The sequence below is a fragment of the Hibiscus syriacus genome, unplaced genomic scaffold, assembly GCF_006381635.1.
Source record: "Hibiscus syriacus cultivar Baekdansim isolate YM2019G1 unplaced genomic scaffold, ASM638163v2 tig00111848_pilon, whole genome shotgun sequence".
In the NCBI taxonomy this organism is placed as follows: Eukaryota; Viridiplantae; Streptophyta; class Magnoliopsida; order Malvales; family Malvaceae; genus Hibiscus; species Hibiscus syriacus.
The window spans coordinates 3605644-3749822 of NW_024063201.1; positions in this window are offsets into that span (position 1 = coordinate 3605644).

The window sequence follows — 144179 nt, forward strand, 5'->3', positions numbered from 1 at the left end:
CACTAGAATTTTTTTTGTTTAATTCTTCCAAAATTAAAAGGAGAGGGTTTTTAATTTTGAATAAAATAGTGGGAATAATTTATAAATAAAATATGTTTATAAATTTTTCTGTAAATTTACATACTTTAATATTTCCAATGTTGTAGATTTTATGGCAAACAACACTTTATCACTGCAATCACTCCTTGAGAAGTAGAAGCTTAATGGCATAAACTTTCTTGACTGGTTTCATAATTTGAGAATTGTTCTCAAACAGGAACGGAAGGAATATGTCATTCAAGAACATGTTCTTGATGAACCGACAACTAATGCTTCTAGAGCTAACAAAGAAAAATTTAAGAAACATATGGATGATATGTTAGACGTTGGATGTCTAATGCTTGCAACCATGACTCTCGAGCTTCAGAAGTAACATGAAGATATGGTTACATATGATATGATTAAAAATATCAAGGAAATATATGAAGGGCAAGCACCTCAAGAGAGGTGTGAGACCTCTAAAGCTCTATTTTAATGGAAAATGGTAGAGGGATCTCCAATAAGAGCTCATGTCATCAAGATGATGGACTACATCCAAACGTTGGAAAAGTTAAGATTTCCTCTCAAAGATGAATTAGCTACCGATGTTATCCTGCAATTGTTGCCAGATAGCTTTAGAACATCTGTCCTAAATTTCAACATGAATGAAATTAGCAAGACTCTGCCACAGTTACTTGGCATGTTACGAACCGTTGAATGTAACATGAAAAAGGTTGGACTTAAGCCCATTTCGATGGTTCACGAGGATAAATGAAAGGGAAAGAAAACGGTAGCGACAAAGTCTAAGGGAAATGGTAAGGCCAAGACGAAAGGGAAATGTTTCCATTGTGATAAGACCGGACACTAGAAGAGAAACTGTTATGTTTACCTTAAAGAGGTTAATAAGGCAAAAGCAAACAGAACATTTGTTCCAGGTATTTATGTTATTGATGTTAATTTGTCAACATCTAATTCATGGGTAATAGATACTAATTATGGTTCTCATATTTGTACTTTTGTACAGGGACTGCAAAAGATATTAAATCTAGCTAAAGGAGACGTAGACCTACGAGTGGGAAATGGAGCAAGAGTTGTTGCATTAACTATAAGACAAATGTTTTATCGTTGCCTAATGGACTTGATTTAAATATAGAGAATTGTTATTTTATGCCTAGTTTGACTAAGAACATTATTTCTATCTCTTGTTTGGACAAGATTGGTTTTGAGATTATTATTAAGAATAATTGTTGTTTTTTTTTATCTCAGTAATGTTTTTATGGTTCCACACAATTGGTTAATGGTCTCTATATTTTGGATCAATAAAAAACCATTTATAACATAAATACTAAAAGATCAAAACCAAATGACTCGAATCAAACATATATTTGGCATTATTGTTTAGGCCATATAAGTGAGAAACGCATATCAAAACTCCATAAAGTTGGATTCTTAGATTCATTTGATTTCGAACAAATGATGTATGCGAGTCTTGCTTGTTGGGAAAATGACTAAAGCTACTTTTAATAGTAAAGGTGAGTGAGCAAGTGATTTATTGGGGTTAATACATAGTCATGTATGTGGATCGATGAATACACAAGCCAGAGGTGGATTCCATTACTTCATTACTATCACCAATGACTTTAGTCAATATGGGTATATTTATCTTATGCGCCATAAATCTGAAGCCCTTGAAAAGTTTAAGGAATTTAAAAATGTAGTATATAATCAACTACAATAGTATTAAGGCACTTCGATTAGATTGAGGTGGAGAATACTTAAGCATAGAGGTAGAGAACTTAAAAATGTGGGATTGTCTCACAGTTTACACCACCTGGTACACCATAGTGGAATGGAGTTTCTGAAAGAAGGAATCGAACACTATTAGACATGGTTCGATCGATGATAAGTCATAATGATATTTTAACTTCTTTTTGGGGACATGCACTTGAAACATCCACTTTCACACTAAATTGTGTTCCATCTAAATCGATTCAAAATACACCATATGAGATATGGACTGAGAAGCGTCATAGTATGTCTTTTATGAAGATTTGGGGTTGTAAATTTTATGTAAAACATAAGATGTCTACAAAGCTCGAACCTAAATCTCATAAGTGTATATTTGTTGGATATCCTAACGAAACTAAGGGATATTATTTCTTAAACCCTAATAAGAACAAAGTGTTTGTTGCTCGAACGTGAGTTTTTCTCAAAAGAGAATTTCTCTCAAAGAAAGGGAATGGTAGAAATATTAAACTTGGAGAAGTTCCAAAACAACATATCAATGAACCTGAAGTAAAGCATGTTTCACAAGTTATTGAGGAACAATCAACAGATTTTGAAACACAACCACTGTGCAGATCCACAAGAGAAAGCCATGACCTAAAAGATTTGGATTTATCGTTGCCACATATGGAGATGTTCTTCTTATGGATCAAGATGAGCCTAGAACTTATCAAGAGGCTGTGTCTAGCCCATACTCTAACCCATACTCTGAGAAATGTCTTGAATCCATGAGATCTGAGATGAATCCCATGTCAGTAAACCAAGTGTGGACTTTGGTTGAACCACCTGAAGAGGTCAAACCTATAGGATGTAAATGGGTTTTCAAGAAGAAAACTGACATGGATGGTAATGTAGAAACATACAAAGGGAGATTAGTCGCTAAAGGTTTTCGACAAGGTCATGGTGTAAACTATCACGAAACATTCACCCTGTAGCTATGATTAAGTCCATCCGGATCTTGCTCAAAATAGTTGCATTCCATGATTATGAAGTCTGGTAAATGGATGTCAAAACCACTTTCCTTAATGGAAAACTCGTAAAGGATATGAATATGACACAACCGAAAGGTTTTGTCACTCCAAAAAATGCTATAAAGGTTTATAAGCTACGAAGGTCTATTTATGGACTAAAGCTAGCTTCTCGAAGCTTGAATGTTCGTTTCAATGATGCAATCAAATAGTTTTATGATAAATGAAGATGAGCCTTGTGTTTATAAGAAGGCTAGTGGGAGCATTGTTTCTTTCCCAATCTTGTATGTAGACGACATACTCATCTTAGAAAATAATATACCTACTTTACAGTCTGTTAAGACTTGGTTAGGTAGTTGTTTTTTTAATGAAAGATTTGCGCGAGGCATCGTATATCTTTGGAGTTAAGATCTATTAAGATAGATCAAGATGACTTCTAGGTTTGAGTCAAAACACATATATAGACAAAGTGCTGAAAAGGTTCAGTATGAAAGAATCCAAGAAAGGATTTTTTCCTATGAGACATGGAATTTCTCTTTTAAAAAAAATATGTCCTTCAACTCCACAAGAAAGAGAACAGATGAATAAGACTTCACATGCTTCATCTATTGGTTCTATCATGTATGCCATAATATATAATCGACCAGAAATATCGTATGCTTTAAGCATGACGAGTTAGTATCAGGTAAACCCTGGTGACAATCACTGGGTTGTGGTTAAAAATATCCTTAAGCACTTAAGAAGAAGTAAGGATACATTTCTTGTCTATAGAGGTGAGGAAAAACTTAGTGTAAAAGGTTATTCTGATGCCAGCTTCCAAACTGACAAGGATGACTCACGATCGCAATCGAGTTTTGTGTTTTTTTTTAATGGAGGTGTTGTGAGCTAGAAAGTTAGGAGCAAGACATAATAGTTAATTCTACAACAAAGGTTGAATACATTACAGCCAGTGAAGTAACAAAAAAGATTATTTGGATCAAGAAATTCTTTGTGACAATAATGGAGCCATTACAAAAGAAAAGGAACCCAGATATCATCAATGGTCCAAACATATTCTTAGGTGCTTTCATCTCAATCGAAAAAATATAGATAAAGGAGATGTGGAAATATGCATAGTATACACGGATGACAACATTGTTGATCCCTTGATGAAGCCTCTTACGCAGCAGAGGCATGATCTTCCCACTGTGTCACTCGATATTAGATATGTGAGTGATTGGTCTTTGTTCCGGTGGAGAGATTGTTAGTGTATGATGATTGTAATGCTATATTTTTTACTGATTTTTTTGAATAAAGGCATTGCCGCTATTATTTTCAGTTATATATATGTGTTTAACATAAACTGGAAGATAATAAAGTCCATATAATAATATAATAGTTATTATTAAAAGATCCCTAGTCAAGTATTATTATGGGCATGTACAATAATAATACGCTTAAGAATAACATGTTATTGATTGATGACAACGAGTTGTCATTGACATAAAGATGTCATAACTGATACATGATTATATTGTTAGAGAACAATGTATTGGATTAACCCGCCATGAGAATATGTCTTGGATTATTATGTGACAGTCATAACATTGCTCATGGTATTGATTATATGTATGATCCTCAGACTTGAGATCAATGCTATCCCAACATATATTGTTGTATGTTTGGATGCAGTTAAACATGCTCCATAATTGGTTGCTCTATAAAGACTGGTATTGAATATATCGTAATATATGTAGTGGGTGTGTATGATTGATAGGATTTGTCCTTCCTGCATAATAGGAAATATATCACATGCTACTTGATTGAGTGAGACTAGAAATGCATGGCCATGCTCGAATAAGTTGATGTGAGATATTACAAATTATTAATTAATTAAAGTCTACTCTAGATATCAAGAAACAATAGATGGGTTATATAAATGTGACTATTCCAAGACTTATGCATATTCTATATATAAAGGACAAAAATATGTAATACATAAAAAAAAGTTAATCACGAAGATGATATGTCGAATTATATTTTCTTGTAACATATGTGACAATGATATATTGCTAGATTTCACTCATTGTATGTAATATTAAAATTGTTCTAATAATTACTGCTAACGTTACAAGAACCTACAGGGTCACACCCTAAGATTGAAATGAGCAAAGATGTACAATTTGTTGCACGTTACTAAAATATATCTAGAGTTAATATATGTATATTTGATATACATATGTTTTAATTTTCCCGAATATTTAATTTAAATTAAATAAATAAAGATTTAATTAATTTGAAATAATAAAATTCCTAATATGTTAGGGTAACTTGGATATAAAAAAATGGTGTAAGGTATATCAGCCGTTTTTACACATATTTTCAGTTTTTTTCTCAAAACAATTTTGGGAAAAGAAAATATTGCTCTAAATCTGGTGAACTGAGTAGAGGCTGAGACGTGGTTTCATGGAGGCTTATGATTCGAACCGATCGACACCACCATTAGCCACTGCTGTCGTTGATGTTTTTCAAGGAACCCGATGTAATTGTTTGCATCATTTCCTCCTGATTTTGCTTTATCGTACTTGGATTGCTGGTGAGACCGTCGAATTTTTATTACCGATGCGCCATGGGGTGAGCCAACGGTCCGAACACATACACCTTTGAAAAGTTTTCAGAGCATTACAGAGTCCAAACGACATTATTTTAAAGGTATAGGTATTATACGAGCAGGTGAAAGTGGTCTTCTCCTGATCTTCCGGTGATATGGTGATCTGATTGTATCCAGAATATCCATCAAGTAAACAGTAAAATGCCTTTCCTACTAACCTATCAAGGATTTGATCAATGAAAGGGAGGGGAAAGTGGTATTTCTTTGTTGCTTTGTTGAAATTCTTGTAATCCATACATATCCACCCACCCGTGACTATTCTAGTAGTCAAAAGCTCATCATTCTCTTTCTTAACCACAACCACACCACCCTTTTTGGCATGCATTGCACCGGACTGACCCATAAACTATCGGATATTGGATAAATCACTCCAACATCCAACCACTTTATGATTTCCTTCATCACCACCTTTTTAGTTATGGGGTTAAGTATCTTTTGTGGTTCCGAAGAATTGCTATGGATATCTTCTAATTGGATCTTGTGCATGCATATTGTCGGGCTGATTACCTTTAAATCTATCATGGTCCACCCAAGAGCTTTCTGTGTTGTGACAAAACATTAACAAACTGCCCTCTTGCTCGGGGGTTAGATTAGTAGAGATTATAACCGGTAAAGTTTCATCACTACCTAAATAAGCTTATTTCAAATGTGATGGCAACTGTTTGAGTTATAAGGTAGGTTGCATGTTGTAGTGAAGGTTTTGGGGGAATAAATTCATTGAAATCAAAGGGTTCAAATGTCATACCTGGTTTAGCTTGAAGTAAACTAGGTTGTTCTTCTTTCAATGAATTTTTCTTAGACTCTAGACGTGTTTTTCTCTCAGTGTGTCTTTCATCTATCTTTATTGAGAAACTTTCGCCTAGACAAAGATTTTTGTCTGCTTCTTTCAGGAAAATGTTGATGTGGCAACAAATGTTGTGTTCCTCATATGTAAAACATCTTATTGTCCAACAATTTCACAGTCTTCCTTCCGGATGATTTTGTCTTGGCAAAAATTTATTGCACTTGTTAAGGTATAAAAATTCACCTTAACCAGAAATTTTTGTTTCAACTTACTCCAATGAATCAACATCTTCAATGTGATGACATTCTTCAGAATCAACAATGTATTTAATAGTATTGAAGACATTGATTGTAATGCTTTGATCAGCCACCCTCATTGTGAATTCTCCATTCTCACAATCTATTAGAATACACCCTATAGCTAAATATGGGCGTCTAAGGATAATAGGGGCGTTTTCATAAGCTTCACAGTTTAAAATGAGGAAATCAGTTGGAAAGACAAACTTGTCCACTTTAACAATTACATCTTCAATTACGCCTTCGAGACGAACATGTGATCGATCAGCTAGTTCAAGAATCACAATGGTTGGTTGAGCATTACCTATTCCAAGTTTCAAAAAAATGGACTTGGGCATCAGATTTACGCTTGACCCCAAGTCACAAAGAGCTCTTCCAACATATCTATCACTGATGGAACATGGTATAACAAAGCTACTAGGATCTTTTTGTTTTGGTGGAAGTTTACTCATTGTCGAGAAATATTATGTTGCCGTGGAAACAATTTCTATTCTTTCGACCTTTCTCTTCTTTGTGACAATGTCTTTCAGAATTTTTCATAGGAAGGCATCTGCTCAATGGCTTCAAGTAACGGAATATTGATATGCAACAGATCAAGGACCTCAACAAACTTTCTGAATTGATTCTCGTCATTATGTTTCTTCAACAACTAAGGGAAAGGTGGTGGAGGTTGAACTTCATCAGCTACATATGGTGAAGCAACTTTTTCCTTGGCAAATATATTTTCACCATTGATGTGCTGATTTACTGAACTCTCATTTCTTTCGTTCTCCTTAGCTAGTTGTGTGTGTCTAGCAATCTTAGATTGATTTTCTAATTCTTCATATGTGATACCTTGGCTAAAAGATTTTGGTTACTCTCCCCAAATCATTTCTTCAAGATTAATCTGAGTACCAATCCTCTATGTAAATGCATTGCATTGCTCATTTCCTTGAGTCGTGGTATCCTAAGTATCGCTATGGAGACTTCCTTGTGGGCATGAATGTAATGTTATGGCAATTTGCCCCACTTGATTTTCCAACGCTCTCAACGATGAGCTATGGCTTTGTAATAGAGCTGCTTGACTTTGCAACAAATTACTTTGATTTTTGATTGTTGATGAGTGATAACTCCATAAAAAGACTTTATTTCTAGTCTTTTTACTTATGTTATTGCTCGTCTAAACAAAGTGTTTGCATCATATTAGTTGCATTTTGTTGCATTTAGTTTATAATTTCATGTGCTGGACAAGTTTTTCTTAGGTAAAAGTTTTTTTGACTGATGATGCCGAGGTGAAAGGGCTTGTGTGGATTGTGTATGTGCAGGAAATTAACTAAGAAATAACATTTCAGTCGCGACAAAGTATTTCACAAGGGCCAGTGGAATATAGACGATAAAGATAGTGAGGAGCAGCTTTATCTCGCCACGACAAGGTTTATCTTGCAAGTATGAAGCAAATATGACGAATTGCCTATGTCACATGCCAGCTGTACGACTACCCTCACGTGCAAGCAAGCCCTCAAGATTTTGAAAACGGCTAGCCACCTTTCATTTTTTAGCGTAGATAAGAAAACAATGGGTATTTAGGGAATATTCACTCACATGAAACCCTAGGAGATTTCTCTCAATAAATACCCAGCCACAACAACCAAAGGGAGGCTAGGAAGCAATAAGAGCTTTGACTGAAGAGTGAGATAGCAACTGAAGTGCTTTCCCACCATTTTCTAACTGGCCATCTTAGGTTTCTTCCATGGCCAGGCTATAGCAGAGTGACAGTCAGGCCTCGAGAGAGGCTGGCCACCAAGGCAGGCACAATATTGATCAGAGACATCACGACAGAGCCCCCGATTTTAGGAGTCGTTATTCCTTTGTTCTTAATTTCTTTACTTTGCTTGGCGTAGTATTAAAACAGTGATATATTAGTTAATGATTTTACAACACCATGAACTGCTTTACTTGGTGTTAGTCTTTGTTTTGCCGACACAATTATTTTATGTTTTATGAATGATGAATTATGATTTTGCTCATGTTTGTTTTGTTCATTGTTTAAATATTTTGCCTTGACACTGTAAGAGCTTCGAGAGATTGCCTGGAGTCTAGGTAAAACACATATTGACACTGTAAGAGCTTCAAGAGATTGCCATTTTTTTGGATAACGATTCTTAGATTTGTTAGAATTAAGATAGATATACGTGAAAAATGGAATGGATCTGGGATGGTGATGTTCTAATATTATTATTTATTTTCTTTTGAAGGTTTTATCATTGGATGACACTGAGATCTATTGGTAAATCATTAGAGCCATTCGACCATGAAATTAAACAGTCGTTTAGACAAAGGTGACGTAATCAACAAACCAGAGAGTATATGAACCAACTACAATTTCAAGACAACAACAATATGGGAGATCAGGCAGATCCTGGCGTAGCAGCAAATAATTTTTAGAGAAAAATTATAAGGCCACGAGAAATATGAAATAACTTGAACACAATTCTTGACGGTCTCAATCCAGGCATCATGGAACCTAAAATACAAGCAACCCATTTTGAGCTTAAATCGGTGATGTTTAACATGCTAAACTCCATCGATCAATTTGGTGGCTCTCCTAATGAGGATGCTAGAAAATTATCCGTGTATTTCTTGAAGTATTCGATTTATTCCAATAACAAGGAGTGCATGAAGATGTGCTAAAGCTTAAAATTTCCCCTTATTCCCTACACAATAGAGCGAGAGCTTGGCTCAGTGGAGTTCCTTCAGGTTCAATGGAATCTTGGGCGGATCTATGTAAGAGTTTCCTACTTCGATACAATCCACCCAATATGAACACACAGCTATGCAATGACATTGCAAGTTTTTGCCAAGGCGATGATGAATCAATGTACGAGTGTTGGAATAGGTATAAAAGTCTACTTTGCAAGTGTATGAACCATGGATTTCATGATTGGACTAAAGTCGTGATGTTTTACAATAAAGTTAATGCACCTAATCGAATGATGTTGGATGCCTCAGTAAATTGTACTTTACTTGACAAATAGCACGAGGAAGCCTTCGATATCCTCGACGGGATAACAAATAATGACTATCAATTCCCGACTACAAGAATGGGAAATGGTAGAAAAGTGTCTACAGCATATGAAATTGAGGGTAAGGATTCAGTAGCTTCTCAACTTTCTGCCATAACTAATATGTTGAAAAATTTGCAGCATCCTAATGAGGTGAGAGAAGTCAAAACAACCAGTAATGCATGCATATTTTGTCACGACAACCATCATGAGAGTGAATGTCCAAAAAACTAGGAGTCCATAATTTTTTCGGGCAACTACAATCGAAGTAATAATAACCCCTATTCGAATACATATAATCCTGGATGGTGACAACATCCGAATTTTTCATGGGGTAATCAAAGGACCAACAACAACAATCAGACAATAAATTATAATAGGCCATAGTAGAGTAACTCAAAATATCAACATTTTCAAAATCAACATTACTAGATACCCTGACAAAACACTAAAGGTGCAACTTCTTCCTCCAATCCCAATTCTAATTCTAACTCATTGGAAACTTCATTGCAAGAATTCATGGCCTTGACAAAAGATTTCATGGCTTCAACAAAGACTCTAATGCATGAGTACTTATCAACAATAAAAAACAAGGGAAATTTTTTGCAAAGTCAAGCTACTCTTTTGCAAAGCCATAGTTCATCATTGAGAGCATTGGAGAACCAGTGGGTCAAATCGCCATGGCATTACATTCTTGCCCATAAAGAAGTCTCCTTAGTGATACTGAAATCACTAAACATCATGGAAAGGAGCAGTGCAGTGTACTTACACTAAGGAGTGGGACACATATTAACCAAATGACAAGTTTGGGGGAAATAGCTAGAAGATTCTAGCGAAGGCATTTCAAAACCAGAGAATCGAATTAAAATTATTGAGAGAGATGGATTATTTGAAGAGAAGGAAAATGATGAAGGCTCATAAAATCATCAAACAGATAATGGGAAAGTAGCCAAGACCAACACTTCCTCAGCACCGACAGTAAGCAACATGAGACCTCCACCACATTTTCCTCAACGATTGAAGAAACACAATGACGACATCCAGTTCAAGAAATTTGTTGATGTTCTAGATCAGTTGTATATCAATGTACCTTTACTTGAAGCCATAAAGCAGAAGTATTCCTATGTTAAGTTTCTAAAATACATTGTCACAAAGAATAAGATGGTAGAAAATATTGTCGAGACAACAAAAAATTGTTCTGCTGTAAGCAAACTCCCACCATAGTAAAAAGATCTTGGCAGTTTTGTGATACCATACTCAATTAGTGATAACTTTGTAGGACGAGCTCTTGTTGACTTAAGATCAAGCGTAAATTTGATGCCAAAGTCTATATTTTTAAAACTAGAAATGTGTAACACCTGCCCAACCACAGTTATCCTACAGTTAGCTGACCAGTCCTATGTCCGTCCTAAGGGAAGACTAGAAGATGTCATTGTAAAGGTGGATAAATTCGTATTTCCAGTTGATTTCCTAATATTAGACTACGAAGCTAATGAAAATGCACCCGTCATCTTTGGACGACCTTATTGGCCAATGTATCAGAGACATGGACTTAATGGAGGAAGAAGAGATGATAAATCTTGGCCAAGATGAATTCTTAAAAATCGATGAATACAACACTTTGTGCCACGACTTAATGTCTAAGATGCATGAACACGAAAATCATGGCCCATGCAAACAAATTTTAGAAAAGGATTTTGATAACTAATGCCTTGGCAACAGTTATTTGAATAAAACACTAAATGAATTCCTTGCCAATGACACCAAAGCAGATTATGAAGGCGAATCAGAGGAACAATCTAGTTTCCTTTATGGTAAACCAGGTATGAAATTCGAACCCTTAGATTTTAATGAAGTTAGCCCCAAAAATCATCATTACAACATGCACTCACATTGGAACTTAAAACTTTTCCATCACATTTTAAATGCGCCTACCTAGGTAGCAATGAGACTTAAGCAATGATAATTTCTGTTAGTCTAACCTCCGAACAGGAGAATAGTTTGTTAAATGTTTTGTCACAGTACAAAAAAGCTCTCAGGTGGACCTGGTAGATTTGAAGGGAATCAGCCCTACCATATGTATCCATGAGATCAACTTAGAAGATAATCATAGCAATTCAATGGAACCACAAAGAATACTCAACATGATCATGAAGAAAGTAGGCATGGAGTAAATCATAAAATGGCTGGATGCGGGAGTATTTTATCCTATATTCGATAGCTCATGGGTTAGTCTGGTGCAGTGCGTGCCAAAGAAATGTTGTGTGACCGTGGTTAAAAATGAAAATGATGAGCTTTTAATTACTAGAAAAGTCACGGGCTGGCGAATATGTATGGACTATAGGAAGCTCAATAAAGCCACAAAGAAAGATCACTTTCCTCTTCCTTTTATTGGCCAAATGCTTGATATGCTAGCAGGAAAAGCACTTCACTGCTTCCTTGATGTATATTTGGGATACAACAAAATAGCCATAGCACCGAAGAATTAAGAGAAGACTACTTTCACATGTCCATATGGTACATATGCATTTAGATCAATGTCATTTGGGTTATGTAACGCTCCAGCAGCCTTTCAGAGATGTATGATGGCCATTTTTTTGGATATGGTGGAAGATTGCATGGAAATATTTATTGATGACTTCTCCATCTCAGGCGACGATTTCAACAGATGCCTCTGCAACTTATCTAAAGTGTTGAAATGATGTGAAGAAGCCGCCCTAATACTGAATGGGGAAAATGCCATTTTATGGTAACTGAGGGAATAATGTTAGGACACAAAAAAAAATTCAAGTCATTGGGAAAAATGCCAAGGTGGAAGTAATTGAAAACCTACCTCCACCCACTAACGTGAAAGGCATCCACAGTTTCTTGGGACATACAAGCTTTTACAAGCGGTTCATAAAAGATTTTTCTCAAATATCAAAACCTTTGTGTGTTTTGCTTCAACAAAATCAACCATTTGTATTTAATGATGATTGTTTAAATGCTTTTATAGATTTGAAGAAAAAACTTTCATCAGCACCAATCGTTGTTCCTCCATACTGGAATGAACCTTTCGGGCTCATGTGTGATGCTAGTGATTATGCAGTTGGGGCAGTGCTAGGGTAACAAAAAAAGTAAACTCTTTCATGTTATCTACTATGCTAGTTGTACTCTTAATGATGCCCAAGTAAACTATACCACAACTGAAAAAGATCTTCTTGCAGTAGTATTTGCATTCGATAAGTTTAGGCTATACCTCATAGGAACTAAAGTGATTGTGCATACGGATCACTTTACCATTAAATATTTGATTAATAAGAAAGATACAAAGCCTAGGATAATCAGATAATATTATTACTACAAGAGTTTGATTTAGAGGTAAAGGATAGAAAGGGTACCAAAAACCATGTAGCATATCACTTGTCTAGACTAGAAAAAAATTAGTTGTTATGACATGAAATATATCCAAAAGGATTTCCCTGAAGAGAAAATTGTATTTGTTACGGCTATGCCGTGGTATGTTGACATAGTCAACTTTATTGTTAGTGGTATTGTACCTCCAGATTTACCTAGTCAAGGCCGAAAAAAGTTCAGACATGATGTACAACACTATTACTGGGATGAACCGTTCCTATTCAAACAATGTGGCATCCAAATAATCCAAAGATGTGTCCCAAAAAGATGTGTCCCAGAAGAAGAACACAAATAAATTTTACTTCATTGACCCTCATCACCGTATGGAGGACATTTTGGTGGAATGAGAACAAGGGCAAAGGTTCTTTAATCCGGTTTCTATTGACCAACCTTGTTCAAAAATGTGCACGAATTCTACAAGTTGTGTGATAGGTGCCAACGAACAGGGAACATATCAAAGAGACATGAGATGCCATGGAAAAATATTATAGAGGTTGAACTTTACGACGTATGGGGTATAGATTTCATGGGACCCTTTTCCACATCTTTTTGGTGATCTATATGCTCTCTTGGCAGTAGACTATGTGTCCAAGTGGGTGGAAGCCATTGCAACACCTAATAATGATTCCAAGACCGTACTGAAATTTTGCACAAGAACATATTCAGGCGTTTTGGAACACCGCGAGCTATTATCAGTGATGAAGGTACACACTTTGACATCAAATTAATTGCCAAGGTGCTGAAAAGATCTGGAGTGCGACATTGGATAGCCATGGCATATCACCCCCAGACCAATGGACAAGGCGAAGTTTCTAATCAGAAAATCATATATATCCATGAGAAAGTAGTCAACCTAAACCGAAAGGACTGGTCGCCAAAGCTAGATGAAGCACTATGGGCCTATCGCACAACATTTAAGACACCGCTAGGAATGTCTCCATTCAAACTCATCTACGTTAAGGAGTGCCATCTGCCTGTAGAACTTGAACATAAATCTTATTGGGCCATCAAGAAATTGAACATGGATGCTCAGCTTGCTGGATAAAAAAAAAACTCTTGGAACTGATCAAAATGGATGAATTCAGAGCTCACGCGTACGAAAATGCCAGTCTATACAAATAAAAACAAAATGATGGCAGGATAGAAAAATTTTGCCAAGGCAATTTTATTCTATACAAGTGCTGCTCTATAATTCACGACTCAAATTATTTCCAGGAAAGCTAAAATCAAGATGGTCTAGACCATTGATCGTACACCAAGTCCATAGTAACAGAGCAATAGAAATCAATAACCGAGATGATGTATCCATTTTCATGGTGAATGATCAGAGACTAAAGGAATACAAAGGAGCACCAATCATGAGCCATAAACCGGCATCAACATCACAGGATGCCCAAGAGTTTGCTTTACTTACGTAAAAAAAATTCGTTACCTCAAGAACGAATCATGTACATAAATAAATTAAGTTATTTTATGCACTAGTTATTTGTTTAACTTTATTCTTTCTATTCTTTGTTGGCATACAAGGTACACGTGGCAGCATGGGTGAGAACTTACACATGGGAGGAAGAGAAACCCTAATATAAGAAGGTTTTGGCGGCAATTATAAATAGGGAAAATTATATTTTCCCCACTTTATGTCAAATTAATTATTAAGATATTAATGCCATATGTTTTCCCACTTGTTTTGACCGATTTGCTCTGATTAAACCACCCATTATATTTCCAAAAAATAAACTTACACTCCATCTTCCCCATCGTTCCCACAGTTTCTTTCTTTAAAAAATTCTTTAATATTTCTCCTTCCTTGTAGCCACGAAAAAACCATGTAACAACAAGTACCATGGCAAGATCAAAGAAAAATCCATCTTGGAGGATGAAGCCGAATCACGTTTCAAAAACCTCAAAAAATGGCAAGTATACTTGGAGGTTGGTTTCGTTTTTCCATCATAAAATAAAGAACAATTCAAACTAGAAGTGATGGATGTGGTTAGAAAGCATAAATGTGAGAAATTTGCTCGGCAACCTAGGGTCGTAGCGCTGGCAATTGTTCGAGAATTTTACGCCCATCTTGAAGGCCCATCCCAATATTTCGTCTATGTGAGAGGGAAACTCATTCGTTTTACCCTATCAGCACTCAACTAATTTTTTAAGTTGGGAAATGTGGAGGATCAACACAAGAATTTTGTGGCTGAGGCGGACCAAGAAACCTATAGTGGAGTCCTTGAAGACCTCTGCTTTGGATGGGCCGAATTTAAGGGAAATGTTCCAACAAGGAAGCGGGTAAAATGTTGAGCCGTTAAGCCGATACTAAAGTTGTGAAATCACATTCTAAAGCGAAAGCTAATGTCGACCTCCCACAGCACGACCGTTCTAGTGGAAAGATTGATGTTGTTACATTCGATAATTTATGGGCGAGCAATCAATTTTGGAGAAATTATCTTTGAGCAAATCCACGACTGCGCAAAAAGAAACTGAGGTAATCTTTTATTTCCTATCCTGATAACTGCTTTGTGCAGGAAGAAAAAAGTCCTGAAGAACCATTCGATGAATTTATCAAGTCAAAGGAGGGAATAACCAAGAAGAAAGTGCCATGGTTCATGAGCTTTGACGATAATGCCCCACATGAGAGTCTGGAAAAAGGAGCCAAATATGTCGCCGCGGCCAGAATGGTAGCAGTGGTCACAAATACGCGAAAAATGTGAGAAGATCGAGCGTCTGGAAAATCACATGGAGATCTTCTTTGGCTATGTCAAGGCAAGGGATACACAACTCAACGCATTTTTCAGGGAGTTGCTCCTAATAACCAGTGAAGACTTGCCGCCCTTCCTTGATGTCATCCTGAAACACACTACTGGTGGTAGTACATTCAATGGCTCGACATAAAATGCTCTCCCAGAAGTCCCCGCAGATGTTCCAACACTGGCCACATATGTCTCGCCCATATCGAAAGAAGGCCACGGTGACACAAATGAATTTCATGGCTCCGCCTTATGTACCTCTGAAAGCACTCAAGAGATTCCACCTGAATTCTTTGCTGAAGATGATTTCATTTTAGTCTCTGATCAACCCGCACCCATGCAAGCACCAGAACAGTCTCCCGTCTACCACACAACACCAACTGCTGAATTAGATCAAAGCTAGACTCTAGTAATTCCCGCACAACCCACCCAAATTGAAGAACAACAAACACCAGCATGAGCCATGAGCACTATGCGATGTATTAAGTGAACGTCAAGTCATGTCCTTAAACCATCCCCCTTACAGATTATAGGAGAAGATATGGGACCCGAGAGTCCCCCTATTCCAAAACAACACAGAACGCGGGCGTACAGTCAAGCTACCCCACTACAGTAAGTTTGCATTTTTATTTTTATTTTTTCTCTGCATCTACACTTGCATTTAGTTTTATGTATTTTGATTTCTCATGCATTGAGGATAATGCATCCCTCAGTTTTGGGGGAGGTATTGCCTCACACTTTGTTAAAAATCAATTGATGATAATTGGTTAAAACTTTTGGTTTTCATGATATAAGTATGTTAAGTCTATTGTTTGGAATGGATTAGGGATTCCCGATGATGAAAGAACAATCTAATTGCCTACGCCATAATTATTTTTAAGGCAATCGAAAGGAGAGAACCGTCCATAGACCTGATTCTTTGAAAAATTATAAACACAATTGTAGGTTGTCTCTACTTAAGATGATTAGTAAATTTTTAGGAAAAAACTCTCTGCTTACCGAGACATCGAAGAATTTTAAGGTTAAAGTCGAACTCCTTAGCATTTAAAACTTGAAGAATAAAAGGGACACTCCTCTATGTAATGACATAACAATAAAACTCCATAAAATTAAGGGTTACATAGGCATATGAGTGAATAAAAGTAGTCACAGGATGACTCTACCCGACTAGCTTGGGGGTGGAAGGTATGCTCCCTTTCACCTAGAGCATGGGAGGGTAGGTGTGATGAGCTGACTCAAAAAAAAAATTTAATGAATAAATAGGAGTGGAAAATGCACCTGGCAAATAATTTGACGCCTTGACAAAACAAAATCACTTAATTGAAGTTTTCTACTTACATTAATGCATAGACTGATTACAATCACACACACACGCTAGCAAGGAATCTTGCCTAGGGAATGTACTTTACTGATATGACAGTCAAACATTTTGAGGCCAACTTTTTGCTGAGGGATGAAATTTAAACCACATGATTTTCTTAATACTGCTTTGCCATGACAATCTTAATTTTTTTCTAGTTATTGTCCATTGCTTGAGGACAAGCAATAGCTTAAGTTTGGGTGTGTGATAACTCTATAAAAAGACTCTATTTCTAGTCATTTTACTTAAGTTATTGCTCGTCTAAACAAAGTGTTCACAACATATTACTTGCATTTAGTTGCATTTATGTCATAATTGCATGTAGTGGATAAGTTTTTCTTAGGAGAAATTTATTTGGTTTGTCTGATGCTGCCGAGGAGAAAGGGCTTATGTGGATTGTGTATGTGTAGGAAATTATCTCAAGAAAAACATTTCAGTCACGACAAAGTATTTCGCAATGGCCAGTTGAATATAGAAGATAAAGAAAATGAGGAGCTGATTTATCTCGCCACAACAAAGTTATCTGACAAGTCTAAAGTGGATATGAGGAATTGCCTATGTCACACGGCAGCTGTACGACTACCCTCACGTGTAAGCAATCCCTCAAGGTTCTGAAAACAACCAGCTGTCTTTCCTTTTTTTTATCCTGGACAAGAAAACAATGGGTATTTAGTGAATCTTTAATCGCACGAAACCCTAGGAGATTTCCCTCTATAAATACCCAGCCCCAGCCGCCAAAAGGAGGCAAGGAAGCAAGAAGAGATTTAACTGAAGCGTGATATAGAAACTTCAGGGCTTCCCCACTATTTTCCAACTGACCTTCCTTGGTGTCCTCCATACCCAGGATATAGAAGAACGGTGGTCAGGCCTCAAGAGAGGCTGGCCGTCAGGGCAGGCACAGTGTTGATTAGAGATGTCATAACAGAGACCTCAATTTTGGAAGTCATTCTTCTTTTGTTCTTAATTTCTTTAATTTTCTTGGGTTTGTATTAAAATGATGATACTTTAGTTCACTATTTGACAGCACCATAAACTGCTTTACTTGGTGTTAGTCTTTGTTTTGCCAAAACAATTATTTTCTATTTTGTGAATAATGAATTATGATTTTTCTCATGTTTGTTTTGTTCATTGTTTAAATATTTTTCCTTGACACTGTAAGAGCTTCAAGAGATTGACTGGAGTCTATATGAAACACGTCTTGAACTGTAAGAGCTTCAAGAGATTTACGTTTGTCTAAATAATGATTCTTAGATTTGAGAGAATTAAGATAGATCTACATGAACAATGGAATGAATCTGGGATGGTGATGTTCTAACCTGCCTACCTTATAGATAAGGAGAGGGTTTCAATCGACTAAAAGGGATAGATACTGGTGTAGGATAGACAACAATTATAGTTCACGCTTAGAGGTATTGATACAATAACAGTCTAACAAACCAAGGGTTATAGTAAACGCTGAGTAGTATTGCCATAACAACCATTTAAGAATACTCAGTAATCCTATCGGGTAGCTTAAGCATATCATAACAAATCATTCTAGACGTAAAATAATTGATTTTCATAACAAAATATTAGCATAAGTGCTATGTGAAAAGTCTGAATATGTGAGGTTGTTTTGAATATATTTGAATCAACGTTTGTCTTTGCTTTGTCTAATTTAATTCGATAATTTTTCATATTTATTTTGCCTCGACCAAATTTATCTACAACCATACTTTATAATAAATTTTCTTTCTTTATTTTGTTACTAATAGTTTTCTAGTTTGACAAGACTTCAGGAATTAGCTTGTGATAACTAGTTCTAGTTGTAGTGAAACTTAAAAGAACTGAGCAATCCCCGAGGACACGATAACTCACTTACCCTTTATTACTTCATTCAATTGTGTATACTTGCACATATTTGCTTTCCTTAGCATATACATTTCCAAGCGATCAATGAGTTTTCGTGAATCAAGGTTTTTGTTGAAGCCGTGAATTATTTGTCTGAGGCCATAAATTTCTGCAATGAAGCTTCAAGAGTGCTCGAATTTGAAGAATATGTTACTCTTTTTATTACCTTGCCATGACATCTGTTGATGTTACAAACTTGAGTGTCCAGAAACATTTTGTTGTAGCTTGTTGAAATTGCCTGCATAAGTGGTAACTCCGTAAAAAGACCATATTTAGTGTATTTTCACTTAAATTATTGATTGTGTCTAATAGCCCATATAGGATCATATAGATGCATTTAGGAGCATATAGTTTCATGTGGTGGAAATATATTTTGTCGCTGCATTTTATTTTGAAATTGATGTTGTGTTATGGGGAAGGTGCTTTGTTTAATAATGTGCATGAATTGGGAACACTGATTGGAAATGCTAAGCAGAATACGAATGTCGCGACAACTCGGATGGCATTTCTAGATAGAAAAGATAAAACAACATATTTTTATTAAGAGCGAGGTGTCATTGTCTACACGTGATTTCTGTTTCCAGCCACATATAAGGGGCCCACTACCACATCTGCACCATCTCTCACGTGAAAGGAATGAACTTTAGGTTACTATGGTAATTTTGACACAAAACCCTACATTTATTCCCCACTATAAATGGGAGATGAAGCCACCAGAACTAGTCTTATTTGGTTGGAGTTACTTATGAATATTTAAGTTTTATTTTAATGGATGGTTGTTTTTCTATGTTGATATTTGTTTTGCTTATGATGTTTAATGTCTTAAGGTTGTAAGAGCTACGAGAGTAGCCATTCCTTAGGAGATTGCTTAGTGTTTGAGAGAATGACTAAGTACAATATCCTTAGTGTTTGAGAGAAACTAGGGAGGATCCACTTAAGCAATGGGTTCTAGATAGTAACTAGGCCTAATCCAATCTTAGACATAAGGCTATGATTTCAATCGACTAAAAGAAGTAGTGCTCATTCGAGAGGTTAGATGCTAGTTTTGTATCTAAGTGGTATTGTTGTGACATATTCTGTTATCTGAACCAATAGGATCCCTGCACTTCCTAACGCCAATAGGTTTTGCCATGACATCCTGAACCTGTCGAGTCCCTTGACTAGAGATAGCATAGGGCACTATTAGTAAACTCTGTCGGGCAAATAAGGCATAGAAGTAAGACTATCCTGAGAAGTAGACTTAAGTTTCCTAAGTGATTCCTATCATTCATTCCCATAGTAGCTTGTTGTGTGAGGATTCTCAAGCCATATTATTCAAGTCCAGTATTTACATTTTGTTTTAACTTTACATTTTCATTTGATTTCACTAAACACAATTTAATTTTTCACGACATTTCCATCCATTTTTCCACAAAATCTCCATTTGCTCCCACATCACACTATCATTTCATTCCCACCAACTTCCATTTCATTTTGCCACAACATTCTCATTTGTACATACCATCACCAACTTCCATTTCATTTTGCCACAACATTCTCATTTGTACATACCATCACTAACTGTACTTAGGTAAAGTACATAATTACTTTGACTGAACTTATATATTTCCTCCAATTCCTGTGGATATGATACTCACTCATCACTGTATTACATGTTTGATTGTGTATACTTGCACATATTTCGAGACCCTATTTAGTATTCACAATTTGTGGACAAGTTTTGGTGCCGTTACCGAGGATTGGCAACAAGAAGTTAATTAGTTTTGTCATAGCATTTTTATTTTACTTGTTCATTTTTTTGTATAGTTTTACTTATTATTTTCCTTGTATTTTTCATGTTTTAATTTTATGTACTCAACGTGCTCAAGCAAACGTGTATCAGATCAAAAATCAAGGAATTGGTCAAGAGGAAGATCATAATGTCGAGGTAATTTTGAATGATGGGAATGCAGCTAGGCCTCGTACTATTTGAGATCATTTACACCCTATCATGGATGACCTAAATCCTGGAATTATGGCACCCAAGATTCAGACAACGCACTTCGAGCTAAAATCAGTTATGTTTGACATGTTGGAATTGATTGGACAGTTTGGTGGTGCTCCTAATGAGGATGCAATGAAAAATGTTCGGGCATTTTTGGAGGTCTGTGACTCCTTTGGATAACAAGGTGTGCATGAAGATGTGTTGAAATTGAAGTTATTTGCATATTCTTTAAAGATCACACAAAGGCATGGCTTAATGGATTACATTCTTGCTTGATAAGGTCAAGGGTAGACTTGTGCAAAAAACTTTTGCTATGACATAATCCACTGAATATAAACAACTATCTTAGGAATATCATAGCATCTTTTCACCAAGAAGATTAAGAGTCTATGTATGAGTGATGAAATCGATACTTCACAAGTGCCCCAATCATGGATTCCAGGACTGGACTCAACTTGTGATGTTCTACAATGGAGTCAATGCACCCATGAGGATGATGCTAGATGCCTTGAAAAATGAGACATTACTCGATAAATAACCTACAGAGGCATTTAACATTCTATATTGTATTGCCAACAATGATTATCAATTTTCATCTTCAAGGCTTAGAGCCGGGCGAAAAACACCTGTGACATTTGAGTTGGATACTACGAATTTCGTGTCCGTCAAACTTTCTGTCATCACCAATATGTTGAAGAATTTGTAACAATCAAGTGAGGAGAAAGAAGAGAAGGCAACCAACTTACATGTCTATTATGTCATGGAAATCACCATGAGAGTGAGTGTCTGGCCAATCAAGAGTCCATCAACTATATAGAGAACTATAATTGAGGCAATAACAACCCCTATTCTAACACCTACAATCCTGAATGGAGTCAGCTTTCAAACTTCCCTTGGGGGAATCAAGGAACCAACAATGCTAGTCAGGTTACTAGGCAGCAAAACTTCAATGACTCCTAGGGTTTTCAAACGAATATACCATGGCATAATTCTAACGAGGGAGTGCCATCTTCATCCAACACAAGCTCTTTGGAGGTTACAATTCAAGATTTTATAACAACCACGAAGATCATGCTACAATACCTTACTACCTCCATAAAAAAATCAATGAGCTTTGCTTCAAAGCCACAACTGATCTTTGAGGGCCTTGGAGGGTCAGGTTGGCCAAATTTCTACGACATTACATTTTTACCCATAGGACAGCCTACCTAGCGATACTGAAGTCACTAAGGCTCAAGATATGGAGCATTGTGGTACATTCACCTTAAGAAGTGACACAAAATTCTATAAAGATGCTAAGTTTAGGGGGAGACATTTGGAGAGCCAGATCACGAAATTATGCATGAAGATCCAAAGGTGCAAGAAGATTCACATTCGCTGAAAAACAATGATGAGGGTTCGAAGAGTGCAGCCAATGAAGATAAGAAAAAAGAATCACGGTAAAAGAAAAGCCCCCATCAGTAGGAGTTGATGATAAAAGGAAAGTTACAGAATTTTGCCGCAACAAATTTTTTATGCACTGATAATCGCTTGAAGCTTGATGAAGAAGACAAAGAGGAGCTCGAGGATATTCTAAAGGAGATGAGTCAATCTAGATTAACCATAGCTAGACCATGTATAAAATTAGAACCATTGGATTCTATTGAATTTACTCATCCTAAACCACAAGTAACTACCCATCTGTCTAGGCTAGAAATTATAAAAGAATTAAGGAATGAAATGGAGATCATGGAAAAATTCCCTAATGAGAAATTATTATTTGTCGCGATAATTTTGTGGTGTGCTGACATTGTCAATTTTCTTGTTAGTATTGTTTTGCTTCCTTACTTGAATAGCCTAGGAAAGAACAAGGTCATACATGATGGTGGCTACTGTCATAGGGATGACCCCGACCTCTTCAAAGAATTTGTTGCCCAAATGATTACAAGTTTCCACAGCAAAAAAGAGTGAAAAGAGATCTCATTCCACTACCATTCAGCTTTATGCAGAGAGCACTTTGAAGAAGAGAGGACTGTTGCAAAGGTCCTACAATTCAGATGTGAAAGACACGAATTGTCAGCGCAAAATATTTTGAAGGTATAACTGTTATATGTGTGGGGTATTTTGGTCTATATTGGTGCTTTGTTCGAACGTGACAAAATTGCCATAATAATTTAAGATGTTTCAAAAATAATAGACTCCCAAACATGTGGACAAGGGTAAAGCCCCTACAGTAGTTGCACCCACTTAGAAAGAAGACTCAATTGGTGTTGGCACAAATGTTGACATTGTTGATGATGTCCACCTATCTGCACAAATGCCACAATAAATTGAAATACTTCTGGCCAAGTAGACCCAGGACCAAGTGGTGAATTTGACCAATAACCTAATAACATTCTTTGCCTACATCATGTGACGAGATGAGGATGTGGAAACAACCTTCATGGAGCTCCTTCTGCATGAAGCTATTGATCTTCCAGTCTTAACTGATACACTTTTACGAACATCTGCGAATGCCACGACATCAGAAGATCTTCAATAGTTAGATAATGAGGATAAGCCGAGAGATGTTGACCCAATTCACAGAGTGCCTACAACCGAGCAATAAGAGACTGAGCCCTAACTACAAACTCTAACAACATAGCCGCAGCTCAAGAAGCCATATGATGCAACACAATCGAAAAGTTCGCAGCAATTCCCTTTGCACAAGAGTCGATGCTATTTGAAGAAGGTGTCTAAACGTGAGGAACCTCAATTCACCTCAATCTTGGAAGACCTTAGGACCCCTTCATGCATCAGCATCAGATTCTGAACACTCTAGCCCCACACCATTACGCAAGCGCCTGCGTCGCATGACCGCCGCACCCCTACCAACATAAATAGCCAAGGTACCTTGCATTGCATAGCATGTAGTTTAGTTTTACTTAGTTTTTATTTAGCATTGCGGACAATGTTTCTCTTAAGTCTGGGGGAGGTAGGGCATCTCAAATCATTGTATGATAGTATTAGTATAATGAATATGTCCTGACATTAGTAAGTGTTAGAATTAGTTTTCTGGAATAAATTAATGATGCCCGATGATGATGAACTCTTTATGGCTAGAATTGAATATACATGACTATTGAGGATGATGGAATCAACTCTAGGACTTGTTTTTTTGTAACTTTTGATACACGATTGTATGTTTTCTATTCTTAAGGAACCTATAATTTTTTTTATAAGAGAACTCTTGCATGCCTTGGCATAAAACTTTTATAATGAATGATGAAAACCCCACATGAAATTAAAAAATGAAATTGTGAATAAATGCTTCGGCATATCTGTAGAGATACACTCTGTTATGTTACGGTATTTCTTGGAAATTGCATTTAAATAAATGGTAGCCACGACATATGAGTAAATAAAATTAATCACGGGATGGCTCTACCTTACTAGCTTGGGGGTGGAAGGTATGCTCCCTTTCACCAAGAGTGCGGGATGGTAGGTGTGATGGGCTGACTCCCCTCGTAGTAGTGTTAAACAAGAAAAATAAAACAATGTTAGCGTAAACTTGTAAATGTCGTGGAAAAACAAGAGAGCTTGCTTATAAATTTTCTAGGTTTGTTAAACATGGACTTGATACAAACACGCACACACTCACATAAAGGATCTTGCCCTAGGGGACAATACTTGATTTCTCAAATTAGTCTAGCATGTTGAAGCTAACTGTTCTGAGGGTTGACATTCTATCCCATATGACTAGCTTGAAACTGAACTTGCCATGGTATTTTTATTTTGCTTAATACTATCCATTGTTTGAGGAAAAGAAATAGGTTAAGTTTGGGGTGTGATAACTCCGTAAAAAGACCATATTTAGGGCATATTCACTTAAATTATTGACTGTCTAAGAGCGCATATAGGATCATATAGATGCATTTAGGAGCATATAGTTTCATGTGGTGGAAATATATTTTGTCACGATATTTTATTTTGAAATCGATGTTGTGTTATGGGGAAGGTGATTTGTTTATTGATATGTAAGATTTGGGAACACTAATTTGAAATACTGAGTAGAATGCAAATGCAGACAACTCGGACGACATTTCTGGGCAGAAAATATAAAAGAAGATATTTTATTAAGAGATAAGTGTCATTATTTACATGTGATTTCTGCTGCTAGCCACACATGAGGGGCCTACTACCACCTCTGCACCATCTCTCACGTGAAAGGAATGAACTTTAGGGTACTATGATAATTTTGACACAAACCCTAGGTTTATTCCCCACTATAAATAAGAGATTAAGCCACCATATTAAGAGACTTTATTTTTGAGAAAAGAGTGAAGAAGCTGCTGGAAGAAAAATATTCCTTCTTTTTCTGTCAATCGCTTTTGCCGTGGCATTCCTCCATTAGAAAGCTCGAGGGAGTAGCAAGCTAAGCATTTGAGAGGAGCTAGCGAGATAGGGTAGTTTGTGGTGGCCGAGGGGAGCTCCGACAGCGCACGTCAAAGGCTTTTCCTCCATGCCTTTGTTATTTGTTTTCAATTATCTCATTTGGGTTGTATGGAACGGATTAATTTCATGTCTTGTTGCTTGGAATATTCTAACCCCACCATGAACTAGTCTTATTTGGTAAGAGTTCCTTATGAATATTTAAGTTTTATTTTAATGGATGGTTGTTTTTATATGCTGATATTTGTTTTGCTTATGATGTTTAATGCCTTAAGGTTGTATGAGCTATAAGAGTATCCATTCCTTAGGAGATTTCTTACTGTTCGAGAGAATGACTAAGTAGTATATCCTTGTGTTCGAGAGAAACTAGGGAGGATCAATATAAGCAAGGGGTTCTAGATAGTAACTTGGTCTAATCCAACCTTAAACACAATGTTAGGATTTCTATCGACTATAAGGAGTAGTGTTCGTTCGAGAGGTTAGATGCTAGTGCTTCCGTTAAGTGGTATTTTCGTGACATTTTCTATTATCTAAACCAATAGGATCCCAACACTTGCTAACGCAAATAGGTTTTGCCATGGCATCCTGAACCTGTGAGTCCCTTGACTAGAGATAGCATAGGGCACCATTATAAACTCTGTCGGGCAAATAAGGCATAGAAGTAAGAGCATATTGAGAAGTAGACTAAAGTTTCCTAAGTGGCTCCTATCATTCATTCCCATAGTTGCTTGTTGTGTGAGGATTGTCAAGTCATTTTATTCAAGTCCAGTACTTACATTTTGTTTTGCCTTTACATTTTCATTTGATTGCACTAAACATAATTTAATTTGTCACGACATTTGCATCCATTTTTCCATGATATCTCCATTTGCTTCCACATCACACTATCATTCCATTCCCAACAACATCCATTTCATTTTGCCACAACATTTTCATTTGTACATATCATCACTAACTATACTTAGGTAAAGTAATTAATTGCTTTTACTGAACTTATAAATTTCCTCCAATCCCTATGGATACGATACTCACTCATCATTATATTACTTGTTCGATTGTGTATACTTGCACATATTTCGCGATCATATTTAGTAGTCACAATTCATGGATAATAATTATTGTTATTCCCTTGATTACCCCATGCAAAATTTGGATGTTGTCGCCATCCCAGATTGTATGTATTAGTACAGGGGTTGTTGTTGCTTCTATTAAAGTTACCCATGAAATTAATGGACTCCTGGTTTTTTGGGTATTCACTTTCATGATGGTTTCCTTGGTATAGAATGCATGCTGAGTTGGTTGCCTTTACTTCTTTCACCTCGCTGTAATGCTACAAATTTTTAAGCATGTTGGTCATAGATTAAAGTTGGGCAGAAATTGAATCCTTACTATCAAATTAATATTCCCCATATATTCTTCTTCCGATCCTAAGTCTTGCATATGGGAATTGATAGTCATTATTGGCTATCCTATCGAGGATATCAAAAGCTTCCTTGGGCGATTTATCTAGTAAAGTGCCATTTGCTGACGTGTCTAACATCAAGCGAGTGGGTGCATTTACTCTATTGTAAAACATCACGACTTGAGTCTAATCGTGGAATCTGTGGTTAGTACACTTGCAAAGCAACCTTTTATATTTGTTCCATCACTCGTACATAGATTCCTCATCACCTTGGCAAAAACTTGAGATGTCATTGCGGAGCTGGGTGTGCATGTTGGGCAGATTGTAACAAAGCAAAAAACTTTTTCACAAGTCATCCCAAGATTCCATTTATTCATAAGGGACTCCACTAAGCCAAGCTCTTGCTCGGTCGCGTAGAGAATATGGGAAAATTTTAAGCTTCGGCACATCTTCATGCACTCCTTGTTGCATGGACGAATCGAACACTTCAAGGAAGGCACTGACATGCTGTCTAGATTCCTCATTAGGCAAGCCACCAAATTGACCGATGGAGTTTATCATGTTGAACATCACCAGTTTAAGTTCAAAATGGGTTGCATGTATTTTAGGTGCCACGATTCCTGGGTGGAGATCGTCAAGAATCGGATTCAAGTGATCTCATATTGCTCATGGTCTTGCAGTCTCTAGGAAGATTATTTGTTGCGACATCGGGATCTGCCTCATCTCCAATATTGTTATCGGCTTGATACTGTAGTCGATTCATATAATATATGGCTCATTGGTTGCGTTGCCTTTGCCTAAATGAATGTCGATCTTAGGGTCAAATGGTTCTAATGGTTCACCAGTAGATATCAGGGTCATGCAATGACAAAAACCTCTAAAAGAAAATAAACAAACAATTTAGACTAAATAAATAAAATGTGACAAGAAAAATAAAATTTACTATGGAAAAAATTATCAAAATTTTGTCAGTTGCCAATCCCTGGCAACGACGCTAAAAACTTGATCGCTAGTAAATGTATATGCTAGGGAAAGAAAATATGTGCGATGCAAGTAATATAATAGTGAGTTGAGTATCGTCTCCATAGGGATTAGTGAGAATTGTTGTTGTTTTCTATAGCTAGAACAAGGTATCATCAACTAGTCCTAAATTTCTTGTTGAAACAAAAATAAGTAATACTAAAAGAAATAAACTAATGGAAAAGTTTTGTCTAAGCAAGAACTATCGTAAAGTATGTGATGCAGAAAACTATAGTCGAGGCAAGGAAAAATTTCAAAAGTAAACAAATCAAAATTATTAAAGCAAATAAAAGTATTGGGTTAAATATATTCAAAGAAACATCACATTTGAAGACTTCTTTACGGAGCACTTTGGTTGGCTTTGCTAATATGAAAAATTATCCTATGTCTAGAATGAATTAGTGAGTTATACTTAAGTTGACCGACAGGATTACTAGAGTATTCAAGGTCGGTTGCTACAACAATACTACTCGGCGTGAACTACAACCCTTGGTTTGTCAAACTTTTGTTACAAAATACCCCTCAACGTAAACTGCATTCGTTGCCTATCCTAATCAAGTAACTACCCCTTTTAGTCAACTAAAACCCTCTCCTTATCTCTAAGACAGATTAGTTCCTCACCATCCCGGATCAGTCTCGTTGTTCACGTAGATCTTTCCTGAATCTCTCAAATTTAGTCATCTATTCCTAGAGGAATGACAATCTCTTGAAAGCTCTTACAAAATCTAGGAATATTTTGTCTAGGCACCATGCAATCTCTCGAAGCTCTTACAGTGTCAAGGCAAAATATTAAAACAATAAACAAAACAATATTAAGCATAAACAAACTTCTTTATTCAAAAACATAAAATAAAGTTTCATCACAACCATAACCAACACCAAGTAAAACAATTCATTGTGTGGCAAATATCATCCAATAAATTAAACTTTAAGTACAAGCTTGATGTGGTCACGCCTACCTTGAATCCATAAGTGATGTCTCAAGGTCCCATTACTAGATCAAGGGACAAACAATTCACGGAAGTACTCTTAACTAAATATCTTGAAGCTTTTAATTCATTCGACAACTTAGTAAAAAACAATGTTAAGTTGTATAATGTTTTAATAGATAAAGAAAAACTTAGCATATACACATCTTTATAATTGATGTACATTGTTATTTTAAGTATGTTAAGCATGTTAGAATAATCTTGAATTCATTTAATCATGATTTATTACATTCATGAAATGGCAGCATACTTATTCATTCATTTGTTAGCTCATGTGCATTCATTTTAGCTCCTAGATCTTATACATTAGTTTACATATGTTATATAATGATATACTTAGCTCATGTCATGCATTCATAGCTCACAAGGTCATAATCATGTATGGCAGCAAGGTAATTGAATCATACAAGCTCAATACCTTTGACTTACCTTGTTTTCTTTGCACATGAAGGTACATGGGAGCATGGCACACATTGGGGCAGCCTGTTGGAGTATTTGGGATCCATATACAGCTCACAATCAACTCACAAACATCATGGCAGCTCGTGGAGCACAATGAGAAGCTTAACTCAGCTAGAGGAGCTCAAGGCTAGCTAATCTCAGCTAGTTTGACTATTTGCATACAAGTTGCTAAAAGTGACATCAATTGTAGCTAAACATAGTTGAATATACTATTATGAAGCTTGGGAGATCACTGCTAAGAGGATCATTCAATACAAGCCCTTACATTGTTACCTAGCTAGATCCATACAAGCTTGAAGATAACTCAACTCACACCCAAGGCTACTGCACATGCTTAGTATTCATCCTACACATAATGCTACACCATAAGCCTCCTTGTGACCAGACAAGCCATGTTCTATGTGTGTGACCTGTTTTAGGTGTCAATATGAATGGCAACATAACCATTCAGCCAAGCATCATTTCTCCTCCAAATTGGCGCCAACTTGAAGGGATTCAAGCACTATTCGGCCATGAGACATGCCCCCTCTATTCAACCGAACCAACACCTATGTTTTCATGTTATTTATTAATTAATTATGTCATTTTAGAGGGACACAAGGGCTGGCCGAACCACCATGTATCCATTCAGCCAAGTCCCTTCAAAATCTATAAATAGGATAGTCCCATTCATTTTTAAACAAACCTTTCATTTAATATAAGTGAGATTATTATATTTTCTCAAGTCCTTGTGACTTTTATCGACTTGTCAGTTAATTTTATTACTTGTAGTGGCAACCCTTCTTCCTTGAGACTTGTGGTTCCTATCTCTCTATAGATAGTAGGTCCAAGTCCTTTGTTACCACCCCTTAGAAAAATTTTTAAGGTTGGGTCTTTGCTCATCGTTGAATTGGTTCTTCCTTGGTCATTCTAAGATACTATCCTCACCAACAATCCTTTATTTCATCACCCATACCGTAGCCATATCAACATACTTCCACTACCATTTCTCATAACATAAATAGCCCTCAATTTTACCATTACATCAACCACTAAGCCATCTCTTTGAGCCATTCACTTATGCAGGTTGTTTTGCTTTCTTTCTAGATCCACGATCAATTTAAGGTAGAAATTCCTTACATCAAATCCCTTTCAAGAGAATCGAAAATTAAGAACAAATGAAGAAACACTCCCAAACAGAGTTCTACTGTGACATTCTGACCACCACCACGCCTGCTCCAGCAACTGGCCTCTCTTGAGGACCTAGCTGCTTCTTCGATGAAGTCTGGCTCTAGAGGGAACCAAGGATGGTCGAGTGGGGGAACGATGGAAGCTAAGGTACTGCAGCTACTTACTCCACGCCTAAGGTAAATCCTATCCTTGCTTTTCTTCCTCCTGCAACTATAATGGGGCATTTATAATGGTAATTCCTAGGGTTTGTGTCCTTGTATATTCCCTAATTACCCTTGTTGACTTACCCATAATATAAATAGAAAGGCGACTGAAGGTGGTCAATTTCTTGAAGGGCGTGACTGTACGTGAAGGTGAAGTTAGGCAAATGACGTCAGCAATTGTTGAGCCACATCAAATCTGCAAGATAAATCTTGCGTTGGCAAGATAAATCTATTCCTCATGTCGTCTTCTTATATTACTCTTGCCCTGGGAAATAGTTGTTGTCTCAACAAATAAATTATTCCTTCGTTATTTTCCGAATCAATACAGCCAACAAAGAACATTCCTCCTCAGCTGTATCAGTTAAGCCAAATAAATCTTACCTAGGTAAAACTTACCCACCACATGCAAATATGACCTAAATTCAACCAAATGCAACTAATATACTATGACAACGACTTTTAGACACACAATAACTTAAGTAAAAAGATATGAAAATATTCTTTTTATGGACTTATCAAAAGGTCATCGATCCAAAACAATATATACTTATTCTTTACCATCACATTATTAAGTTGGTGGTAATTTATACATAATATCAATGATCCATCTTTTTCTTTCATGAATAATATTTGAGCATCGTAAGGTAATATACTAAGTTATTTAATACCCTAGTCTAACAACTCTTGCAACTATGCCTTTAATTTTCTTAGTCATATGGTTTCATATGATAAGGTTCCATAGACACTAGAATAGTTCTTAGTTGAAATATATCCCAAACTCTACTTCATAATTCAATGGTAATTGATGTGTGCAATAGTGTAGAGATAATGAGTGGAATTATACACTACCATATCAAGTAATAAAATGGATGTAAAATAATGCATTGTGTATCGTATCCCACAAAGAATAGTATTACTCAGATAATTCTTATAATATTAAGTAAGAAAGATAACAGAAATTGTGAGGTTGGTGTTATGAACAAAACAATACGAATATAAACCTAAAATACATATGAGAATGAAAAGATGAAGGGAATCACATCAGTTGTAATGGAAGTAGTGGTTCGACTCAAGCTAAAGATTATGGTATTGTTAAACGTACTCAAGAAATCAATGATGAAACAAGAATAAGATTGATGCGTCTAACATTAACTTACCAGGTTTACCTCTCTCGATGGATTTCAAACAAAAACTCACTCCAGTGTTATATCTCTATACACACAAAAATTCGCTAAGTATATTATGAAAATCAGTAAGCTAAATCTCTCAACATTGAAACGCTACTCTCACAGTCGTTGATGCTCTGACAATGAAACTCACTTTTCAATCCAATGCTCATATAATGTCACTCACCTCTCAATGAAATGAATGGGTAAATATATATCGTTATGCTAAATACCTTAATAAAATTGAGCAAACACCAAATAAATCAATGTAAAAAATTAATTAAATATGAAATTCATAAAATATACTTAAAAATATAAACATCCAAGGTTTAACAAATCCTACACTAATTAAAATGTATTTCAACTAAGAAAAAATAGAACCCCCTCTCGAATTTGTTTCATCATTATTGTTGTTCATGATCTCATCGATCACCACCCACCACCCTCTTGGTGTAGTGACTTTACCTTCACATCTAGTTGTCGCTCTTCCCAAAGTTTCATAAGTAGCTATGGTTGATGGTAAAAAAAATAAAGGAATTAAGAAAAACCCTAAAAAACTAGCCTCCTATTCATTTGTTTCCACCTCCTTAGTATAATATTCTAAACCCTCAAAAGAAAATTTTAAACCCCGTATTAAATTGAGACTCCTTTTTCATAATAAGATTCTAGACTACCGACAATAACCTTTTAATGACTCATCAATGCCTTGATAACGTGAACACAACAATGAATCTGGACGAAATGTCAATTTTAACTCCCAAAACTTGAAACAATAACTGATAACATTGAATAACATGCAAACAACAGAGTAGATTAGTGTCACAAAAAGTAGCATAATTAGGACAAAATCCACTGACTCACTATAATGATGCATATGATGCAATTAATACAAAAATACTTAAGAAATGATCCATGAAGTGTTAAATCACAACATTAATCTAAGTAAAATGGTCTTAAATAATAATTCTTTTGGAGAGTTATCACATTCTCAGACCTAAACGTTTGTTTTTCTTAAGCAACTGCATTGCATTGAATAAACACACAAGTAAAACAATTATGCTTCCAAGCTAAGTCATTTTAAACTCATATTTTAGTTCTCATAATTTTGTTTTGTTACTAAACATTGTTGTAGCATTGTGTGATCCTTAATACAGAAATGCGATGTCATTTTGCCAAGACTAAAACCTACAAGTGTGGTGTTGTGTGCATGCAGGATGTATCCAATCAATACTTAGTGAAATTAGAAAAAAGTGGCCTTACACACCTATTGATTCGAACAATGTTGTAGCTACATCTCCAACTTTTTATTTCATTGTTGTAGCTAGTGTTAGGCACCGCCAACATAATTTATCTTCTTTTTCTTGATGGATCTAGTGTTAGGCACCTCTAGCAGATTGAGTTTTTTTTACTAGAGCTAATGTTAGGCACCTTCAGTGTATTGTGAGAGTTTGATTGTTGCTGTAATGTTGTTTTGATGCTATGAGAATTCAAAGCTCAACAAATTTGTAATGTCTCTGAGTATTGAAAGCATACAACCAATTGAGTCAAGAATTTAAAAAATAAAATTCTAATACAATACGATTCTAACACATTTCTTTTCTATATGTCATAGTTTAAATTCTATCCTCATCAAACATCATCAAAAAAGCTTAAAATTTCCTTAATTGAGGCGACTTCCTAATGTTGAGAGATCAAAGAAACTTTACTACTTATTTCCAATCTAAACATGAGGATATGTGGAATAAATGAACATAATGATCGAACAACACCTCTAAACCTAAAATGTACATTGTCCTCAATGCATAATGAAAAAATGAATTCAAATGCAAAATTTAAAAGGGATACATAAGGTGATAGGGGATGGCAGTGGGGTGATAAACGCTGCTCGAAATTGAAGAATCAAGCCTAGCGGTTTAGACTCGATCAAAGAACGAGAATGAATTAGATAATGGGTGGTGACAATATATGATTTTAAGGGAATTAGGATTGCTGGAAAATCAATGAGAATAGACAATAGGAATATTATAGAAATAATAAGATAAAGATAAACATGTAATATGATACAAATAACTTAGCCCAAATTAGGATTTTGGTGTTGATGGGCAATAATGGTGATTTGATGATGACAATGATGTTAATTGTGATTGATAGATACTTCTCCTATAAAATCTTTTAATCGTAATTAACTAAGAAAACTCGATAATCGACTCTAACATGCCCTCCTATTTGTAATGAGAAGGCAAACTGAAGTATGAAGATCTCCCTAACGAAGAACTTGAAAAAACTTAATGATGAAGAATGATTTGAATACACAAGGCGATCAACACTTGCAAAAATGAACTCTGATTGCATTATTAATCAAAGAAATTTGATTTAAAAAAGTTGAATGATGCATCCTTTATATAACTAATGAATTAAATAATAATAAATTAATCATTTTTAATTCTAATTCTAATTGCTAATAATAATAAACTAAGAATAATGTTTTAACTCAATATTAATTCCTAATAAAATAAAAAATCTAATACTAAAATATAATGTGTTATCCTATATTAAACTATATTACAAATATTAAAAATTCGTAATATTTACAAAATCCACATATAGAAATTTTTTCGTGCACTATCTTCAACAAAATAAGTGTATCGTGAGTTTCTAATATCGGATTGATGTGATTCAAGTACTATTGGAAAGCTAAGATACATTCAATCGTATCTTCAGAAGACATGTTGACCAAACAAGGTCAGGATCCCATTCAAAAAGTCCTTGCAAGTCTGTTGTTGTTCTAGTCTTCTTTTCCAAGGCTTGAACATGTGGATCAATTGGACGAGTTAGTCCATCTTCCTTTGATGTGAGGCTTGTGATGCATGTATCATCCTCTCTCTTTAAAAAGAGTCAACCTCGAATCTGAAACATTAAAGGGAGAAACATTAGAACCTTTTAATGATTCACTCATATTATACTTATCAAATAGATATGCTTTGCATCTTCGAGACTTTGTTCTTCTAATGGGTTCGAGTAGAAACATTTGTCCAAAGAAGCATGCACTCTTATCATCATAGATTCTGAAGCATGTAACATAAGGTTGAGTTTGTGAAAATTTTTGAACAATGTGAGCACAACACCCAAAAGTGTTAAAAGATAATCATTTTTTATTCAACTAAGCAACATGAAAGAAAAACTTGCAAGCGAGAAGAATTTGACCCAATAGGTTGGTTTTGGATGTATATGCAAGAGAAAAAATTGCTTGTCCTGATAAAGTCTAGATCATTATATTTTGTAATAAACATTAATTTGGGGACAAATTACTTTAAAGAAGGGAGATGATGTGATCCTGACCAACATCCAACTTCTACGTGCATTGCTCACACTAATGAAGATGTCAACGATTAATTTGGAGGGAGTTCTCTTTAACTATATAATTATGTTATTATACAATTTGTATATACAATCAAATTTGTGCATTTCATTTATTTATTATAGTTACATATAATATATTTGCATAATAGATATTATATGATCATATCATTATTTCATTGCATATTATATGGTGCATTTAATTATATTATAAGATGCATTTTTACATTATTCATTTCATATATGATAAGGTCTGATATAAGGATTGTAACACATCCTATCATATAAGGCCTCATATGAGGCCATCTTGATGATTGATTAGTGACTATTATTGTATGTAAAGTCGGCTACTAGCAAATGTTTCTCCCAAGAGTCCTCAAAATCTATTACAGCAGCACCAACCATGTATTTAAAGATCAGTCTAACCTGTCTGATTTTCCATCTGTTTGAAGGTGGAATGTAATATTAAAATTTAATCATATCCACAAAGCATTATGAAAAGAACCTTATCAAAACTCACAAACGAGAATAATTTGACCCAATTGATTGGTTTTGGATACATATGCAAGAGAAATTTGAGATTATTCCCTTGTGTACCAAATATTGATTTGAGGACAAATCGCTTCAAATAAGGGGATAATGTGATCGTGATCAACACTCAACTTCTATATGCTTTGCTCACCTAATGAAGCTCTCAACGATTAATTTAGAGGGAGTTCTCTTTAACTATATGATTATATTATTATATAATTTGCATATGCAATCAAAATATGTGAATTTGATGTATTTATTATAGTTACACATTATATATTTGCATGGTACATATTATATAATCACATAATTATTTCATTGCATATTATATGGTGCATTTAATTATATTATAAGATGCATTTACACATTATTCATTTCATTCATAGTAAGGTCTCATACGAAGATTCTAAAATCTCTTACCATATAAAGCTTCATACGAGGTCATCTTGATGTTTAACTGGCGGCTATTGTTGTACATAAACTCGACCAGTGGCAAGTATTTCTCCTAATAGCCCTCGAAATCTATTACATAAGCACAAAGTATGTATTAAAAGATCTGGATAATCCCGTCTGATTGTCCATATTTCTGAAGGTGGAACACAATAATAAAATTTAATCATGTTCCTCAAAGAATTATAAAAAGAACCCTAAAACCTTGAAATAAATCTATTATCATGATTTAGAAATATAGAAACCAGAACATCATAAAGTCTTACAAGTTCTTGGATATTACAATTCCACATACTTTTCGGTGGAATAGTTCGTCCTAATTTGAAAGAAAAATCTATTTTCCTTATTTAGTCGATCCACCACAACCACACAAAATCGTTGTTGCTCAAAGATAAAGGAAGACCCAGAACACACCTGATGCTCTATCTTCACTTGTAGGCACAACAAACACTTATTAATAAATTTCATCACTATTATTTTCATACCTGGCCACAAAAGGTTGTTCATCAAACCTGATACATGTTATTACCTCATGGATGTATGATAAGTGGACTACAATAAATTTATCGCAGGATCTCTCACTTCAAATCATCATTGTTGGGAACACAAACACTTTTTCGGTAGCACAAGCACCCATCAAACATGATCTTGAGAGTTTTTCTATTTCTTATCAGCACTCTATAATTGAATTTGCATCTGGAACATCAATTTTATAAAATACTATGGGTTAAACTTGTACAATATAAGTCTTGAGATCAGTGCAGCATTAAAGCAAGTTCATTTTGAGAATGCTATTGTTCAAACGGATGACTTGCATTATATCCACCAATAAAAAGAGATGGAACCCTTAGCTCTAAAGTGGCCGCCGATTTTAGAGAGCTTAGGGGAAGAACGAATGCTTTTAACTCCTCCCCCATTTAATAAAGTCCATTTATTTTCTATTTAATTTAATCCTTAATATTAATAAATTCAAGGACTAATATTAGAGATGGAGAAATATATCTAGATCAATGACTAATATCTAGGGATGTGAAATTAGATAATCATTCAGGTTTCAGTCAAATATTGTCAGGTCAAGTCAAATCATATACAAGTTGTGTCAGGTCAATATAATGGATATAATGGTTTGACTCACATCAGGTCGGGTCCTGATCAAATTAGTTATGGTCATTTTTAAGTTGATTTCAAATTAGATTCAGTTCAGGTTCGGGTCAAGTTAATTTCAGTTCAAGTCAAAACGGTTCATGTCTGAATCAGTTAAATACCAGGTTAGTTCAAGTTCTGATGGAGTTTAAATCAGATCTAGTTCAGATCGGGTCACATCATTGACAGACAAAATTCAAGTCGGATCTTACCAAGTACGGATTTACTTCAGGTCGGGTCATTTCTAGGTTAACTATTTTTCGCCTTTCATGAACATCGAATTGTAATTTGTAATTGTCTGTGATTTGGAGTAAATTATAAAAAATATAAATAAATTATTGGTCAATTTTGATAAAAATATAATTTTAAGGACTAAATTGAACAAACATGAAATTACAAATTTAAATTTAAATAAATTAAACAACATGCATGGAAGAGGGATCAAATCAAAATAATTACAAAATGTGAAGTTGAAATTAATATAAAAATAGACTAAATTTCATCCATTTAAAAAATTGATGAACAAAAGTTCATAAGGTTTTAGATATTATAATATAATTTTAAGCAATAAATTAAACAATATGTAAGGATCAAATTGAAACAATTATAATATATATATATATATGATAAATGTCATATCCATGTGTATATAATATACATTATACTTATCCATTATACTTATAATATATATAACATACCTTTGTATAATATATATAATATAGCATGTACGTATACTTATGCGCGCGCGCACACACACATATATTTATACACTTATGCATATGCATATGCATATAGATAAAGTAAATTTATTAATTTAATTATTATGATTAAAAATTTATTTTAACTTTATAATATAAAGTTCTAAATATTTAAATTAATTTTATACAATCTAATAAAATAATGTTCAATAAATAAATTATTAAGGTAAGAAGATGTGAGATTTGCATGACATTTAGGTATGTTTTCCTTTAGCCTTGACATGTGTATCATACTTGAATATTTAGTATTCACTGAGCTTTATAGATCGCACTCATTGTTTAACCATTTTTCAGATTCTTACTCGTTGATTTTGAAGCTTGAGAGGATAGGCACTTGGTGGTGATCAAAGCAAGGAGGTAAAGTTATCTTGAACTTGGGTTTTATTTTGAGGCAATATGGGATCCTAAGTTTGTAATGTATGATATAATGTATCTTCACTTGTTTCTAATTATTAAGGGACTAATGAGATCCTTGTATATGTAATTAGAGTGTTTAGACAAGTGACATTAAGTGAAAAATTATGACTAGGCCTTTAGGTTGCATTAGATGACCAATAATACACAAAATGACTAGGTGACTTGTGTTTAAGTTGGCCATTTATGTAATATTTGACTTTTGATACTAAATCTTCACATGTTATGTTAAATGATGTTATGAAACATGCTACATATGTAATGTGACATATTCTAAGTGGTTTAAGTATGTCCAAGCATGTTCATGGACATTAGGATAGATTGCATGGAAGTTTGGTGGCTTGCTTCTTGCATGTTCATATAATTTTTCTATATTTCTCACACACAAAAAAGGATCGATCCCTTGACTAAAAGGATCAATCCCTTCTAAAAAAAAGGATTGATCCCTTGCCTTGAGGATTGGTCCAATTCTTACTATTTTGCAAATGATCAATCCTCCGTAAAAATAATCAATCCCATTATTTTGTGCTCAATGAAAAATGGTTAAATTTGGTTCATTAAAAGTTCTAAGTGATCTTAAGTCCTTGTTTGACCCTAGGATGTTCCTTTTAGTGTAAAATGGTCCATAAATGAATTATTAGTAATTACTTAGTTTTTGTATAAAAATTACTTAGTCTTAAATAAAAAATTGATGATACTTGTTGTGTCACTCTTTAGTGTACTAAATTACATAATGGAAGTTTCAATTGTATGATTGTTGTTAGTATGCAACGTTTATATTACTTACATTTTAGTCCCTATAAATGCATGTATAATCAAACCCCTTAATAATGTCTGGTCGACATGAAATCTAGCATGTGTTCAATTGGGTGTTGATACTATTTATTGGTGAACTCAATTTTTGTTTTTTACATTGAATCAATAATGATATATGAAATGACCATTTCACCCCTATGTTGTATAATCCCGATATTAATAAATTCATTGACAGAAAAAATTCAAGTTGTATCTTATCGGGTGCGGATTGACTTCAGCTCAGGTTATTTCTAGGTTAACTATTTTTTGTCTTTCATGAACGCCGAATTGTAATTGTCTGTGATTTGGAGTAAATTATTAAAAAATATAAATAATTAATGGTCAGTTTTGGTAAAAATATAATTTTAAGAACTAAATTTAGCAAACATGAAATTACAAACTGAAATTTAAATAAGTTAAACAACATGCATGGATGAGGAATCAAATCAAAATAATTATAAAATGTGAAGTTGAAATTAATATAAAAATGGATTAAATTGCGTCCATTTAAAAAGTTGGCGAACAAAAAGTTTATAGGTTTTGGAGATTATGATACAATTTATATAGTTTGAATTGAAGTTTATTATTTTGTGATTTATAGGGTTTGAAGTAAATTACAAAAACATAAATAAGAATGGGTGAATTTCATATACAAACATAATTTTAATGACTAAATTGAACAAATATAAAATTTATATTTTAAAAATTAAACAACACGCAGGGATCAAATCAAAATAATTGTAAAATATGAAGCTAAAATTAATATAAAATGAACTAAATTGCATTCATTTCAAAAGTTGGAGAACAAAATTTTATAAGGTTTCACATATTATAATATAATTTTAAGGACTAAATTAAATAAAAATAAAATTACAAAATGTGATTTAAATAAATTAAAGAATATGCCATGATTAAAACAATTATAATATATATAATATATGTATATATAATGTACATTATACTTATGTGTGTGTATATATATATATATATCGCATTCATGTATACTTATGCATATATACTTATGTATATACAATATATATATCTATGCATATGTATAATATATATACTTATGCACGCGCACACAAATGTGTGTATATATATATATATATTAAATTTATTAATTTAATTACCATAACTGATAATTTATTTTAAATTTATAATATAAACTTTTAAATATTTAAATTAATTTTATATAATCTAATAAAATAATGTTCAATAAATAAATTATTTAATAAAATTAATTTAATAGTTATAATTAAGATTTATAATATAAATATTATAATTAATATAGAAAGTAAATTTATTAATTTAATTATCATAATTAATTTGTTTTTTAAATTTTGAAAAGTAAGCATAGTAATTATCATAGTTTATTATAAATTCAAAATCTCACAACTTGATCGATTATAACTTATAAGTACGGTAAATATCAAATCAGTTCAATAATAAGTCGGATCATTTACAAGTTGAGTTAATTACAGGTCATATTCATAATAGGCTAGGTTGATAATAGGTCAGGTAATAAAAGTTATTTACCATGTTAATAAGGATTCAGGTTCATATCAGTCCGATGCAGGTCGAGTTCGATTACCATATTATCGGGTCAATTCGGGTTGAGGTCGTCACATATCAGGTGTAGGACAGGTTCAATCCATAATTTCCAGGTCCAACCCAGGTTTAGGTCAACATTAGTTCATACTCAAATTGATTTCAGATCACCTCCACCTCATGTCACAAATAGTTTTGACTCAAGTCAGTTTCATTCAATTTTGGAGATTGAGTCATCTTTTTACATCCCTACTAATATCAATTGCTTGTACAAACTTTCATAATCATTAAGTATAACTATTTATTATAGGCTTCAACTCTTCGTTTGTTTCCACTTTAGATTTGTGTAATTCCTTTCGTTTAATTTATCCCTTATTTTCCCATGAAATCAATTCCCAATATTTAATTATTTATCAAAGATTCAAACTTACCCATAGATAACGGAAATTACTTCTCTAATCCTCAAAAATATTTTTAAAATTACTAATTTAGTCCTCAAAAGATTTTAAGGCTTTAAATAAAAGGAAAAGGGAAAAATAATTAATGATGAAATCCTGCATTGCTAGTTGATTTTTTAGTTGGTAAAACTCTGTTTAAATCTTTGTTCTTTTATTCCTTCAACTTTTATATATTTGAAATCTTTCAATTATTTTTCTTTTATCTTTTAAGATTTAACATGTATTATTTTTTGTATTAGATATATTTATAATATTTAGATCTCGCAAACTTGAATCGAACCTGATTACCCGAACTGATTAACCAGACCTAATACCTGATATTAACCCGAATATTGTAATCAAATTTTACCTGACCTGACCCCAACCGTACCTGATATAAAATTTAGTGAAACTAAATGCAACCCGAACCAATATTAACTAGAACTGAAACTGAAATTAACCCAAACTAAAAGCAACTAGAACCGAAAGAAACCCGACCAATCTTTAACCAGAATCCAGAAAAAAATCTGAATCGAATTTTAACCTAATCTGAAAGTAACCTGAACCGAATTTAATCCAACCCGAAAAACCTAAACAGAAATTAATCTAAACAGAAAGTAACCGAAAACAAACCGACTTTAATTTACCCAATTTGATTTGAATTGAACTTTGCCCTATTTTTTACTTGATAAATGAGTAAAAATGGGCTAGTGGTTTATTGTTATTATATATATTTTAACAATGTAATTGATAGTTAGCCACCAACTTTGGTAATAATTTAATGAATATCAGTCACCTTTGATAATAGTTTAATGATTTAATATTAGTTTTAGTTTAAAAATTATATTCATATTTGATTCGATAATTTTTAAAAACAATTAAAAAAATTATTTGAATGAAGAATTATAAAATAAAGTTACTACCTAGTATTTTGTTTTATAGGATTAACTTTAATTGTCATCATTTAGATAGTATACTCAATAATGTATATTGTAATTAACTTTAAAAGAAAAAAATAATTTTTTTATAAACACAAATTAACATGAAACACAAATCTTAAATAAAGAATTCTCATTCAAAGAATCAAAAGTGATATGTAGCTACTACTCTTGCACATTTGAGTTTCTCAATAAAACTTTCTTAATAAAATTTAAAAGATTAATAAAATAGTTTGAAAAAATCAAATTCAACCCTCTTAAATCTTAAAACATCAGTAGACATAAATACTATATGCATCAATAGTTGAATTAAATTCTCCACATCAGAACTGACAAACTCATCATCCTCCGTAACTACATACATTAAAAGAAGATGTTATTAATTTGTTTACCAAAATAAAAATAATGAAGTAGATTAATAATAAAAAAAGAGGTTTTGGTAAACAAACTTTACTATAAGAAATTAAAAGAAATCTAAAAGGAAATAAAAACTTACATTCATAACCGAATAACAAATTACGAGATGTTATCAAAGCTTCCACATTTTCAGGGATATAAGAACTTCTCCACTTATTCAAAATTCAACTTCCATACTAAAAGTTAATTCTGAAGCAACAATTGTATGAGGTACAATCAAAATATCCCTAGCAAGATGAGAAAGTTGTCCATATCGATGCTCATTTTATTTCCAAAAATTAAGGATGTCAAGCTCTATTTTCCTATCAATTTTGGGGTCGTCTAAGTAAACATCTAATTGTGTCTTGGCACAGTAAGAAAACATGACCTCTTTCTTTTCATAATCCTTTAATATATATATATATATATAACTTGTATTATATATATTATAAAAAAGATACAAAATGAAATAGATTAAATGAAAAATAGAAAAAAGTTAAAAAAAATATAAGAAACTTATAACAAAAAGATTGAATTTGCGCTTGTGATCTGCAGATGACATGCTCAATGTATCTGAGTTCGAGCTCAATTCTAAGAACAGTTCAAGTGAAATGTGTGTTTCTGAAACATATTCTTTAAAAAACATCTCTAACTTAAATCCTACATCACGTATTTTAAAAATGTCATTTGTTTCATCCTCAAATATTTTTCATAACAATAATTGAGAAAAGACAACTTACAAAGAGGATTAAGAATCACCACAAAGGTAAACAATGTGCCATAGTCATCCTCACTCGAGTTGAACCAATACTTACCAAACTTTCTATTCATTTCTATTGTCATTTTTTTCAAAACTACAACATTACTTCTTGTCAGCTTTCTTAAAAGCATAAAAATTTCCAAACAACTCAGTTATATCAAAGAATGGTTCTAAATTATCTCAAATTTGTTCAAGTATTTCCCATTTTTCAATGTTGGGACAGTGACGAAAAGAAGAATCAACAACAACCATTTTCTTAAAAGATTCACGATATAAAATAGCCCTATCAAGCATCATGTATGTAGAGTTCCATCTCATAGGAACATCAAGCCCCAATACTTTAGTTTATTCTATCTTGGCTAATTTCACACTACGCTAAAAAGCATTGTTTTTTTTTTGTTTATGACCATTTGATATACTTTACACATTCTTTTATCTTGACAACAATATGTTCAATGACCTTAGCAAGAAATACCAAGGTATGGTGCTTGCGCAACAAGGTAGTAGGAGTTGGGTACTGTGATGTGATCCTGTCTAGCGCCAACTTTCTTCCTGAAAAACTCACATCATTGAAGATCCATCAAGCTCAATATAAGGGAGTTCTACCTTACTTTATATTATATTTACTCATTTATGCACTATATATTATTATGAGCATACATTTCATATTAGACTATACTTGAATTATCATAACATGTGCATTCATTCATTATGTCCTATGGTTTGCATCATTGATTGATATTCATGCATATAATCTATAGTTATAATAATAATATTCATTCATTATCATACGATGCATGAGTTATTATTATAACCTATAGAACACATGTTTATATATACATTAATATAGTTCATATACTTAACTTATTCTTTATGTTTTAAGTGTAGGTACATTCGGCCACAACTTGGGAGCTATCTTGGAGCTAAATGGTGAGAGCAACAACAATGAAACTTACATGGGGACTTTTAGGAGAACACAGAGAACATTTAGTAAAAAGTTATACGGAGACCCGACCTCAATTCAGTTGGAGAGCTACACAATCATCATCACCACTTAGGACACTTCAAATATGTCCTAAGTCAAATTTTGTGAAATCGTACCTTTTCGCGAATAGTTTCCACCTCAAGAGGTACCTTTTCACAAGGAGCTACCATAATGTTCATCATGCTAGAACTCACCTATGGCTAGTTCACCTCCAGCTCATTCACTCTAGAACTAGCTCAAACATGAAAGGTTACATTCCAACAAATGTGTCATTTCATGAATGTTGCTGCCAATGAATGTGCCATTTCATCAAGGTACAAGTTGGTGAAGAGTTTACATCCATTGGAGGCCTAAATCATGAAGAGACATGAGACAAAGCACCATGCCTATTCGGCCACCACCCACATGCCTTGCACATGGAGACTTTGGCGCCAACTTGAGAAGACACAACACCATTCAACCAAGGGAGATGTATCTACCTCCTTGCCGAAACTTCATGACCCCTTTGAAGAGGTAGTCGAACCATCACCAAGCCAAGGGATTTCTCTTTTCATTTTAAAGCATTATGTACTTTCATAAGGGTCATGTATCTAGCCGAATCATTAGGAGACCATTCGGCCAAGCCCTCTCATTTCCTATAAATTGAGAGGCTTGCCTTCATTTGTAATCATCTCATTCATATTATAAACAAACTTTGTGAGTTAATTCTCTCTTCAAAGTTCTTTGTGAACTTTATTGATTAAGCAAGTATATTTCTTATACTTGTGGTGTCATTCCTTCACCTTGATTCCTAAATTCCTAGATTTTATATCTAGTGGATTGAAGACAATAACACCACCCCTTAAGCAAGTTTGTGAAGATTGGGATTGTGCTTTCTAGTATAGTTTCTTTTTTGGCGTGTTTTAGATACAACATCACCATCATCTTCCATCAAGTCCATCAACATCAAGTCCATCAACATCTTCATAATTCCGCAACCAACTCTATTCATTTTTTCATTTCATTACTTATCTTATTTATCCATTTCTTATTCCATTATTAATCCTATTTCTTTCTTATCTTTGTTGCAACCAAATTTATAACTCAAGGACATCAGTACTTGTCATTTCTAGATCGGGACAACAATAAGGCCATCTAATCACTTCCATTGAAGAGTGTAGATTCATCCTACATCATATTGGGTGAAGAGGCGCTTGCATGTGAGAGTTAAAGCATAAACGAAGACGCCTACGCACGACAAATGGAGCTGGAAGAAGTTGAACGACAATTGAAACTAGCTGGATTGAACGATGATAGGAAATTCTTGAATTTTAAATTTCTTGAGTTAAAGAAGAACATCATACTTATATATATATGTATAGTATTTATAAATAATATATAAAAGAAATTCTATATAAATAAAATTATACTTTAACCAAAATGGTGAGGTCTTTTTTGATTTTGACTATATATAAGGAAGTTTACTTAAATTTAAACAATAAAAGTTATTTTGAAAAATAAACTAATTAAAATAAAATTGGCAATTTATTAAAAATATTAGATTTATAATAAAAAAAATAGAAAGTTTAAGAGGAATATAAAAGTAAGAATCTAATTGTAAGATTGAAAACTGTATTAAATAAAGTTTACTTATCTTACTTGTAATAAAAATATTATATTTATAATAAAAATAATAGAAAATTACTAAAAAAGGAGATAATAATAGATTCATAATAAAATAATATAAAGTTTACTTATGTTATGACTAAAATTTAACAAATAAAGTTATTTATTATTTTTTAAAAAATTAAATAAAAATATTAAATTTATAATTGGTTTTAAATTTTTTAATAAAAAATATTTCTTTATCAAATAGGTCTCATTATAAACTTTTCATACGAGATTAATATTAAAATTTGATAACAATTTCTAACACATAAAATTTTGATTAAAAAAATTCTAACACATATTATAGGATCATATTTGTATCAAATTATCGATTTATATCTAAATGATGGTTTAATTCAAAATATTGAACAATTGAGAATTGAAATTAGGCATAAATGATAAGATTAACAAACAAGAAGACATATTTTTACAAGAATATATCAATAATTCTATATATACTTATTTTTATTAGACTCATAACCAATTCAACCCGAATTGATCATATCTAAAGCTTGACCTAAATCAAAAATCAACTGATCTGATATTGAACCGACTCGAAATCTAATCGATATGACATTAACCCATCCCAAAAAGCAACCAATCTGATATTAACCCGACCTGATATTGACCTAATCCAAAAATCAATCGATCCGATATTGATCTGAACATCAATTTCTTATCAGCACTCCATAATTGAATTTGTAATTCATCGAGTGAGAGTTTTTCTATTTCTTATAAGCATTCCATAATTGAATTTGCATGTGGAACATCAATTTTATAAAATATTATGGGTTGAACTTGTACAATATAAGTCTTGAGATCAGTGCTTTAATGCTTGTTGGGCATTAAAGCATGTTCATTTTGAGTATATATATATATATAAAGCAAATTTATTAATTTAATTATCATGATTACAAATTTATTTGAAATTTTAATATAATCTACTAAATGTTTAAATTAATTTTATATAACCTAATAAATCATCTAAGATTTGAAATCTTAAGTGTTATAGATTTGAAATCTTTTAATTATTCTTCTGTATTAGATGTGTTTCTAATATTCATAAAAAATTCAAAATAACCTTAATTTTAATACTATGATAAAATATAGTTTATTAACTAATTTTATGTAAATGTTATAGATTTTTTATAATTATTTTAACTTTTAACTCTATAATATTAAGAATTTATTTAAATAAATTACTTTATTATAATTTATTTAATTTTTAAAAATTAAAATATTTTTTAATTATTTATTAGTGTGACTTATAAAAACAAATTACAAATCACCAAAATCATGTATATGGACTATCATATCTATAACAATTAATGATATCATCTTTTTATTTATAAAAATTAATACATCATCTTTTTATTAACTCTCACGTTAATAGATTTAATGATTATATTGTTCAAAAAAAATTATATCATTAAATTTTATGATTAAAAATTTTAATTTAATGTAAAAGGTGAAAATATCAATTGATATTCTCTAAAAACTTATTAATAAACTAAAAATATATAATTTTTATTTATCTAACTATTTTTAATTTAGTTTTTTGATATTTTTATTTACATTAATCTCAAAATCGAATTGCTTTATACATTTTGGGTCTGTTTGTTTCTAAAAAAAATATGCCAGAAAATAATTTCCATAAAATGAATTAATTGTTTTTCTGAAAAATAATTTCAAAAAAATCATTTTACTTTGTTTGAATATTACTATGTAGATTATTTTCACTAATTGATAAATATTTTAAAATTAATTTATTATAAACGCAAATACAATAAATAATATTATTTATTAGAAAACAATTTATTAATATATTTAAACTATAATAATAATTTTTTTAATGTTATTTATATCAATATTATTATTAAAATATTATAAATAAAATATTAAGACTAGTATATATTATTAAATTAAACATATCATAAATTATGTTAATTATCATTAAAAAATAACAAAATAATATTATTTTTATGAAATATTAAAATAATTTTAATTTATTAATAATTTATTATATATTATTAAAATAATATTATAATATCATATATTATCATAATTGTAGACACTAATTTCCGTCCATTTTTTTATACATATATACACATATATATGTAGTTTGCAAATTGTTTTTGAAAATACATATAATATATAGTTTAAAACTTTTTGAAATAGTATATATAGTTTTTCAAATATTTTTGAAAATTTATAATATATAGTTTTTGAAAACGTTTTTAAAATATATATAATATACTTTTGAACGTTATGAAAACATTTATATAATATAATTTTAAAAAAAACCATTTTGAAAATACATTTTTTTGAAAATTATAATATAGTTTTGAAAACGTTTTAATATATAATATATATTTTGAATGTTATGAAAACATTTATATAATATATAATTTTTAAAAACCATTTTGAAAATATATAATATATAGTTTTTAAAACATTTTAAAAATTTATATATATGTTTTTGAAAACGTTATATATATATATATTACTATTTATTTTTATTTTTAATTAATACTTTTTATTATTTATTTATTTATTTATTTTTTTTTCTTTCCTTTCTCATTTTGTCCCAGGTCCAGTCCAATAGTCCAGATAACGGGCCTGAACCAGCCCAAACAGATGGGGTTTCCTGCTTAAGGGAACTACACAATCAGCGCCACAAGGAGAGAATCAAGGGGATGGTGCAAAACGGCCGGCGGAAATCCCGGACTGACCCATCCCGGGATAGCGGTATCACAAATGACATGCACGGGGAAACCGGAACGACCCCCTCATTTCGGGGCCAACAACCACCCCACCGGGGCTAAAAGCCCGGTGAGACATGAACAGGGGGACCCCCGAGAACGCTGCCAGAATATCGAGCCATCACATACCAGAAACGAAACCATAAACACATCATCGGAGAGAACACAGAACCGAGGAAAACAAACGAAGAAGAAATCCATCTCAACATATCAGAAAAAACCAACAATCAACCATTACCAAACCCCCACAGACCCACAAACGGCCAACAGTAAACCAGAGAGCCCGTAACCAGAAAACAGTAAACAAAACATCATACCCATCATCGAGAGATCAACAATAATAATCAAAATAAACCAAAATAAAACCAGAGCGAGAAAAAGAGAGATCACCACCGTGCGAAGCAACGGGAACGCCAAAAGTCACCGGCGACGCGGGTTTTTTTTAAAAGGTATTTCCTAGATCTACACGTCTAGGGACGTTTTTTGGCGAAACTAACTTGGTTTTCAGGTCAAGGGTGAGAGAGGGCGTCTTTTGGGTGCGTTTGGGTTAGTTCCGGCCACCGGCGCCGCCGTGCGACGCCGTAGCTCCGCTTTGGCTCTCTTCCCCGATGAAGGAAAGTTGAGAGAGTCTGAACTCTCTCTCCCCTTCTCTTTTCTGGAAGCAAAGAAGAAATAAAGAGAATGCAAAGGAAAAAGCCTTTTTCGGGCTTAAAATATTCGAACACAAAACGGTGCGTTTTGCTACCAAACGAACGACGCCGTTTGGCCTCTATCCCCGTGTTTTCAAGATTTGGGGGAAAACCGCACATTTGGTCCTTCATTCCCTGTATGTTTTTGTTTAGTCATGAATGAAGTTTTAATTTTCTATTTCAGGCGTGCATCTTTCAATAGTTATATTTCAGTCACTAGTGGTTTATTTTATCATAATTACATATGTTCATGTTGGTCATAATATTTTAAGTTATTTCATTTTAGTCCTTGTTAACATTTTATCCCGTTTTCATTTTATTTCATTTATTTATTTTAATTTATTTTTCATTATTATTTTTTGATTCCTTCTCTTTTTTTATGTTTATTATTATTATTATTTTTACATATTGTTTCCATTTTTTTTGAAATCTAACATTTGCTTCTTTTGTCACATTTTATTCTAATATTTTTTCCTTTGATTTGCTTATTAATTAATTATCATTTTTTTTTGATATTTCTTTTTTGAATATTTTTAGTAATAACATCAATCAATCAAAGGTAAGTAATTGAATCGATATTTTAATCTTTATTTAAATTTCCATTTCGTAATTAAAGACAACCGGTGAATTAATTGGTACGAAAGGGCGGTTCAAGGGTGCAATCCTTCCTTGACCGTAACCGACTCCCGAACCGACATATTTCTGGTGAAACGCGGATCAGGTAAGATGGTGTCCGGCCCACCTAAATTCGTTTTAAAGTGGTCGGTGGCGACTCCAATTCATTTAATCCAAGTCGAAGCCCATTTCCAGGCCCAACCGAAAGCCGGATCCGACAGCTTGGCGACTCACTGGGGACAGGTAGTGAGTCAGGCCAGAATTAATTTTCGGTTGTCTTTTTATGCGAAAATGGTAAATTTTAATTTTAATTTATTATTCGATCAAATATTTACCTTTGATTATTTGTTTTAAATAAATAGTTGTACTAATGTTTTTTAATGATTTCAGATTTTTTTCAAATTGTCATCTCTAAGCTCTAAACCCGAGCTCTGAACCCTTTTAAGTGGGGGTGAAAGCGACGCATTCGTGTGAATTTATTCACCGCATATGCCTAGCAAGTAGCCTTCGGGATTCATATACCTTATGTCTTCGTGTGAATTTATTCACGTGCGGGCATAAGGGAATGTGTCCCTCGAGTTTAATTAGTCCACAAGCCTGTGATGGGTTTAGGACTAAGGGGCTAGTAAGCCCAAGGGGCACCGGTAAGGAGAACTCGAGTACCGTTTTAGAACCTAAACCGGGAGAGTAGGGAAGTAGAGCCCACCCCAAAACCTCATTCCAAACCCTAGGATGCTTTGTTTCCTGCTTTATTTTCTGTTCAAAGCATGCGAACTACAAATATGCGGTTAGGATTTGTTTAAAATTAGCCTGCGGAATAGAAATCATGTCTGGGTAGGAATTAAAGCATGAGGGAGATATCATGTGGGTAGGATTTTTTTTCATTTTATTATTGTTTGATTTACCTCACTAACTCTTTTATTTTTGTCTTCTTTTATTATGTTTTATCATTCGCATCATTTAAAACGGGGTGTTGATCCACCAAAAATGTGTTTGTTAAACGTAAATAATCTGCATTAATGGGCAAAGGGGTTATAATACAAAGAGATAAAAGCTCAGAAGTCCAACGTGATCAAAGAATACTCAAAGGCAAAGTTGCAGGGGCAATACGAGGAAAAGGTCACTGACTCGGTCGCTCCTTTCGAAAATACAAGAACAAGATAGTGAAACACTAGCTGAGCTAGATGCCATTACTGACGGTTCAAGAAGCAAGCTTTGGATAGTTCTCTCGATGGAGGGCTCCAATGACACTTTCGTTAGAAACAAGCTCGGTAGAAAGTGAAAGTCGAATTCGCATCATTTAAAACGGGGTGTTGATCCACCAAAAATGTGTTTGTTAAACGTAAATAATCTGCATTAATGGGCAAAGGGGTTATAATACAAAGAGATAAAAAGCTCAGAAGTCCAACCGTGATCAAAGAATACTCAAAGGCAAAGTTGCAGGGGCAATACGAGGAAAAGGTCACTGACTCGGTCGCTCCTTTCGAAAATACAAGAACAAGATAGTGAAACACTAGCTGAGCTAGATGCCATTACTGACGAGTTCAAGAAGCAAGCTTTGGATAGTTTCTCTCGATGGAGGGCTCCAATGACACTTTCGTTAGAAACAAGCTCGGTAGAAAGTGAAAGTCGAAGATGCAGTCCTTCGAGATCTTTTTTGGGGCAAGCATCTCATTATTTGCACATTTTAGCCAAAGGAGCCGGAATGGTTCGACAGGATATTCAACTAGTGAAAAAGACGAATCAACTTGTCAGAAGCTGTACAGGATTCGTACCATCAAAAAGAGTTTTTTGTCTCTTCAGACGTAACACTTTTGTCACCAATAAGGGTTATTCAGAATAACAGGCACATTTTTTTTGGATCAATGCCTCGAACATTTCATGCATCATATATTTAGACATTTTGCATTTCTTATTTTCTTTGCATTTTGTTATTTTCTTTGCATTCACATTAACTAAACATAAACATGTCTCATCAAAGGGAACAAATACTGGATACACCGCCTCAAGCATTGGACACACCCCATCCAGATAACACTCGTTTGAAGAAGAAGAGGATGGAAGCCAGAATTACACAAATCGAGGAGAATATGTTAAAACTACAGAAGGAGCTAGAAGACAAGATAAACCAGAACAGTCGAAATACTCTGGAAACATCACAAAGAACCAAGAGTCCTTGGTTGATCAGATCGTTGCCAAGTTAATTGGCCTACAACAGACCAGTGTGCCTGGGGCAGGTTCATCGGAAGGGGTAACTATACAACCTATCCCAAGTGGTCATCTCACCTGAAATCTTACCAGAACTTCGAGGGGACTCATCTGCTGCAAAAGCAAAGCCCTCGTCCTCTGTATTTAACCCTAAGAACAATCCGGGTTATTACCATGTACCGGATTGGACGAAGAGGAAAAAGCGAGGAAGATGGAAAAAATCAAACAATTGGAGGACCAAATGAATATAGTCAAAGGAGACCGCGACTACCATGAAATCGATGCAACAGAACTTAGTCTAGTCCCGGACTTGGTTCTTCCCCCGAAATTTAAGTCCCCGGAGTTCGAGAAGTTTGACGGGAATAGTTGCCCATCCGCTCACATCACCATGTTCTGCCGAAAGATGACAGGATATGGAGGAAACGACCAACCCCTGATCCACTGCTTTCAGGATAGTCTGTCGGGCTCAGCCATTCGGTGGTACAACCAGCTAAGCCGATCAAATATCAAGACCTGGAAGGACCTGGCCAAGTCATTCCTGGAACAATACAAGCATAACAATGACATAAGGATAGATCGAGTTATGCTACAAAACATGGAAAAGAAGCATAACGAGAGTTTCAGGCAGTACGCACAAAAATGGAGGGATTTGGCTGTGCAAGTTCATCCACCGTTAGATGAAAAGGAAACCCGGCAACTTTTCATGCAGACTCTGAAGACTCCATACTTCGGGCATCTGGTGGCGATCACATCAGGAAGCTTTTCAGACTTGGTTATGGCCGGAGAAATGATTGAGTCGGCCATAAAGCAAGGCAAGATTAAGGATGGGAAGCCAGTAAGAAGCCTCCTATGAGGGAGAGGGATGGAGAGGTTAATAACATCAAACACTCCAGCAAAGGTGTTACAATCTCCAGCCCAAAATCAACTGCAGCTGTACCGTAGGTACTTCTAAACAAGATTCCAGGAGGGAAAGGGAACATTTCGACCCAATTCCCATGACCTACAAAGAGCTTTACCAGCAACTTCTTGACACCCATGTGGGTGTCACCTATCCAGTAGAACCCATGAAGCCCCCATACCCCAAGTGGTATGATGAGAATGCGTATTGTGAATATCACGGCGGAGTCCCAGGGCACACAATTGAGAACTGTTACGCATTCAAGAGGGTTGTACAAAAGATGCGTAACCAGAACTGGATCGACTTCAACAACTTGGGGGCATCCAAGTGAGGAATTTCATTTCATCATTTGAGGCATTCTATTTGACTTTGTTTTTCTTCAATTTTTTCTCAAATTTTTGTAAAGACATTTTTATGTTACTTTAAAAGATGTTAAGCAATGGATCATATTTGCAAATTTGTAATTCTTTGCATATCATTTGAATTAAGAAACTCTGTAAACGGTTCAAAGTTACGAATCTTTGACGAAGTAACAGATTTAAACAAGGACTTTGACCTTATCCAGAATATACCCTCAAACACCATACCCGTTCTTGGAATTAACCAATTTTCCTTTCATAAGGTACGGACAACATGGGGCATCATTTGCATATGACAATTACTATGTTTTTTATTTAAGATGTTCAATGACGATGATGATCTTTACAAATGAAAGAGTCGAGTATGTGAATCTAGTTTAGGTCAGTTGCTTGAAAATTGAACTCTAAAGATGAAATTTTTTACTTTCAACAAAACACGTAGACTATAACAGGTTCTTCTTGACAATCTTAAGAAATTAAATCCGTAAAAAACTGAGCTATTCCACTAAGGCAATTGGTTATAGAGGAAACTTGAAAGCCCTGGCCTTATGAGTAGATTACTTTCAAACCATGACATTGCTCGAAAACTTGGCAATTCGGTGTTTGCTCCACTGCTTTTGTCAGGCTGAAGACTTTATGATGAGACGAACCCTTCAGTTAAACCTGATAAAAGTGATTATAATACTAAGCTGTCCCTCTAAAGCAATTGGTTGAACGCCCCGACTTTATGGATTTTGCTAGCCAGACAATGGCAAAGTAAATGAAATTTATCTAAATAGAAATTTTCGGTAATGTTGGACTAAGGGAGTTAAGGAACACCTGTTATAGTTGACTACACACAAGCCTCAAGAATTCATTTTTAGACCGATATTTTTTGCACTGCCTTTGTTAGAAGAGCCTACAAAGCTTGAACAAATGAAAGATTTCAGAGGACTGAGATAAAAGGTCTAGTAATTGATCATGCTAGTTGCGTCATTTTGACCGCACCCAATTAAAGTGCCAAAGCATGTTGTGATTTTTAAAAAATGACATTTTTTTTACCAAAAAAACCTTAGAAAGGAGGCCAACCTAAAGCCGACTTGTCCCTTTGAACATTTGTCAAAGATTTGTAACTCTGAAAGCATTAAAAGAGCTCTTGATTCCTTTGATATTTTTTGAACTCACATTTACAATTTGATTCAATTGCGAACAATACCTTACATTTCTCTCTCCTGAAACAAAAACGTTTTCAAACAGAACAATCTCAGATATGAAATGTCTGTAAAGCCCAAGCTCGAGAAGCAAATGGGCTTTCAGAGTCAAGCTTCGACTTCAGGATGAAGGTTACTCTACTTGCAAGCACCTTTAAAGAACGATGGTGTAACTCAGCAGCAAGAAGCTACACCTCAAGCGACTTTACATAACTACAGATCTCAGAACCAATTTCAGATGGGTTCGAGAACCAATTCAGATCAAATTCAGTTCAGCTCAACTCAACATGAGCAACATGTTTTCAGTTACACTTTCAAGCCAGATTTCAATTCCACGACGGAAGATATCCGGCTGTCAGAATTTATCCGTAGGTTTTCCTAGACCAGCTTAGGGGAACCACCGGAAGAGTCATGACCGTTTTCGACCCGTAAAGGGAAGCCATTTTTAAACAAACTATTTGCAGCTTAGCTCAAGGCCAGAAGGGCTATCTGCCAAAGACCCCCGTTCGATTACACTCAGCTTTGAGGGCACATCATTTGCAGCATAACTTAAGTCGAGAAGGGTTATCTGCCAACAAAAGACCTTCGAGTTCGACTATGCTCAGCTCCAAGGCATATCATTTGCAGCACAACTTAAGTCTAGAAGGGTTGTCTGCCAACACAAGACCTTCGAGTTCGACTACGCTCAGCTCCAAGGCACATCATTTGCAGAATAGCTTAAGTCGAGAAGGGCTATCTGCCAAAGACCCTTAAGTTCGATTACACTCAGCTTCAAGGGCATAACATTTACAGCATAACTCAAGGCTAGAAGGGTTAGCTGTGATCAAAGACCTTTGAGTTCGACTACGCTCAGCTCAACGGCACATCATTTCCAGTGTAGCTTAAGTCGAGAAGGGCTATATGCCAACAAGACCTTCGAGTTCGACTATGCTCAGCTCCAAGGCATATCTTTTCAGTACAACTTAAGTCTAGAAGGGTTGTCTGCCAACAAAAGACCTTTGAGTTCGACTACGCTCAGCTCAACGGAACATCATTTGCAGCATAGCTTAAGTCGAGAAGGGATATCTGCCAAAGACCCCTGGGATCGATTACACTCAACTTCGGGGTCATATCATTTACAACATAGCTCAAGGCAAGAAGAGCTATTTGTCAATAAAATTGTCGAGTTCGACTCTATTCAGCTCGATGATACCTCAATCACACTACTGTCCGGCTGCAATCAAAGTTTTTCAAGTCGAGAAGAAGACCTTGGTTACCGTGCCTTAGTGACAAGAAACTGTTTTTCGACAACATAGTTTAAGCCGAGAGAAAAGCCATATGTCGACGAGGACCTTTCGAGTTCGGTTTTATTCAGCTCAAGGGCCTGTCTATCACATGGTGGAGTCAAGGAACTACTTTCCAGTCGAATTTTAACCAAGGTCTTTAATCCGGGAAGAAGACCGAGGTTGACTACATTGGGCAACGAGAAGCCACATCCCGATTCAACTTCGAGCTACGGTTTCAATTCCGTGTCATTTCGAATTCGCGAAGGAGGAGTCATCCGCAACCTGATTCGACAGGAGTTATTCTTTCAGAGTCAATTTTTCAACTTTAAGAGCGAAAATTTGTGTCTTTTTGTCTTTGTCCTATTTTTCGTTCCACGAAAAAGGACAAAGAGGGGCAGCTGTAGACACTAATTTCCGTCCATTTTTTTTTATACATATATACACATATATATTATGTAGTTTGCAAATTGTTTTTGAAAATACATATATAATATAGTTTAAAACATTTTTTGAAAATATGTATATTATATAGTTTTTCAAATATTTTTGAAAATTATATATATAGTTTTGAAAACGTTTTAAAAATATATAATATATACTTTTGAAAACGTTATGAAAACATTTATAATATATAATTTTTAAAAAAACCATTTTGAAAATACATTTTTTTGAAAATTATATAATATATAGTTTTTGAAAACGTTTTTAAAATATATAATATATACTTTTGAAAATGTTATGAAAACATTATATAATATAATTTTTAAAAACCATTTTGAAAATATATATAATATATAGTTTTTTAAAAACATTTTAAAAATTATATATTATATGTTTTTGAAAACGTTATATATATAATATTATTACTATTTATTTTATTTTAATTTATTACTTATTTTATTTATTTATTTTTTTTTTTTTCTTTTCTTCCTTTCTCATTTTTGTCCAGGTCCAGTCCAATAGTCCAGATAACGGGCCTGAACCAGCCCAAACAGATGAGGGTTTCCTGCTTAAGGGAACCACACAGTCAGCGCCGCAAGGAGAGAATCAAGGGGACTGGTGCAAAACGGCCGGCGGAAATCCCGGGACTGACCCATCCCGGGATAGCCGGTATCACAAATGACATGCACGGGGAAACCGGACGACCCCCTCATTTCGGGGCCAACAACCACCCCACCGGGGCTATAAAAGCCCCGGTGAGACATGAACAGGGGGGACCCCCGAGAACGCTGCCAGAATATCGAGCCATCATACCAGAAACGAAACCGTAAAACACATCATCGGAGAGAACACAGAACCGAGGAAAACAAACAAGAAGAATCCATCTCAACATATCAGAAAAAACCAACAATCAACCATTACCAAACCCCCACAGACCCACAAACGGCCAACAGTAAACCAGAGAGCCCGTAACCAGAAAACAGTAAACAAACATCATACCCTCATCGAGAGATCAACATATAATCATCAAAATAAACCAAAATAAACCAGAGCGAGAAAAAGAGAGATCACCACCGTGCAAGCAACGGGAACGCCAAAAGTCACCGGCGACGCGGGTTTTTTAAAAAGTATTTCCTAGATCTACACGTCTAGGGACGTTTTTTGGCGAAAACTAACTTGGTTTTCAGGTCAAGGGTGAGAGAGGGCGTCTTTTGGGTGCGTTTGGGTTAGTTCCGGCCACCGGCGCCGCCGTGCGACGCCGTAGCTCCGCTTTGGCTCTTCCCCGATGAAGGAAAGTTGAGAGAGTCTGAACTCTCTCTCCCCTTCTCTTTTCTGGAAGCAAAGAAGAAATAAAGAGAATGCAAAGGAAAAAGCCTTTTTCGGGCTTAAATATTCGAACACAAAACGGTGCCGTTTTGCTACCAAACGAAACGACCCGTTTGGCTCTATCCCCCGTGTTTTCAAGCATTTGGGGGAAAACCGCACATTTGGTCCTTCATTCCCTGTAATGTTTTTGTTTAGTCACTGAATGAAGTTTTAATTTTCTATTTCAGCGTGCATCTTTCATAGTTATATTTCAGTCACTAGTGGTTTATTTTATCATAATTACTATGTTTCATGTTGGTCATAATATTTTAAGTTATTTCATTTTAGTCCTTGTTAACATTTTTATCACGTTTTTCATTTATTTCATTTATTTTATTTTTAATTTATTTCTTATCATTATTATTTTGATTTTCCTTTTTATTATGTTTATTATTATTATTATTTACATATTGTTTCCATTTTTTTGAAATCTAACATTTGCTTCTTTTGTCACATTTTTATTCTAATATTTTTCCTTTGATTTGCTTATTAATTAATTATCATTTTTTTTGATATTTCTTTTTTTGAATATTTTTAGTAATACCATCAATCAATCAAAGGTAAGTAATTTGAATCGAATATTTTAAATCTTTATTTAAATTTCCATTTTCGTAATTAAAGACAACCGGTGAATTAATTGGTACCGAAAGGGCGGTTCAAGGGTGCTAATCCTTCCTTGACCGTAACCGACTCCCGAGCCCGACATATTTCTGGTGAAACGCGGATCAGGTAAGATGGTGTCCGGCCCACCTAAATTCGTTTTAAAGTGGTCGGTGGCGACTCCAATTCATTTAATCCAAGTCGAAGCCCAATTTCCAGGCCCAACCGAAAGCTGGATCCGACAATAATATAATTGAATATATTATTATGATATAATTGAATATATCATTATAGTATTGAACTGTATTATAAAAAATTTAAATATATATATATTTTAGTAATTAATATTTTTTGAAATAATAGTAAAATATTATATTAAATATAAGAAAACTTCCAAAATAACCTTAATTTTAATACTATGATGAAATATAGTTAATTGACTAATTTTATGTAAATGTTATAGATTTTTTATAATTATTTTAACTTTTAACTTTGTAATATTAAGAATTTATTTAAATAAATTACTTTATTAAAATTTATTTAATTTTTAAAAATTTAAAATATTTTTTAATTATTTATTAGTGTGACTTATAAAAAATAATACACATCACCAAAATCATGTATATGGACTATCATATCTATAAACATTAATGATATCATCTTTTTATTTATAAAAATTAATATATTATCTTTTTATTAACTCTCACGTTAATAAATTTGATGATTATATTGTTCAAAAAAATTTATATCATTAAATTTTATGATTAAAATTTTTAATTTAATGTAAAATGTGAAAAAAATAATTGATATTCTCTAAAAAATTATTAATAAACTAAAACAAAACATAATTTTTATTTATCTAACTATTTTTAATTTATTTTTTATATTTTTATTTACATTAATCTCAAAATCGAATTACATTTTACATTTTGGGTCTGTTTGTTTCTAAACCAATACGACGGAAAATAATTTCCATAAAATGAATTATCTTTTTTGAAAAATAATTTCAAAAAAATCATTTTACTTAGTTTGAATATTGTTAAATATTTTAATAATATAAATAAAATTAAATAATTTTATTTATTAATTATATATTATTAAAATAAGAATATAATATCATATATTATCATAATATAATTGAATATATTATTATGATATAATTGAATAGATCATTATAGTATTGAATTGTATTATAAAAATTTTAAATATATATATTTTAGTAATTAATATTTTTTAAATAATAGTAAAATATTATATTATTATTAAATATATAAAAGATTATTATTTTGAGTATTTATGATTTGAAGTAAAAAGTTTAGAAAATTATTTACGAAAATTCAAATTGTAGCTAATTTTTCAAAAATATAAAGAAAATTATGTTGACTAAAAAATGACTTAGATTGATCAATATGTTCTCTATTAACCAAACAATATAAAATGAATAACATTTTTTCTAAAAAACAATTTTGATAAAAAAATAAACCCTTTATTTTTTTAATGTTGTCGGTATGTGATGTTGTCATATTATGAATTTGTATCACATCTCAACAACATAAAAATAACTAAAATATACCGTAGAATATAAGTTTTATGATTAATACATAAATAAAATTTAATGATCAAAATAAAATATTAATAAATTATATTATTTTATAAGATAAACTATGTATTTAGTCATCTAACTATCATTTTGGTTTCATTTTAGTCACTCAATTATTGTTTTTTAAAATCATACCTAAAGTTACATTTTGATTCCGTTTTAGTCACCTATCATTAATTGGTGATGATGACGTGTCACCATAAGATAATGTCATATCATTGTTAAAAATATAAAAATTATCATTTCAATAATTTTGTTTATTTTTAATGGTGGGTGACTAGGACATAACATGATATATAATTTTGAAAAAAATAATAGTTGCCTCACCAAAATGGAACTAAAGTGATAATTAAGTGGCCAAATATGTCGTTTACCCTATTCTATAAAGTAGAACAAAAAAGGCAAAAAAGGGACCTGAGGCCCTTATACTTTTGGGGAAAAATCAATGTGGCCCTCTGATAGAGATGCAACATCAGATGAATGATTGTTGCTTGTTGTTGAGGAATCAAACCTAAAAACCTCTAGACTCGATGCAGAAGCAGAAATATTTGAATGGAAGAAGAAGATGATTGAGTTGTGGAAGATGGAAATAGATTGATAATTGTCCTATCAACCCTCCTAGTCGTAATGAAAAGGCAAACTCGATAAATGGATCTAACCATCCCTCCTAATCGCAATGAAGAGGCAAAACAGAGTGTGAAGATATCTCTCACAAAGAACTTGAAAAGAAATTAATGAAAAGAAGCTTGAAAAGCACAAATAATCAACACTTGCATAGATATACTCCTAATGTATTGTATTCAAGAAATCATGTGATTGCAAATTTGAAGGAATCCTCATTTATATAGGAAATGAGTACTAAAAGTCCTAAATAGCTAATGAATAAAAATAACAATAAACTAAACATGTTCTAATTCTAATTCCTAAATAATAATAAACTAAGAATAATATTTTAACTTGATCTTAATTCATAATAAAATAATAAATCTAATCCTAAAAGATAATGCATCATTCTATATTAAATTATATTACAGATAATCAATAAAAATATTGAAATTTAATAATAATTACAAAATGTTTTATTAATCCCATATAGAAATTATGCATGCATTGAGTGTATCTTGAGTTTTGATATCATATTGACTGCATAAGACATGATGAACAAAGAACATCAGGATCCTATTCAAAAAGAGTCTACTGCTATTATGTTCTTCTTTTCCAAGTCTTGGTCGTGTGGATTAGTTGGAAGTGTTAGTCCATCTTCCTTTGATGTGAGCCTTGTGGTCCATGTATCATCCTCTCTCTCTTCAAAAGGATTCAACCTCGAATCTAAAACATCAGAGGGAGAAACGTTAGAACCTTCGAATGATTTTATCACATTATGATTACCAAATAGCTATGCTTTGAATCTTCGAGACTTTGTTCTTATAATAGGTTTGAGTAGGAACATCAGTCCAAAAAAGCATGTGTTGTCATCATTATGGACTCTGGTGCACGTATCATTCTCCCTCTCCTCAAAAGGATTTCCACGACTCTGAAAATCCAAGCGAAAGAGAATTTTATGTGTTGAAAAAAATCTTGTAAAACGCTTACCATTGGACTCTTGTAAATCGTGATTCATTACTGATATGACATAGTAATTAAGGCTTTATAGTGATAACCCGTCAGGAGGGTCACCAAACACCACTCGAAAACTTTTTAAAAAAGAATAAACGTACTAGGCAAGCTAGTGTTGTTGTTAGATATTAAAACCAGTGGTTGTCTAAAGTGGACAAGAAAGTAAGGCTTTTTGTGAAGAATGCTTTCTCTCAATTTTTTTGTGTTCACATATGTGTTTTCAACCACTCTTTTCTTCTCACAATTAGGTTCACTCACCTCTCGTGGGTCATGTTCTTGGCTTTTATGGGTTGTGACCTCTTTTGTTTTTCCACTTTTTTATCGTATTTTCTTTTTGTGTTTTCCCACCCTCCTCAGAAAGTGTAATCACTTGATTATTAAGTGCACCTTTTGTTTCCAATGACTGAAGATTGCTATCTTCCATTACAATACTACTAGTATCGTATTAGTCAATGAAGTTTCTGATTCATTATCTATGGTGGAAGGTGGAGTCGAAGAAGAAATGGAAGGATATGAAATACCTTGGTAATTGTCTCTTAATCGATATCTCCTTTGTTGTGCATTTTCAATTGTGATGAATTTTCGTAGTGAATCCTAAAGATCTTCGTAATATTATTTATCAAGATCATAACGAATATCTAGATTGAGACCTTCCATATATTGATAATAACCCTCCACATATCTATTATCATGTTGTAGTCTTTGAAATTTTTGTATTTGTTCTTGTGTGTAGTAAGTTGGAACAAACTGTTCTCTCATCTTAAATTTGTGCTTATCCCAGGATTTGATTGGACGTTTTCCACATATAACTTGTACACTCCAAAATAGTGTCTTGTTACTGAGTCCATGTGTAGCTACATATATTTTTTCTTCTTCAAAACACTTGTAGTCATGGAATATGAATTCCATCTTGGTTTCCTACTCATAATAGGCGTGTGGATCTTCTACTCCATAGAATTTTGGAATGCTTGATTGTGGTACCTTTGGCTTGAACATCCTGAGAATCACAACACTAAAAAAACAATGTAAAGTGGAAAAAGAAAATCAAAGAAACAAGAAACCTCAAGAGTCACTCCAAGGAAGTAATACACCGAGAGGCATGTAAGTCAATCTTGTACTCTTTAAAACTCTCTCTCCAAAAATGTTTCAATGTCCGTATCAGAGTTCAATTGCTAAAAAAGAGGACAAAATTACTTAAAAGCTCTAAGAGGTCAAACAAAGGTAAGACTCCAAGAGAACGAGAATGCAAGGAAGAAGAAGTATGCAAACTCTTTTAGTCTTAATAAAACAAGGAATATAATTTGTTGGATGATGTTGAAAACAAATAAAAGGTAAAACAAAGGAACCTAAGCAATAAGATTCAAGAAAAGTTGGAAAAACACCTAAACCTAGAAAAACCTGATTCGCTGGATCAACTTGAGCAATTTTTGAGGTGTTGTCGATCTCAAAATTTTTTGAATTTTTTCGAATGCCCATCATGGATTTAGTTGAAATTTGGGAAGTTTAAGTGCAAAATTCCCTTTGTAGAAGTATCTGGAAATTCGTCAATGAAAAGTCCCTAAATCTGGCAATCAAATGTGGGATCAACTTGAGCAACATTTATGAAGGGGTTCTCTATCTCCAACAATTCTGAAAAATTTATTTAATTCTTAAAATGAATTTAGTTTTAATATGGAAAATTTTATCACCAAATTCTTTCTGGAAAATTCTTTGGAAATTCGACAAGGACTAGTGCTCAAATATGTCGAACAATCTTGAACTATGAATATGAGGGGTCTATTGATGTTCGATTGATCTGTATTTTGGACTAGATACCTATATTATTATGAAGAATGTTCATGTAAAAAATCATCTCCAAATTCCTTCGTTTGCAATTCTATATTTTTTTCCTTTTTCTTTTTCTTTTTTGGTTTTTTATTTTCAATGAAAATATGAACTAACAAGAAGAAATTGAAAATAAAATGAAAACAATGAAAAAGAACCTGAAAAATTATGAACTTGTGCGAACTAGCTCTGTTGGGTACCTTGGCGGTGTATACGTGCAAGATAAAGCAAAACCAATTGATTTTCTTTAAAAAACCATCCCAAATATGATACCAATTGATAGAGATATGACAAAATATGAATGCTTTTTTCTCATTTTAAAGAATCAACCTAGAAAGCTCTAGATTCGATGAAGAAAGCGAAAAAAATTGAATGGAAGAAGATGATGGAGTTGTGAAAGATGGAAATATATGGATAACTGTCTTATTAAACCCTCCTAGTCGCAATGAAAAGACAAACTCAATAAATGACTCTAACTAACCCTCCTAATCGCAATGAAGAGGCAAACCGAAGTGTGAAGATCTCTCTCACAAAGAACTTGAAAAAAACTTAATGAACAGAAGTTTGGAAGGCACAAGTAACCAACACTTGCTAAGATAAACTACCAACGTATTGTATTAAGGAAAACATGTGATTACAAAGTTGAATGAAGCCTCCTTTATATAGGAGGAGTTATAAAAGTCCTAAATAGCTAATGAATAAAAATAATAATAAACTAAACATGTTTTAATTCTAATTCCTAAATAATAATAAACTAAGAATAATATTTTAATTCGATGTTAATTCATAATTAAATAATAAATATAATCCTAAAATATAATGCATCATTTTATATTAAAATATACTAAAAATAATCAATAAAAAATTAAAAAATCGTAATAATTACAAAATATCGTATTAATCATGTATGAGAATTCCTACATGCACTATCTTCACTAAAATAAGTATATCTGAGTTCTCGGTATTGGATTTATGGGATTCAAGAAACCGTTGGAAAGCTAAGAGACAATCGATCATAACTGCAAAAGACATGTCGACCAAATAACTTCAAGATCCTATTCAAAAAGTAGTCGCAAATATACTTCTATTTCGTTCTTGTTTTCCAAGGCTTGGTCGTGTGGATTAGTTGGAAGCGTTAGTCCATATCCTTTGATGTGAGCCTTGTGGTGCATGTATCACCCTTGAATTAATTTTTACCCATTGTGGCCCACCAACTCAAATGAAAACCCAATGTAACCCTTTTTCAATGTTTTTTGTAGTTGATCGTAATGATGTTGATCTGATAATTCAAGGTGTTGACGTGGCAGCCCTCGGTGGGCTAAATTTGTAATACCACAAATAATAGGTTAGTGATTAATTTGAAAGGAATTAAAAATTTGGAGGACTAAATTGAGTAATTGGTAAAGTATAAGAAATGACTTAAGTAAGACCAATTTGTAAAAGATAGTTTATTGAAAGGGCATTTTGGTTTTTTAGGTGAAATGAATTTAAAACCTATTTAAATTAGGGATTTAAGAAAAGGAGGAAAGGGAAAAGATTATTTTTCTTCTTCTTTCCGTGCAAGGACCATCCTCCATAGCCCAAAGGTAAACTCAATTTAACCAGTTTTTCCTTTCGATTATGGGTTGTTTTTACAACCTTAAGTGATATGTAAGCTAAAGGGAGGGCTAAATAGGATTAAAACAACGGTATGGATGAAATAGTTGATATTAAAGAAAATAGGTTTTGAAATGATATGTTAATATATGAGTCTTTATGAATGTTTATTGGTAGATTTGACTTGTCAAAGTAGTAAATAAGAGATTAGAAGATATGATGAGTTTAAAAACACATTAGAAAAAGTGGTGTGATTCTTAGAACTTAATGTTCTTGGTAGATGTTAGATGTTTTATGAAACAAGATAAAGGAAAATTTGTATGGATAAGTAGAGAAGAGTTAAATAGCATTATTGGGTGTAAATATAAAGAAATTTGGCCTCATTTGGCTAATAATCGGGTTAAAAACTGTAAAATCTGGGTAAGGGTATCGGTACTGATAGAACAATACTGATACTATATGCTAAAAGGGGAGGAAATTACTGGATAGTATTGATACCATTGTAAGGGTATCGATACCAAACAAACATCGAATCTAATTTTGGTATCGATACCGTAAGGAGGTATCAGTACTGTAGTATGGTAGTATCGATACCATGGTAAGGGTAACGATACCAGGAAACATCAAACCTGATATTGGTATCGATGCCTGGAGGGGATATCGGTACGATAGTATTCAAGTATCAGTACTATGGTAGTAGTATCGATACTATTAAGCTTGGAACGACCAATTAGGTTGTAATTGTTTTAGAAATTGAGATAACGATATTTTGAATATTCTTAAGGTACAAGGTTAAAGAGTATACTAACATTGGTATATTATGTGTACTTAATGGATAATGGTGTAGATCGGAATCAAGCTCCTGAATCAGTTAAGTAAAAGGCAAAGGCCAAGTTCTGGAGTAGCAGTTGGTAAGTATCTTGTTGTAAGTATATAAGGGGAAGAACATTCAAATTAGAATGCTTAAATTTATGTATGTTTTATAATATTGATTATGTTATTTTTTATAGATATGGAAAGAATATTATGAATGAATTTTAGAGTATGAAATGCTCTAAATCGAATTCATAATTAAATTGTCATGAAAGGATGCTATAGTTGAAATGCATATGGGTGCATTATTGGCATAAAATAATAATGCATATGGGTGCATTATTGGCTTGAAAGGATGTCATAGCTGAAATGCATATGGGTGAATTATTGGCATAAAAGAATAATGCATATGGGTGCATTATTGGCATGAAAGGATGCCATAGCTGAAATGCATATGGGTGCATTATCGGCATAAAAGAATAATGCAAATGGGTGCATTATTGGCATGAAAGGATCCCATAATTGAAAATGCATGAACAGATTCATTGAGGCATGAAAGGATGCCATAATTGAAAATGCATTAAGGCATGAAAGGATGTCATAACTAAAAATGCATGAACGGATGCATTAAGGCATGAAAGATGAGATAAATAAAAATGCATGAACGAATGCATTAAGGCATGAAAGAATGTTAAAACTAAAAATGCATAAACAGGTGAATTAAGGTATGAAAGGATATCATAACTAAAAGTACATGAACGAATGCATTAAGGCATGAAAGGATGCCATAATTAAAAATGCATGAACATATGCATCAAGGCATGAAAGGATGCCATAAGTGAAAATTAACGAAAAATTATTAAATAAAAATGAAAAGAAATGTATGTTGGAAATATTAAGAATGTTTATGATAAGAATTATTAAAGAAGTTTGGTTTCAATAATAGGGACTTATCCAATCCTTATGGATGATACAAATTTGTTCAAAAACAAAGAAATTCATAATAAGTTTATGAATTTTTGTATTAGTATCGGGTATGCAATTCACCTAAATTATAGTAAGGGTTAAGAAATAATGATATTAACACTGCCAATGTAAAATATAGATGATATAATGAGTTGAGAGAGTTCAATGATATTATGAATAATTATTATAGTAGAAATTGTTCTAAGATACAAGATTAAAGGCCTAACTGTGCATTTGACAGAAATGTGTAATTTATGCCAGTTAGATGAAAGGCTAAGTGCCTTTCAGACCTAACTGAGTAATTGGCAGAAAGGTGTCAATTATGCCAGTTAGATAAATAGTTAAACACTGTTGAATAAAAGATGAAAGGTTAAACACTGTCGAGCAAAAGAATAATGGGCTAGATGTGCATTTGATAGAAAAGTGTCAAATATGCAAGTTAGATAAAAAGTTAAATATTTGGGTAAAAGAATAAAGGAATTATCATGTACTGTGATATGAATGGTATATAAATGATATTAAGGGATTATATATATATATATATATATATATATATATATATATATATATATATAATATATATATAATATATAATATATATAAAGTACCATAATGCATAAATAAATGGTGTATAAAAGAAAATATAAACAGAACATAATGGGCATGAAAGTTACATGATCAATTAACATCTTGGAGCAATACATGTATAGTACATTCATATTTAATGTGCACAGGGCAAATAAAGAATAAAGGGGGAAATATACAGAAGGATAAGTAATATGAATTAGGAATAATTTCGATGAGGGTATGAAAGAATTATGGTTTAATTGAGAATGGCTTAAATAGTCCTTATGAATAATGAAATTAAATTCTTCATTCAATATTCATAAGATACTGTTGTATAATAATAATATCCTTACAGCATTGTGTCTCACTAAGTAAATACATAAAGTGTGTTTATTTCACGCATAGGTAAAGGAAAGATTAGTTGCATAAGGAGTGTAGCAGTAGCAGTAGTTTTCATCAATTAAAGGTTGACTCATCGGTAACGTTATGACAATCTATTCATTTTGAGAAATTAGTTGGCACTTAATTAAACTATAGTAAATATTTTGTAATGTTCTTAAGTGATAGTTTTAGTATGTTGTTTCTATAAATATCATATTTGTAGTTGATAAAATTGAAACAAAATTTTTTACGGGTTTTCAAATGAAAAAGTTTTATAAAGTGATGTGACCTATGTATCTCGTGTACGGAAACGTATAAGGGTTATGGGTGCTACATTTATTGGAATCAGAGCTACAGGTTTAGTCGATTCTCGGCTAAAATCGGGTTTAATTGAATTGAGAAAAAAGATTACATGCAATTAAGATTGTCAAAGTTACTGATATGATGTCAACTAGAGAGTGATTGATGCCACTCCTTACTAACTTGAGTGTTATTATTATGTATGTTTTAATAGATGTTGGAAAAAAGTAAGAAAAGTTGATAATATTGGAAAAGAGGGTTGAGATCACAATCGACCCAAGAGAATCTGACATGACTTCAGTATCATGTCTTAAAAGTTGCTAGGGATTTTCCTCCATTCTGTGGAAGGAATGCCCAGCATTTAACGACGTTTCTAACTTTGAGAAATACTTAAGTGAAGCATTAAAGTGTTTAAAGTATGGTTAAATTGAGTAAGCAGAAATGAATAAGTGGTAAGTACAATGACCGCTAAAAGCTTATAGACAGAGGAGTTGTTAGTGGATCAACTGATTATGAGTTGTTTAAGAATAAATGTCAAGTTTGTAATGAAGGGAAAAAAGAGTAAATTGGTTACTAGGGTAATTTTAGCATTAACTGCTATGAGGTTATTTCTATAAAATTACCAAGTCTTCTTACTTAATTTTTTGGATAATTAGACTTTTATAGTTGAGAGAGAAAATGTTTCAATTTCTCGAGAATATTTTAAATGGATCTAGAAAGTTACATAGATTTCCTCAAGAAAGAAATAAAATATTTTAAAAATAAAAGTATTATATTTAACTTAATCTTGAGTGAGATGACAATAGTAAACCCTAGTGGGTCATGGTGCAAAGATGAGTTTGACAGGTAGTAAACATTTAATAAAGATTACAAGGGCTATGTTCCATGTGAATATGATGAAATTGTCATATGATGAATTAAGATCATATTGGGTATATGTTGTTTGTCTCTAGAGACGATCAGGTCGGAAAGAATTATATATGTATATATATATATACATAGCTTTTTTGGCTAATGTGATAGATACTCAATTGATTAAAGAAGATTTATCTGATAATTTCACAAAAGTTGGAAAATTATAGATGTCTTTTCAGATATAATTATGGGGTTATCTTCAGATTGAGAGGTGGAATTCAAAGTTTATGGTTATTAAAGTATTGAACAGGTTTCTCTGATTTTGTATCCCATGACTTAAACGCGTTAAGAGAATTAGAAGCTCAATTATAAGAATTGATTTATCAAAGTTTATCAGTCTGAGTGTTTCATCACGACAAGTAATTGAGTTATTAGCGAAAAGAAAGGTAAATATATATGGTTATGCCTAGATTTTGACGAAAAAGTAAGACTCTTATAAAGAAAAAAATTATATGTCAAACTATCTAAATGTGAAATTCTGGTTAACAGAGATAGCTTTCAATGGCCAGGTTGTTTAGTATAAAGTATAAGAGTAGATTCTAAGAGAAATTCATGTTCTAGTAAATTAGAAATTCCCAAAGAATGATCCTGTAGTTGGTTTAGTTGGGGCTTGTTGGTTATTATCGAAGGTTAGTGAAGAATTTTCAACGTTAGCCTGGCTGCTAACTAAGTTTTTTAAAAGAAAAATATGTCTTTTGTAGAGAGGAGAAGGGTCAAGAGAGTCTTGAAATGCTAAAGAGAATTTTAAATAGGGATACTAATGTATATACAAGTTGAGTTGGGTAAAGAATTTGTAATTTTTACTAATGTATATTCCAACGAGTAAGAATTTAAAATGATATTCTTTTAGGATATTAAATATGTTGACTATGCATTTAGGTGAAAACAAGAGGTACCAAGATTTAACGAATTGGGTTGGTGATCTGGTCTGAATAGAGTTAACATGAAAATAGAAATTTGATTAGAAGTGGATCATGAAAAATAATCAGTACAGATTTGATTAGAGAAATCCAGAGACTTTGTAGCAAAATGATCCCTCTAGTTGTAGTATTGTGGTAAACACACAAGGTTTTTAAATTCGAGGATGAATTTCGCTTAAGGGGAAGAATTGTAATACCCCAAATAATAGTTTAGTGATTAATTTGAAAGGAATTAAAAATTTGGAGGACTAAATTGAGTAATTGGCAAAGTATAAGAAATGACTTAAGTATGTCCAATTTGTTAAAGATAGTTTATTGAAAGGGCATTTTGGTCTTTTATGTGAAATGAATTTAAAACCTATTCAAATTAGGGATTTAAGAAAAAGAGGAAAGGGAAAAGCTTATTTTTCTTCTTCTTCTTCTTCCTCCGTGCAAGGACCACTCTCCATAGCCCAAAGGTAAACTTCAATTTAACTAGTTTTTCCTTTCGATTATGGGTTGTTTTTACAACCTTAAGTGATATGTAAGCTAAAGGGAGGGTTAAATAGGATTAAAACAAAGGTATAGATGAAATGTTAGAGATTAAAGAAAATGGGTTATGAATGTTTATTGGTAGATTTGACTTGTAAAAGTAGTAAATAAGATATTAGAAGCATTGAATGAGTTTAAAAACACTTTTAAAAAGTGGTGTGATTCTTAGAACTTAATGTTCTTGGTATATGTTAGATGTTTTATGAAAACAGATGAAGTAAAATTTGTATGGATAAGTATAGAAGAGTTAAATAGCATTGTTGGGTGTAAATATAAAGAAATTTGGCATCATTTCGCTAATAATCGGGTTAAAACTATAAAATTTTGGTAAGGGTATCAGTACTAATAGAATAGTACTGATACTATAGGCTAAAAGGGGAGGAAATTACTGGATAGTAACAAAACTAATTCAATCAGTATCGATACCGTTGAGGCATATCGATACCATTGTAAGTGTATTGATACCAAGCAAGAATCAAATCTAATTTTGGTATCGATACCGTAAGGTGGTATCGGTACTATGGTATGGTAGTATCGATACCATAGTAAGGGTATCGATACTATTAAGCTTGGAACGACCAACTAGGTTGTAATTGTTATAGAAATTGAGATAATGATATTTTGAATATTCTTAAGGTACAAGGTTAAAGCGTTTACTAACATTGGTATGTTATGTGTACATAATGGATAATGGTGTAGATCGAATCAAGCTCCTGAACCAAGTTAAGTAAAAGGCAAAGGCCAAGTTCCGGAGTTGCAGTTGGTGAGTATAATGTTGTAAGTATATAATAGGAAGAACATTTAAATTAGAATGTTTAAATTTATATATGTTTTATAATATTGATTATTTTATTTTTATATATATGGAAAGAATATTATGAATGAATTTTAGAGTATGAACTGTTCTAAATCGAATTCATAATTAAATTGGCATGAAAGGATGACATAGCTAAAATTCATATGGGTGCATTATCGGCATAAAATAATAATGCATATGGGTGCATTATTGGCATGAAAGGATGGCATAAAAAATGCATATGGGTGCATTATCGGCATAAAATAATAATTCATATTGGTACATTATTGGAAAGAATGGATGTCAAAACTGAAATTCATATGGGTGCATTATCGACATAAAACAATAATGCATATGGGTGCATTATTGGCATGAAATATGCCATAATAAAAATGCATGAACGTATGCATTAAGGCATGAAAGAATTTCATAACTAAAAACGCATGAATGGATGCATTAAGGCATGAAATGATGTCATAACTAAAAATGCATGAACGGATGCATTAAGGCATGAAAGGATGCCATAACTAAAAATGCATGAACGGATGCATTAAGGCATGAAAGGATGCCATAACTAAAAATTAACGAATAATTATTAAAGAAAAATGAAAAGAAATGTATGTTGGAAATACTAAGAATGTTTATGATAAGAATTATGAATGAAGTTTGGTTTCAATAATAGGGACTTATTTAATCCTTATGGATGATACAAATTTGTTTAAAAACTAAGAAATTCATAATAAGTTTATGAATTTTTGTATTAGTAGCGGGTATGCAATTCACCTAAATTATAGTAAGGGTTATGAAATGACAATATTAACACTACCAATGTAAACTATAGAGTATATAATGTGTTGAGAGAGTTCATTGATATTATGAATAATTATTATAGTAGAAATTGTTCTAAGATACAAGATTAAAGGCCTAACTATGCATTTGACATAAAGGTGTCATTTATGCCAGTTAGATGAAAGGCTAAGTGCCTTCGAGGCCTAACTGAGTAATTGGCAGAAAGGTGTCAATTATTCCAGTTAGATGAATGATTAAACACTGTTGAATAAAAGATGAAAGGTCAAACATTGTCGAGTAAAAGAATAATGGACTAGCTGTGCATTTGATAGAAAAGTGTCAAATATGCAAGTTAGATGAAAAGTTAAATATCTTTGTGTAAAAGAATAAAGGAATTATCATGTAATGTGATATGAAGGGTATATAAATGATACAAAGGGATAATATATATATATAATGTACCACAATGCATAACTTGTATGAATGGATGTTATAATAGAAAACGTAAACAAACTAATGAGCATGAAAGGATACCTGAGGGAAAAATACAAATGGTGTACTACAGTATTTAAGGTGGAACCATAATGATTATAAAAGATACATGATCAATTAGCATCTTGGAGCAATACATGTATAGTACATTCATATTTAATGTACACAGGGAAATAAAGATTAAAGGGGAAAAATATACAGAAGGATAAGTAAGATGAACATATTAGGAATAATTTCTCTGAGGGTATGAAAGAATTACAGTTTAATTGAGAATGGCTTAAATGGTCCTTATGAATAATGAAATTAAATTCTTCATTCAGTATTCATAAGATACTGTGGTACAATAGTAATATCCTTACAGTATTATGTCTCACTAAGAAAATACTTAAAGTGTGTTTATTTCACGCGTATGTAAAGGAAAATTAGTTGTTTAAGGAGTGTAGTAGTAGCAGCAGTTTTCATCAATTAAAGGTTGACTGATCAGTAACATTATGACAATCTTATTCATTTTGAGAACTTAGTTGGCATGTAATTAAACTATAGTAAATATTTTGTAATGTTTTTAAGTGATAGTTTTAGTATGTTGCTTCTATAAATATCATATTTGTAGTTGATCAAATTGAAACAAAATTTGTTATGGGTTTTCAAATGAAAAAACTTTTATGAAGTGATGTGACCCCTGTATCTCATGTACGAAAATGTATACGGGATATGGGTGTTATAAAATTGATTTTCTAGTCTTGTTCGAGGGTCAAATTGATTTTTTATAATATTAAAGGGCTTATTTAGTTTTGTAAAAAATAAAAAGGTAAATTACACTAATAGTCCCTTGTATTTTTTGTTTGACTAAAATTAATCACTAGTTCAAAAATTAAGTACATTTGGTCTCTTACGTTATCGATTGAATAAATAATGTCCCTTAGACATTAACCTCTATTTACCCATTAACAGATGTGTGACATGAAAATTAAAAGAATCCAAAAAAACCATGTTAGTCAACCAACTATAGTACACGTGATTCTAGAATTTTAAACTTTATTTATATATCTAAAATTCACTTAATCTACTAGATTAATTTAATTAACTTTGAATGAGATGAAAAATTAAGGGTCGTTTAATGTCAATTGAATCATTTAAACAAAATAAAAAAAGTTATTTTCTCTCTAAAAATGAAGGGGTTTTTGTTCTTTTTCTTTCTTTGAGTTTTTTTTTTGGTGCAATATGACTTTCCCGTAAAAATTTCTTTTCTCGGTAGATTTTTTAGAGAAACTCATATGGGATAGAGAGGATTATAGGTCATCTCTGTAATACCCTGATTTTGTCCTAAAATAAAAAAGGAACAAAATATACCAACAAAACGTGTAATTTTACCTTTTTATTATTTGTGTGGCTTTAAAAGCAAAAAAAAAGCTGTAAACTCCTCCTCTCTCCCCAGTTTTTTTAGAAACAGAAAATAGATATGCTCTTCGCGTTTTTTCCCTTTTTATTCTTATTTTCTCTATGTTTTTCAGCATTAATGCGTTAAATGAGGGAGGGTGTTGGCCTGAGTCGTTGGTTGTCGGTTTAGGGTGGTTCAGACGGTGAGGTTGAGGTTTCGTACGTCAGTTTAGGGTGTCGGTATGTTGGGGGTATCTTTTGGGTTTTTCCCCTTTTGGGTTGGCTTAGATCTAGATCGATGTTAAACTGACCATCGTTCGGCCGGTCAGGGGGGATTATAGCAGCGTCGATTCATGGCTAAGAGATGGTGGTCATGCTCTTTGAACTCTCGGCCAAGGGATGAAGAAGAGAGATGAAATCTACTTTGTGTTTTGTTTTTTTGGTTAAATTACGTAGAAATGCTCCCTCTATTTTCATGTTTTATATTCTGGTCGCTCTGTTGTGGGTTAATCACGAATAGGTCCCCAGGTTTTAGTATTCCCTCAGGTTTTGGTCATTATTTTTTAGGGCTAATCGCATATAAGTCCCCCAGTTTCAACGTGTTTCACTTTTTGGTCATTATATGGGGAAAAGCTACCTGTCAGTCATCCGATTTTAGCCTTTTTACACTCTAGTCAATTATTTATTTATTTATTTCAAATATGCATGATGATTTTACTAAATTTTAATTTGATCACTATTCTGTTATATTATTTATTACATATTAACAACTAACATATATTATTTTATTTTTATATATTTGTTCATATTATTCGATTCGACCTTGTGGTGACCTGATCCGGGGTAAGATCCACATTATTATGGTTCAGACTCTACTAACCACTAACTTTTTATTTTATTGCACAAACTAACCCTTAACTTTTAAACTTATGCAATTTATTTATGTTTTTTTTATTTTATTTTCCAGCATTTAAATTTTAGCATTTTATTTTTCTTCCCTTTAATTTTATTACATTTTATTTCTGTTATTTAATTTTATTCACCTTTAATTTATGTCTATTTTAAGTTTTTTATTTATTGTTTTTATTATTTTTTGTTATTGTATTTTTATTTTTATTTTAAATAAGTTTATTATTAATTTTTTTTATTTCATGATTTATTTTCTTAGATTTAAGTTTAAATTAGATTAATATTTGAATCAAACTGAGTAATTAGGAGACGTTATAGTTTAATTAGGGAGCAATTCAAGTGAGTTTTCTCATTATATGCCCGATTACTCGAATCAATTGTTCGATTAAAAATTAATTAATAATTAATATTTAGGTAATAATTAAGTTTTAGCTAGTCCCTCAACTTTAGAAATTATTAATTTAGGTCATAAACTTTTTAATCTTTTAGAACTCGATACTTTAGACTTTGACCCTTTTAATCCCCGAACTTCGATTAGACTTTTAATATTAACATAATTAAATAGGTTAAATAGAGCCTCCATTTTAGCATAGATTTAAAACTAGTCTTTTAATTTGGGGGAAATTCTAGTCAGCCCTCGTGTAAACGCTCGAGGGACCATATGAGTTATTTGATTCAATAATTAATTAAATTGAAATAAGATTAATATTAGAGCTTACCTTTTAGATTTGAGCCCTAGGTTCCTTAATTTTCATAATTTACACCTTAAGTTAGAACAAGCCTTAATTTAACTTAGATTAATTAGGATTGAATAAAATTTTGTTTGATTGCATTTATTTGAACTTTAAGGCATTGATTACTTATTTAAGGAATTAATAGTATATCTTTCACAATCATGCTCTGGGGGTGACTACTGGTGATTCCCTAAATAAGTCGACATCATTTTCAAAACCATATCATGTTTTCTAAAAACGAGGCAATGTTCAATTATTAGACACAATAGCTGATCTCCCGCATTTATGCTCGGGAGTGAATGCTATTGGTCTCAATAAACGAATATCCTTTTCAACTTTGCATCCTTAATGATTTTTAAATTAAATAAAGATCGACTCAAAATTTCTGATTTTAAATATATGGTAATCAATTAGGTACCAATTTTTGGGCGCTTGTGGGGGTTCTAATCCTTCCCCACGCATAATCGACTCCTAACCTGATTTATGGATTTTTGTAGACCCCAAAACTTAATATTTTGATAAAAATAAAATGTTGTATTAAAATCATCAGGTTTTTATGGTGTTCCAATCGCACCTTAACTGATTGGTGGCGACATCTTACATTTTTTAAAAACTTTTTAAATAGAAAACCCTGAGTCGGTATCAGTCTTTTCCCCGCCTGGCAAAAAACGGTGTCGACAGTTTGGCGACTCCACTGGGGACTTTTTTTTAAAAACAAATTGAGAGTCGAGCCACGAGTTGGTTACCCTATATTTACTATTTTGGAAATTTTGAATTCAATCTTATTTAATTTACAGTTCATTATGAATTTTCAAAAAGAAAAAAGATTTTCTCTCTGATTAATGCTTACACTTCAATGAATTATTTAGGATTGTTGCATATCATAGCTCTTAACCTGAGCTCGAACCCAATTTACCTAAGTAGAGAGAAACGTCACACCTCACGAGGAGCATTGGGCTTTCTTGTATGGGTCTAATAAAGTACCTCTGGAAATGCCCTAAGTTGCCTATCCAGATATCAGATACAAGGTACGCTTTTAGTGGTGTGATCCCCTAACCTGAACTCGATTCGCAAGTCTGTAATGGGCCACAATCGGGGGAAACCTTAGCATGTTGTAAAGATGGATTGGGAACCCTTTCTAGAACCCAACCTCATATAAAGAATTTAGTAAGCCTACCCCGCTATAGCCATATGGATAGCCTAGGAGAATTAGAATCCATGCGGTTAGGACAATCAATTTTCTTTGTATGCTTTAGCTTTTCAGTCTTAACTTTGAGTTGAATTTATTTATTATTGCTAAGATTATATTTCTTTGACTAATCATTTCAACTAACTCAATTCTTTCTGTCTTGTTTCTACTAACATTGGTTTCTTTTGTATGCTCTTATTGCATAATTGCATGAACATGACATATCATTCAAAGGCATTGATCCCTAAATAATTGATCATTTAGAAGGCTCTTGAAAAACAATACCACAACAATACCTTTCATTGGGATCGGTATGAAATTCGAAGATGCTCTACGTAGATCGAGTAGCTTCAAAAGGGAGTCTACCTACCAAGGAGACAATCCAAACCTTTACCTGATGAGGTAACAAGTAGGACTCAAGATTATTTGATGATGAATCCAACAATTGAAGATCACGAACTAGCTCAAAAGATTTCTAGAAATAGGAGATGAAGCAGAAGCTAGAGGGAGTCTATCTACTAATGAGACGATCCAGACATTTTCCTGCTGAGGTAACAAGTTAGACTCAAGACGATTCGATGCCGAAGCCAACAGTTAAAGATCATGAACCAGATCAAAAGATTTATGGAAGCAAGAGATGAAGTAGAAGCTTTGAAGATGATGCATTACCTAGATGCTCGCAGGAGCTGGACAACTTACAGATGGACCAGATCTTCACTTCCCCAGTGTAGTAAGACATTGTTGGTTTTTCAAGAATTATTATAGGAACAATTATTTTGGGATAATTCCTTGTTGCATTTGCATCTCACATTTTGCTCTTCCATTTTTGCGTCTTTGCATTTGCATGTATATCTTTGCATTAGTATATACACTTTGTTCATTACATGGCATCTCAACATGTCCATTAATCATGGATCCCAATAGTAACTCACGGATAATCTTGTGATAAAAGTTTTGAGTCACTCTTTTGAGCCAAAAAATAATTGAAAGCTATGAACGTGATGTTAGTACCATCTGAAGATCAAGGCACTTTATTGAGAATTGTGGGGAAATGGAACGCAAGATCTAGAACCTGATGTATTCAAGGGTATGGAGATGAGGGCATTGCATGTACCACGTGCATTGAGAGCATTGTTTTGTTCGAACTCGTTTTTGTTATGTCTTTTATATTGGCTTAATCTTTTAATGATTGAAATTATGCTACCTTCTAAGGTTGAATAATTGAACGAGTTTTAATCTTTAGTTCTTTGAATATAAAATGAGTTAAGGATTCTTTTAAGTCTTTAAGAATTATAGATTTTTGAAATATGGCAAGATTAGACATTTCTTACCTGTCCAAAACCCCAAAATAAAATCTCTCGATTCTTTACCCAAAATAATTCATGGTCACTACCAAAGGATCAAATTTTGACATTTTCTCCCTTTGAGACTTTGAAAATTACTTTTATCTTTTTTGAAGAAACAAAATTGCATACCTTTACCTTTCTGTGAGCCAATAAAGCTACACCATCGTCTTCTTAGATGTAAAACCAACTTTTTCTACCAATAAAACCTGAACACATTGAATACATGATGTTCACTTGAACGGAAACATTCTTCTAAGAAGACAATATGGGGCATCTCGCACCAATTTTCTAAAGTTGAGCCTGAATAATTGAGAAATGCTTAAAGCAAAAAGCAGAAAAAAAAGAAATTAATTCAAAATAATTCTATCACGCATTAATTACATTGTTTTCATGTAAATAAAATTAATCCTAAAAATCTATCCCCCTAGGGATACCTCTTCTATAAGGACTTCTGTGTATGAAATGATGAATAACTTTCTTTCATTATCCCTTCACAAAAGGAGAAAATATATCCCTTGTGTTCCCATTCGAGCCTGGATGATATTTTCTTATGATTCAACCTTAAACCAAGGATTACCCTCCCCACTGGGGGGTAAAGTAAAGGAAATCTGCTCGCATGAGCAAATATCATCAATCCACATAAGATACCGAAAGGTGAACCAAATGCAGAGTGCGAAAAAAAAAGAAAAAAGAGCAAAGAAAAAAGAGAAGAAAAACAAAGAAAAAAATAAAAATTACAAGAAGCACATGCAAAGAGTCCCTCGACTCAAATGAGACATCAAGCTTCAAACCATGAGATTGATCAAGCACAATAATTTCAGAATTAGTTCACCAGAAGGTCATGGAGCATCCAGAGAAAATAAAAGACACACATGCAAATTCAAATCGAGCAAGACAAGAATTAAGATAGTAGAACAAATTGATCCCTGTTTAAATAACCCTTAAACACTTGTTTGGGCCCATTTATCTCTTTTTTCATAACCGTGAGTCCTAGCCTACTTTACGTGCATGAAAAGTCCCTTCTAATCATACATGGATTTCTAAGTGGAGAGACTATCTTCATATTTTATTATGCCCCTCAGGGTTAATTTTATTTGCAAAAACTAGTTCTCTAATTTTTTATGCATGATAAGGAAAAATAATAAAAAGAGGGTTTAAGACATAAAATTTCAGATGACGTCTTGAAACCAAAGTATAATTCGAGTTGAAAACCTGAAAAGGCAGCTCGAATATGAAGATTGCCAACCACTGCACAGAAGGGCGATCTCATATTTCTTGATAAAGCATTACAATCCAAAGGCGCTCACGAGGGCTGAGAGCAGTGAATATTTCCGAAAGAGAAGCATGACGGCTGCTTCATCAGATCAATGAACAGTAGAATCAAGGACGCAAAGAACCTGACTCGAAACATATTACCTCCCCAAATCAACCTGAAACACATTACCTTCCCAAGTCAGGCTAAGCCTTTTATCAGCATTAATCTTTACACTTTTAAAATGAATATATTTTTTAAGGATTAAAAGAAAACTTGACTTATTTGATATACAATGAACTCTTATTTTACAAATTGTTTTGATTGTGAGCCAGAAGAAAATGACAACACTTTGAATTTCATTCAACATTTTTTTCACATTTCTAAAATAAAAGAAAGAAGAGAAACATTTTCAAATAAAAAAAATGTCAAGTAAAAAAGGTCCTTTAAGCTGATGACGCTCATTTTGCCTCTATCGAAGAAGAAGAGCAAATGATGATAGAACAATGAAACATTTCTTGAAAGTAAATAGTCTGAGCGATTGTAGACACCCATTTTTGATCGGGCTTAAAAATATTATATTTATTATTATTATTATATTTATTATTATGTTTATTATTATTATTATTAGTAGTAATATCATTTTATTTATAGTTTGTGCAGGCAACAAGTGACATTATAAGTCCATAATACACACTCAAAGCCCAACACCAGTACAAGTCCAACCAACAGAACCCATTACATTTCAACCCAACTAGGCCCAGATTTGACTAAAACCCAATGAATCTAGGGTTTTCAAAACCATAGCTCACCCTAAAAGCTTACTTCCTCCGCCAACCGCCACAACAGTGAACGCCGCCACCCTCTTTTATGAATGAACCACCTCTGAATGTCCCTGAGTCCTCACCGATCAACAAGATCGTCAACACTTATGCCAAAGGTCACTAAAAGAAAAAAATCAGACAAAATATTAGATATCAACTAAATATATTTTTAAAACTAAATAAAATCCCCAAATTTAATATTATCATTTGCACTACCCTACCATTATACCAGTGGAGAGTCCATTAACAACAAACAAAGTCTACTATAAATACATGCAGAGATTCGAACAGAGGGGGGAATTGGAGAAAGATATTCGAACAAAGAAAAAATTAAAAAAATGAAGAATTTCGAAGGGGGAAAACTTACAGTGGAGATCGGGAAGCCTTAAAGCCGGTCGTGGAAGCTCGAACGTCAACGTGTTCTTCATTTTTTTCGAAGGTAATCACTTAGATCTAAGGCTTTGGGTTGAGTTTTAGACTAAGGGGAGGCTAGATTTGTGATTGGGGCGCGGAAAGGAACATTTTGGAGTCTTTTTAGGTCCCTCCGGCCACCGGCATCACCGTACGCCCACATCTATTCTTCCCCGACGAGGGGATGTTGAGAGAATTTTTTTCTCTAAAACTAAAGTGAGAGAGAAAAGTCTGAGAATGGAAGAGTTATACCAATCTAAAGCATTAGTTTTCCCTTATATATAATATTCCAAATGACGTCTTTATATAGGGGGTTGGGTGTAATTTCATAGTTGGTCCAATTACATCACAAGGGCCTCGTGTTTTACAAATTTATTTTATGGACAATAATTTTATTTTATTTATGTTGTATTTCGTACCTTGATTTTTAAATATTATATTTAGGTCATCTAAATGTCATGGAATGTATTTATTTTTTATTTTAGACATCGTGCTCAACATTTTTAAAATCTTTATTTTTTATCACTAGCTATATTTTGTCATAAATTCGAACATGGTATATATATATTTTTATTTTATTATTTTTTAGTCCTTTATTTAATGTTAAAAAGGGATATTTTACATTTTTAATAAATAATTTTTAATAATTTATATAATAATCCTAATTATATGGTTTTATTATATTTTGGAGTTTAAAATTATATTATTTTCATATATTGAACTATAAATTATTAGTTTGGATAGACATTTAATATTTTTAGTCTTTCTATTATTTAATTTATTTTTCTTATCATTTTATTTCGTTTCAAGATTTAAAATAATATTATAAATATTTTATTATTAAATATATTTTTCTTTAAAGAGTTATTTATGTTATTTTACGTAAAGGATAATAGTCAATTTATATATAATTTGAATTAAAAATGAGGATGAAATTTTCAAATTTGAATAAGAAATAGATGAAAAACTTCTCGTCAAAGGATTGCTAATGTCGAGATTTCTTATCGAATTAAATAATTTTCTGTAATTTAATTTAACTTTATATTTGATTCAGGATTTCCACCATTACGACAATATGTAAGCGACACATTACCAATTTTTGGGCATTGTTGGGGTGCTAATCTTTCCCCATGTGTAATCAACCCCAAACTTGTTTTAATCGAATCTTTGATATAGAAGACCGGTTTTTGTTTTAAAAATGATTTTTCTTAAAATTATTTTTAAGGGCATTTTTAGGTATTCGACCAACCTAACCCAAATGTCAATGGCGACTCTATATAAATTAATTCCAAATCATCAAATTTTTATGAATTAAAATTGTAACCATTTTTAAAACAATTAAACGTTTGTTCCTGTCGAACAACGGTTACGACAGCTTGGCGACTCTGTTGGGGAGTTTTTAGAGAGTCGGGCTGTAAGTCGCTTACACATTGTCGTTTGGTGGAAATTATGAGTTCGAGTATTTAGTTAATTTATGATCTTTTATTGAAGTTTGTAATTGCTTCATTTTTTATTATACTAACATTTTGATTTTTACTTTCAGATCTGTCCAAGTTTTTTATCGAATGGTTTCGTTTTCATTTTAATTCAAAGGGTTGAATGTTCCTCCTCACATACATCACGGGCATTTGCATAACATAAGCTCTATACCCGAGATCCGAACCATTTGTAAGTGGGGGTGAAAGCGGAGCCTTCGTGAGAATTTATTCTCCGTGCAGGCCTAGCAAGTAACCTTCGAGATTCATATACCTTATGTCTTCGTGTGAATTTATTCTCCGCATACGCATAAGGAATGTATCCTCTCGAATTGAACTCGATCCGCTTAAGCCTATAATGGTTGAGGATTGAGAGTTTGACAGCCCAAGGGGCACTGACATCAAGGAAATTCGAGTACCTTTTTCTGTTAGAGACAGAACCATGCATATAGAGAACCGTAAAACGGTCACCATAGGTATAGTCATACCAAACCTCTATTCGGCAGTAGAAGCGTACACAAAGGAGGAACGTTTCTGAACCTTTCTTTTTGTTTTAAATTCTGTTGAATAATAGCATGCAAACTAGATTCCATGCGGTTAGGATTAATTCCTTGTAAAAACATCATTGTGGGTATAAAGCATGTATGGGTAGGATTACTATATAATAAAAACAAGTTCGGGTAGATATCATGATGGTAGGTGTTATATTCATCTTTGAATGACATTTTTATTTGTACCAATTGTTTTACATGTACTAATTTAATTTTTTTTTTGTAATTTTTTTTATTTTTGTTATATGTATTGCATCATTAAGATTGAGGTTGTTGATCTTCAATTATTATCAAATTGGAAAGCTTTCAGTAATGGAAGAGAAGTATTTGAATCAAGTAGTTCAAAACTCTGAGGTACAACAGTGGTCTGAAGCTCTGCAAAGACATGAAGGGGACAGATTACAAGCCGATCATGTGTCAGATTTAGCGAGTTATGCTTCCGTTTCTCTTAAAATAAATGACATCCAGGACTTACGAGGCATTTGGGAAAAATGGGAGTCGAGTAAGAAACTACAGTTTTACCAATGTTATGGGGACATTTCCTATCTGATGTATGTTGATATAGATGAAGAGTTGATCCAAGAGTTGATTCATTTTGGAATCAGGGTACAACTGTTTCACTTTCAATCAAGAAGACATGGTTCCTACCATCGAAGAGTATAATGCCTTGTTGCACATAGACGAGGCTCAAGAAAATCAGATTTATTCCAAGTCCATCAAAACTCAACCCTTCAGAATTAAATTAGCAAAAATCGTAGGAGTGCGAGGAATGGGTGGTTGCTCGTACCAAACAAAAAGGTGAAAGCGAAGGCATTTCTTGGACTACTATTAAAGAAATCATTCAAAGTCTTCCTAACGAGAAGGTACGATTTGACCTCTTTGCACTGGGTATTTATGGTTTAGTCATTTTCCCAAAGGCATTGGGATTTATCGAGGCTGCAATGGTGGATTTATTCGAGTAATTACAAAAAGGATCAACCTTGATCCTGTAATTTTAGCAGAGACTTTTCGATCCTTGAATACTTGTCGAAGGCTTGGAGGTGGTCGGTTTTCAGAATGCGCACAATTATTATATTTTTGGATCCGTAGCCACTTCTGGAAAATTGAAAAAATTTCATATCATTGGTTTAGTACCAGTTACTCGCCTTTGAGAGAATTTCTAGAGCAAGATTGGCCAAAAGGAGTCACTAAAGACATGTGGATGAATGCCCTTAAGAATATACTAGATAAGGATATCGTTTGGTGCACCCCTTGGTAAATACAAAGTGAGTTCCTCTATAAATGTGGTGACTATAATTGGGTTATGTTGCTCGGTTTATGGGGAGTAATTGGGTACGCACCACTATTGGTTATGAGGTAATATGTTGACCGTCAATTTATCCTAGTCACTACTGGATTGCACTCATATGAGTTTGTGTTTTACGAAAAAATTACAAGAAAAACATATTGGATGCATTAGAGGATGGAAGACTTTCCGTACTAGAGCCGACGCAGCCAAGGTAATGTTGATGCCAAATTATGAGGAGTGGAGGTCTGTTAGAAAGAATGAAAATATTCCTCTACCTGACAAAAGTAAGGATAAAACTATGAAGGAACGAATTCGATAGTCCCATCGGAGATATAGATCTTAAGAGCAGAATTCGAAGCTGAGAAAGAAGGCTGGTCGAAAGAGTTGGAAGAGATACGACAAGACAAATTCATGTTGAGTATTGATGTTGACTTTCATGCCGTACAATTTACAATGCTAAGAAAGTGAAAAGAAAAAGTAGATTCGAAGTTGAAAAATCTGAAGAAGGGTTACTACAAGCTTAAAAAATCTAGGATAACAGTTGAGTCAAGCAGAGCATCAACACATTTAACCAAAAAGTTAAACAGAGAAAGATCAAGTCAAAGATTTGAAGGTCAAAAACGATTATCTACTCCAGAGCTTAGAGAGAAATGGAAGGAAAAAATAGAAGAGCTTGAGCTGGATAAAAGGGAGCGGATCATAAGATATAAGGCTGAGAGTTGAAAGCTATGGAATAACTAAAAAGGGAGAGAGATCGAGTCAAATAGTTGGAAGCTGAAAAGAATAGTATTCTCGAGGGGTTCGAGGCTAAGAAGACCATCACGTTCAGGGGGTTTGAAGCTGAAATGAATAACATGCTTGTCGAACTTGATATTAGAGGCAAAAAATCAAAGAATTCGATATTAAAAGAAAGAGATGGGAATTAGAAAAGAAACACTTCAATACTAGGCTCGAAGCAAGACAAGAGACAATCAACAGCTGGATAAAAAGGTGTGAAGACAAAATTATACAAGTACAGAGTCTCAATCGAAGGATGTAGGAAACAAAAATGTGACTTCAGGAGGATCTGGCTCAATTCGGGCTAAAAACACAGAATTCAGTGATTACATCCTGCAACTCGAAGAATCCTTGTTCCGAGGAAAAGTTCTCCTAGGATCGAGTAACCTCCAGGAAAGTTATGAAGAGAATGCCTTCTATGAAATCGAATTCGACGTCTGAAAAGTGCATTACAGAGTTGTCAAGTGCAAATCATTGAGCTAGAGTGAACTCTCCAAGGAACTTTGAACAGTGGCAAACATCGAATGATTTCTATGAAGAACATAATGCATATAGAAGTAGCATGGTAGCCGAGGCCATAATATAGATGAGTGAAGTTGCCAGATACATTGGGGAATTAGCTGTCGAAGCAAAGGTCATCGAGCATCATATCAATCCGGCTTCTAAGTTTGGGAAGAAGATGTCTTGGTTGATTAATGAAGTTGTAGAGCTTAATCGGAGAGCTAGGTCGTATTTGTAGAAGTGAACTATTGTGTAATGAAAACTTTGTGTTCCAATGGAAGTTGTTTTATGACAATTAACTTTTTGAGATCAATACCTTTTGCATATATTCATTATTCATTGCATTTATTTTAAATATTTTGTATTAAGACATGCATTCATTCATGAAAACACCAAAAATAATATAAAATGTAATTTCAATCATTGTAGTTATTTTGGCATTCAACTCACACCCGTACGGTACTCGGAATACCACTAAGAAAATGGAGGCAAGAATGACCCAACTTGAACAATAACAAAAACAAGCTCAAGAATAAATGAGAGAGAGATTAAATAAGATGGAAGAAAATAACAAACTCACAAGTCGGTCTACTACAAAAGATCGAAGAAAGTTTAGGAAACATGCTACAGGTAGAAAGCCTGTGGATGACCAACTAACATCATCCGAGCAAGATCCCTCGCATCCTCCAGGGTTTGGACCAGGATCATCGCATCCTGCTGGGTTTACATCTGACCCCCATCACGGGTTTACACCAGAATCCAGTCAACCTCCTGGTTTCACACCTATACACATCTATGCTCACCATTCGATACCTCAAGAAGCCCGACCTCAAGCATATATCAGCAATGAGAATCAGTAACACCACATGGGATTCATATTCCTAAACATTTATCATCTTGTTTCAGGTTTAAGGCTAGGGAATTTAATACCGAGCACCTAACCCTATATTTGAATGAGTTAGTCAAAAAGGAAAAAGCCTGACGCCAGAGAGTTGAGTTTGGTCCCAGACTTGATTATCCCTATGAAATTCAAGGTTCCCGAATTCAAAAATACAATGGAACCACTTTCCCTTCATCTCATATTACCATGTTTTGTTGGAGGATGGTTGGCCATGTGAATGATGAAAAGCTGTTGATTCACTGTTTTCAAGACTGTCTAACAGGTTACCGCCAAATGGTACAACCAATTAACTAGGGCTCATATCAAATCATGGAAGGATTTGGCACGACATTCCTAGAACATATCTCCATGTTATATATAGTTCCTGATCGGTGGACTCTTCAATATATGGAAAAATAAGTAATGAGACTTTCCGACAATATGCCCAAAGGTGGCATGATGTTGCTGCATAGGTCCAACCCCCTTTACTTGAAAAGAAGGCTACTATAATTTTTGTCAACACTATGAAAACTTCGTACTTGGGGCATTTGCTTGGAATTGCCACAAAAAATTTTGCTGATTTGATTATCTCGGGTGAGCTCATCGAAAATTCTATAAAAAGTGGCAAGATTGAAGTAGCTGAAGGGTCTAGCTCCAAAAAACCTACGTACTAGAAAAAGAAAATGAAATTAATAATGCAAGTGTCTACCACAAGAATACTGCAAATACTGTCATAATAACCGAATCAAGGGCTGAGAGGAATGACATGAATACTACAAGAAATAATTCTAGGGGATCATGCAAGGAGAGAGAGAGGGTGTCCTTCACACCACTACTCGTACCCTATTCAGAGATATACACCTCGTTATTAAAGGAATATGTGGTACGCCCTTACCGTTTGACTCCTCTTCAACCACCGTACCCTCATTGGTATGACACAAATGCACATTGTGATTACCACGATAGAATTACTGGTCATTCTATTGAGAATTGTTTTGCATTCAAAAAGATGTGCATAATCTGATTAACACATGAGGATTACAATTTAACTCGACAGATGTATCAACACACCCACTACCGAATCATGAATGTAAAGGGGTAAATGCAATTCATGAGGAGAATAGGAGGAAGGCAAAGACATATGTTCATGAAATCAAATCTCCCTTCAGTTGGGTATTCCAACAACTCTATCAGGTTGGCATGATTCGACAAGATCCTAAGCCAAAGACCAATGAGGATGGACACTATTGTGAATGTCACCAAGAAGAAGGACACAAAATTCAGCTTTGCCCTGAATTCAGGGGGTTACTACAAAGATTGATGGATAATAAGGAGGTAGAGTTCTTTGAGAAAGATGAAAAAGAAGAAGAAGAAGATGTCTTTACGACAGAAAATTCCGAGCCCATTCAATAAACAAGCAGTGGTAATCACTGTGAAACCATCAGTAATGAATTCTGGGTTGTCAACGCTAAAAGTTGTAATCACAACTCCTTTACCATTTTCGTTTAGAGATACCCACAAGGTGCCTTGGAACTACACTTCCAAAGTTTTATTGATAATGGAATCTGGTTCGCTAGAGAAAATAAAGGTATTTGAAGATGAAGCACCAACTGAAATAGTGAATGAAGTCGACACTTCATAAGAAGTGGGAGGTGCTATTCTCCCGATATGTCGAAAGAAATAGACAAAGGGAAAGCAAAAGGAAAACTTGTAGTGGTACCACAAAATATATTTAATGATGAACCCTCACCAATGATCAATGAACCGGTAACTAAAACACAAGCTCAAGAATTCTTGAAATTTTTAAAACACAGTGAGTATAATGTAGTTGAGCAGCTACACAAGCAACAAGCACAAATTTCGATTCTGGATTTGTTAATGAATTCAGAAGTACATCGAAATGATTTACTAAGAGTGCTCAATCAAACATTTGTGCCTGAGGATATACCAGTAAACAAGTTAGATCGAATTGTAGGGCACATAACTGCTGACAACTACATAACTTTCACTGATGATGAAATTCTGATAGTGGAATGGGATCAGTAAAAGCCCTCAATATCACAAGTCACTACCATGGTCATGTCTTACCAGGTGTTTTGATTGACAATGGGTCGGCACTCAATGTTATGCCTATGCCTACATTACGAAGGTTACCGGTGGACAGCTCACATATGAGGGCCTACCAAAACACTGTCAGATCCTTTGATGGAACCCACAGGATGTTCTTGGAAAGATGGAGGTCCCACTATTGATTAGACCAACTGTCTGTAATATGATTTTGTGGTGATGGACATCAACCCCTCAAATAATTGCTTGCTTGGGAGGCCATGGATTCATTCTGCAAGGGCAGTCCCTTCGTCCTTGCACCAAAAATTGAAATTCATGACAAATGGTCAGTTGATTAGTATTGGAGCAGAATAAGAGATTATTGCTTATGTGACGACTGACGCCTCATATATTGAGATTAATGATAATGCCCTAGAGTGTTCTTTTAGAGCCTTAGAATTTGTCAACGCTACTTTCATTGCTGAAGGAAACAAGATTCCTTGCCGGCGTTTATCTCATTGTACTAAGATGACTATGTGAGAGACTCTAGGAAAAGGAGCCAAGATAGGAAAGGGTCTTGGTAGATGCTTGTAAGGGACTTTATATCCCAAAATTGTTATGATGAAGAGTGATCGTTTTGGGCTGGGTTTAAGCCTGATTTTCATCAAAGAAAGAATTGAAAAAGAGAGGTGAAGTAAGAAGAGCTAGACTGAAAGGAGAGGACATTCCATGGGAGCATATGTCTTTCCCTCCCTTGGAGAGCTCTTTCAAGTTTGGAGGAGTGTTTGATATAGAGCAACAGTTAGCCAGAGCAATTGATGAAGGAGAGCAGATAAAAGAAAGAGACTTGTTCAATGAAGCCATGGAGGGTTTGGTTATTAACATGACAATTGGGGACGATAAAGTAGGAAGATATTTGGCTGGAATCCATCTTTGCTCATAGGGGAAACGTTGAAAAATTGGACTGCAGAGGATCTCCCTGTAGTTTTTAAGATTAATTCAGAGTAATACCTAGTAGTAATCCTTATACTTGTGCCTGCAAGTAATAAGGAATTTTCGTAAGGGCAGTTATATTAAATCTACTTGCTTTCAATAAAGACAGTCTTTTGTTTCTTAAATGGCCATCATTATTTACATTTTCATTCTTCATTCTTTATTTTTTTACATTCATTTCAGAAATTTTGGTCTCCTTCTAAATATATATTCGATTCAATTTTTCCTTTGTAGGTGTCACAATATCAATAGCATGAATGTTTCTGAATTTAATACTGAGATAAACTTTGACCAACCCATATGTATGGAAGAAATCAATGAGTGTCAAGATAAGGTAGAATATACTGTTCTAACGAAATATTAAGACTAGTAGACAATGAGGACAAACAGATTTTACCTCACCAGGAAGAAACTGAGGTTATAAACTTGGGAACTAATGATGACAAGAGGGAAGTGAAAATGGTAGCACACTTTTATGAGATAAGGAAAAACTTGATAGATCTGCTCCGAGAATTCAAGGACATCTTTAAGTGGTCTTACCAAGTTATGCCAAGGCTGAGTAGATATAATAGTGCACAAGCTTCCGATAAAGCCTGAGTGTAAACCAGTTCAGCAAAAGCTCAGAAGAATGAAGATAGAAATGTTATTAAAAATTAAAGAGGAAGTGGTGAAACAAATTGATATAGGGTTTCTTCAAGCGGTAAAGTATCCGGAATGGGTCACCAACATAGTCCTTGTGCCAAAGAAAAATGGAAAAGTTCGCATGTGTGTGGATTACATGGATCTTAATAAAGCAAGCCCAAAAGACAGTTTTCCATTACCTTATATAGATACTTTAGTAGATAACATTACTGGTCATTCGTGGTTTTGTTTTATGGATGACTTCTCTGGGTATAACCAAATAAAAATAAACTTTGAAGAGATGGAAAAAAACCACATTTGTGACTATGTGGACATATTTTGCTATAAAGTGATGCCATTTGGTTTGAAAAATACTGGGGTAACTTACCAAAGAGCTATGGTAACTTTTTTTCACGACATGGTGCACAAAGAGATTGAAGTGTATGTGGATGACATGATTGCCAAATCCAAGACTGAAGGAGAATACATTCAAAACTTGAGGAATCTTTTCCAAATATTGAGAAAATATCAATTGAAATTCAATCCAATTAAATGCACCTTTGGGGTAATGTCAGGAAAACTCTTGGGTTTCATGGTCAGTCAAAGAGGAATTGAGATCAATCTGGATAAAGTAAAGGCCATTCAAGATCTTCATCTCCTCGTACACAGAAAGAAGTTCGAGGTTTCCTATGAAGGTTAAATTATATATCTCGATTCATTTCACAATTAACAAAAAAATGTGACCCAATTTCAAATTACTTCGAAAAACAACCCTGAAGTTTGGAATGACGAGTGCCAAAAGGCTTTAGAGATAATCAAGGGAGATTTGTCTAATACTCCAATTCTGGTGTCAACAGTCCCTGGTAGACCATTGATCCTTTATCTAACGGTCTTTGAGAATTCGATGGGATGTGTATTGGGGCAGCATGACGAATCTAGAAAGAAAGAGAGAGCCATCTATTATCTAAGCAAAAAGTTCACCGATTGTGAGACCGATACCCGCCAATTCAAAAGCTATGTTGTGCTTTGGTATGGGCTACTCGAAGGCTCAGGCAATACATGTTATGCCACACTACTTGGTTGATATCTAAACTTGATCATTTGAAATATTTAATGGAATCACCAGCTTTAACAGGTAGATTGGCTAGATGGCAGATGTTGTTATCAGAATTTGACATTGTATATGTGAACCAAAAAGCAATCAAAGGGAGTGCCATAGCAAATTTCCTTGCAAGTCGTGCCTCAGATGATTATGAGTCCTTAAACTTTAATTTTCCATACGAGGATTTGATGTGCATTAATACCAAGGAGGAAACAACTTCAGATGATAAATCTTGGAGGTTGTATTTTGATGGGCATCTAATGCTTTATGACAAGGAATTGGAGCAGTGCTGATTTTCCCAGAAAATGTCTATTATCCTTTTACAAGCATATTGGAGTTTTGCACCAATAATATGGCAGAGTATGAAGCTTGTGCTATGGGTTAAGAGCAGCTATAAAAAAAATCAAAATTCTCCAAGTATATGGAGACTCTTCACTAGTGGTGTATCAATTACAAGGAGAATAAGAGACAAAGGATCCAAAGTTAGTGGAATACCGAAGATTGATCCTTGAATATGTAAAAGAATTTGAAGATGTCACTTTCAATTATCTTTCTCGAGAAGATAATCAAATGGAAAATGTTTTGGCCACACTTGTTACAATGTTCCAAGCAAATAGAAGAGCTGACATGATGACAATTAAAATGAAAATATATAAAACCCCAGCACATTGTTATAATATCGAATAAGAGAAAGATGGTCATCCATGGTATTATGACATTTTGCAATACATCAAGCATCAAACTTACCCATTACATACGTCTGAGATCAATAAAAAGACAATAAGGAGAATGATTGTTGGATATTAGATGGGGAAGTTCTATACAAAAAGGGTAGTGATCAAGTTTTGATGAGATGCGTCAATGTCCGAGAAGCAAGAACTATACTTGAAGAAGTGCATGAAGGGATATGTGGAACACATGCAAATGGGCTTTCTATGGCTAGGAAGATCATGAGATATGGATACTATTGGGCCACTATGCATTCAGATTGTGTTGATTATGCAAGAAAATGTCACAAATGCCAAATATATGAGGATAATATCCAGACATCTCCGTCACCTTTGCACGTGATGACTGCACCATGGCCGTTTTCTATGTGGGGTATGGATGTCATTGGGGTAATTATACCAAAGGCTTCGAATGAACATCGCTTCATATTTGTGGTAATTGATTCTTTACTAAGTGGGTTGAGGTTGCTTCATATGCAAATATCACGAGATCTACAGTTTGCAAATTCATAAAGAAAGAGATAATTTGTCGGTATGGGCTGCCAGATAGAATCATAACAGATAATGCCACCAATTTGAATAACAAGATGATGATAGAACTTTGTACTCAGTTCAAGATAAAACATTCTAATTCAATGACCTACCGTCCAAAGATGAATAGAGCAGTGGAAGCAGTAAATAAAAATATTAAAAGGATGATCACAAAGACCACTGATACTTAAAGAGATTGGCATGAAAAATTACCTTTTGCATTGTATGCATATCTAACTACAGTGTGAACTTCAACAGGGGCAACGCCTTTCTCTTTAGTCTATGGGATGGAGGTAGTCTTGCCAGTGGAAGTAGAAATCCCATCACTTCGAATTTTGAAAGAGGTGAAGTTGGTTGAAATTGAATGGGTTCAGGCTCGGTTTGACCAGTTGAATCTCATTGAACAAAAGAGATTAAAAGCTATTTTCCACGGTCAGATGTATCAGAAACGGATGATGAGAGCTCATGATAAGAAGGTTTATCCAAGAGAATTTTGAGAGGGTGATCTAGTGCTAAAAATGATCCTGCCAATTCATAAAGATTTCTGAGGGAAATGGATGCCTAATTGGGAAGGTCCATATGTTTTAATAAAGCCTTCTCTAGTGGAGCATTGATTTTGGCAGAAATGGATAGAAAAAAACTGAGAAATCCGGTAAATTCAGACTCTGTCAAGAAGTACTATGCTTGAAGAAAAAGGAACAAATAAAACAAATGAAGAAAGAAAAAGGAGGGTTCGAGATGAAAATCCACAAAGGACATCTTGAAATCAAAGGAAGACTTTGAGTTGAAAATCTGAAAAAACGGCTCAAAGGCATTTTGGGATTAGGCATCAGACAGTCAAATCCTCTCGAGAGTCTGATATTTTAAGAGAAGCTTCATGTTTACAAACATTTTGGCAACCCTTGAATTCCACAAGACAAAGCTCAACTCAATAGTTATATCAAGTGGATTAGTTCAGGAACACTCGTGCTAGTGATCCATAGGGACATCTGACTTGTGCTTATAAATTTCCACTATTTCTGTGATTGCCATAACTTTGTAAATTCAATTCTATTTCAAGTCCCAATTCTATTCATTCTTCTTATAAGTAGATTGACATGGCATTAAAAATAAAAGATTTTTTGGTATTACTCTGGATTAATACTTCCACAGTAGAGATTCTAACCCTAATACTCAAATAGAGTAGGGTAAGATATGACCAAAGAAAATGCATGTGAGCTGAGAAAAAACACATTAAAAATACTGATATTTTGATATGCTGACAAAGATGAAAGTTCAAAAGGAAACAGAAAAGGATTTGTAGGGAACAAGAGAAATGAGAATATGCATAAAATAACCCAAGCAAAGTGTGGAGTGCAAATGAAAGGACAAATGACGCATTTGAAATTAAGATTTGCAGAACCACAGAGCTCATAATCATGCATACATCAGTAGGCATCTATAAATAGGAGCATGCTCATTCATTCATATTCATTGAAATGCTTTGAATGTTTTGACAGAAATTCAGAGAGAGTCAATAACAATTATGATCCACCGCAGAAGGAGGTGAACCAATATTTCCAGAAGAGTTCATAATGAGAAGAACTCATCCTAAAGGAAAAAGTTCATAATGATAAGAACTTGTTCCTTTCAATTCCATAACAGAAGGAGATGGATCAACATTTTCAATGGAGAGTTCATAATGAGAATAACGCATCTGACAGAGGGAGAAGAAGTTCATAATGAAAGAGTTTGTTCGACCTATCACTCGATTCACAGCATTTTGAATCAGTGACTTCTCGCTTGAGGGATTGACATTTCTAATGGAGAGTTCATAATGAGAAGAACACATCCTAAAAGGGAAAGTTCATAATGAGAAGAACTTGTTCCTTTCAAATTCACCACAGAAGGAAGTGAACCAACATTTCCAGAGGAGTTCATAATGAGAAGAACTCGTCTTAAAGGAGAAAGTTCATAATAAGAAGAACTTGTTCCTTTCAAGTCCATCACAGAAGGAGATGGATTAACATTTTCAATGGAGAGTTCATAATGAGAATAACTCATCCAATGAAGGAGAAGAAGTTCATAATGAGAATAACTTGTTCAATCCAACGCTTTACAACGAAGGATATCCAAATCAAAAGCTAAAAAAGAAGACCGGACAAAAACTGATTGTCTTTTTCACCTTTGCCTTATTATTGTTAATATAAGAATGTGCAAAGAGGGGCAGCTGTAGATACCCTTTTTTGATTGGGCTTAAAAAATATTATATTTATTATTATTATTATTATTTATTTTTATGATGATGATTATTATTATTAGTATTATTAGTAATATCATTTTATTTATATTTTGTGCATGCCAACAAGTGACAATTATAAGTCCAAAATACACTCTTAAAGCCCAACACCAGTACAAGTCCAACCAACAGAACCCATTACATTTCAACCCAACTAGGCTCATATTTGACTAAAACTCAATGAAACTAGAGTCTTCAAAACCCTAGCTCATCCTAAAAGCTTACTGCCTCCGCCAACCACCGCAACAGTGAACGTCGTCGCCCTCTTTCACGAATGAACCACCGCCGAATGTCCCTAAGTCTTCACCGATCAACATGGTCATCAGCACTTACACCAAAGGTCACTCAAAAGAACAAAAATCAGACAAAATATTAGATATCCACTAAATATATTTTTAAAACCAAATAAAATACCCAAATTTCGATATTATCATTTGCTCTACCCTACCATTATACTAGTGGAGAGTCCATTAACAACAAACAAAGTCTACTATAAATACATGCAGAGATTCGAATAGAGGGGGAATTGGAGAAAGAGTTTAGAAAAAGAAAAATTAAAAAAATGAAGCATTTTGAAGGGGGAAAACTTATAATGGAGATCGGGAAGACTTAAAGTAGGTCGTGGAAGCTCGAACGTAAATGTGTTCTTCATTTTTTCTAAGGTAATCACTTAGATCTAAGGCTTTGGGTTGAGTTTTAGACTAAGGGGAGGATAGATTTGTAATTGGGGCGCGGAAAGGAACATTTTGGAGTCTTTTTAGGTCCCTCCGGCCACCGCGTCGACGTACGCCCACATCTATTCTTCCCCGGCGAGGGGATGTTGAGAGAATATTTTTCTCTAAAACTGAAGTGAGAGAGAAAAGTCTGAGAATGGAAGAGTTATACCAATCTAAAGCATTAGTTTTCCCTTATATATAATATTCCAAACGACGTCTTTATATAGGGGGTTGGGTGTAATTTCATAGTTGGTCCAATTACATCATAAGGGCCTCCGTGTTTTACAAATTTATTTTATGGACAATAATTTTATTTTATTTATGTTGTATTTCGTACCTTGAATTTTTAAATATTATATTTAGGTCATCTAAATGTCATGGAATGTATTTATTTTTATCACTAGCTATATTTTGTCTTAAATTTCGAACATGGTATATAAATATTTTTATTTTATTATTTTTTAGTCCTTTATTTAATGTTAAAAAAGGATATTTTACATTTTTAATATATAATTTTAAATAATTTATATAATAATACTAATTATATGGTTTTATTATATTTTGGAGTTTAAAATTATATTATTTTCATATATTGAACTATAAATTATTAGTTTGGATAGACATTTAATTTTTTTAGTCTTTCTATTATTTAATTTATTTTTCTTATCATTTTATTTTGTTTCAAGATTTAAAATAATATTATAAATATTTTATTATTAAATATATTTTTCTTTAAATAGTTATTTATGTTATTTTACGTAAAGGATAATAGTCAATTTATATATAATTTGAATTAAAAATGAGGATGAAATTTTCAAATTTGAATAAGAAATATATAAAATAGCCTTCTCGTCAAAGAATTTCTAATGTCAATATTTCTTATCGAATTAAAAAATTTTATGTAATAATTAATTTAAAGCAAATTAATATTCAATAAATGAATCATATTTTAACTTTATATTTGATTCAGGATTTCCACCATTATGACAATATGTAAGCGACACATTACCAATTTTTGGGCATTGTGGGGGTGCTAATCCTTCCCCATGTGTAATCGACTCTCGAACTTGTTTTAATCGAATCTTTGATAAACGCAGACCAACTTTTATTTTAAAAAAATGATTTTTTTAAAATTGTTTTTTAAGGTCATTTTTAGGTATTCGACCAACCTAACCCAAAGGTCGATGGCGACTCTACATAAATTAATTCAAATCATCAATTTAGAATTAAATTGTAACCATTTTTAAAACAATTAAATGATTGTTCCAGGCGAAAAACGGTTACGACAAAGATCATAAGGACTAGAGAATAGAACTTCTAACGCTTCATTGTGACATTTTCAGAAGAAGATGATCGCCTTAGTTGAAGACAACACATATCCCAGCTCATGAAAGAAATGAAAGACAGTTATGATCACTTCTTAAGTGTCCATCTGGTTGTGGTTTTGTGAAGAGAAGCCCTCAAGCTATTCGATGACATTGTTGATTAGTGACAATAGAGTGAAACCATTCGAAATCATGATTTTGGGCACAAAGAAAGCCATGAGTACCCGCATTGGGGCATTACCCAAATAGATATCATTAAGATCATAATATTCAATCCAAAAAAACATGGTGAATGACCCCCATCGCTTGGAGTGCCAGGGTCAAAAGATGAACACAAATAGAACTTACCTAGAGAAACAAACCGTTCATGCTTCAGTTTGCAAAGGACTCTCGAGAAAGAATTTTGAATGAAAGATCGAGTCAAAGACGTGTAAGGTGCCCAATCATCTGCCTAATTGCAACAAGAATTCAAGGGAGAAATCAGTTCTTCTAAATCATGTTGAAGAATTGAGACAAAATATAGAAGATGAGAGGGACATGATTGTTCCAGATGATTAGTTTGACCATGTTGATACTAGGGGTATACTCCATACAAGAGTAATCAAGTGAAGAAAGACTAAGATCTCCATTTGGAAGTCAAAAAAGGGTTACTGATAAACATTTCCACATATAAGAAAGTCATGCATTACATTTAGATACATATCCATTGCATTCACATGCATCAAAGCATATCTTTACATATTTTTCAAGAAATGAAGAGAAGAAAAAGACAGAAGTCAAGCATTGAATAAAGGGAATTATATTCTGATTATCAGAACCTTAGGAATTGATGAGCCCAATCCAAGAAGAATCATTACTTTGATGTAGGGGCACATTACCTAAACAACATGCTATTTTCAAAAGATTTTTTAAAGAAACTATGTTAATTTTCAGGGGTTTCTTGATGATGATTTTCAATGAATTTTTATAAGAAACTAAGAGTGAGGGACCAACGTGATATCTAGGGGTTCCTTGATGATAACTAAGAAACTAAGCCTAATTTTCCGGGGTTTCTTGATGACAATTTTCAATGAATTTTTATAAGAAACTAAGCTCGAGGGATCAGCATGATATGTAGGGGTTCTTTGATGACAACTAAGAAACTAAGCTTGATTTTCAAGGGTTTCTTAATGAGTAAGTCCTTTGGTCCATCAATAAGTCTTTCGAGCATGATGCTTAAATCCTTCGAGTCATCAGTAAGTCTTTCGAACATGATGCTTAAATCCTTCGAGTCATCTATAAGTCTTTCGAGCAAGATGATAAGTCCTTCAGGCCATCCATAAGGCCTTCGGGCAGATGTTTTCAAATTTCGATACTCGATTTATCATATGGAGTTGAATCAGCACACCACACTCGAGGGACCAAAGTGATATGTAGGGGTTCCTTGATGACAACTAAGAAACTAAGCTTGATTTTCAAGGGTTTCTTGATGAGTAAGTCCTTCGGGCCATCAGTAAGTCTTTCGAGCATGATGCTTAAATCCTTCGGGTCATCTATAAGTCTTTGAGCAAGATGATAAGTCCTTCGGGCCATCTATAAGACCTTCGGGAAGGATGTTTGCAAATGATTTTTTAGGAACAAAGCTTGATTTTCAGGGGTTTCTTGATGTTTTTAAATGAATTTTTAAAAGAAACTAAGCCTAATTTTAGGGGTTTATTGATAAATGTAAATGAATCTTTTTGAAGAAGCTAAATTTATTAAAAAATAAAAAAAACTACTGGGGCAAGATGAGCCCATTCGCAAGTCAAGATTCGAAAGAATACACTCTGATGCGACAGATAAAGAAGTCAATCAAAACAGTAAAAGAATGGAGATTTATCTAGCAATGAAGACTGCACTTGCAACCATTTCTAATAGATCAAGAAAACCATAATTCATTCATGAATTTGCATCTTTGCATCATACATTTCATCATTTCATACACATGATAAATTTTGATTTCCCTATCATGAGAATGCCTATAAGGTTTATTTTGAAAATTTATTTTTTCCTTCTTAGGATCATTTTTTCTAGAGAATTGTTTAAGTCCTTCTTAGGATTGTTTTCTGGTATGTCGCATGAGTCTTTCTTAAGATTTTTCCTTATAAGCATTTTCAATAATGTCTTTCTTCCAACTTGACTTTTCTAGGTCACTTCAATGACAATGAGCAGTTTCGTTTCCAGGATGGACCCAGCAAAGACAAAAACTCAGCAATTTGCAACATTAAGGAATTAAAGAGTCAACAAAGATTTCATTTCACGACTTCAACAAAGAATCATCCATACTTTTCACCATTGGAAGAAATGGATCTCAACAAAATTCGAAGACCTTTGAATTAATACCATTCGAAGGCCTTCATCATAGAAGAAGGTGGATCGATGTTTCATTTTGCTCAAATCCATTGCATAAGGAGTTGGATCAACATCAACATTTTGCTCGATTCTATCACAGAAGGAGGTAGATTAACACTGACATTAAGTTTGATTCAATCACATAAGGAGTTGATCAATATTGTCATTTTTGCTAGATTTCATCACAGAAGGAAATAGATTGACATCCTCAGCGAATAGTTCATAATGAGAAGAACTCGCCTGATCAGAAGAAATTGGAGCTCTAGATGCGAAGCAAACATCGTAGCTAGACAAAATTAGGCCATTATTTATCTTTGCTTCGTCATTGTTTACACAACAGACGAGTAAAGAGGGGCAGTTGTATTACCCTAATTTTATCCTAAAATAAAAAATGAACAAAATATAGGGACAAACCATGCAGTTTTACCTTTTTATTATTTGTGTGGATTTAAAAGCCAAAAACAAAGTTGTAAACGCCCTCTCTCCCCAATTGTTTTAGAAACAAAAAATAGATATGCTCTTTACGTTTTTTTCCATTTTTTATACTTATTTTCTCTATGTTTTTTAGCATTAATGCGTTAAATGAGGGATGGTGTTGGCCTGAGTCATTGGTCATCAGTTTAGGGTGGTTCGAACGGTGAGATTGAGGTTTTGTATGTCAGTTTAGGGTGTCGATTTAGGGTGTTAGTATGTGTTGGGGGCTGTTTTGGGTTTTTTCCCTTTCGTGTTGGCTTAGATCTAGGTTGTTATTAAACCGACCATCGTTCGGCCGGTCGAGGGGCTTATAGCGGTGCCGATTTATGGCTAAGAGATGGTGGCCATGCTCTTTGAACTCTCGTCCAAGGGAGGAAGAAGAGATATGAGATCTGCTTTTGTTTTGTTTTTTTTGGTTAAATCACGTAGAAATCCTCCCTCTTTTTCCATGTTTTATATTCTGGTCGCTATGTTGTGGGTTAATCATGAATAGGTCCCCAGGTTTTATTATTCCCTCACATTTTGGTCATTATTTTTAAGGGTTAATCGCTTATATGTCCCCTAATTTCAGTGTGTTTCACTTTTTGGTCATTATATGGGGAAAAGCTACCTGTCAGTCCTCCGTTTTAGTATTTTTGCACTATGGTCAATTATTTATTTATTTCAAATATGCATGTTGATTTTACTAATTTTTAATTTGATCACTATTATGTTATATTATTTATTACATATTAACAACTAACTTATTTTATTTTATTTTTATATATTTTTCACATTATTCGATTCGCCCTTGTGGTGACCCGATACGGGGTAAGATCCACATTATTATGATTTGGACTCTGCTAACCACTAACTTTTTATTTTATTGCACAAACTAACCCCCTAACTTTTAAATTATGCAATTTATTTATGTTTTTTTATTTTATTTTCTAGCACTTTAAATTTCAGCATTTTATTTTTTATGCCCTTTGATTTTATTACATTTTATTTCTGTTGTTTAATTTTATTCACCTTTAATTTATGTTTATTTTAAGTTTTTTATTTATTGTTTATTTATTGCTTTTTACTGTTTTTTTATTATTTTGCTTTTTTATTTTAAATAAGTTTATTATTAATTGTTTTATTTCATAATTTATTTTCTTAGATTTAAGTTTAAATTAGATTAATATTCAAATCAAACTGAGAAATTAGGATGACATTATAGTTTAATTAGGAGTAATTCGAGTCGAGTTTTCGCATTATACGCCCGATTACTCGAATCAATTGTTAGATTAAAAATTAATTAATAATTAATATTTTCTAAAAAATTTAGTTTAATAATTTAGGTAATAATTAAGTTTTAACTAGTCCCTCAACTTTAGAAATTATTAATTTAGGTCCCAAACTTTTTAATCTTTTAGAACTCGATACTTTTGACTTTGACCCTTTTAATCCCCGAATTTCGATTGAACTTTTAATATTGACATAATTAAATAGGTTAAATAGAGCCTCCATTGTAGCATTGATTTCAAACTAGTCTTTTAATTTAGGGGATAACTCGAGTCGCCCTCGTGTAAACGCTCGGGGGACCATCTCAGTTATTCGATTCAATAATTAATTAAAATGAAATTGGATTATATTAGAGCCTACGTTTTTAGATTTTAGTCCCTAGGTTTCTTAATTTTCATAATTTGACACCTTCAGTTAGAAAACGCCTTAATTTACCTTAGATTAATTAGTATTGAATAAAATTTTGTTTGATTGCATTTTATTTTAACTTTAAGGCATTGTTAACTTATTTAAGGAATTAATAGTATATCTCTCACTATCATGCTTAGGGGGTGACTACAAGTGATTCCCTTAATAAGTCGACATCCTTTTCAAAACCACATCATGTTTTCTAAAAATGAGACAATGTTCGGTTATTAGACACAATAGTTGATCTCCCGCATTTACGCTCGGGAGTGAATGCTATCGGTCTCAATAAACGAATACCCTTTTCAACTTTGCTTCCTTAATGATTTTTAAATTAAATAAAGATCGAACTCAAAATTTCTGATTTTAAATATAGGGTAATCAACTATGTACCAATATTTGGGCGCTTGTGGGGGTGCTAATCCTTCCCCACGCGTAACCGACTCCGGAACATGATTGGTGTTCCAATCGCACCTTAACTGATTGTATTTTGAAAAAATGTTCTAGTAAAATCACTCGGTTTTTATGGTGTTCCAATCGCACCTTAACTGATTGGTGGCGACTCCTCACATTTTTGAAACACTTTTTAAAGAGAAAAACCCAGAGTCGGTATCGGTCTTTTTCCCGCCCGAGCGAAAAATGGTGTCGACAATCTCATTCACTAAATTAGTTTAGGGTTTGTGTTTTGGGTTTGTTCATCTTGTTCTTTTGTTTATGAACAAAGGGAATGCCAAAATACGTGAATGACGACTTCATAAATCAGGGAAGAACAGAATGCTTTATGTATGGGTTCGTTTTTGTTCGGATTTTTTTTCATTCATAGGGTTTGTTTTTTAGTCTATAAATGAAACAATTTAGGGTTTTTGAATCTCTATTCTAGAGGTTTCAAAATGTATGGGTTTTGTTTGATTTTTAAAGGTTGATTTAGTCTGTAAGTTATTTCTTTTTTTGAACATTACTGATTTGTTCGGAGTTTTATTTATCTGTTATGGTCATTGGAATTTTGAATTGAGATTTTTTTTATATTTTATTTTATGTCTGTATGTAATTTTGAACATTAATAGTCAATATGTTTGTATGTGGTTTGATTGAGATTCTAATTCAGCGATTTAGTATTTTACCATTATATATCTTAGTTTAATAAAAATATTTTTCTGTGACATATGAACAAAATATACTTTTTCCTGTTAGATTAACATTTCTGTGATTGTACGCCTTTATAATATGCTTTTATCTGTTAGGTTAATATTTACTGATAGTATGTCTTTATATTATGTGTATAAAAAATATGTATTAAAATATTCATCCAAACATAATGGTTTAAATGTTTATAAAAACATATTAGTATGATTTAGGGTTTACTTGTATGAAAATTGATTGATTTGAATATGTATAAAAATATATTAGACTGATTTAGGGTATACTTGGGTTAAAAGCTTCAACTTTAGATTTGTCCCTTATTTTTCCATGAAATCAATTCCCAATATTTAATTATTTATCCAAGGATTCATACTTACTCCATAGATAACGGAAATTATTTCTCTAATCCTCAAATATATTTTTTAAAATTACTAATTTGGTCCTCGAAAGATTTTTAAGACTTTAATTAAATGGAAAATGAAAAAAAATTAATGATGAAATTTTCATTGTTAGTAGGTTTTTTAGTTGGTAGAACTCTCTTTAAATCTTAGTTCTTTTATTCCTTCAAGTGTTATAGATTTGAAATCTTTTCATTATTTTTCTTTTATTTTTTTAAGATTTCATATGTTTTTTTTTCGTTTTATATGTATCTGTAATATGCATAAAAATTTCAAAATAACCTAAATTTTATGCACATATTATAATTTTTTTATAATTATTTTACTTTTTACTTTCTAATATTAAGAATTTATTTAAATTAATTACTTAATTAAAAAATTAAAATATTTTTTAATTACCTATTATTGTGACATATAAAAAATAATTACACATCATCAAAACCATATATTTAGACTACAATATTTATAAAAATTAATGATATCATCTTTTTATTTATAAAAGTTAATATATTATATTTTTATTAATTGTCCCGTTCATAGATTTAATGATTATATTGGTCAAAACATTTATATCGTTAAATTTTATAATTAAAAATTTTAATTTAATGTAAAAGGTGAAAAAATCAATTGATATATTTTAAAAGGAAAAAACTTATTAATAAACAAAGACAAAATGTAATTTTTATTTATCTAACTATTTTTAATTGCACATACCCTTTTATTCCTCTGCTGCAGTTACAAATCCCCTGAACGGTTGCCAATGGAAACATAAGGCTTCAAGTAATATGTAAGGAATGTTGACTATGGAAACTCTTGGCTACCCTAATAGTGTGGACCAAAGTTGATAGATAAAAACACTTGTTAGTTCTCATAGTTGTTCAAATGTGGCGAAGAATAGTAATATCACATCTACATGAATAAAGTATTATATTGGAAAATTTATGTTTGACCCAAATTATTCTCTAAGATCACTATAGTGAGATGTGTTAGAAGAATTTGGTACGCATTTGTCAATTAACAAGTGTTCTTCGCCTAAGAATAATGCCCTAAAAATGATTGAAGGGAATCACAAGAACCAATATGCAAGGATATATGGTTACTTGCAAGAGTTAATAGTTACAACTCCTCGAACAATAACAATTACTCATCTAGATTGTAGATTGTTTTAGAGGTTGTATGTATGTCCACAAGCATGAAAAGATTGATTCAAAGCTAGCTATAGGAGGATCATCATCTTGGATGATTGGTTTTAAAGAGTGTTTTCTATGGATACTTGTTGGCAACTGTAGGGATTGATTCAAAGATTACATATATTCATTACATATGTTGTTATGGAGAGTGAGAATTATACTTCTTGTATTGATTTTTAGATATTTTAAGAATTGACTTGAAGATTGAGAACTTTTTTAGTATCTCTTGCATGTACTAAAAACATAAGGTTATCACTCAAACTTGTATTCCATGCTTTTTTTATTTCATGTTTTATTGATACTGACTTGATATTTTTATGTAGGAACTTGTTGAAGCTGTTGAAGAATTATTTCCTAGTGCAAAGTCTAAGAGATGTTTCAAAAACATGTTCACAAATTTCAAGGGAAGCATAAAGGGAACGAACAAAAAGATACTACTTGGAAGGCTGTTAGAACTACATATTTCCGAGAGTTTGAAGATGCTTTGGAATAGTTGAAGGCACTATCAATCGAAGCCTATAATTAGATTAAGGAAAATGACCCTACTCAGTGGGTTAGGTCACATTTTCCCCTAGGAGCAAGTGTGATATCCTTCTTAACAATTTGTATGAGTCATTTAACAAGGTATGCATTGTAACATTTGTATTATTTACTACTGATCAGGTTCATTTATTATCAAGTAAAACTTTATTTTGTCTTATTTAGTGTGGTCTATTTTGGAGGCTAGAGATAAGCATATATTGACTTTGATGGAGACTATTCGGATTAAAATTATGAAACAAATTGTGACAATATTCACGTCAATTGTATAAAAAAATAAAGAAATTACAACAACTATTGAATCACCATTTTATCTTATTTTTTTCTTGTAGACGCTAGCATACCTATATTGGTAGAAATAAATTTTATGTTGAAGTTGATCCAAACAATCAATATGTTGTAGATCTTGGGCAACATGAATGTACATGCAAGAAATGAGACCTCACTAACATCCCATGTCCTCATGTAGCATCCATCTTTCGATTAAACAATGAAACTCCATCAATCTATGTCAATGAATGGTATAGAGAAGCACCCAACATGCTATTTATTTCAACATGATGAACCCAATCAAGGGTAATATCCTAACTTCTACTTATTCATTAACCCAATTGCTTTTATTGATTTGTGTTCTAAATTCTATGTAGGTCTCAACCAATAGACTCCAGTAACTAACATGAAACTAATTTTACCATCATCTTTAAAGAGATCAAATAAACCATCCAAAAAGAGAAGAAAGGAAGCATATGAAGTAAACAATCCTAAGTTGAGCAATAATAATAATAATAATAAGCCAACTGCACAAAATATGGTAAATAAGGCCACAACCTATGTGGTAAGTAGAGGTGAAGTTGGTGCAAACCAACCTATAAGAAGGCCATACTAGTGACCTCGACAACATCAACAACCTCAATACCCTTAGCATCCACAACATCAACAACGACCACACCAACTACAATAAACTCATCAACATCGAAGGGGAAAATACCAATAAGAAGGCAACAACCACTTCCTCTACCAAGAATTGTTGGATGGATGTCAACTGAGGCTTTTAGTCAATAGTACATCGTGTCCAACCCTCCAACTTAAGGATCAAAAGCTTCAATCGTGGAGTGAATGGCCTAACATATTTTGTGAAAGAGCTTAGTTTAGTTTGGGCAAATTATTGTGTTTATTAAGTTAGGGAAAATTACTTTATGAATGAACTTAGTTTAATTTGACCAGAGTATTTTTTAAACTTATCAAATCAATTTAGATCATTAATTTGTAGTTGATTTAACATGGATATCAACTCCCAAACTATATACATTTTATAGTTGATTTATTAAGTTTATCAAATTTCTTACAAACTAAATATATGTAACACATTTACCTCAATAATGCATATTTTCCTTGAATATATTTATTCTTGTTTTCCCATATTTGTCTTGAATCTATCTCTTTTAGTTTTAAGCAACAATTAACTCTTAAACTGAAATTACTTCAATTTGCTCAAAATAAAAATTTTATAAATTTTTTTCATTACATTGTTAAAAATCCTTTACCGTTTACTTATCATTATCATCCAAAAATCCATGAATGAGAACCTTCATCGAATCTTTCACAAAATCATGGACAATAATCTTTACCGATTACTTCCAATCATTACCCATACATAAATTATTATTAATCTACTTTCCACCTTCACTGATTACTTCCCACCATCACCCAATTTACTTCATAACTCAAATTATCATCATAGACAAAATCAATAAAAAAAAATCAACACACTATATTCATCTTTTTGTCACCATTTTCTTCATTTTTCTTAACAACCCAACAATGACTACTCTTGCACGAGGTGTCACAATAGCTTCATATCAAGCAAAGAATTGACAATGAGTCTTTGACTCCTTCCCATGCATGAATTTTACAACCAAATAATCTTCTACTTGGGTTATCATTTGTCCAAGCAGTAACAATCTCAGTTAGTTATCCAGAACAACATACAGGGACGCCATTGCTTTCCTATAATGCCCCGAAACCTAGGTTAGTAGTTGGGTTAACCCGATACCTTTAAGTCAAGTAAATTAAACCTCCCAAGATAGTTAGACCAAGTTATATAGGTGTTGGACCTAAGATAGGCCTAAGAGTTAAAGATAAGAGATAGTTTTAAACTGAATTAATAGTTGAAGGACCTAAAGTGTAGTATACCCATTTTGTTGAAGCTGAAAACTTTCCCCTATTTTTATATCATTTAACGTAAACCAACCCCTAATATCTCGCCCACTCTTCTTCTTCTCCTTCCTTCCATTAGTTTTTATTTATTCTTTCTTTCAAGAGCCAAGTTTCAAGCATTCCAATCTTATATTTATTTAGCGTAAGAATGTTTATCCCCATCCTTCAAGATTTGTTTCAAGCTTCATTTTGTGAGTTTTAGATTTTGTTTTCAAAATGGGTTTTTGGGAGTTTGAACGGAACCTATAGAATTAAGCTTGTTTTGAGTAATATTAAGTAGTATAGTGTTTAAACTTAGCTTCCAAGTCAAAGACAAGTTAGTAACCCCTAGTTTTGTTTTTGATTAGCCAATGAGGTGGGTGAAGTTCTAAAGCAAAGGATAAAGGTAAGGTGACTTCTAGTTGAGTTGAGGGAGATTTTAGCAACCAAGGAGGGTAGGTAACACACTATCAAACCTTTAATACTCCTTGTAATTATTAGAGATGTTTTCTAGCCTAAGAGTTAATTATAAAGCTTAGTATTGCATGATCATGGTAGTTTCCATGTTTTGATGTTTAAGTACCTATTAAAACCTTATTTATCCTCCTCTTTAATCACATAAGACTTTTAGAAAGTTTGGGGATCTCACTAAGGTCTTTGGGTTATATGAATAGGATATTTTTGAGTGAAAATATGTTTTTTGTAGGTGGAGTATCAATACTATAGGGATAGTATCGATACTTGTTCATCATTCCAAGAAAAATATGTGCTTTCTAGGTAGAAGTATCGATACTCTTACAAGAGTATCGATACTTTATGAATAGTTTCGAAACTCCCAAGAAAGTATCGAAACTTGCCAAAAAGAGGGCTAAAAAGTATCAATACTTAAATAATGTATTGAAACTTTAGTAAGAGTATGATACTCCAAGGATAGTATCGATACTTTCAGTTTGTTTTGAGCAGTAAAGGAAGTTTTTTAGTGTTTTAGACTCGAGGTACCACAAAACTTTAGTAATTTTTCAGATAAGACTACAAGTGAGAACTTTAATGTTATTTTCAAATGTAAAGACAAGTTAAAGTTAGGAGAAATAAAATTATCCTTGTTTGAATACTCGAGAAAATGACCACGAAACCCGAGTTCCTTTCGAAAAGCTAGCAGATTCGATAGTATGGGTTCAATCCAGATATCCTTAGGTAGAGCTAAGTCCCTTCTGACTAACTATGTTTGCGGAGGCTTTAACACTATTTAGAAGAAAGGGTGGGTTAGTCAGGGGTATTCTTTTTGATACAGGGAATTTTGGGGGTCATATCCATGGTAGATTAGAGGGGTCTGTGAGCTCTGAGATGTAGAATCCTCAGCCACACAATGATGTTTACCATAACTTAGAGAGTGGGTATTCGAGAATACTCACCAAAGCAGTTTTAAACCAGACTAGCTTGGGCGCAAGGTCCAAAACTCAAGGAGTGGCTAGTAGAACATAACATATAGTGGAACATATAGCAGTAGACCTTATACCATTAGACTTGATAGCTTGAGATTTTCAGTGATGCTTTTAGTATGTTTTAGTTGTTAGCGTGGCACTAAGCTAGTTAGCTCAACCTTAAGATGTTTCCATAGGCAGGTTAGTAGATCTAGTAGTTAAAAAGCTTTAGACAGACAAAGGTCCAGAACAAGTGCAATGCAGAGTACGTCACAAGTTTCTAAATGGCATGTATATTCATGAATTCAGTTGTATTGAGTTGTAAAGTCAGTTAAGAGTCAGTATGTAGGTATCTATATGTTTTGAGGGCCTTAGATTTAAAGAGTCATTTTAAAGTACATGAAAGTAATAATAAGTTGGTTAGCCACTTCGGTGGTTCCGTATGACATCCTACATCGATCGATTGTATATCGTCCTGGTCTAGGGTGCTATTTCCATTTTTTTTTTTTGCTTCTGATGCTTTTTCCTTGTTATTTTTCTTTATTTTTTAGGAAAATGGGTTTTAGGTTTTTTAATCCCTAACTAATTCTTGTAATGTATATAAATGCAATATATATATATATATACATTAATAAGCTTCTATTCCCACGTCCCATACAGTTGGTGACTTATTTGAATTTTTTATTTTAAAATTTTCACGTAATACTTTCTCTAATGGGTTAACGGAAGTTAATGGTTGAGAGACTTAGATCGAACAAACTAATTATGTAAAGGACGAAACACACTTAATTTTTAAATCGATGATAAATTTTGGTCAAACTGAAAATAATGGGGACTTTTAATATAGTTTACCCAAAATAAAATATTTAAATTTAAAATTTAAATATAAAAATATTAAATATTCAAAAAAAAATTACTAATTTTTTTAAAAAAATATTGGTAAATTTTTTTTAAAAATAAAAATATATTACAAGCAATTGAATGATAAAATATAAATTATTAAAAAATTAAAAATATTTTGTAAAACATATATCTTACATAATATATACATGTAACATATAGTTATATCATCAACAGTTATACAAATTACTCTGATTAGATTAGTCAATACTTGCAAATTTTGTATCTAAATATAGTTAGGAAAACATCGTAAGTTACTCACATCAATATACTAATATAATAATATTTCAGACAATTTTTAAATGTCACTTTATATATTAGCTTATTATATGATGTGCAAGGGTTTACGAATAGTCATTAGAATTGTTTGAAGTAAGATTATATGTGTGTATTGATAAAAAAACATTTACTATATTTTCTAATTATATTTCGATGAAAATTATAAATTTTGATTAATCTAATAAGAATATTTTATATAGTATTGATGATATGATTATATGTTACATGTATATATTATGTATAATATTTTTTTTAAAAATAATTTTACTTTTTAATAATTTATAAGTTATCCTTTTATAGCTTATGGTATATATATATATATAATATATATATATATATTAAAATAATAGTATTTTAAAATGTTCAATATATATATATATATATTAGTAATTTAATTTTTATTTTAAGTATTTATATTTTTTTGAATATTTAAATATTTTTATTTTTTAAATTTAAATTCAAAATAATTTTTATTTATTAAATAAACCCTTGGAAATTTATTAAAAATTAATTTGGCCCTTGAGCAAGACAAAAAAAACTTATTTAACCCATTTGTCATGTTATCCTCCATGTCATCTATCATTGTGAGATATGGTTTATGAGTTGTAGCTTAGAAAATATGTTATTTGGTTCATATGATATTGTTTTGTATATTGGTTTTGTTTTTTGTAGTCTATGTCAGTCGTTTGAGCTCGGTTGTATATGTGATGTTGCCATGAATCAATGTTAGTAGGTATTGTTTTAATTGTTTGTATGTTATTTTTGTGAATTTGATCGTGGATTGTGTTTGCCTCTTTTTTTTTAGAGTTACTATGGTTTAGTTTGTCTATGGGAATCCTTTGGATTAGGAAAATGCTCTGTGTGTTATTGTGGTGTATCCGTAATTCTAAGTTAGTTGTTTGTGAATATGTTCGAGGAAGAAATTATTTTTAGGGAGAGAAAGTTATAAGTTCCCAAAATCGGGTTAGTAGTTTATGATAAAATCATATTTTTTAAATTTATTATTAAAAACATTTTTAAAATATTGAAATATGATTTTAGAATATTAAATATTATTTTATTGATATTTTAATTTGATTTTAATAAGTGAATATGATGAATTTTTTAAAATTGGAATTTTAGTGACTAAATTATAAAAGGATCAAAATATTAAAATCTATAAAAAAAAATTCCAAGTTGATTTTCCCTCCATTTTCCATTGTTTTTATCATGATTATAATTTTCAATTCGCTTTGATTTCTATTTTCTTTTAATTGGTATTTTAACTACTTTTCATCTTGATTTCAACTATCTTTGTTTTCATTCCCTAGCCAAAGACTCTCCAAAATTTATAAATTATCTTCGTCTTTTTCCCATTTTCCTCCATGGATTCCATCTTCTTCTTATTCTTCTTGTGGCTGATTCAAATTTTGATTCAATGAAAATAACCTTAAATAGTAGCATAAGTTCAATCATCAAATGAGTTTTACAAAATATTTAGTAAATAAAGAAAGGAAGAACAAAAACAAAACTCAAACAAGACCCTGTAAGTGAAATAGAGCTTCATGATGAATGAAATGATATTTTCCTAATTAAGATGCCCATTACTCATCAGAAATGTGGGTGCTTGGTTCCAGATCGATTAGATTCTGTAACTTGCTTTTCGATGCCCCATGGTTGTTAGCGGCATGCCGCAAACTTCATATCTAGCTCTCAAATCTTATCTAGGCACGAACAAGGTAGCCTCAATTTACCTTCAATATTTCTGTCACAAGATTCTCCGCGATTAACTACCAGGATCCGTGATTAATGCATGTTAAGATGCATTGTATATTATGCAACGTATGACGTATATATGTGAATGTAAAGATGCAAAAATGCACATATAAATGCGAAAATACAGAAATGGAATGCAAAATGTGCAATGCAAATGCATATATACAAAGGTGTCATTCCAGAGTGACCATCTTAAAACATCTTTCATTGAACACAAGGGTTTCCATATGTCAAACAAACTTTACATACAAGGGATAACCTTAACTCTTAACTTTTCTATTTCTCTCATAAGTCGAGTTAACTTCCTCTTAATAAGCTTCTATTCTCACGTCCCATACATTTGGTGACTTATTTGAATTTTTTTATTTTTAAATTTTCACGTAATACTTCTGCTAATGGGTTAACGAAAGTTAATGGCTGAGAGACTTAAATCGAACAGACCGATTATGCGAAGGACCAAACACACTTAATTTTTAAATCGATGATCAATTTTGATCAAACTGAAAATAATGGGGACTACTAATATAGGTTACCCAAAATAAAATATTTAAATTTAAATTTTAAATATAAAAATATTAATATTAAATATTAAAATATTCAAAAGAAAAAATTAAATTACTAAACAACATTTAAAAAACATTGTTAAAATTTTAAAAATTAAATATATATTATAAGCAATAGAATGATAAATATAAATTATTAAAAAATTAAAAATATTTTGAAATACATATATCTTACATAATAAATACATGTAACATATAGTTATATCATCAACAGTTATACAAAATACTCTGATTAGATTAGTCAATACTTACAAATTTTGTATCTAAATATAGTTAGGAAAACATCGTAAGTTACTCACATCAATATACTAATCTAATAATATTTCAGACAATTTTAAAATGTCACTTTATATATTAGCTTATTATATGATGTGCAAGGGTTTAGGAATAGTCATTAGAATTGTTTGAAGTAAGATTATATGTGTGTATTGATAAAAAAAACATTTAGTATATTTCCTAATTATATTTTGATGAAAATATTAAATTTTGATTAATCCAATAATAATATTTTGTATAAGTATTAATGATATGATTATATGTTATGTAACCCCCCCAGACCGATGGGGGTAGCCCGATCCGATCCGAGAAGTCACATTAGGGCCACCGGAGCGACCCATTGTAAAAATAGCGGAAAATTTAAATCTTTTTATCAGAACATGTAAACTTATAAAATCATTTGTCACTATTTAAAAATAAAACATATTTCCAGACTCATATATAAATCAAAATACAATTACATGCCCCCTAATCACATGTACCATACTCTGCAACAACGCCGGAAGAACTCCCTTACTGAAGTCGATAGATGCACTGGTACAATTCTTTTAACCTGAAAAGGTGAGTAATAGAGTGAGCTTCGAAAAGCTCAGTAATACAGAACTACCAATGATGCTGAAAACGTGCAGATACAGATAAACATATTTTCCTTATTGGTTCAGATATTTACAGATCTTTATGTTGAGCTGAGGTCCATTGATATCGCATGTAGTAACAAATAGTATTCATTTCAGATGGAAATATTTCGGATGTCTAGGTTCAGGAGATCAGAACAGGTTTTCTAGTGTGTTCCCAAAAATATGTAACTTTTCAGATTTTTTTTAAAAACATATATATATACCCCATCCAACAAGTCCAAGTTGTGTAGGTTCCCCAGAACCATACACCCACCATCAAGTCCAGTTGGCCCTGAGCACACAGCCGAGGAACCGGTAAATAAGGCCCTGAGCACACAGCCGAGAGCCTCCAGGTATACTCCTCCAACATTACCCCCCCAAGTAAGATATGTCCGTCCGTAAACGGATATATCAAAAATCAAAACATAAATCAGGTCAAGTATCATATCAGAAATCAGGTCAAGTAACAGATCAGAATCCAAGTCAAGTATCAGATCAAATCCATGTCAGATATCAGATCAGAATCCATGTCAAGTATCAGATCAGAAATCAAATCGAAAATCAGGTAAAATATTCATGTGAGTAGGGAACACACCAGAATTTACAGATAGTATTCAAAGATATTGGATAATCTTAACAGTAGGGGAACACGGATCTTTAGTATACCGATAGAATATCGGAATTCAGAATCACTATTGAAAGAGTTCAATAACTGACAGAATCATCAGTTATTCAGAAAGTGACTTGAGCTGATAAGGAAGAAATGAAGGTTCAGGACATTTATTTATCTATCGATTGATCGAATTATCGGACAACTCTTAGATGAATAGTTTCCAGAACTAATGCCTGTCGATTGGTAATTCATTGTTCTTCCAGGGTATTTACTCTTTAATACCACAATTCTTCCATAGACCATTTCGGAATCATCGTTGAATAGATCTTCCAATGTCTTTATTTCATTTCCACACTTCTACAATATCATGAAATGCTGACTTACTTGATTAATTTGTTCAAACTCATTGTAATGTACACTACGTAAACTCATCAGACTTATCCAAGTCACTTACTAAATCCTCAGTCATTGAAGTTACCTATTTCATTTAGCAGTCATCTCTATTCCAGTTACTTCAGGATTTTCCAGAGTAATTCAAACGTTCCTGAATTTCAGATACATGTTGTACTTCCATTCCATTCAATTTGGTCTTCGTGGTTGATTGTCGAACAAACGTTCAATTCTTAGTACTGAATACAATCTAGAGCTGAGTTGAAACTTCCAAAATTTATCATCGAGCCAAACTTGAGAGATGAACACATGTTCCAGTAATTTATGTCATTCAGGTATTGACATAGCTTAGGGTTGATCTATTCACTTGAATTGTTTCCATTACCTTTAAGGTAGTCCAATACTTATCTTACTTGGATTCCTTAAGTAATCCAAGACATTTACTTAATTTAGGCCATAAGGGTATTTTGGTAATTTTGATGTTCAGTTTTATTCCATTCATTTCAGAGCTCGAGGATATTCAATCATTCCTGAGCTTGGTGATATTCTTGGGTCATTTCTATTACAGGGGTATTTCATTTTACAGATCACGGTATTTCAACATTTTTCCTCAATCCGGTCTTATTATTTAATTCCAATTTATTATTTATTATTCCAGTCCACCTGCTTACCCCCGATAAATTACTCTTCAAGTATTTACTCATTATTTGAATATTTCAGGTCAAGTGTCTTCTCACTTTACAAACAGAATATCATAAATTTTCCTGCACTAGTCGGGATCTTAACAATTAAATCCGTACTTAATCGAGTACGAATCCTATAAGTATTTCTCATTCAGTCATCTCAGACTATTCTACCTCTTAAGGGCATTTCCGTAATTTCTTAACCAGATAAGTTCGATATTAGCTCTTAACGAAAATATATAATTTAGAGATCCTGTGATTAATTGCTTTCTTGAACACTCTCTGATCTTGAAATAATTCCCTTAACACACTTCTAGTATCTTGTATAAACCCTCTTGGGTTAAAAACTGGTTATCCATAATTTCTAAGTATAACTATCATTTCTTATGCACATCAATATATTTATCGTATCAATATGTCTTTTCAGATTTATTAGTCCACTTCCAGGGACAATTCTTATCATTTTCCAATATAAGGGTAATTTCCTATTTTTACCATACCGAAGTATTCTCATAATTTCCCATCCAAGTACCTTTAACATTTATCCTTTGATGATATAAAATATAATTTACAAATCCATCTGATTTCTTTATCACTATTCACAAAATTGTAATTTAATTCTAACAATCTTTCATCTCATATATTAGTCATTCGATCCGTATTCAATTACAGAATTTCTACCACATTCATATCGAGTGAATAAATTATTCAACTCCACAAAAGTGACCAACATTACTTATTCATGCATTTACCAATATCAACATGTTCCATAAAGCATAAAGAGGTAGTAAAGTATTACCTCGATTTTCCGTCCATGGTCGACCATTTAAATTCCATTTGAACGCCCTCGATCTTTAATTCAATTCCAATATTTTCCTAACGATCCAGGCCATTAAAATTACTAACTCGTATCCAAATAATTTCTCTCGCCCTAAAAAAATAATATTATAGAATCTAAATAATAATTTGAGGACTCAATTGATAAAATTGAAATTGACGTTGCCATCAGAATAGTTAATTACTTAAATTAGTGACTAAATTGATCTTGAAAAAAACTATTATGTCATAACTAATCACTTGGAACTAAGAGACAAGGTAAAGATCTCACCAAACTTGGGTGACTTACCTTGTGATTTACCACTTTATTTTCTAGACATCTCCCACGTGATTTTCATATTGAATCATAACCCCATTTTCCTTTATTTCATGTGCATTCAAAACTTATCTCTTTCATCAAAGGGTATGAAACATTATCACCAAGAATAAGTTTGACACTAGCTCAAGCTTTGCGGCCGAAACCATGGCCGTTGTGCATCAACGAACCCACGTACATCTCTGATTGTATGATGGAAATTGAAGCGTGAGACCATGAGCGTACCCTCCAAAAACCTTATCTGAATAGAGGTTGTTGGCAACGTTTGAATCCATAACAAGCCCCATAGATGGGGGTGGTGCAGTGGTAATACTACTGGCAGCAACAGTTAGCTTAGAAGGAGTAGAGCTTGAGTTGTTACTTCCAGAGTTCTTCCAATACCATGAAACGCACTTTGGGGCTTATTCGGTTCAAAATAGTTTCCATCCCGTCTAAGAGATGAAGTTCCACTTTGTTCTCGGATCAGCTGGTTGAAACTCTTTTGGACATTGAGACTGCATCACACTTTTGGTGTGATCCCATAACTGAGAACCAACTGGTTATGTGTTGAGACATGAGCAACTCTCAATCTCCCTCCAACCTCGCTGGCGACCACCTCGTGCTCCCACTGTCAAGGTAAATTTTGATACTTGATTTTTTTTTTCCATCAGAAGGCAGTTTGGTCAGAGGTGTTGTAAGAAATGAATGAGGTCATATTAAGTTCAATTCAAAATGAGACCAAGATGTTGAATTTTGTAGAGAGTTACCAACCTGAGGAAACGCCTTTCATGGCCAAAAAGGAGGCAACAGACTCATTCTTTTGTGCGTAAAGATGAAATAAGGGAGGGACGATGATAAAGCAAACTCTTGTTGGACTTGAAAGATAGAACCGGAAGAGTGAGGTCTGAGTGATTTAAGGTGGGAGGTGGCGTGTGATATCATCAATGAGAAGAAAGGTGCGGTGCATGTAGCCATTATTACAAGTTCATGATGTGTCTATAAGTTATAGCTTCCTTTCTAACGTTTTTTTTAATAAAAACCAACTACCCTCACTTAAAACAAATATCTCTTATCTTATTGAGTGGTACTCATTTCTTTAATAAATAACAGTATGATTGAAACATTATTGCCAACTACTTCATCATTTCACAATAATGCACTAACGTATTTATAATTCTCTTAAATTTATAATAAACAAGGGAGGAAAATTATAAACTAAAGTCCATGAATTTCTCCAATTCTTTGAACATAATACTTATAATCTAAAACTTTTAGCCCCTAAATTATGGGATGTGACATGTTACATGTATATATTATATGTATTAATTTTTTAAAATTAATTAATTTTTTTTAATAATTTATAAGTTTATCATTTTATAGCTTATGGATGGATATATATATATATATATATATATATATTAAAAATAGTATTTTAAAATGTTCAATATACATATATTTTAGTAATTTAATTTTTATTTTAAGTATTTTATATATTTTTTTAATGTTTGAATATTTTTATGTTTAACATTTTAAATTCAAAATAATTTTTACTTATTAAATAAACACTTGAAAAGTGTAGTAGAATTGTTTTAATTGTTTGTATGATTGTTTTTGTGAATATGATTGAGGATTGTGTTTGCCTCTCTGTTTTTCGAGAGTTACTATGGTTTAGTTTGTCTATGGGAATCCTTTGGATTAGGAAAATGCTCTGTGTGTTATTGTGGTGTATCCGTAATTCTAAGTTTGTTGTTTGTGAATATGATTGAGGAAGAAATTATTTTTAGGGAGAGAAAGTTGTAAGTTCCCAAAATCGGGTCAGTAGTTTCAGATAAAATCATATATTTTAAATTTAATATGAAAAATATTTTTAAAATATTGAAATATGATTTTAGAATATTAAATATTATTTTATTGATATTTTAATTTGATTTTAATAAGTGAATATGTTGAATTTTTTAAAATTGGAATTTTAGTGACTAATTATGATTTTAGAATATTAAATATTTTATTGATATTTTAATTTGATTTTAATAAGTGAATATGTTGAATTTTTTAAAATTGGAATTTTAGTTACTAAATTATAAAGTGATCAAAATATCTAAAGTTCTATAAAAAAAATTCTAAGTTGATTTTCCCTCCATTTTCCATTGTTTTTAATTTTCAATTCGCTTTGATTTCTATTTTCTTTTAATTCGTATTTTAACTGCTTTTCATCTTGATTTCAACTATCTTTGTTTTCATTCCCTAGCCAAAGACTCTCCAAAATTTATAAATTCTCTTCATCTTTTTCATCCACTTCAATCGAAATATTCTTCCATTCATTTAAACTCTTTTTTTCCATTTTCCTCCATGGATTCCATCTTCTTCTTATTCTTCTTGTGGTTGATTAAATATGATTAAAGATCATATTGAATTAGTTTTTCTATTTCCAATGATTTTTGTATCAATTTTGTCGGAACAGTCCTTAAGATTTCTAGGGTATGGAAGGGATCGATCCAACTTAATCTTGGAAAAGGTTAGGTTTAAATAAATACATAAATAAAAAAAATTGGAGTCACTTTCGATCTTTGGATTAGACAACTCGAATACCGGAAAATACCTTTTAAAATAATTTAAAAGAAAAAATTGATCTACGTTTAACCAGAAATTTATTTTGAAAAGGGTTCGGGAGTCGATTACGTGTGGGGAAGGATTAGCACCCCCACAACGAATGAACCGGTACCTAAGTGATTATACGTCATTTAAATATTGAAATTGCAATTCAATAACATTTAAATTATGATCCCTTTTTAGAAAAAATATAAAGGTTGTTATTTTGCACAAACAATTCTCAAAATACCTTCATTGTCAGTTAAGGGGTCATTTCCATGGATTCCCCATACAAAATTATATTACTCAAATACATATATTAATTATATTAAAAAATTCATATAAAATGTATTATTTTATTTGAACAATTATTGGAAACACACTCCTTGTCAATTAAGGTGTGCTTCTACAAATATCTCGAGTGAAATAATATTTTAAATATTACAGCTAGCAAAAAAATAACAAATATATAAATGATGGATCAAAATAATAAAGATAGTGACTTTAGGGATTAAAATATACAACCAACAAGAAATAAAGGCAACCATTGCAAATATTTCACAATCCAAGCTATACAATCATAAATACACCAACTTTAATCATTCAAGACCAAAATGAAAATTACTAAAGTAAGGCACTCAAATTAAAATATTTCTAAGAAATAAGATAACAAGTGAAATGGGACTAAAATGAAATAAAAATAAAAACAATAGCCAAATCAAAACATCAGTGACTAAAATGCATAAATTGAAGAATTCATATTCAAACATAATAAAATAATAAATAGAATACAAACAATGACTAACATGAATAAAATAAAAACCAGTGAATAAATTCAAATAAACCTGAATAATAAAAATGACTAAATTGAAACAAACACAAATTATAGCACAAAATTAATGAAATAAAATAAACAGAGGCCTAGTGACCAAAATAGAAAAACACGCATAAAGTAGAGGGACCTGGAAGAAAATAAACCAAAAAGTTAGTGCTGAGAAATAAAAAAGTAAAATAACTAAATCAATCCCTAAATATTAAAAAATTAAATAGTCACTATACATGACTAAAATATAAAAAGCGCCTAAAAGTACTGGGATTCCGGCTGGTCGCCGGTGGTTTACCCTCGTCGGCTGTCGTTCCGTCAGCCGCTGTCGTCGCTAGTGGTCGTTGGCCACCAAATTACACCGGTTCCATCTCCGTGCTTTGAAATTTGATAAAGGATCCACTCCACTATTTCTACAGGGTAAATCAAATCCAGAAACGTTGATTCATTCCACTATTCTTTAGGGAAGATTGAATCGGAGATGATTTGCTTCACTGCTCTTCAGGAAGACCAAATCTGAAAAAAAAGAATATGCTCCACTACTCTCTAGGGGAGGTCAGACTCAAGAAAACTTTGATCCACTTTGATGTTGTTCAGGGAAGATTGAATCGAACATGATTTGCTTTGTTCCTCTTCAGAGACCAAATCTGAAAGATGAAGAATCTGCTCAACTACTCTTTAGAGGAGTTCAGACTCGAAAAAAATTTGATCCACTTTGCTGCTCTTCAGGGAAGATTGAATCGAATGTGATTTGCTTCACAACTCTTTAGGAAGACCAAATCTGAAAGAAGAAGAATTTGGTTTGTTACTCTTTAGGGGAGATCAGACTTGAGAAAAATTTTGATCCACTTCACTACTCTTTAGGGAAGGTTGAATCATAATCGATTTGCTTCACTGCTCTTTAGGAAGACCAAATATAAAAGAAGAAGAATCTGCTCCACTACTATTTAGAGAGATTAGACTCTAGAAAACCTTGATCCACTTCACTACTCTTCAGGGAAGATTGAATCGGAGTCGACTTGCTTCAATGCTCTTCAGGAAGACCAAATCTGAAAGACGAAGAATCTACTCAGCTACTATTTAGGGGAGATCAGACTCGAGAGAACTTTGATCCACTTCACTGCTCTTCAGGAAATATTGAATCAAATTTGATTTGCCTCTCTTGTATTCAATAGGATCGAATATAAAAATCAAACATTACCAATCATTATTGCACGTTTGAGAATTTGAAAAAATCATACCTGAAGGTTCAGAATCTGGGAGAATCTTTGAAAATCGATTTCTCCTCTGGAAATTTTCTTGCAGCCACTGGATATCTAAATCTGCCTGACTCCAATGCTATTTGAAGCTATTACTTCTTGGGACTTTGAATTGGTTGATGACTCCTGCTTGTCATAAATCTGTAGTTTTCTTGAAAATCCTATAAAATATTCATCTTGAAAGTGCAACGAATCTGAATAATGAATGCAGTGATACAATTCATTTATCATTAACTTTTGGGAAATTGAAAAGGTCTTTAAGAAAGAAAAAATTATAAACTTCATCGAAACGACCCAAAATAGATAAGGTTAATTTCCAGAGTCTTATAGAAGATGAGGTTGAGGTTTATAGGGAAAGATCTCAAGAAAGACTAAAATGAACTTTGTAAGATACAAATACTAAAAGAGTCAAGATTAAAGACAACATAACAGAAAGACTGACTCCTTTACATGAGAAAGTCACGTTGAGGAAGGATACTACTGAAAGGTTAACTCTTCTTCGTGAGAAAATAAAAAAGGACAACAACAAAAGATCTACTTCTCTTCATGAGAAAGTTAAGAATGAAAATAATGAATGATTGACTTCTCTTCACGAGAAAGTCAAGAATATCATTGAAAGATTAACTACTCTTCGCGAGAAAGTCAGGAATAACATCACTAAAAGGTTGAATTCTCTTCACGAGAAAGTTAAGAACAACAACACTAAAAGGTTGACTTCTCTTCACGAGAAATTCAAGTAGGACCACACTAAAAGATTGACTCCTATTCACGAGAGAGTCAAAGAAGATAACACTAAAAGATTGACTCCTCGTTCTAAAAACGTCAAGAAGGACAAGACTAAAACATTGACTCCTCTTCGCGAGAATGTCAAGAGGATAACACTAAAAGTTTGACTCCTCTATACGAGGGAGTCAAGAATAACAAAGGTCGACTTCTCTTCACAAGGAAGTCAAGAATAATAAAGATCGACTTCTCTTCGCAAGGAAATCAATAATAATAAAGAACGATTTCTCTTCACGAGAAAGCCAATAATAACATTGAAAGATTGACTCCTCTTCGCGAGGGAGTCAGGAATAACAAAGATTGACCTCTCTTCACGAAGAAGTCAAGAGTAACAAAGATTGACTTCTATTCATGAGGAAGTCATGTTGAAAAATCAAGGGAAAATGACTTTTAGTAAGACAAGATTGAGTTTCCTAGGAGACATGTTCTGAGAAGGCCACGATTGAAGTTTCTAGGGAAACTATCTTAAGAGAGAGATAGAAAATTTCTCAAAACAAATTTTAAAGACATCTTCATGAGGGATATCAAAATTTATCATGTATGTATGAAATGATGTATGATGCAATGACATAAATTCATTTATCATGTATAAATGCATGTTTTCTTGATCTGTGGTGGGAACGGCTTCAAGAGCGATCTTCATTCTCTTCCTGATTAAGCTATCTTTTGTTTGCACCAGCGTGCACTCTTGCAATTCTTGAGTTGTGTCACATTCTTCTTATCCCTAATAAATTTTTGCCCCCGATAAGATTGGCTTTCTCCGCATAATCTTGTGTAAAAATCCAATAGAGCTTTCATCTTTGAAAAGAGGATCCACCATTTGAAAGCTTTCGAGATTGTGTATGTGTTGTTTCCCTATAGCGGGAAATCAAAGGTCATTACCTGGAGCTGACCATCACAGCACTTGATGTAATATCAGACTGCCTAGGAGAGCCATGAGACACATCTATGCCAAGGATGATGGTTGAAACCTTAGAAACAACTGGAATTGAAGGTGTTTGCTCAATTGCTAACCTCAAACTTAGTCCTCTAAGTTTTGCATTGATTTTTAGAGGCAAATTCATTATTTTACCATTTTTCATTCTTCACACCTTTATGTTTCATTGAAAGTAAATGTTTTTTCAATTTAATTATCTTGTATTCCTGGATGATATGGGCCTTCAAAAATGCCCCAATATTTATCATTTCCTTGCTCTAGCACTGATTCTAAGCATGAACTCTGTGTCTGAGACACATGTGTCAACTACTAAGACCTACTCATGAGAGATTACATTGTTTCAAAATGTTTTTCTTCTTCTTTTTATTTCCAAAAAATTTAAAAATATCAATTAAAAGAATTTTGAAAAATGTTTAATAAAATTTTTAAAAAATAGTGCCCCTTTCTAGTTTTCAAAATTAAGAAAAATAATAAAACAAGAGTTTAATGGATATCAAACAAGTCAACTACTCTTTAAATCTTTCAAAAATCATAGCCCATTGGCAATTTTCAAAATTACTGACAAATATAAGGTGTAGGTTAATTCTAAAAAGGTAAGGTCTCTCAGGATGGCCTTTTTATTACAATATATATGTCTCTTTGGGCCTCCACTGACTTGAAGAAGTGATTGTTATTCTCATCTTCTAGAGATACTTATTGGTTCCAAACTCTCAAGAACACCTTTGGAATGTGTTGTACTTCATCAAGAGTATTGTAAGACATTTCTTATGTCGTCGTTGCATAATTTAATATTCGAGCCGCCTTTCAGGTTTTCAATTCAAACCCTTCTTTGTCATTTTTCCTATCATGCATTAAAGACTTTAAAAAACCAATTTTTGCAAATAAAAATTAATCCTAAGTAGCGGAATGAAATAAAGATAATCTCTTTCACTTAGAAATCCATGTAGGATTATAATGGACTTTTTAAGCACGTAACATAGGCTAGGGCTCACAGTTACGAAATAAAGGGATAAATAGGCCCAAACAAGTGTTTAAGGGTAATTGAACCAAAGATCAATTCATTCTGATGCCTTTAATCTTGCCTTGCTTGACTTGGATTTGCTTGCTACTTATCCTTTATTTTTTTTTCTTTTTATGGATCCCTCTAGACCGCTCGTTTTATGGGTTTTCACTCTAGAGTTCATATCCAATTTCTTATTTCTTCAGCATCTCTCACTCTTCTTGTTGAATCTGAATCTTTGAAATGATTACACTTGATCAACCTTATGACTTGAGTATATCCATCTTATTATTTCTTTTCTTCTTTTTTTCTATCTTTTCTCTCTCTCTGAATTTATTAGATGAGTATATGACGCCAATTGCTTTGAGCACCTTCTTGTCCTTTTTGTTTCTTGCATTTGGAACTTCTTTCGTTGTTCTCGACTGGATTTGATCTATGAGTACTTTGCATTTGATATCTCTTACGGTTCCTTGTTATTTCTCTTTATATTACAGAGTCTTGCACCTGAAATAAAATTGGATTGACAATCTGTACCCCTGCAAGAAGATATCTTTCACATTGCCCCCAATGTGGAGGGTGATCCTTGGATAGAGTTGAATCAGAAGAAAAATAATTTAGTGTCAAATTAGGGACAACAAGGGATATATTTTCTCTTTTTGTTAAGGGATAAGTAAAAGAAGGTCGTTAATCATTTCATACACAAAAGTCCTTATAAAAAGAGGTATCCATAGGGGGATGAATATTTGGGATTAATTTTTATTTACACGAAAACAATGAAATTAATGCATGATAGAATTATTTAAATCATTCCCTTTATGTCTTATTCTTCTTGTTTCGAGCATGCCCCTATTATTCGAGCTTCTCTTTAAAAAGTTGATCAATAATACCCCATCTCGCCTTTCTTGCAGAAAGATTCACGAAACAATGAAAGTTTTGCCCTTGAGGCCTTCTGAATTTACTAGTATAAAGAAGAATGACGGTTTTGTATCTGAAAGGACAAATGTGTGACTTTGAAGTTGTGTATATGGGGGAAGGTAGTGTTATAAACAATCGGTTCTTCCTAGGAAGGTAAAAGTATGGATTTGGTGTCTTGAAAAAGGTAAAGGTATGAATTTGGGGTCTCAAATAAATGTAGTGTCAAAATTTAGTTTTGGTAATGACCAAGAATTATTTAAGGTAAAAAAAGAACGAGGAATTGTATTTTTGGCTTTGGACGGGATATGAAATGTCTAATTTTACCACTTGCCAAAGATCAATAACTCTTGAAAAATTAAAAGAATATTTAATTCACTTGGTACTCAAAAACTTCAAGATTAAACTTTGATTCATTGCTCATGACCTTAAAAAGTAGCATAAGTTTAATCATCAAACAATTTTTACAAAATATTTAGAAAATAAAGAAAGAAAAAACAAAAAAAAACTCAAGCAAGACCCTGTAAGTGAAATAGAGCTTCATGATGAATGAAATGATATTTTCCTAATTAAGATGCCCCCTTACTCATAATAAATATGGGTGCTTGGTTGGATCTTCAGGGCTATTACAATTTAATGCCCCACTTTCTCACTAAAAAACCATGTCTCCAGATCGATTAGATTTGTAACTTGCTCTTCGATGCCCCATGGGTTTTAGCAGCATGCCCCAAACTTCATATCTAGCTCTCAAATCTTCTCTAGGCACAAACAAGGTAGCCTCAATTTACCTTCAATATTTCTGTCACAAGATTCTCCATGATGTACTACCAGATCCGTGATTAATGCATGTTAAGATGCAATGTATATTATGCAACGTATGATATATATCTGAATGTAAAGATGCAAAAATGCACATACGAATGTGAAAAATACAGAAATGGGAATGCAAAATGTGCAATGCAAATGCATATATACAAAGGTGTCATTCCAGAGTGACCATCTTAAAACATCTTTCATTGAACACAAGGGTTTCGATATGTCAAACAAACTTTACATACAAGGGATAACCTTAACTCTTAACTTTTCTATTTCTCTCAGAAGCCCATTAACTTCCTTTTATGCTCGGGTGTTGAGTTTTCAATATGCTTCAATTCTCTTACAAAGCCAGCTAAATCAACCAATTTATGAGCCACATTGCTTGCCTGAATCATAGCTTCTTGCATGTCATCATCTTTTTTCCTTCTTCTTATACGTCAACTCTCAGAGTTATAGATAATTTTGTTCATTTTCCCTTGTACGAAAGTCTTTGGGGTTATGAAATCTATAATCCTCATCAATGTCTTGTTCTTAGCTCTAGTGGCTTTTATCTTGGCATCATTCTCACGCTAGTGACGCTGGTATGAATCTTCCATGTTGGCTATGGACATATTCACCATTTGATTTTTGACTTGGCAACTTTCCAAATCATCCCTGGTTGTATTGCGTCTTTTTCTGCAATTTAAGGGGTCATTTTCAGTTAAGGGGTCATTTCCATGGATTCCCCATACAAAATAATATTACTCATATACATATAGTAATTATATTAAACAATTCATATAAAATATATTATTTTATTTGAACAATTCTTGGAAAAACACTCATTGTCAATTAAGGCGCGCTTCTATAAATATCTTGAGTGAAATAATATTTGAAAATATTACAACTAGCAAAAATTTAACAAATATATGAATGATGGATCAAAATAATAAAGATAGTGACTTTAGGGATTAAAATATACAACCAACAAGAAATAAAGGCAACCGTTGCAAATATTTCACAATCCAAGCACTACAATCATAAATACACCAACTTTAATCATTCAAGACTAAAATGGAAATTATTTTTTAGGGAAAGAGTGTCTCACCTCTCTCTAGGATTTCGGTTGGTCGCCGGTTTCTTACCCTCGTCGGTTGCCGTGCCGTCTGCCACCACCTGTTGCCGTCGCTAGTGGTCGTTGGCCACCAAATTACACCAGTTGACTCGTCTTGACATGGGTAGTCCGGATCTGGGACCGGTTTCTCCAGGAGATGCACCGTTTGTCGCAAAAAAGTCAAAAACCGTTCAACTTTCCCAGGCTTTGATCACCGTCATCCGTCGTCGAATCAAGCCGTGGTCAAGATATGTCGCTCCCCTGCTCCCAATGTATCTTCTCACCATTGGATTCACCAACGGATTACTCCATCGCAAGTGAGGATTTTTTTCCGAGGGTAAGAAGCTCTTCTCCTTTTTTTTCTTTCCTTTTTTGTTGGTTCGAATCAAATAAAAAATGCGTAGAGTTTGGTTTTGTGTATTTTTTATTCAAAATAAAATAGAAAAAAACTGTAAATGCTTTCTTGATTCAAATATAAAATTTGTGTAATTCTTGAAAGTGGTTTCCCCTTATCAAATTTTCATTCGATTATCATCTACACTCCCTTTTACATACTGTTATTCCTTTTTTTGGGTCCCCTCCTTGAACCGAGACCCTTCTATACAATTTGTTCGCCCCTATTTTTCATCCCATTACATCGGTTTTTATCCTATTACATGATAGAGGAAAAAGTAATTTATCTGCTGATTATTGGAGTGCTGCAGTGGTCCTGTTCTGTCCGAGGAGTGTGAAATATGGCTGATAGGATTTAGGGTTAATGCTGGCAGGGTATGAGGCACAGTGACCATGACATAGGCATGGGGTTGGTAGTGGATGACTAAATCGGGTCGGGTCTTAGGCTTCAGGTCAACCGAATTGAATTTGGGCTTGTTTTTTGTTTCGCCCGATTGGGCCCGTTGATGTAATTTAGGACCGGTTGGGCTTGTTGTAATGACCTGCAAAGATAATAATAATAATAATAATAATAATATAAGGACAGGTCCAGGCAAAAATGAGTGTCGACCGCTGCCCCTATTTGCTCATTCTTGTGTCAATAATAATAGGGCAAAGATAAAAAGACAATGCGTTTTTGTCTGGTTCCATCTCCGTGCTTTGAAATTTGATAAAGGATCTACTCCACTTTTTCTACAGGTAGATCAAATTGAGAAACGTTGATTCATTCTATTGTTCTTCAGGGAAGATTGAATCAGAGCGATTTGCTTCATTGCTCTTCAGGAAGACCAAATCTAAAAAAAGAAGAATTTGCACCACTACACTCTACGGGAGATCAGACTCGAGAAAACTTTGATCCACTTTGTTGCTATTCAGGGAAGATTGAATCGAACATGATTTGTTTCGTTGCTCTTCATGAAGAACAAATCTAAAGATGAAAAATTTGCTCCACTACTCTTTAAGGGAGATCAGACTAAAAAATTTGATCCACTTCGCTGCTTTTCAGGGAAGATTGAATCAAATGTGATTTGCTTCACTGCTCTTTAGGAAGACCAAATCTGAAAGAAGAAGAATCTGCTCTGCTACTCTTTAGGGGAGATCATACTCGAGAAAAAATTTGATCCACTTCACTACTCTTTAGAGAAGATTGAATCGGAGTCGATTTGCTTCACTGCTCTTCAGGAAGACCAAATCTGAAAGAAGAAGAATATGCTCCAATACGCTTTAGGGGAGATCAGACTCGAGAAAACTTTGATCCACTTCACTGGTCTTCAGGGACGACTGAATCGGAATCGATTTGCTTTAATGCTATTCAGGAAATACCAAATCTTAAAGACGGAGAATCTGCTCCTCTACTCTTTAGGGGAGATCAGGTTCGAGAAAACTTTGATCCACTTCACTGCTCTTCAGGGAAGATTGAATCAAATTTGATTTGCTTATCTTGTCTTCAAGAGGATCGAATATAAAAATCAAACATTACCAATCATTAGTGCACGTTTGAGAATTTGAAAACATCATACCTGAAGGTTTAGAATCTGGGAGAATCTTTGAAAATCGATTTCTCCTGTGGAAATTTATCTCGTAGCCACTATATCTAAATCTGCCTTGACTCGAATGCCATTTGAAGCTATTCCTTTTTGGGACTTTGAATTGGTTGATGACTCTTGCTTGTTAAAAATCTGTGTTTTCTTGAAAAAAATGTAAAATATTCATCTTGAAAGTGCAAAGAATCTGAATAATGAATGCAGTGATGCAGTTCATTTATCATTAACCTTTAGGGAAATTTAAAAGGTCTTTAAGAAAGACAAAATTAGAACTTTCATCGAGACGACCCAAAATAGATAAGGATAAATTCCAGAGTCTTATGGAAGATGAGGTTGTGGTTTCTAGAAAAAATATCTCAAGAAAGACTAAAATGAATTTTCTAGGACACAAATACTAAGAGAGTCAGGATTAAAGTCAACGTTACAGAAAAACTGACTCCTCTACACGAGAAAGTCACGTCGAGGAAGGATACTACTTAAAGGTTGACTTTCCTTTGTGAGAAAGTCAAAAAAGGCAACAGCAAAAGATCGACTTCTCTTCGTGAGAAAGTCAAGAATGACAATATTGAACGATTGACTTTTCTTCACGAGAAAGTTAAGAATAACATTGAAATATTGACTCCGCTTCGCGAGAAAGTCAAGAATAACATCATAAAAGGTTGACGTCAGTAAAAGGTTGAATTCTCTTTACGATAAACTCAAGAACAACACCATTAAAAGGTTGACTTCTCTTCACGAGAAATTCAAGTAGGACCACACTAAAAGATTGACTCCTCTTCACGAGAGAGTCAAGGAAGATAACACTAAACGATTGACTCCTCGTTGTGAGAAAGTCAAGAAGGACAACAATAAAAGATTGACTCCTCTTCGCGAGAATGTCAAGAAGGATAACACTAAAAGATTGACTCCTCTACATGAGGGAGTCAAGAATAACAAAGGTCGACTTCTCTTAATGAGGAAGTCAAGAATAATAAAGATCGACTTCTATTCGTGAGGAAATCAAGAATAATAAAGATCGACTTCTCTTCGCGATGAAGTCAAGAATAACATTAAAAGATTGACTCATCTTCGCGAGGGAGTCAGGAATAACAAAGATTGACCTCTCTTCACGAATAAGTCAAGAGTAACCAAGATTGACTTATCTTCACGAGGAAGTTAAATTGAAACTTCAAGGGAAAATGACTATTAGTAAGACAAGATTGAGTTTCCTAGGATACATGTTCTAAGAAGGCCACGATTGAAGTTTATGGGGAAACCATCTTAAGAGAGAAAAAATTTTCTCAAAATAAATTTTAAAGACATCCTCGTGAGGGAGATCAAATTTATCATGTATGTATGAAATGATGTATGATGCAATGACATAAATTCATGTATTCTCCCCTCCTTAAAAGAATTTCATCCTCGAAATTCATTCATGTCACAGAATTGCATAAATGAAAATTCCATCAATACTTCCATATCTTCAAGTAGCTTTTATAGAAATATAGATCCTCCACTAATCCTTAACCAGTTGAGTATACATTCTTATCAGAACTTTTCTCATTTCAATAAAAGAATCTGAACGAAAATTTCCTTGAGGAATCAATTCAGTCTTGGTTACGAGAATAGGATCATAAAACAGTAGCATATCTCAATTTCATTTCCGAAGTCGGGTTAGAATTTTCTTAGATGAGTAATTCTCACATGGCTCGGGAGGTACTTTACAGAATTTAGAAAGACATTACTGATATCACTTTATGCAATGGTAGAGTCCTAAAAGATAGAAAATTAGGTTTACTCGTTACAGATAGAGACTCAACCTTGGAGTTCCGGCTCAGAGAGGTACGATTGTATTCTAGGGGCATTTACTGATCAGACATCTTTTGAAATTGATCTGTCGGTCTATCTTGAAAATTTTGACTCAAACCTAAGCTATGATACCACTAAATATAACCTCCTCAGACCGATGCGAGTAACCCGATCCAATATGGAGTGTCACATTAGGGCCACCGGAGTTACCCACTGTAAAAATAGCGAAAATTTAAAACTTTTATTAAAACATGTAACTTATAAAATGATTTATTTGTATGCAGAAATAAAACATATTTTCAAACTCGTATATAAAAAAAATACAATTACATACCCCCTAATCATATGTATCATACTCTGCAAACAACACCGGAAGAACTTCCTTACTGAAGTCGATAACTGCACTGGTACAATTCTTTTAACCTGAAATGGTGAATAATAGAGTAAGCTTCGGAAAGCTCAGTAATACAGAATGTCCAGATAATGCTGAAGAATGTGCATATACAGATAAACATATATTTCCTTATTGGTTCATATATCTACAGATTTTTAGGCTGAGCTAAGGTCCCATTGATATTTTAGCTAGTAACAGATAGTATTCAGTTCATATGGAAATATTTTGGATGTCTAGGTTCAGGAGATTATAATAGGTTATCTAGTGTGTTCCCGTAAAACCAGTCAAAAGATAAAAATAAAATATTTCAGTAAAATCGATATATGTAACATGTTTTAAAAACATGAACACTACCCCCATCCGTCAAGTCCAAAATGTGTAGGATCCCCAGAACCATACACCCACCGTCAACTCCAGTAAGGCCCTGAGCACAAAGCCGAGGAGCCAGCAAGTAAGGCCCTGAGAACAAAGCCGAGGAGCCACCAGTAAACAGATATATCAAAAATCAAAACGTAATTCAGTTCAGATGTCAGAACATAATTCAAGTCAAGTATTAGAACATAATCCAGGTCAGGTATCAAATCAGAATCCATGTCAGAAATCAGGTAAAACATTCATGTGATTAGTGAACACACTAAAGTTTCCAGATATTATTTAGAGATACTGGATAATCTTATTGGGCAGAGAAACACATATCTTCAGTATACCGATTGAGTACCAGAAGGTAGAATTACTATTGAAAAAGTTCATTAACTGATGAAATCATCAGTTATTCAGAATATGATTTGAGCTGATAAGGAAGAGATGAAGATTCAAAACATTACAATCTATGTCGATAGATCGGATTATCGAACAACTCCCAGAACTGATACTTGTTGACTGGTTAATTCATTTCCCTTCCAGGGTATTTACTCTTTAATACCAAAAATTCTTGTCCATGGATCATCTTCGGAATCATCACTGAATAGATCTTCCAATGGTCTTTATTTCATTTTCATGCTTCACGATATTTGAAAATGTTGACGTACTTGATTTGTGGTTTATAACCCATATGAATAATACACTATGTAAACTCATCAGAGTTTTCCAGATTTATCCAAATCACTTGCTTAATCCTCAGTCATTGAGGTTACTTATTTCATTTAGCAGTCAAGTATGTCCCGGTTACTTCAGAGTTTTCCAGAGTAATTCAGACGTTTTTGAATTTCGATACATATTATACTTCTATTCAGTTCAATTTGGTATTCGTAGTTGATTTGTCTAACGAATATCCACTTCTTAGTACTGAATGCGATCTAAAGTTGAGTTGAGCTGAGAACTTCCAAAATTATCATCGATCCAAACTTGAGGAGACAACAAGGATTCGAGTGATATCTATGCTATTCAAGTACTGATATAGCATTAGCCTTGGTCAACTCACTTAAGTTGAGTTCCATAATAGTACAACACCCATGTTTATTTGGATTCCTTAATTAATCCAAAATATCTACTTAGTCTATGCCATAAGGGTATTTTGGTCATTCTGGTGCTCAGTTTTATTCTATTAATTTCATAGATCGAGGATATCCAATCATTACATAGTTTGGTGATATTCTTGGTCATTTTATTCCAGGGATATTTTGGTCATTTTACATATCCAATGTATTACAATAATTCATTATGTTTGATCTTATTATTAAAATCAAACTTATCATTATACTAGTCCCTCGAACTATTCTGACAAAATCTCACCCTCGATAAATTATTATTCATAACTCAGAGATTTTCGGGTCAAGTGTCTTCTTAGATGTTACAACAGGTTACCAGGAATTTTTAATACAAAGACAGGATCTTAATAATGAAATTTGTAATTTATCGAGTTAAGTACGAATCCTCAAAGTACTTTCTCGTTCATGGTCAACTCGAACTATTTTTACCTCTCAAGGGCCTTTTTATAATTTCCTAACCAGATAATTTACGTATTAAAACTCTTAACAAGGATAATTATAATTTAGAGATTATGGGGTTAATCGCTTTCCCGAATCAGCTCAAAACTTTAAATTATTCCTTAACAAAACTTCTAGTATCTTGTACAAGCCATATTGGATTTAGAAATCGGTTATCCAATTTCATTAGCAAAACCAGTATTTTCTGTACACATCAGTAGTTTCATCATATCAATATGTCTTTAAGAATTCTTATCCAACTTCCAGAGTCAATTATTATCCTTATTACAATATAAGGGTATTTTCGTAATTGTACCTAATCGAAATATTCTCATAATTTATCATCCAAGTACCTTTAATGAGATAAATTATAATCTACAAATTCAGGACTGATTCCTTTATCACTTAATCACAGGACTTGTAATTCAATAGAATCTTAACTAATTTATCACTTAAACCATATTTGGTTCGAATCCATCCATAATCAAACAGGCATATTAGACCAATCATATACATTCAGGCATTTATTCATTATCAACATATTCCATAAAGTATAAAGTGGTAGTAATATATTACCTCGATTTTTCGTGCATACTGATCGACCATTTAAACTCCATTCGAACGTTCTCGATCTTGAAATTAACTTCCAATAATTCCTCGAATAAATATCAACATAAATTTCTTTAAAAATGGAGCTTAATTGCGTAAAAAGGATCGAATATGGTGATAAATCAGTGAAAACTAGCTAAGCGGATTTGAATTTGACGAAATACACTTCAGATTCAGATTCAGGACGTAAAAAACATAAAATATGACTTTTAAAAAAATTGACTTTTTGCTCAAAGTCAATGGGTTTGACTGATAATTTCCAGGCTTTCGGGTTCGAATTTGGAAAAACGGACTTCGTAATCGGACTCGGGATGTCAAAAAATATAAAATATGACTTTTAAAAAAAATTTGACTTTTTTGTCAAAGTTAACGGTCAACGGTCGGTCAACGGGTCGGGTCGGACCGGGTTAAACCGGGTCAAATGGGTAGGGTCAAAACTGGGTCAAACTGCCCCAACAGTTTCCGAAGCTCCCCCACTCGCAGGGGCGGCGCGTGAACAGTGCTACGGTGTCCGAAAAATTCCCGAAACATTTCTGAAAATATTTTAAGGCATTTTGAGACACTTACCAAGCTTGGTTCACAATTTTGAATGGCGGAGAGCTCGATTCTGCAACATCGAAAACATTGACTTCCTTACCCCTTCACGCGCCGGTGACGACGAGGCAAGAAGGACATCGGCGGACTCGGAATGATGCATGGAACACGATGGTGCGGTAGGTGTCGAAAACAAGTGGCCAGATCGACGTGAATCGACGGAAAACTAATAAAATTGTGTTCAAGCTGACGATTCTTCCGATTGAAATTTACGACAAACGACACCGATTCACGATGAGAGGTTTGAGGGGTTTTGTTCATCTTTTGACAACGAACATGATGGTGGTTTCGGTTCGACGAAAGGTGGCCGACGGTGAGTAGATCGAAGTTTAAAATCGTTGACCGGGGAGAAGAAAAATGAAAAATTTTCTATTGAACATATGGGGGAGAGGTTTATAATTCTCTCCAAAAAAAAGGGCAAATCATGAGTTTAGTCACTGAATTTCCTGTACTTCCTAAAATGGTCTGGCAACTTTGAAATTTTATAATCCTCAATTTCTTCCAAAATACCCATTAAAATAAATACTTTATAATTTATTAAATTTTAGCCCCTAAATTAGGGTGTGATATGTATCATGTATAAATGCATGTTTTCTTGATCTGTGGTGTGAACGGCTACAAGAGTGATCTTTATTCTCTTCCTGGAGCTTAACACTTGATGTAATATCAGACTACCTAGGAGAGCCATGAGACACATCCATGCCAAGGATGATGGTTTGAACCTTAGAAACAACTGGAATTGATGGTGTTTGCTCAATTGCTAACCTCAAACTTAGTCTTTAAGTTTTTCATTGATTTTTAGAGGAAAATATATTGTTTTACCATTTTTCATTCTTCACACCTTTATGTTTCATTGAAAATAAATGTTTTTTCAATCAATGATCTTGTATTCCTGATGATATGGGCCTTCAAAAATACCCCAACATTTATTATTTCCTTATTTCAGCACTAATTCTAAGCATGAAGTCTATGTCTGAGAGATATGTGTCAACTACCAACACCTACTCCAAACAAATTGCCTTGTTTGAAAATGTTTTTCTTCTTTTTTTTCAAAAAAATTGAAAAATATCAATTAAAATAATTTTGAAAAATGATTAATCAAAATTTTTGAAAAATAGTTCCCTTTCTAGTTTTCACAATTAAGAAAAATCATAAAACAATAGTTGAATGAATATCAAACAAGTCAACTACACTTTTAATCTTCCAAAAAATCATAGCCCATTGACAAGTGTCAAAATTACTGAAAAATTTAAGGTGTAGGTTTATTCTGAAAAGGTAAGGTCTCTTAGGTTGGCCTTTTTATTACAACATATATGTCTCTTTGGACCTCTGCTGACTTGAAGAAGTGGTTGTTATGCTCATCTTCTAGAGATACTTATTAGTTCCAAACTCTCAGGAACACCTTTTGGATGTGTAGTACTTCCTCAAGAGTATTGTAAGACTATTTCTTATGTCGTTGGTTCATGATTTAATATTCGAGCCGCCATTTCAGGTTTTCATCTTAAATCCTCCTTTGGCTTCAAGACATTTTTCAAAATGTTACGTCCTGAAACCTTCTTTTTCATTTTTCCTATCATGCATTAAAGATTTTAGAAAACCAATTTTTGCAAATAAAAATTAATCATGAGAAGCGGAATGAAATGTGAAGATAGTCTCTTTCACTTATAAATCCATGTAGGATTTGAATGGACTTTTCAGGCACGTAACATAGGCCAGGGCTCACGGTTACGAAAGAAAGGGATAAATAGGCCCAAACAAGTGTTTAAGGGTAATTGAACCAAAGCTCAATTCATTCTGATGCCTTCAATCTTACCTTGCTTGACATGGATTTGCTTGCTACTTGTCCTTTATTTTCTTTTGCTTTTTATGGATCCCTCAAGACCGCTCGTTTTATGGTTTTTCACCTTAGAGTTCATATCCATTTTCTTATTTCTTCATAATCTCTCACTCTTCTTGTTGAATCTAAATCTTTGAAACGATTGAACTTGATTAACCTTATGACTTGAGGCTCAATGAGTCACTCATCTTGAAATACTTGATTTATTTTCTTTCTCATTTTTCTTTTTCCTCTTTTTCTTTTTATTTTTCTTCTTCTTTTCCTATCTTTTTTTTTTCTGTCTCTCTGAATTTATTGGATAAGTATATGATGTCAATTGCTTTGAGCACCTTCTTGTCCTCTTTGTTTCTTGAATTTGGAACTTCTTTCGTTGTTGTCAACTGGATTTGATCTATGAGCTCTTTGCATTTAATATCTCTTGCGGTTTCTTGTTATTTCTCTTTATATTACGGAGTCTTGCACCTGTAATACAATTGGATTGACGATCTGTACCCCTATGAGCAGATATCTTTCACATTGCCCCAATGTGGAGGGTGATTCTTGATTAGGGTTGAATCAGAAGAAAAATAATTACGCTGAAATGGGGACAACAAGGGATATATTTTCTCTTTTTGTGAAGGGATAAATGAAAGAAGTCCGTTTATCATTTCATACACAGAAGTCCTTGTAAAAAGAGGTATCCATAGGGGGATGAATATTCGGGATTAATTTTTATTTACAAGAATTACACATGATTGAATTATTTGAATCATTCCCTTTATTTTCTTATTCTTCTTGCTTTGAGAATGCCCCTATTATTCGAGCTTCTCTTCAAAAAGTTGATCAATGATGCCCCATCTCGTATTTTCTTATAGAAAGATTCACAGAACAATAAAAGTTTTGCCCTTGACTCCTTCCGATTTTACTAGTATAAAGAAAAATGACGGCTTTGTATCTAAAGGGACAAAGGTGCGACTTTGAAGTTGTGTATATGGGGGGAAATAATGTTATAAACAATCAGTTCTTCCTGGGAAGGTAAAATTATGGATTTGGTGTCTTGAAAAAGGTAAACGTATGACTTTGGAGTCTCAAATAAATCTAGTGTCAAAATTTGGTTTTGGTAATGACCAAGAATTATTTAAGGTAAAAAAAAAGAACGAGGAATTGTATTTTTGGCTTTGAACATGAAATGTCTAATTTTACCACTCGCCAAAGATCTATAACTCTTGAAAAATTAAAAGAATATTTAATTCACTTGGTACTAAAAAACTTCAAGATTAAAATTTTGATTCATTTTCATTACCTTAAAAAGTAGCATAAGCTCAATCATCAAACAATTTTGCAAAATATTTAGTAAATAAAGAAAGGGAGACAAAAAAAACTCAAACAAGACCATGTAAGTGAAATAGAGCTTCACGATGAATGTAATGATATTTTCCTAATTAAGATGCCCCATTACTCATTAGAAATGTGGGTGCTTGGTTGGATCTTCAGGGTTATTACAATTTAATGGCCCACTTGTTCACTAAAAAACCATGTCTCCATATCGATTAGATTTTGTAACTTGCTCTTTGATGCCCCATGGTTGTTAACGGCATGCCCCAAACTTCATATCTAGCTCTCAAATCTTCTCTAGGTATTAACAAGGTAGCCTCAATTTACCTTCAATAGTTTTGTCACAAGATTCTCCACGATGTACTACCAGGATCTGTGATTAATGCATGTTAAGATGCAATGTATATTATACAATGTATGACGTATATATGTGAATGTAAAGATGCAAAGCTGCACATACGAATGCGAAAATACATAAATAGGAATGCAAAATGTGCAATGCAAATGCATGTATGCAAGAGGTGTCATTCTAGATGTACCATCTTAAAGGATCTTTCATTGAACACAAGGGTTTAATATGTGAAACAAACTTTACATACAAGGGATATCCTTAACTCTTAACTTTTCTATTTCTCTTAGAAGCTGAGTTAACTTCCTCTTATGCTCGGGTGATGAGTTGTCAATATGCTTCAATTCTCATACAAGGCTAGCTAAATCAACCAATTTTTGAGCCACATTGCTTTCTTGGATCATAGCTTCTTGCATGATATCATCTTTTTCCTTCATCTTCTGTATCAACTCTTAGAGCTGTAGATAATGTTTTCATCTTCCCTTGTATGAGTCTTTATGGTTATGAAACATCTATAATCCTCATCAACATCTTGTTCTTAGCTCTAATGCCTTTTATCTCGACATCATTCTCACGCTAGTGACTCTGGTATGAAACTTCCAATTTGGCTATGGACATATTCACCATCTGATTTTCGACTTGGCATCTTTCCAAATCATCCCCGGCTGTATTGCATTTTTTTCTGCAATCTGTAAAACATGAAAGGACTTCTTAGCTTGACCTTCATGAATCTTATTATTCTAGCATCATTTTTCAGTTCAGTGACCCTTGTTGTCTACTTCTCAAGGGACGCACTTGAACTTTCGTACCTTAGAATCCTTCTTCCTCGTAAATTCCCCTACATGCTATCCTTACCTTTGAATGCTTTTGGCTACAACCTAACAGGATAATCATTTACCAAACTAGGTCAACCTTTTATCTCGAACTCCATGATCTAAAATGTGATGGACTCGATGCTTGAAGGAGGTGTAATTCTTAATGGCATGTTTATTTATCCTAACTTTGGGAGCAGACTCTCAAATGAGCAAACTAGGTATCCAGAAAACTTGTTGATACGAATGGTGACTGTGCGTGACTTTTCAGATTGGCTAGGATTAGCTTGCTCTAAAGTAGTCCCTTGTGTGATTGGCATTGCGAGATTGATTTCATGGAGCTCTTTCTTTTCTTTTGAAGAATTATCTTTTCTTTGGCCAGAAGAGCTAATCTAACCTTCCTCTTGGACATTTTCTCTCTTATCTCTCTTATCACCTTTTGCTCTTTATTGGACATACGATCTTTGGGTGCATAGTTCTCCACTATCCTTGGAGTCTTCTCAAGATGCCATTCCTTAGCTGTGTTATAGTTTACTTAACCGTAAAACCCTTTGTCCATCATGAAAACCATTACTCTTATAACCACTCAGAAATCAACACCTTGATTATGTCATGATCATGCCATGCAAGAAAAAGGAAAAGCAACATAAAAAACACTTTAGTACAAAATGACAATAATTACTATAAAAGCAATCAAAATAATTTAATAAGTTAATGCAAAACCAGAATGCAAATGCAAATGCACATGGTGCTAAATCCAAAAACTATCACCATAGAACAACCTTCATCATACCATAAGTACTGCTTACGCTAGACAAACGAGCTTCATTTTCTTCATTTACTCAATTTAGGTCTTCTTCACGATTTGGTGTTTGTCTTTATAGTTGGTTGACTTCTGAAAATGTTGATATGTCTTTCTTCGTTTTACTTCACTTACCGTGATTGTTGGATCTTTGGACTTCCATTTTCGTGGGATTCTTTAAGAGGAAAGAGGCCTTGATATCTTGTAAAGAATCTTCTCATTCTTGACTCAACTATCATCTAATTATTTGATACCATCTTGATCTTTGTTTAATGGGAATCTTCGATCAATCATTGAGCTCTTATCTTGTCTATCAACTTTGTTTGTAAGTCGTCTCCCTTACGGAGTTGACTATCTAGTTATGGAACTCTTATGTTGATTTTAAAGCCTTATAATTTGATCAATCACTTATGAATTAACACCTTGTTTGGTTATGATGTGAAAATGCAAATGCAAACATAAGACAGATAAAAATAAGATAAAACAAAAGAAATTGTTAATACCATTTAACCAAAAAAAGAATAAATATTTACAAAAGGAAATGATCCTACCCAACATGGTATATGCCCTGACATGCTTTTATAATAGTCCTACCCATACATATTTTCTACCCCATGCTTTGTTCAACATGTAAATCTTAACCTCATGCTTTCTAGTTCGCATGCTTATTCGAAAAAATGAACCTAATCACATACTCTTCTAATTCTCATGCTTTACACAATAAATAAATAAATAAGTGAGGAAAGGTTGGAGTGAGTTTTCCCTTTGTGACTTTTGAAAAATAGCGGACATAAATTTAGTATGAAACGGGCAGAGTTTCGGTATTACTAACAGGTCCTTGAATTGTCTTTTGCTAGTGCCCCCTTGGGCCTGCCAAACCCTCGATCCTCACCCATTATAGGCTTAAATGGGTCGAGTTCAATTCGATAGGATTCATTTCCCCATATCCATGCGAGGAAACTCAATGTTTCACTCGTAAACATAAGGCATATGTACCCCAGATGTTACTTGCTAAAGCTCGTGCGAAGAAAAATAATTTTTCTCATGTAAGCGTAGCGTTCACCCCTACCTAATGGGATAGAGCACAGTTAGAAGCTCTAAATACTTGAACGCTTATTGCGCAAGTGGGGAAACTCACAATCCTTTGCCTCGATAAAAAACCAACAGACTAAAACAAAAGTTAAAATCTGAAACATATAAATCGCACGTTAGTTGTACTAATAAATAAAAGGTGTATGATGCGATGCACACAAAACATGAGGATCAAAATTTAAATATCATTCAAATTTACCATTTTCAACTAAAAAATATAATGTATAATCGATTACGGCATGACTCTCTAATGTCCCTAGCGGAGTCGCCAAGATGTCAGAACGATCCTTAAGCTTTTTAGGGCTATGACGGGGATTGATCCAAGGACTACAATCATAAATAAACCAACTTCAATCATTCAAGAGCAAAATGGAAATTATTAAAGTAAGGCACTCAAATTAAAATATTTCTAAAAAATATAATAACAAGTGAAATGGGACTAAAATGAAATAAAAACAAAAACAATAGCTAAATCATAATATATCAATGACTAAAATGCATAAATTGAAGATAACATATCTGAATCATAATAAAATAATAAACAAATACAAACAGTTACTAAAATGAATAAAAATAAAACCAGTGAATAAATTTGAATAAACTAGAATAATAAAAATGAAAAATTGAAACAAACACAAATTATAGCACAAAATTAAAGAAATAAAAGAAACAGAGGCCCAGTGACCGAAATGGAAAAACACACATAAAGTAGATGGATCTGGAAGAAAATAAACTAAAACGTTAGTGCTGAGAAATAAAAAGGGAAAATAACTAAATCAGTCCCTAAATATTAAACAAATAAATAGTCATTATGCATGTCTAAAGTGTAAAAACCTTAAAAGTATAGAACCAAAAATATATAACATACATAAGAAATGGGTAAATTACAAAAACGATTAGACATGCCTAACTTAGGGGGACCTAAGTGCAATTTCCCCTAAAGTTTTCTATAAATACAAACTTTTTTTTATTATTATAATTTTTCATTTTTTCTTTAAAATTATTTTTTTAGAGAGAGGGTCTTACCTCCCTCTAGGATTCCGGCCAGTCGCCAATGGATTACCCTCGTCGGCCGTCGTTCCGTTAGTCGTCGGCCGTCGCGCCGCCATTGTCGTCGGTGGCCGTTGGCTAACAAATTACATCGGGCGACTCGTCTCGACGTGGGTAGTCTGGATCTAGGGTCGGTTTCACCAGAAGATGCACCGTTTGTCGCAAAAATGCCGAAAATAGTTTGAATTTTTCGATTGTCGTCGGTTCCCATCCTCCCAACATCTTTTCTCACCATTGGGAGTCACCAACGGACACCTTCACTGCTAGCGAGGATTCCGTCTGGGGGTAAGAAGCTCTTCTCCCCTTCTTTTTGCATTCCTTTTTTGTTGGTTCGAATCAACTAAAAATTGTGTAGAGTTTGGTTTTGTGTATTTTTCATTCAAAAGAAAAATAGAAAAAATTGTAAATGCTTGCTTGATTCGAATAAATTTTTTTAGTATTGCTTGAAAATGGTTTCCCCCACTATAAAATTTCATTCGATTATCATCTAAACTCCCTTTTACATACTGTTATTCCTTTTTTCGGGTCCCCCTCCCTAAACCGAGACCCTCCTATATAATCTGCTCTCCCCCTTTTTCATAGCATTACATCGGTTTTTATCCTATTACATAATAGACAAAAAAAATTAATTTTTCTCCTTGTTGTTGTAGTGGTCCTGGTGTTTTGGCCGAGGAGTGTGAAATTTGGTTGATAGGATTTGGGGTCAGTGCTGGCAGGGCATAGGGCACAATGACTGTGACAGAGGTATTGGGTTAACAGTGGGTGACCAAACTGGGTCACGTCCTCGGCTTCGGGTCAACCGGGTTGAATTTTGGCTTATTTTTTGTTTGGCCCGATTAGGCTTATTGATGTAATTTGGGCCCGTTTGGGCTTGTTGTAATGGCCTACAAAATAATAAAATATAGTTAATAACAATAATAATATAAAGACAGGTCATGGTGAAAACGAGTGCCCGACAAATTTCTTTAAAACAAGCTTGATTTAAGTGTTTTTCAGAGATTCGAGAGTTGTGTCGATTGCTATTGTTTATTTAGGATCTGATCATGTTTAGAAGCTAATTTTAATTGTTATTGATCAACTTTAATCAATAGAAAGTTGTATCATTGAGTTAGGAGGCTTAGATCGCATCAATAGATTGATTTTTTTTATCTTTAGGTTGATTTATGTTCTATTTTATAAGCAAAATTTTATTCTCTATTTTGCAAGCCTGAATGACTCAATAATATGTTTTCTAAAATTCTTGGAGAGTGTATGATGAGGTAAAAACAGTTTTCCAATGTTTGAAAATGAGTTAGCAAGTTTTTAGGATCAAATAATGTGGTTGTACCATCAAGGTGAGTGGCTTTCCATTCTTGGATGATGAATGTTTCAGTGCTGAATGAAGATTTAGTATTCTAGATCTAAGGTTCTAAGTAGGTATACTTGTTGTTGTTAATTAATGATGTGTTGATTTAAAGTATGTGATTATAGTGAGTGTGTATCTTGTGACATTATTTATGATGCATTGAAAGAATATGATTAATGCGAGCATGTGAACTACAATATTTTGATTATAGTTATGATGTGTTGTAGGTATGTGGTTATTGTAAATGTGTATATATCGTGACATGATTATTAAGAATTATGTTTTATTTGAGGGATATGATATATGGAATGTGAATTCAGAATGTGCATATGATATGTGATATATGGAATATAAAGTCAAAATGTGCATACGATATTACACTTAATACATAGCTATTTTATATGAATTCATGTTAAGGGATAAGTGAGCAAATTCATTATCCATGGACGAGTGAGAAAATTCCCTTTCCAATATATGTTGAACATGAAAACCAGCGTGATTTATGTTTTAAAATTTTAATCGAAAAATGATTATGTAAATCTATGCATGTTGTGTCAACTACTCTTGGTGAACATGGATTGTTTCACAATTATTCTTAATAGGGCCTTTGGATATGAAAGACATGCATATAAAGGAGTACTCTATGTTTTTTGATACGTCTGTAATAGGGAATATATGTGGTAAGGTTGATGCGTTGAACCTAGCTCCAAGAAGATTATGTGGTAAGGTTGGTTCATTGAGCATACCTCTAAAATAGTGGTTTTGGACCTAAGTGAGTCCACAAATAAAAGGGAGATATACGGAGTCCATTTATCTGAAGAGTGAGTTGTATTGTGAACAAAAGCCAATGATCTTAAATTGAAACAATTGTGTGAGTGTGTGTGACTTGCCACAAAGGTAATAGTGCATATGTGTGTGTGATCTACAATAGTGTATATGGTGAAGTAAAGCATGTTTATAATATGATATTTATGTGCATTTGGACTATAATATGTGTACATCATGCATGACATGTTGGTATAATCATTGACGTAAGAATATGTAAGATTTGTATGGCATTTAGGCATGTTTTCCTTTAGCCTTGACATGTGTATAAACATAAATTACTCTTTCCTAAGCATTCTTTCATATCCAAAGGTCCTATTTAGAACAATTATCAAATTATCCATGTTCACAAATAGTAGTTGACACAAGATACATAATTTTATGCAAACATTTTTTATTTGTAATTTTAAACATAAATCTCATTGACTGTCACCCATATTTGGTAGCAATGTTGCTCTAGTCATCTCTTTGGATAACGATGTTGCTCAAATCACCCAATAAGATAAATACTAATTCATAGTTTTTAGAAAACAGTTATGCATCAGTATAACATAACAATTATTTTCTCTAACTTTTGCCCATTCAATTCAGATTCCATAGATCACATTCCTCAAATGTATCATAATTAATAAACATAATATAATATATACACATATTAACATTAACCACTTTCCTCTATGAATCCTACTTATAATAAAAATGATGTAGTTCACATGTTCTCATTAATCATATTCTTTCAAGCATCATAAATCATGTCGATCGTAAGATGCATGCTCAATATAATCACATACTTTAAATCGATACATCACAAATTCACATTTTCAATTAACACAACAGCATGTATACCTATTCAGAATCATAGATTTAGAGTTCACACATACTAAACCTCAATTTAACATTGAACATATTCATCACAAGTGAATGGATAGCTGCTCACCTTGATGGCGCAATCACATGATTCGAACCCAAGTGTTGGCTAACTCGCTACTGAAAATTGGTGAACTATTTTTACCTCATCATACACTCACCAAGAACCTTATAAAACATATTATTGAGTCATTAAGGCTTCTAAAATAGAGCATAAAATTATGCTTATAAAATAGAACGAAAATCAACTAAAAGATCAACAAATCTTACTGTTGATGTGATCTAAGCCTCCAACTCAATAGAACTACTTTCCCTTGATTACAGCTAATCAAGAATAATCAAAATCATCATTCACACACAATTGAATCCTACAAAAAAACAAAAATCGACACAACTCCTGGATTTTTGAAAAACACCGAAATCAAGCTTGTTTTTAGAGAAATCGATATCCAAATCATTTGAAATCAATAAACTATTTTTAATATGATCAAAATCATCATTAAAACAAAATAGATTCATAAAGAATCATAAAAAATTCAAAAATTATCTTTTATTCTTAAAAAAACGTAATCAAAACTAGTGATCTTCGATCACTTCACTATTGGATCTTAGTCGTTAAAGCATAAAAGAGAGCCAATAAAATAAGATTTACCTTGCCAAAAAATTGAATATGAAAACCTTGAAGAAAAATCTTGAAATCAAGAAGAAGAGGAACTTGAAAACAACGAAGAAGAAATGAAGAATTTGATTGAAATGAAGGAAGATTGAAAGAGACACAAATGATGTATTTGATCATCAATGGCGGCAAGAATTGAGAAGAAAAATAGAGAGAATTTGGTGGATAAAATGAAGAGAGTCAAGAGAAAATGAATGAAAATAAAATATAGTTGAATGTCAAAATGAATTATGAAGCAAAGTAATTAAAACCAACTTTAATTTATAATCAAAATGAATTAATTACAAGAAAATAGAAATCAAGAGTAAAAATGAGTTGAAATTTACGTTAAAAGCAAAGAGAAAAATGGAGGGAAAATCAACTCGGCAAAATACTTTATAGATTTTGATATTTCGATCTTTTTTCAATTTATTCAGTAAAATCCAAATTTTAATAAAATTTAATTTAGTCACTTAACAAAATGAAATAAAAAAACTCATTAAAATAATATTTAATATTCAAAAATCATATTTCAATATTTTAAAATATTTTCCCTATTAAATTTCAAAAATAAGATTTTATTGAAAACCACGAAAATTACTCGATTACCGACCTTAAACTACCAACCTAGATTTTGGGACGTTACAGGAAATTCCCCGATTACCGACCTAAAACTTGTTTAAAATATATCGATCTTGATTGTTTACTTTGCCTTTCGTTGAGCCCTTTTTGTGCTTTTACTTATTCAATCATTTTTTGTACTTGAATCCTCTTTTTTAGGTGTTGGGATTTTTTTTTGCCCAAATAAAGTTGAATTCACAAAGGGTGGGCAATTACTTGATTCAACAAAAAGCCTCGATTACCATATGATAGAA